This window comes from Schistocerca piceifrons, chromosome X (genome assembly GCF_021461385.2).
Source record: "Schistocerca piceifrons isolate TAMUIC-IGC-003096 chromosome X, iqSchPice1.1, whole genome shotgun sequence".
Taxonomy (NCBI): Eukaryota; Metazoa; Arthropoda; class Insecta; order Orthoptera; family Acrididae; genus Schistocerca; species Schistocerca piceifrons.
In genome coordinates this window covers 388,740,213-388,884,391 of record NC_060149.1, presented here as the reverse complement: position 1 = coordinate 388,884,391, position 144,179 = coordinate 388,740,213, and the positions used below count along the sequence as shown (strand labels likewise).

At 41.5% G+C, this 144,179-nt stretch overlaps 1 protein-coding gene across 4 annotated transcripts; it reads left to right on the top strand.

Moving 5' to 3' along the window:
• The first annotated feature begins 59,032 nt into the window (after positions 1 to 59,032).
• Positions 59,033 to 134,577, top strand: LOC124721274 (methyltransferase-like 26). Of its 4 annotated transcripts, XM_047246159.1 has the most exons (4): positions 59,072 to 59,091; positions 59,173 to 59,373; positions 111,370 to 111,412; positions 133,307 to 134,577. In XM_047246159.1, the coding sequence occupies exons 3-4, from the start codon at positions 111,396 to 111,398 to the stop codon at positions 133,944 to 133,946; spliced, it is 657 nt and encodes a 218-aa protein (XP_047102115.1). In that variant the 5' UTR covers positions 59,072 to 59,091; positions 59,173 to 59,373; positions 111,370 to 111,395; the 3' UTR covers positions 133,947 to 134,577. The 4 variants fall into 4 exon arrangements, with proteins under 4 accessions (XP_047102113.1, XP_047102115.1, XP_047102114.1 ...); XM_047246157.1 differs by lacking the exon at positions 59,173 to 59,373 and having other exon boundaries at positions 59,033 to 59,091; XM_047246158.1 differs by lacking the exon at positions 59,072 to 59,091 and having other exon boundaries at positions 59,101 to 59,373.
• The last annotated feature ends 9,602 nt before the right edge of the window (positions 134,578 to 144,179 follow it).

The following is a 144,179-nucleotide window of genomic DNA, read 5'->3' as shown; positions in this document are numbered from 1 at the left end:
GACACACCGATGTCAATGTGTTCTTTTTTCCATTTCCAGGAGTGTATTTGGCAACGGCCTTGGCACAGTGGTAACACCAGTTCCCATTAGATCACCGAAGTTATGCACTGTCAGACTGGGCTAGCACATGGGTGGATGACCATCCCGTCTGCCAAGTGCTATTGGCGAGTGAAATGCGCTCAGCCCTTGTGAGGCAAACTGAGGTGACAACTGACTGAGAAGTAGCGGCTTCGGTCTCATAAACTGACATACAACTGATAGATTGGTGTGCTGACCACAAGCTACCATATCTGCATCTAGTGACACCTATGGGCTGAAGAAGACACGGCATCTGGTCGTTATCATTGGGTCTTCATGGCCAATGGGGGTGGAGTTTAGTTTAGTAGTATGTATTTGATTTACATTTTTTACCAAACCCATACTCTATGTTGTCAAAGTAATCCTTCAATGTATCGAATGTATTATTTAACAGGTACTTTTCAACTGCCGTTTTTAAATAAATTTGTTTTAGAAATTTCTTTCATTTTCTTTGTCAATTTATTATACAGTTTTATTCTGAAAATGTAACATCACTCGCCGGCCGGAGTGGCCGTGCGGTTCTAGGCAGTCTGGAACCGCAGGTTCTAATCCTGCCTCGGGCATTGATGTGTGTGATGTCCTTAGGTTAGTTAGGTTTAAGTAGTTCTAAGTTCTAGAGGACTGATGACCACAGTAGTTAAGTCCCATAGTGCTCAGAGCCATTTGAAATAACTCGTTTGTATAGCACTATTGAACAGTAGGAATAAACCAAATGAGGCCGCACAGTTTTAAACAGGGTGGTCTTGTACAGGGTGCGGCAGCATTCATAGCGTAATCTGACTTGCTTAGTACAATGATGTACTGCAGGAATGCGCAACAGCTCATGTTGCATTCGTGTACTAATGAGCTGCAATTTCGAGTGTGACAGCAATATGGAGTAGTGGAGTGCGCAGCATCATTCCTTTACTGTTGAAAGTTATTTCAAGGATAACAACTCTGTTATTGCTACCCAGCATCTATTTCGACTTTTCAACTTGGGACATCATGGGAAAGTTCCAGGTCGCACCCTGTATTTATGGCTTCAGTCCCCATGCAGCAGTCTTGATTTAGGTTTCCTCTAGTTTCCCAGCTACAACTACTACTATTACTACTAACATTTGCCCTGCCACAAAATCAAAACATTTCTATAGATACCTAGGGAAGAGTACAAGCATTTCTGTGGTTCTAAGGGGACTCTTGGATTCGGTTTTGTGGTCAGCATCAGTCATTTGATAACCCTAAATTTCTCGATGCAAACAGAGAAACATTTCATCACGGGTATTGCAGAAAATGCGATTTCAAACGAAAACTGTTCCTATGGATCCCATGTACCATTTTCTGAGCTTCAGTGCACTTGCTTGTGGGCTTGGCATGAGTGAATAAGTTATGCTAATCAAAATACTTAATAAGGTGTTTGGAATAGGTCCCAAAACTTCACATGACTCACGACTAATCTCAACTGATTTGTGAGAAAGCTCTCTCTAGGGCTGCAGATGCAATGAAGCTTGAGCTAATAGGTACACAGCCTAACATGCAGCTCTAAAAGCAGTTTCCCCAAATGCAACATTTACATCACCTATAAACTATGCCTCAAAAACAATACCTCTCAGTGGGGTCTATTCAGAGGAGGCAAGGTAGACACAGTATGAACTGGAAACAAAAGTGAACCTAATGGAAACATTTACGGTAAAACATTCCTTACATGTCTTGACAAAAGCGATATTATACAACATTTTCAGATTAGCGCTGCTGACTTTTCATAATTCTCAGCTAAATCGTAAGTTTGCACTCACTGTAAGTTACGATTCAGACTAGGAGAGATATTCTCTGAATGGCCTGTACAATTGGTAGCTGGAACGCTGGGAAGCATGGCTGCTTATCAACCCCAGCCATCAGGTCCCCCCATGAGCCGACTGCTGGCCTGATGTAAGGTTAGAAAGGCTAAACGTTGTAATTTATTTACTGGTGCTGCAGAAAACGTACATGTTGTTAAGGTAAATGAATAATTATGCACTTGATACTTAGTTTAATGTTATTACAATGTCATAAATAGCCTTAACAGCTTATAATAACCATCACAAAGGCATGCTACCACTGTCAGGAAGCTAAGAAACCAAGATCGTTGTGTATTGTACCGCTGAGTGGCAAATTATGTATCATAACTAGAACTCTTGTATATGACGTTTCAATATGCATCTTTACAACAGTAACAAGTGGCTGTTAGGATGCTCTAATAAGAAAAGATGAATAAATTCAATTCTTGAATTTGTACATCTTTTCTGTGAATATAAAAAAAATCTGAAACATAATTTAGAACATACTTTTACGTTTCCAGAAGCGAACGTCTAATACAGAATGCCTTAATTGCTTCTGTTTCAACACACTCATGAATAAAATAAGATAGTTGCTCTGAATTAAGTAACTGTTGCATGTAATTTCTCACAGATCTCCTCAATACTTCACTATGTCACAACTGATGCTCAAGGAGATGGAAGATTTGGAAAATACAGGAACATGGCCAGAGTTATGGTGGGGTTGCAATAATGGTTGCTCACTTGACTGGATTGCAATCAACACTGATAAACCCATTTTCTACTGCAATGTTCGTTCACAATTTCACTTGTTGAATGAATTCAGTGATATCACAAGTTGTGTCAGAGATCAAAATACCCATAATTTTCCCCCAACTTTAAATGGTCTTGCTACTTTTATTCCAAGGTAGCCAAAATAACCTGGGCTCAATATGAATAAGTAATTAAACGAGTAATTTTTGGATACATTGATGGGGCAGTTATTAGACTCAGTAACTTTAACTCTATTACATTTGGAACATTTTAGAATACTCAGTTTTCATCAGTATAAACAGCATAATCCATATTTTGTACACGATCACTAACAGTTTGCTATGTATCTTTTTTTGATTCTGTTTTTCCTGTTTAAGATCACAGCTGGTGGCTGTGTATATTTTCGGACAAATGTGTCACAAAAGTGTTGGTGGTTTCTTGAATTTTATTGTTACAGTTATTGTTTATTGGGCTACAGACGGTATATTGCGAAATTTTAAACCTCTTTGAAATTATTTTGACTATTTCCTTATCCATCACCCCAGTTGGGAGGAGCTTTTCGACCACAAAAAGGATGGGAACTATGTATATAGTTCACATGCTTAAGAAAAAATTAGAAACTTTATTATCAGCTGAAAACGATCTCCTGTGGCAGCTGAGGTGAATTCTGGTAATCAATGAATTCGCCAAACAGGTAACTTCTTACTTTAAAAAATTCGTTTTCTTCATCTGTAGCTGCTTACCTTAACAAAAAGTCCAGTACACTACTGATGACCCTTTCTGCATAGGCAATGCAGGTTATGCTGTTTTATTGTCAGTTGAACACGTGTATTCACATATTTCCTTCTTTTATAAAATTTACCAGGATTCCCCTACATTCTGGTTTAATAGCTTTTGACCTTGCTGCATTATGAACTGGTGTTCTAGATATTGTGCATTTTATCATATTGAAACATTCTTTTGAACATTATGTTTTAAAGTTAAATGCTTGAATGTACTTTTTGTAAATAATAAATGAGGTGTACTTTTCTGTTTATTGTATTATCACTTTCCAATGAAGCAAGTAAATTAATATTGCATTGGCAGGAAGATAAAATGTTGGGAATAATTCCTGATTACAAATGAGAACTGTTACATTTGCCTCCTAGAAAGAGTCCTATTATGTTGCAAATGTCTGTTTTACAGATGTTGCTGAGAAATGTTAAATGTTTTCATTAGTGTACAAGTGGCTAGTGGTTTTTGTGTGTGTGTGTGTGTGTGTGTGTGTGTGTGTGTGTGTGTGTGTGTAGTTTGAGTCAGGTCTTTAACTGTGAAAATAAGTACCTTGTGAAGTACTAAAAAGTTATAAAACTTTGTAGTAAGAACCATATTTTAGCCTTCAAGAATCCTCTTTAAGCACTGGCTTGTCTTAAAGTAACTCAGTGTCATTTTCAGAAACACAACATATTAAAAATGGTTTTTTACTTAAAGTATGGACTTGCTGTGGTTCACATTACAGTGGAATTGCTAATATCCTAAAGGTATTTTGATTTCACTAAATCTATCATAAATTTTTGCTTTTGTTGTTGAGCATAAATGTTAAAATGAAGTGGAAATAGAAATTTAATTAGTGTCTTCAGAAACTTGCAGCTACTCTTGACATGAAATCAAATCTAATTATAATACACAAGTGTTCTTATTGTCGTAGTCACAGAATGACGAAAAAACAAGTGGAACTGCTGAGATAAGAGCCTTACTTTCAAGTGTACCTTCAGTGTACACTACAATAGCAGCCACAGTTTCTCATAATATCTTAGAAATAATGCTTGTATGATTGCAGCAAGTGTATTACAGTGGTAATAAGAATGTCTACAGTTGTTATGTACCGGTACTACCGTCTTCATTTAACGCATGTCTTCTTGCATAAGTCTGCCTGAAAAACAGCTCGAAAGGAATTTAAAATTAGTATTACTCATGCCAAAATGATTTTCAAACGTCTCTTCATTCCCTGTCAGTAACTTGTTTATTATCGTATTCGGTGTCCCCAAATAATTCCTTTGAGAAATATATTTTAGTATCTAACATTTGTGACATCATGTTCTTTTCGTTAACGTTTCTGTAAGCTCTTGAGCTAAAGTCTGCAAAATTATGTCTACTCGCGCAGCATTTGTTTCAGATGACGCCATCTTGAATTCCGTGTCACTAGAAAATCAAATCGCGCCGATAGAAAAACTTATTGGCCTGCAAGGGAAATAGTGGTGGCATGCAAGTGCAAGTTCTCGTTACCTCTAGAAATGCGACTTAAGGCTTGGCAATAAATGGGAATAATGGAGTAATTTCTGCAAGGTACACCGATTGACGCCAGAATTCCATGTGCCATCTAAACCAAAGATATCACACGAAAAATACAAATTGTCATTCAGTGATCTCTATACTAACTGGATGACCAACAACTTGTTTGAACGTGCCGGCCAACGATTGTGTTGCTGCTAGGCCGCCATGTAGCAGTTACGTCAGTGATCTCTACACTATTAAATGTAGAACTCTGATCATGGAGCATAGAGTTTGAGTGTCAGCAGACTGATATCGTTTGCAATCGTCCACCATATTCGCGCTGGGCAGGAAGTTTCTGTTGGTGATTTCTTGTTCTTTCTTCAACTGTACGAATAGGTGGAAAAAGGAAAATGATTAATTAAAATTTTTTTTTTAAATTTGTTTATGTATTATTTTGGTTATTTCTAATTCGAGTCTCGGTCAGGCACACAGTTTTAATCTGCCAGAAAGTTTCATATCAGCGCACACTCCGCTGCAGAGTGAAAATCTCATTCTGGAAACATCCCCCAGGCTGTGGCTAAGCCATGTCTCCGCAATATCCTTTCTTTCAGGAGTGCTAGTTCTGCAAGGTTCGCAGGAGAACTTCTGTAAAGTATGGAAGGTAGGAGACGAGGTACTGGCAGAAGTAAAGCTGTGAGTACTGGGCGTGAGTCGCGCTTCGGTAGCTCAGATGGTAGAGCACTTGCCCGCGTAAGTCAAAGGTCCCGAGTTCGAGTCTCGGTCGGGACACAGTTTTAATCTGCCAGAAAGTTTCATATCAGCGCACACTCCGCTGCAGAGTGAAAATCTCGTTCTGGAAGTTAAGTAAGGTTTATGATTGTTATTATTTTAATAAATGTGTGTGAAAATTAATCAATTTCTGTTTATAGTTGGTCACCGTCAATCTGCTACTCTAAGCTTGCAACTGGCATTTCTATCATCTGATATAACGGCAGAAGATAAACACACCACGATAAGACCACGAGACGTATTGCTGACACTCGCCTACTTCGTTAGAGCGACAAATCAAATAATCTGATGGTGTGTGTACCGAAGGTCTTACAGTATGCACACCACACTTTGCAATGACTTTGCATTTCTATTCACCACAATCCTATGAATATTTGCAAAAAAGTAATGCCTGTGCCTCATAAGTGATTGATTTCACAGTGGGTGGCAAGTGTAAATTGTGAGCCTGGGTTGTTGAAAGATGTTTTTGTGTATTTTGATTTGAACCCTGTCATAAAGGATGAGTTCAGAGACTCTTGCTTAATTGTAGATAGCATGGCAATTAGAAAGTAGATAGTTTGGGACCAAGGAACCAAGCAGTACTCAAATTTTGTAGTCTTAGGTGGGGAAGTGCCCCACTCAAGTGAAGTAGTGGAAGCATCTGAATCACTGATTGACATGCTTTTCTCTATTAAAGGAAAATTTAAATGCTCTGTTGCATACTTCATCAATAGTATAGAAACAGATAACCAGGCAATGTTGATAAAGTCTACTCTAGGGAGGCTACACTTTTCTGGCATTAGTATCTGGTGTAATACTTTTGATAACTGCAAAGTAATTTTGTGTCCACTGAGTTGCACACTGAATGTTCCTGAAGGTGTCTTTACATGCAATTTTCCTCATCATGTGAAAAAATATAACATGTATTGTATGTTGAACATGTCATGTGATAAAGTTGGCTCAAAATGCTTTAGCAGAAGTATCAGTTTTTTAATCTCAAAATGCATTTGTAACATTTGTTAACTGGGGAAAACTTTTGGCAAAAAGTGACTGTGTCCTCTCATAAGATATGGAGAAAAGTTGTTCTATATAAATGTAACTGCTGGGATATGAGGCAAAAATATTTACTGGCTAAAATTTTGCATTGTATAAAAAAGAAATTTGTGTACTACCCATTTCCAGCCTTAGGTCACGATTATCAAAATGAGATTGGGGTAGAAGACTTGCACCAGACTCAGGTTGTTTGCAATATTGCACCCATGTACACTAGCATATGCCTAAAAACGTAAGGTAAAAAATTTCTGCTGAGAAAATGGAAAGAATAGAGTATAAGGTAGAAATTACATAAACTTATATTACTTAATCATGTCTAGTCCAAAATTGTAAAGCACTGTGTAATGAAATGCTGTTCATTGGTGGTGAATATTGTTTACAGGTTCAAAATATAAGAACAATAAAGTTAATTTCTATGAATACATAGTAAGTTTATATTAACCCATTATGTTAGGGGTAAATGGAAACTACAGTCTTAAAGTGTGGACTGGGTATGAATTTGCCAGTGGGGATAACTGTAAACCAACATTGTTCAGACTCAAGAACATTTATCTGAATGTGTATAACAGTGTTTACAACTACCCCCAATAAAACATAATAAAATACTTAAATAAGCAATTTTTGCAAGGAATTTATCAAATAACATTCAACTGAGCCAGTAGGTAGCTTACTCCTTGTAGCACAAACATAAAAATATATGGCTAAGCTTTTGCCCCCACTTGATTTTAACACTGCCAAACAAATTTGTCAAGAGGTTGTAGTCTCCCAGATAAATGTCTTCAGCAAACACACTAAATGGATGTTATTTTGCACACCAAATGTGCACTGGCATAGATAGCATGTCAATCAAACATGAAGGCTCCTCCATCCGCTGTTTGTTGAAGCAATATACTGCTGCTGTCTGTGTGTTCACAAAGTTCATCAAGTCTGAACTGCACCATCCTCATATGATCAATGGTGTCAAGTGTCATCTGCAGCAATGCAGGCCACTTCCCTACCTGATCCAGCATAGACACTATTCTGCAGCCTTCCTGAGTTATGCTGTTACCCTAGTTTGGTAACTGACAAACTCAGACTCATCACAATATTGTAGACAAAGCATGATTTATCATTACCTTTTACCACACATATTTGATATATATTAATCAGTTCATAGCAGAAGGTACAAACTACAAATGAATTTCTGTCATTCTTTTGGGACGTTTGAAGGTGCTCACGTTTTTTCAAAGAAATGCAGTGGCTTTGTTTCATAAAAGCCAGATACCAGTCTTCACTAGGATGATCATCTTTAAATGAAGTTTGCAATGAATTCTGTTTAACATATTATTGAACCAGTCACTTAAGTCCCTTTTTGTCACATGGATATCTCTTTTACACATGAGGAATTAAACAATTGGCAAGTGTTACTTCAGTATGTGAAGTAAGAGCTTGAAGATGCCCAAGGCCTAATTTATCCATTGCTATCATCCATCTAAACAAGAAATTAGATCAAAGTTGTGCCAATTCTGTGTGTGTCATACTTAATTTCTCCTTTTTATTCTTTAATTCTGGACGCTCAGAAAAATAGTTTCTGTCCTTTAATTTGGTAGTATATGAATGATTTTTGGACCCCATAAGTTGCTCTATTTTGCTAAAAACTTTATTTATAACATCATGCACAGCCCTTGGCACATCATTTACCGTGCAACTGCAATCTGGGCACTTTTAATGTAGGTATTTTTTCAAAATCTGATGTGGACTATCATAATTGTTTTGCAATCTCCACTCAGTATCCGTAACCAATTAACTTGTTTTGTAATATTTTAGGAGGTAACTGTGACTATGTGCAATGTTTCTTACTTAAAGTGAAATGAAGCAGTTTCATTATTATGTCATTTGGAAAATATAAAATAACTTAATAAACCATAAATATGTTCAGCTTGATAAATTAAAGGAATAAACACAATTTTCTTTGAAACTTCCTGACACATTAAAGCTGTGTGCCAGACAGAGACTCAAACTTGGGTCCTTTCTTTCAGGAGTGCTAGTTCTGCAAGGTTCACAGGAGAGCTTCTGTAAGGTTTGGAAGGTAGGAGACAAGGTACTGTCAGATGTGAAGCTTTGAGGATGGGGCGTGAGTTGTGCTTGGGTAGCTCGGATGGTAGAGGACTTGCCCGCAAAAGGCAAAGGTCCCGAGTTCGAGTCTCGGTCTGGCACATAGTTTTAATCTGCCAGTAAGTTTCATTTCAGCACACACTCAGCAAGAGTGAAAATCTCATTCTGGAAACATCCCATAGGCTGTGGCTACAGCATGTTTCTGCCGTATCCTTTCTTTCAGGAGTGCTAGTTCTGCAAGGTTCGCAGGAGAGCTTCTGTAAAGTTTGGAAGTTAGGAGACGAGGTCCTGGCAGATGTGAAGCTGTGAGGACGGGGCGTTAGTCATGCTTGGGTAGCTCAGAAGGTAGAGCACTTGCCCACAAAAGGCAAATGTCCTGAGTTCGAGTCTCGGCCAGGCACACAGTTTTAATCTGCCAGGAAGTTCCATATCAGCACACACTCCGCTGCAGAGTGAAAATCTCATTCTGGAAACATCCCCAAAGCTGTGGCTAAGTAATGTCTCCGCAGTACCCTATCTTTCAGGAGTGCTAGTTCTGCAAGGTTTGCAGGAGAGCTTCTGTAAAGTTTGGAAGGTAGGAGACGAGGTACTGGCAGATGTGAAGCTTTGAAAATGGGGTGTGAGTCGTGCTTGCGTAGCTCGGATGGTAGAGCACTTGCTTACAAAAGGCAAAGGTCCCGAGTTCAAGTCTCGTTCTAGCACACAGTTTTAATCCGCCAGGAAGGTTCATGTCAGTGCACACTCTGCTGCAAAGTGAAAATTTCATTCTGGACAATTTTCTTTATTCTGAAGTCTGTAGCTACCATGCTGCATGAATGAAAAAGATTCACCAACTAACCACATTCAGGAATAAAAAAGGGAAGTGACTGCTAAAAGATGTTCTGCCTACAATTGCAATTTTCCAGCAAAATTTTATATCTGCTGTTTCCAAGTAGTACTGCTGGTTTACATAGGTACCCCACCTGACTCTACAATGAAAATTCTACAAAATTGATTTTGACCATTCCAGAAGACTGTTCAGTAAAATTACAGAGAGTCCATACTACTGGCATTCCAGGTCAGTAGAACAAGTGCAACATCTGTAAAAACTACCTTATTTCTTGTCATTACACTGTCACTGACCTAAAGAGGTTAAGAATTTTGTTATCTTTTTTTGTTCCTCCAAATGGTAAGAGAGTAGACTCACTCAGTAATTATAACTGTACATGTACTGTGTAAGTTATATGCTTCAGAAAATTGACAGTGGCTTGCAACACTACGTATTTCCAGAATCTGTCACTTTCTATATAGTCAAAATATAACATATCATATAAAGTATGCAGAACCTCAGGTTTTATTAATGAAACTGCATTAAATGATGTGCTGAGAGAGACATACGGGGAGATTTTTTCTATCGTGTACAAACTCTAGGGATTGATCAATGAGAGGACACAGAACAAAGAAGGTCTAATGAAGTTATGTCTGGAAATGCATGATTTCCATGCTAAGACCATTTATTCAGTCATACATTGTTACAGAGACTGTAGTCTAATACCCACTGCACCATACAGCCACAGTTAGATATATGCGTTGAAAATGCTTTCCGTGTGCCTCAATGCTTGTCTGTATGCACCATAGTATGTTCTTTCTCACACATTCGCTTCGGCCAGGCTGCATCTGAACTTTGTGAACGGCAGCATTAATACACTGCTCCCGTGCCTCCAAATCTGGAATGGGCTCTGCATACACAAACTTTTGAGATCGCCTCATAACCAAAAATCCCACATGTTGAGATCTGGTGAATGAACAGACCGTGCACCTTGACCCCCTCGTCAGATCTGTCAACCAGGAAAGACATGATTGAGATACATCCGGACATTAATAACGAAGTAGGCTGGAGTACCATCAAGTAGCAGCCACATAACCCTTCGAATCATCAATGGCACTTTTCCAGCAGGGTAGGCAAAGTCATCCACAAGAAACGCCAACAGTTCCAGCCTGTTAGACGAGGTGGAAGGAAGACTGGTCCCAAAATATGGTCGTCAATTATCCTGGCCCGTACATTCCGGCTGCACCGACGCTTATGATTCACTGTCACCATACCATGGGGGTTCTGTATACTATCCCACAGATGATTGTTATGAAAGTTGAAGACACCACTCCACATAAAGTGACCTCATCTTTGAACAGGATGGATTACATCCTGGAATCATGGTTGCCTGGTGAAGAAACTAATGAAAAAACTGCTCTCGGTGTAGAAAGTTTGTTGCTAGTAAGCCCTGCACACACTGTAAGTGATTGCCACGTACAATATTCCACGTGGTCGTCTGGCCCTGTACTGGTGGGCCAACTGCCTGTTACTGATATGGCGGTCGCCTTCCACAGTGTTAATCACATTTTCCTCCAAGTTTGGCGTCCAAACATTTTGGGTATGTTCTTCATGATTTCCTGATTCCTGAAATGACCCTGTCTCAGACAAACTGCGAAACACTGTTGCAAACATGCTGTGGTTGTTGTCAGTGGGGTTAGGTCTCCTGATAGAACCTTGCTGCCTGCCGTCCATAACCATTTGCCTTCCCATAAATAAACACCATGTCAGCTACTCTCGATTCGAATACAGAACCACTGTGTACAATGCTGTATCATATCAAATACAAGGTGAGCCAGCAAGAGATGTGAATCAGGCACAACATTACCAATTACTATGGCAGGAGAGGGTGCTAGGGGATGATGTATGAGGAACAGTACCATCCTCTAGCAGGAAACCATTCATACTGTAACTGTGGCCGTATGGTTCAGCACGTATTAGACCGCAGCATCTGTAAAAAAGTATGATTGAATAAATGGTCTCTAGCATGGAAACCATGCAGTTCCAGACTGAGTTCATTAGACCTTTTTTGTTCCGTATCCTCTAATCGATCAGTCCCTAAAGTTTATACACGGCGGGAAAACTCGCCCTCTATAGGCGTATTAGCATTGTGTGCTGAATTACACTGTGTGCCTACGTAAATGAAGATAGGCATTGCATCAATATAGACAGAAAGCACTTATATTGAAACCTAATTCATTTTAGATTGAGACGTAGGAACCCATTCCTATTTCGATTTCTGCATAAGGAGTGCTTAAATATTTCATTTATTTCCTCCTCCTTCAGTAATGATATGTCTAAGTAAACGATACCAACTTTGTGCAATAGCTGTCTGGATTAATAGAGTAACTTGTCGAAGTCTACCGAGTCTTATATCGCTGTTTTGAACGTCGATGGCATTAATACGTAAAGCATTGAGTAAATAAATCATAGACAATTTTCTGATCAGCTTTTCCGAAGCTCGTATCACACTCGAGTTCAGAAACTACGTAGCAAATTCACACTGTTTTTACGCTATAATTAAAACGGTTCATTACCTCGTTCTGGGTACATCCGATTTCATAAACTCAGGAGGGGCACAATAGCGGAAACTATTTTCTTTCGTATTATGATACGTCGTTTCTTGCCTAACTGCTACTTGGCAGCCAAGCAACGACACAATGTTTGGCCGGCAGTCCGGCACGCTCAAACAACTATGAACTATAGTTCGACATCCAATACAGAGATAACTGCTGTTGGCATTGCAGTTTATATCTTTGTTGTAGCTTTGCACGACTTTGGCTTTGACTACAGAGCTCAGACGAAGTTGACAGCGCAGTGTGGTAGGACATAGGATTGAGACAAGGGATTTTGACTTGCATGGTGTGAGTGAGGTTTCGGCCTGTTGTGGAACAAGGCAGACAGTTGTAAGTATTATGTTGAGATCAATACCTTTCAGCTAGTAACGTGGAATATTATAAGTAATGCTGTGAATCATCTTCAGCGTCACGTACGCCGGTTTACTATTGCAATGTGTATTGTGTTCGATCGCTTACCGAGGAATTTTCGTGGCCTGTGTGGTATGCGGTTGATTACAATTTGTAAATCGAACCTTAGACGTAACATATCCTGCCGATATTACGAGAATATGATTAAGACAGTGTTTTCCTTGAGTTTATCATGCAGAAATGTATCCGTTCATATCGCATTGTTTCACTCAAGGAGTAATTCATTCGTGACAGTATATGCTGACTTAGCTTCTCGTTTGTTGCAGAACTACTCTGTAATAATTTCCACTTCCTAACGCTGAATGTGATCATTAGTCCTTTAACAGTTGCGTCACGTTGCTTTGGTTGCACCGTTAGTCAAGAGGTATGGTCTAGGAGTCATTGGCTTCAGACTGTTACTTAATGTTAATATATTCATAGTTTTGTTGTTAGTTGGCGAGGTCAACGAATGTGATACTAAAAACCTGTTTGTGGTGACAGATTGGTCTGTTGCTTTGACCGTTTAGAAAAATCCGTAACATCGCGATATAGTCGCCATATTGTTTGCGGCGAATGTTGCAGGTTTCCAATGATCAATGATGGATAGATTGCATTCTGTTCACAGCATGGAGGTGAGAATAGGAGGAGACGGCGCTATGGACCCCAGCCGAACTATGGTTTGAAGACAGGTGGGCGTGGCGTGCCGCCATGACAGACCAAAACACTGACAATGTGTTACAGCAACCGGCTGTATTTACAGTTCACCAGTACGTTGTAAACGTAATTGATGTTCACAGGTTGATTATTTCAAAGTTTTTGTTTCAAATAAATTGCCAGAGAAAGCAAAATCTCGCGTTATATGTTGAACAATCGTGGAAAAGAGGTGTAGCCCATGACTTAGATACCCAAATTCAGCCATTAGCCGAGAATAAGAGCACTTGGTTACTTAAACATTTTTCGCGTTGACAGTCCTATAAAGTGACGAAAGGAAGGAAAAAATTACTGATTACCACATTTTCGCTGTTGGAGTAAAACTGCCGCATCAGGCATGACATTGTAATGTATTACTTTTTATTGCAAGTTCTCTTCGCAACAAGTTTCCCAGACAGTATCAACATATACCAGTAGATGTCTCCGCAGAATTATATCATTGTAAAAGACATATTTCAAGAGAACGTTGTCATGGAGCTGCGTGAAAACGAAGCTGCAGGACGAAGTTCGCTCTACTGGTGAAGTGTCTGTACGAAAATGCCATCTATTTTGAAGATAAGGCTCTAGATACTTCTCTGCTCTGCCACTTACACCTGGATATTTAGGTCTCTTTTGAAAGTATTTTGTGACTAACCCAATCAGCCGCTTTTGTTAACTCAAATATTCCAAACATCTTTTTGTTGGACATCAAAACATTGACAGCAAATCCAAATATTGTATTTTCTGGTGATAACCCCTCCTGAAAGCCAAACACTTTCGATATTATGCTTGCTGCAGTGCTTAACAATCCTACCATGCATAAGTTTCCCTAAAACCTTGGAAAGACTTTTCAGTAGGGAGATTGTCGAATAATGTGCAGGACCTGTACGTGCCTTGTCATTGAGGTTTTACAACAGCACACGTAAGCTTACCAGGAACTGTTCCATGCGTAAATGATGCACCATAAATGTGCCAAAGAATTTTACTAACATGGCTCCAACAGTACTATAATAATTTTCTTGACATATTGCCAGCTCCAGTAGAGTTATTACTTTTCAGTGATTTAATGACTCATTCAATTTTCGGAAGAATGACAGTTGTTACTTGAATCTGTTCTATTGTGCTAGGTACACCGGCTAGTAGAAAATTTTTAGCTTGATTTATGGAGCCTTGTGATCCTATTTGTTCTATTAGAGTTAAGAATGTTTACTGAATACATCAGTAACTATTTTTGGGTCACTAATAATGATTCCCATTTTTTATTTGGATATTTTCATGGCAAACTGCGCTTTTCCTTGTTTCCATCTTTTACAAAATTCCCACTTTTATTGCTTGAGTTATTAATTTCTGCCTTCAGGAACATGTTCTTTGGTGCCTTTATGGCCATGTTAAGAATATTATTGTACAGTTTAATGCGTAATCTTATTTGGATCATATGATCAGTTGGTTGCTGCATAAAGCTCCCTATTTATTGTAAAAGAAATTTTGATGCCCATTGTAATCCAATGCCTGTAATCTGATTCCAGTAGATTTTTTATTAACTTTTTAGGAAATGTTTAATCAGGCAGGCTTTTCAGCTTTATGGATACTCTTAATTAGGAATGATCAGCAGCAGAACATACAAAAAAATGCAGAAATTGAGAAGTCTGAGTACCGTAATGCTTTCGTTAGTGATTTTTAAATGAAGTGTTAGAGTATACATCCATTGTCCCTAGAATATGCATTATTCATTGGAACAAAAAAACCATTGTTATGATCCATTCTCACATGAACAACTTGTAATGCCTTCTGTGGTGATTTCGCCCATTCAGGTTCTAAATTACAAAGCCATTTGGTAAACTCAGATCTGTGTTAAAACTTTTTCTTCGCTAGTATCCACCTCTTTCCATATTTAGCAAACATCTGTAAAACTCATGGTGAATAGGAGGAATGAAAAAGCATAGACATTCGGTCATTGTGTTTGGAAATTTATCTAGCAAAAAATCCACTGTATGCTTGCTTAAGTTTTAAATGTATTTTCTTTCAGGCTGTAGCAAGACAGTCTTGAATGGCATTTTAACTTGAGCCACTACATCTTCGCACATTTCCAGTATTTATGTATAAGCAAGCTATTCGTCAGGTCTTTAATATTATAAAATCAGTTTTGTCACAAAAAGGTTTGTTGTTCCTACGTTCTGTAATGTGATATAGTTATCCCCTGAAGAACAGAGCCAGTCCAGTAGTGCTGAAGTCATGCTCAATGTCATAAAAGGTGGTGAACTAGTTCATGAGACTTGATACATAGTTTAGATTTGAACATTATGTACTTAAGTTATCCACAAAGCTGTAATAAACTGATAGCAGTTCTATCACAGTTATCCGAAGAGGTGAAAAAATGATTTGCCTTATTTGTTGCATTTAAAAGAACTGATGCAGCAGATACCAACAGTCTGTTAAATTAACATGTGACTGATGGGTCTTAGCCATCAACCTTTGTTTCATTATGGACAGCTTCATTCCATCATGCCATTTGGAATGGAACTATGGAGGAAGCCCAAGAAATATGAATTAGGTATGTGTTACACAAAAAAAATCAGTAATCCTTACCATGACCAGGGAGAATAGCCTAACAAGATGAAGTCCCAGTTTTAAACTGCTAAACATATTGAAAGTAAGAAATTTAATTAGGTTACTGTGCATAAAGTTTGTTTCGCCAGGAAAAAATTTAACTAAAAGAAATGAGGTACTTTCACATAGCTAAGAGGTAAACAACACAAGCTGCCATGAGAATTTTTTAATGTGTGGGGATGCATCCATACAATTACCTTTCACATTTTGTCACCAACGTATAAAACACTAAGAAATGTAAGTAGACTGCCGGCCAAATACTAAATGAAAATCCATTGCGTGCTGTAAGGAAACATTGACAAAGCAATCTGTATGTGTAATATATGTATGGCAAGAACCAAGTAGAAGTGATAAACATTATGTTCAACAAAATACAATTATAGGGCCTGAAAGTGTAGGCTTACATATATGAAATAGTTGTAATGTTATATAGGCCTACAAGGTGGCACAGTTTCAAAAATAAAATTTCCTTCTTTATATCTGAATTCGTTAATGAAACGATTCTTTGCAGAATCTTTGTGTTGATAAATATGGGTATACATGTGAAGAAATTGTCAGTCATTTCTTTGAATATTTCATTTTGTCAATGATATTATTTAATTTACAGTATCAGAATACTGTAATAAAATATCACTGCATTTGTACACCCAAGTTGTATTTTTAATTCTTCACGCTGGAAAGACATTTAACAGTAAGACAAAAGATAAAAATGATTTAAGAGTAGTGAGACATTTTCATTTTGTTCTTTACCAGTGAATAAAGTGACATATTTGCACCTAAGATTGCTGCTAGGTATATAAACATTTCAGCAAAAAATAAAGTTGAGGCTAAATTGTATATGTACCCCCACCCCCTACGAACCATAGATCTTGCCGTTGGTGGAGGCTTGAGTGCCTCAGCAATACAGATAGCTGTACTGTTGGTGCAATTGCAATGGATAGGTGTCTATTGAGAGGCCAGACAACTTGCAGTTCCTGAAGAGGGGCAGCAGCCTCTTCAGTAGATGCAGGGGCAAATATGGATGGTTGATTTGAACTGGCCTTGTAACACAACCAAAACAACATTGCTCTGCTGGTACTCTGAATGGCTAAAAGCGAGGGGAATGTACAGCCTTCATTTTTCCCGAATGCGTGCAGGTTCACTGAACTGTTAAATGATAGTGTCCTTTTGGGTAAAATGTTCCCACATTTGGATCGCTGGGTGGGGACCACTTAGGAGGGCGTTATTAGAAGGAAAAAACTTGCATTCCACGGATGGGAGTGTGGAATGTGAGATCCCTTAATCGTGCGGTTAGTTTAGAACACTTGCAAAGGGAAATGGATAGGTTAAAGTTAAATATAGTGGGAATTAGTGAAGTTTGGTGGCAGGAGGAGACGTATAAGCTACTTCGAACAGCATAGTGAAGGCATTATTGTAGCCAAGACACACGAAGCCCATGCCTATCACAGTAGTAAAAATTTATATGCCAACTGTCTCTGCACATGACAAGAGATTGAAGAAATGTATGATGAGATAAAAGAAATAATTCAGATAATTAGGGGAGATGAAAATTTAGTAGTCATGGGGGACTGGTATTTTATAGTAAGAAAGCAAGAGAAGTTGTAGGTGAATATGGACTGGGGGTAAGGAATGAAAGAGGAAGCTGTGTGGTAGAATTTTGCAGAGAGCGTAACTTAATCATAGCTGGGACTTGGTTTAAGAATCATGAAATAAGGCTGTATATGTGGAAAAGACCTAGAAACAACTGAAGTTCAGATTGGTTATATGATGGTAAGATAGATGTCAGAACCAAGTTTTAAATTGTAAGACTTTTCCAGGGGCAGCTGTGGACTCTGATCACAATTTATTGGTTATGAACTGTACATTAAAACTGAAGAAACAGCAAAAAGGTAGGAATTTAAGGGGATGGGACCTGGATAAACTGAAAGAACTAGAGGTTGTAGAGTTTCATAGGGAGCATTAGGGAACAATTGACAAGAACAGAGGAAAGGAATACAGCAGAATAGGTTGCTCTGAGAGCTTAAATAGTGAAGGCAACAGAGGATCAAACAGGCAAAAAGGCAAGTGCTAGTAGAAATCCTTTGGTAACAAAGATATTGAAATTAACTAATGAAAGGAGAAAATATAAAAAAATGCAGTAAATGAAGCAGGCTAAAAGGAATACAAATGTCTCAGAAATCAGATTGACAGGAAGTGCAAAATGGCTAAACAGGAATGGCTAGAGGACAAATGTAGTGATATATAAACATATCACTAAGGGAAGATTGATGCTGTGTACAGGAAGAAGAGAACCTCCTGTTTGAATATCAAGAGCTTAGGAAACCAGTCCTAAGCAAAGAAGGGAAAGCAGAAAGGTGGGAGTGTATGAGGTGTGACTGCAAAGTTTTAAGTATGGGTTTGTAATTGTACAATGGTGGTACTTAGATGCTACCGTGATGCATCTCCTTCAGCGTAGTCCCCTTCTGACTAAACACACACTCAAATGGGGTTTCCACTTTTGGAAACATTCCTGTTTTTTTTTTTTTTTTTTGAAGTGTTAAGGATGCTCTCCGTATTTGCCTGGATGTCTTCAGTCAAGTCAAATTGCTTCACTTTCAGTGAAAATTTCAGTTTAGGAAACAGGTAGAAGTCCACAGGGGCCAAATCAGGGGAATATGGTGGTTGTGGAAGTGCAGGAATTTTGAATTTGGTCAAAAATTCAACGATGGAGAAGGTACAATGAGCTGAAGTATTGTCATGGTGTAGCACCCAACTCCTGTCTTTCCACAATGCAGGCCTTTTCTTCTGCACTTTTTCGTGCTTACGCTCAAGGACACATTTGTAGTATTCTTGGTTAATTGTCTGTCCTCCATGGGTAAATTCATCTTGCACAATACTGGTAGAATCGAAGAAAACCACCAACATTGTCCTCACCTTCGACTGACTTTGCCATGCTTTTTTAGGTCGTGGTGAACCCAGTCTTTCACTGCAAGGACTGCACTTTGGTTCCGGGATCTTATCCATATACCCACAATTCATCACCTGTAATTACCCTATTTAACAAATCTGGGTCATTTTTAGTCTGAGTAATCAGTTCATGGCACACTTCAAGTTGGTATCGTCTGGTGACTTCACAACACTTATGTAATGAATTTTGTGGACATTCAATGCGTGTTCAGATCTTCAGTTAAAATTGTCTGAACTGCATAGAAACTTAAGTTCATTAGCCATCTCCCTTATTGTAATTCTGTGATCAGAGTGCACTGTCATGAACTTTCACAACATTTTCATTTGTTTTTGAAGTGGAAGGACGGCCGGACTGTGGTTCATACTCACGATTTGTGCCATTTTTTAAATCTGTTGACCCAGACAAAAATATTTGACTTGGCTCATACAATTATCTCCAAAAGCTGTTTTTAATAGTTTGTAAGCCTCAGAAGCTGATTTCCCAGTTTTAAAACAAAATTTCACACAAACTCGTTGCTCTGTTTTTACGTCCATTTTCATGTAGACAGAATCTGGCAACAAGCTGTAACAGACCTGCAGTCAACCAGCTGACACAACGAACTGAATAAAGAAAAGTTTCCTGTTAGAGGGCGTTCCTGGACTCACTCCCCACCCTCAGTGTACCTGCCTGTCAAACCAGTAAGCAGTAGTGGATCCATTCTTAAAAGTTTCCAATCACACCTCGTGTAGGGGGTCTGTACAAGGACGTTGTACGTGAGTGCACTGAAAGACCTAAGTCGAAAGAAGGCTCTGGGACTAGACAACATTCTGTTAGAACTACTGATAGCCTTTGGAGAGCCAGCCATGACAGAACTCTCCCATCATGTGAGCAAGATGTAAGACAGGCAAAATAACCTCAGACTTCACGAAGAATATAATTTCAATTCCAAAGAAAGCAAGTGCTGACAGGTGTGAGAATTAACGAACTGTAAGTTGAATAAGTCACAGTTGCAGAATACTAACACGAATTCTATACAGACAAATGGAAAAACTGGTAGAAGCTGACGTCAGGGAAGATCAGTTTGGATTCCATGGAAATGTAGGAAGATGCGAGCCAATACTGACGCTACAGACTCCCTGTAGAAGAGAGGTTAAGGGAAGACAAAGCTGCATTTTCGTAGCATTTGTAGACTTCCAGAAAGTGTTTGACAAAGTTGACTTGGAATACTCTTTCAAATTCTGAAGGTGGCAGGGGTAAAATACAGGGTGCAAAAGACTATTTATTTCTACAGAAACAAGATTGCAGTTATGAGTAAAAGGGCCCAAGAGGGAAGGAGTGATTGGGAAGGGAGTGAGACAGGGTTGTAGCCTATCCCCGATGTTATTCAGTCTGTTTATTGAGCAAGCAGTAAAGGAAACAAAAGAAAAATTCAGAGTAGGAATTAAAATCCAGGGAGAAGAAATAAAAGCCTTGAGGTTTGCTGACTACATTGTAATTGTGAGACAGTGAAGGACTTGGAAGAGCCGTTGAATGGAATGGACAGTGTCTTGAAAAGAGGATATAAGTCATTAAAAGCAAACGGAGGATAATGGAATGTAGTCAAATCAGGTGATACTGAGGAATTAGATTTGGAAATGGCACTTATAGTAGTAGATGAGTTTTGCTATTTGAGAAGCGAAATCACTAATGATGGTCAAAGTAGAGGATATAAAATGTAGACTGGTGATGGCAAGGAAAGTATTTTGGAGAAGAGGAATTTAACATCGAGTATAGATTTAAGTGTTGGGAAGTCTCTTCTGAAAGTATTTGTGTGGAGTGTAGCCATGTATGGAAGTGAAACTTGGATGATAAATAGTTTAGACATGAAGAGAATAGAAACTTTTGAAATGTGATGCTACAGGAAAATGCTGGCGATCAGATGGTTAGATGAGGAGGTACTGAATAGAATGGGGGAGAAGTGAAATTTGTGGTACAACTTGAGTAGGAGAGATCAGTTGATTGGACACATTCTGAGGCATCAAGGGATCACCGGTTTAGTATTGGAGGGCAGTGTGGAGGGTAAAAATTGTAGAGGGAGACCAAGAGATGGATACACTATGCAGTTTCAGAAGGATGTAGGTTACAATAGGAACTAGGAGATGTAGAGGCTTGCACAGCATAGAGTAGCATGGAGAGATGCATCAAACCAGACTTTGCACTGAAGACAACACCACCAACATACCCCAGGAGTTTTAATTCGTCAAGTCTGATGTTTTGTTCCAATGGGGTAGTCTTTTTAAGTGAAAGTAAGAACTATTGATTGCAATGCAAAATGCTTGTCATGATTGTTCACACTTAATACTAAGACAAAAGCGAAGTTCAGAATTTGAGCTATGTACTATTTCCCTGTATGAAGTCTTCATTTTTTTAAATTGTGAATTTAAATCACAAATGGAAAAGTTTCAACATTCTTCATAATAGATTTGAATGCTTTATACACTATACCAACCTAGTGGCCTATGCACATTATGCACAAAAAGTTGAGGTTTGTAAGTAAACCCATGAAGTTCTAGCTATCTGATAATAGGGAAATTGATGGCTGGCTTAATGACCAGGTGCTCATGCATGAGGCTTCAAACTTGAATTTATCAAACCTTATTAGTTAAGAGTTCTGTTCAGTGGTTTTACTATTAAGACATATAGGTATTCATGTAGCAAATATGATTAAATTGTGAGGTCAGCTTAGGAGCTACCAAAATATTAAGAGTTTACACAGATTGACACAATTGTATTGTGGCAATGTAACTATTATTATATGCTGTACCAGAATAGGGAAAAATGTAGAAATATAAGTTACTGCCCATTAAAAAGGATAAGTTTCGTATATCTTGTCCAGATTTTATTCTCATGTAATATATCAATTATTCTCATGGGTGTATGGTTTTGTCACGTCAGAAGGAATCTTTTGGCTGTTGCTTAAGAGGTTTCTCAATGGCATTTTTAAATTCCCTAAAGTGCACCTTTTGAATGCTTTTTCTATGTGTGTGCACGCTATATACTCCACAATATGGATTGTGACTTCAGACAGAAAAATTCCAGCAGCAGAGTAATCATAGTGTCACTGCATGATTTTCCTTCCTTACTAATTGCCACCATTCAGAAGTAAGATCGGTTTGATCTTCATGAGAATTACTGTGAATAAGGATTGGAATTTCCTATAAAAGTACACAATTTTTTTCTGATTCACAGATCTCAGTATGAACTAGTAGCTCCTTGTAAGCTACAACAAACTGGCATGCAGTCAGATTATTGCTCCAGCCACCATGACTACTGAATGCACTAAAAAGAATCTCTGAATTGAATTGTCTGAGAGAACTTGCACACAGGGAGGAATTTTAATGAAGGATTAGTTTTTCACACTAGTTTCCTATATGTGTGGAGAACACAATACAATTGTCGAAGAAGAGTGATTGTGAAGTTACCTGGACATGTTTAACAGGGCTAAGGGAAATAAAGTAAATTGTGGGGTGTTATTACAGGCCACCAGGTTCCACCGTGACAGTTCTAGACTATTTAAAAGGGAGTCTACATTCTGTATCGCAGAAGTACCCGGATCATGCTATATTAGTCGGAGGCGACTTCAACCTACCTAGTATAGACTGGGATGCCTAAGGATTCATTACAGGTGGTACAGACAAGCTGTCGTGTGAATTACTTTTGAACACATTATCCAAAAACTGTCTTGAGCAGCTAAATCGACAGCCAACACACAATGGAAATATTTTAAATCTGGTAGCCACGAACAGTCCAGACCTCATCGACGTTGTCAGTGTTGAGACAGGGATTAGTGATCACGATGTTGTCATTACAACTATGGTTACGAAAGTTAAAAAGTCGGTCAAGAAGGCTACGAGAGTCTTATTACTAGAAAGAGCACATAAGCAGTTGTTAGCATCTCACTTAGTAAATGAATAGACTTCATTTACTTCCGGTACGGTGGACGTGGAAGAATTATGGGCAAATTTTAAGCACATCGTAAATCACACATTGGACAAGTATGTGCCGAAAAAGTGGGTTACGGACGGAAAAGACCCACTGTGGTTTAACAGCGCAATTTGGAGAATGCTCAGGAAGCAAAGGCAGTTGCACTCGCGGTACAAGAAAGATCAGGAGAATGAAGACAGGCAAAAGTTAGATTCGTGCTGCTGTAAAGTGATGCGCGAAGCATACAACCACTACTACTGTCATACCTTAGCAAAAGATCTTGCTGAAAACCTAAGGAAATTCTGGTCTTCCATAAAATCAGTAAGTGGGTCGAAGGCTTCCATCCAGTCACTGACTGATCAGTCTGGCCTGGCAATGGAAGATAGCGAAACAAAAGCTGAAATTCTAAATTTAGCATTTGAGAAATCTTTCACGCAGGAGAATTGTACAAACATACCGCCGTTTGTCTCGTACAGATTCCCGTATGGAGGACATAGTGATAAACATCCCTGGGGTTGTGAAGCAGCTGAATGAATGTGTTGAAAATAATTGCCAGGTCCTGATGGGATTCCAATTTGGTTTTACAGAGAGTACTCTACTGCATTGGCTCCTTACTTAGCTTGCATTTATCGTGAATCTCTTGCCCAATGTAAAGTCCTGAGTGACTGGAAAAAAGCGCAGGTGACGCCTGTCTATAAGAAGGGTAGGACGACGGATCCTGAAAATTACAGACCAATATCCTTAACATTGGTTTGTTGCAGGATTCTCGAACATATTCTCAGTTCGAATGTAATGAATTTCCGTGAGACAGAGAAGTCGCTGTCCATGCATCAGCACGGCTTTAGAAAGCATTGCTCCTGTGAAATGCAACCTTGTGAACCATGGATGAAGGGTATCAGATGAATGCCATATTCCTTGACTTCCGGAAAGCTTTGACTCAGTGCCCCACTGCAGACTCCTAACTAAGGTACGAGCATATGGGTTTGGTTCCCAGATATGTGAGTGGCTCGAAGACTTCTTAAGTAATAGAAACCAGTACGTTGTCCTCGATGGTGAGTGTTCATTGGAGGTGAGGGTATCATCTGGAGTGCCCCAGGGAAGTGTAGTAGGTCCGCTGTTTTCTATCTACATAAATGATCTTTTGGATAGGGTGGATAGCAATGTGCAGCTGTTTGCTGATGATGCTGTGGTGTACGGGAAGGTGTAGTCGTTGAGTGACTGTAGGAGGATACAAGGTGGCTTGGACAGGATTTCTGATTGGTGTAAAGAATGGCAGCTAACTCTAAATATAGGTAAATGTAAATTAATGCAGATGAATAGGAAAAAAAATCCTGTAATGTTTGAATACTCCATTAGTAGTGTAGCGCTTGACACAGTCAAGTTGATTAAATATTTGGGCGTAACATTACAGAGCGATATGAAGTGGGACAAGCATTTATTGGCAGTTGTGGGGAAGGCAGATGGTTGTCTTCGGTTCATTGATAGAATTTTGGGAAGATGTGGGTCATCTGTAAAGGAGACCGCTTATAAAACACTAATATGACCTATTCTTGAGTACTGCTCGAGCGTTTGGGATCCCTATCAGGTCAGATTGAGGGAGGACATAGAAGCAATTTAGAGGCGTGCTGCTAGATTTGTTACTGGTAGGTTTGATCATCATGTGAGTGTTACGGAAATGCTTCAGGAACTTGGGTGGGAGTCTCTAGAGGAAAGGAGGCGTCTTTTTGTGAACTGCTACTGAGTAAATTTAGAAAACCAGCATTTGAGGCTGTGACTGCAGTACAATTTTACTGCCACCAACTTACATTTCGTGGAAAGACCACAAAGATAAGAGAGATTAGGGCTCGTACAGAGGCATATAGGCAGCCATTTTCCCCCGTTCTGTTTGGGAGTGGAACAGGGAGAGAAGATGATAGTTGTGGTACGAGGTACACTCCGCCACGCACCGTCTGGTGGATTGTGAAGTATGTATGTAGATGTAGATTAGGTAAATCATTGACAGCTACAATGAAGAAGGGCCCAAGGATAGACCCTTGTGATACACCTGTGCTGATTCCATTGGAGATACAGAAAAGAAATCGAACAAATCCAGTCCTTCACTTAGACAACTCTCATTCCTTTATGTTTTTGGTGCAACTGTTAGTGTTTATGTACCTCTGTACATTTAGCAAAAATCCCTCAACAGCTAAGTGGTTTGCCTTATTTAATGCCTGATCATAGTCTTTTTGTGAAAGTTTTCTCGAATTTAGGACACCATAAAAGTAGAAAATATGCATAAATCATAGTGTTGCACATGCCTCTTAGAAACCTAGAATTTTCATATCATATCAATACTGTACTGCATCTGCCACAGAGTTGCTAAGTAACTGTGTTGTCAATTTCACCTTCATCTTACTTACCAAGAAATGGTGATGGGCAGTAATTTTGTTGCCCACGTGGAGTCTTCTTTTAACCTGTAATTTATGTAATGGTTCCAAGAAATGCCAACAAATGAGACCGCTTTGCTCATCCTAAAAATTTTTTGTTCCTAGAGTTTCACATCAGTTCCAACATATCTGGTGGGTGTAGGAGAAATGACACTTCATGACTATTCCCTTCAACCAAAAAAGTAGTTGCCAGTTTCATAAGGAATATCATCTCTTAGGCATCTAGCCATTGATAAATTTGTGACTAGACAGTCATGAATGAGACAGTTAAAATACAACATGTATTACCAAGACTGAGGCATTGCTTAACTAATTTGGCTTTTCAATTGCTATTTATACTGCCAGTGAAATAGAATCCTACTAAGAGCTTCCAAGAAGCATTTATGGCAACAAGCATGAGTACGAATGCCTCTTTGACATCTGGCAGGTTATCCATGTCTGTGGAAGACCTCTTGTTGATAGCACACACTATAAAATTGTATGTGTTGGCTTATGACAGTTTCATACACTAATAAGCTAGAGATTTTGATGTTTTGTTCCAGGACAGCAAGCATTTTGCTTTGTTAAATGCCTTAGGTGTGCTCCACCTGCACACAGGTACAACTTTTATAATGTTGTGGAGTGTGGCAGATGTGTATTAAAGCAGTGTGTAACGTTAGTGTGTGCCCTAAGAGAATAAAAATGCAGTATCAAAGCAAAGTAACACAATTCTGGACTGTATGACCCGGGTACAGCCTGTCCATTAGCCTTGGCAGTTTGCTGCTGCAGAAAGTCACTCTGCATCCTCTGTATACTTCCAAGAATACTTCGTTTGCTGTCATCCACAAAAAGCTTCCCCTTCAGTTCCTTAAGGCTGACATTCAAAGAAGTTACCTTCTGCTTCAGTAGTCGCTTACACTGTTGCAGGGCTTTAATTTTTTGTTGGTATTCATTTTTAGTTAAGAGCTGATTTGTGTTCCTCTAGAGTTCAGTAGTTTCTGAGGATGTCTCATTTGGGTTTGATGCTCCTGCAGTGTTGTTAGGAACAAGAGCAGGAACTTCATCCTGAACTCTGCTGGTGGAAGCCAAAACTGAAGATGGATAGGTACGTCTCTCCCTTCATACTGGTGATTATCTTTTTCTAAAGAACAGAAACAGTAGGAAAAACAAATCAAAACATGTTGTATAACATGTTAGTCTAGTAAGTACTGTAAGTACTTCAGTTCTTAGTCCTTTCCAGAAACTTACTTCCCAGTAATTAAATTTGTTTATAAAATACTCATTACTTGAATAAAACAAGTTCATTGAACAGTTTGGGCTCACCCTTGTATGGAGCTGTGATTAATACACACTTCGTGGAAAGGCTTACTGTTACGTCCTCCGTGACTATTATCTTGTTTAACTAGCATGGTGCATCACCTTGAGTGCTGACACTTACCACACTGTTAATGTTAACAGGTCCAGCAGTTGTTAATGTTAGAGAATTGTGTGTCAAGTTATATCTAATTATGCAGTAGTGGTAAATGATGTAGTAATTATTTCATCATAGTGCATAACTTTAGCTAGAAGATAGTATCAAAGCTGTTTCATCACTGATGTTTTTTATAGATCATTAATAAATAGTGCATAAAACAAGAAATGTGCATTTGCCATGATTCAACTCAGATACAGTTGTATTTTAGGCAGTTGTAAAATCAATTTCCATGCATTCACTAAATAATTATACCAGCCGTGCTTATTATCTTAACAGTGAATCTGACTTACTTCTGAAAAAATCATTTTTCTTTTTTTTTTTTTGCCAAAGGCAGCTACTCATCAAAAAAGTTTTAAATGAAAGTTTTTCTACAGGCAGCTTGTAGACCCAAATATTCTATTGAAAACATAATATATGGGGTAGGAACAATTCAATGTTCAAGCAGCTCTTGTCTTACAATCCACATATGGTATGAAATCATCTCTAGGTAAATATTATTATTTGTGTTGTGGCTGAAGAATATAAGCTGAAAACTAAGTTAACTGTCTCCCCACCCCCCACCCTTTCCATAGCCACAAAAAATACATCTTGAATGAAATTTATGTACTGGTGCACATAAAGCTGTGAGGACAGGTTGATCCATGCTTCGGTAGCTCAGTTACTAGAGTGAATGCCCGCTGAAGGCAAAAGTCTAGAGTTAGTCTAGGTCCGGCACGTAGTTTTAATCTACCTGGAAGTTTCGAAAATACATCTTGCTTGTGCTACCTGCAAGCACATTTCAGTAAAATAACAACTGTTAAATATTGTCCTGCAAATACCAATATTATGCAAGTAGTTACAACTGTAAAACTACACAGTGCACTACTTTTATTTTAGGCATCTGAAATTACTGTTAGATTTTAAAATGAACATTGTAACTTACATAAGAAAATAAATACTAAGAAAGTAAATCATAGAAAACTTCCTGATTACCTGTGGTATATATTTTTACACAGAAACATGAACTTGGAGGCAGTGGTAACATACTTTTGCAGATGTTGTGGGCTGGCAGGAAAAGTTGATGGCACAGCATTTTCCCCAAGATGAACTGGTGAAAGCAACAGTCTGCCGACATCCTCTTCTCGAAAATGCTGTGGATGTATTGTACTCAGTTTAGATGGTTACCAGTTCTGTCTCCTCATGGTGTTCTAACAGTGTATTCTGAGCTTCATTGTTCAGAAATCTGAAATCATACAAGAGAAAAATCGTCTGCTGTACATGTAAAGTTTGGCACGTATTCGTCCTCATTGAAAGTGGCAGAAACACACTGCGAATCAACTTACACATGGAGCATTCTTCCTTTTGATTTTGCCCCTCTATCAGAATAATTAATACACCCAAACCTGTGCACATCACCATTATATCTCACAAACCTTCCAAAAACTAGACAGTCCTATGCACACGAGCTCAGAGCAGCAGTATTCTGGTCAGAGCAAGATGGCTACCATCTGCAATTCTTGGCTTCACAGTTGTGATGTCAGGACCTCTGTTCATTTTATACCTCCATAGTTGACAACATTTTGTGGAAACATGACGTAATTTTGGTGTCACTTTTTCAAAGATGAAAATAGCTCTATCAACTTTCATGAGTGTTCATTCCACAACACTAGGCAAAAATGATGCACCCACCCCCCCGCATGTGTCTGGGGGTTAGAATAGGCCCGAGGTATTCCTGCCTGTCACAAGAGGCAACTAAAACTAAAAGGAGTCCCTCACATTTCGGCCTTTATGTGATGATCCCCTGTAGGGATTGATCTCCACCTCTCAATTTTCTCTAAGAGTGAGCCAATTGGGGAAGGGGGCTTTACATGGTGCAGTGTACATCATGCACTGAGACCTCTCACCTGTGGATATGCATTTCTGCTCATTCTCCAGCTGTTGGGAGACATCACCATCCTGGGTGCGTTTTCCTCCATCCTCTGTGCAGTACAGCTTTCTGTGCTGTTGTCGATAATGGACTTCTTAGCTCGTTTGCGCCTGATATCCAGCAAGTTAGCTAGTTGGTTGTGGTGGGGCCGCCATGTACGCTGTTGGTTGTAGCCCCCTGACCCCACAGGGATTTCTCTACTGATGCTTGTGCCACTAACTCCCCACATATGCCAAGGAGTAGATGCCTGTCACCCTGGGGGATCGGGAGTCCTGGCAATGGTCATCCTGCCAGGTTGTCTTTGCTGTGGCTGGGTGGTGCCCATAGGGAGGGCACCTGGTCAGAGTGGCTGGCATCAGGACGGATGACATGTCGTGAAGTGTAGTACGTCATCTCTTGCTGGTGGTCAAACACCAGCAGTCTCTAAGTGATCAAGATCTAACCTCAATGCTAAGAAATATGACCTCAAATTGTTCCCTGGCTCCCGGGCCACACCATGGGAGGAATGCCAGGCTAAGGGTGCAGAGAAGCTTACTCACCCCGATACTTCATATGTACGAGAGTTGATGGGGGAGTCTTTCTTGTCAATGAAACTTCAGTTTTTTGTGGAGCATTTAGAGGACCATCTTGGGGAGGTGGAGGGCTTATCCAAAATGCGGTCAGGGTCAGCCTTGCTCAAAACAGCATCCTCTGCCCAGTCACGGGCACTACTCGCCTGTGACAAGCTGGGGATGTTTGTTTCCATCATGCCCCATAAGAGCTCAAATATGGTCCAGGGTATCATATTTCACAGGGACTTCTTTTGCAGTCTGATGAGCTGCGCGTCAATTTAGAGCAGCGAGTTGTACATTTCATCGGGTGTGTCCACTGGGGTCCGAGGGATAATCAGGTTGCCACCAGTGCCTTCACCTTGGCCATCGAGGGTGATACATTGCCCGAGAAGGTCTAGGTGATGGTCTACCGCTGTGATGTAAAGCCCTACATCCCTCACCTGATGCGGTGCTTGAAGTGCTCTAAGTTCGGCCATAGTGGGAACACTGTACTTGCAGCGTCACATGCCAAGATTGGGGATGCCCATCACATCCCAATACTCCATGTGCCCCACCTGCGTCAACTTCAAAGAGCACCATTTCCCCGCAGACTGCAGGATTCTTCAGAAAGATAGGAAAATCATGGAGTAAAAGACCCTGGACTGACCGACCTACACTGAGGCTAAGAGAAAATTTGAATGCCTGTATCCAGTGCGTATGGCCGTCTCATGCCGCTGCTAAAACGGTTCTGTCACCATCAGCTCTGCCAACCCAAGTCGCCTCTCAGAGCATGAAGACTACACCTGCCCCCTTGATGGTGGGGGCATTTCCCTCCCTGTTGCTTCTGCACCACCTACTTTGGGAGCAACACCTCCCAATTCATTGGGGACGTCCGTCCCCACTTCTAGGCTGGAAAAGAGTAAGTCTTCTTCGGCTTTTCTCACTAGGAAGGGGTCCCTGGGGTCACTCCCTTCCCAGGTTCCTGCTAGTGGGAAAGATGACACCCACCAGTGGCTGAAGATCCCAAAAGCAGCTGGTCTTAGAGCTTCACGCTCATCCTCAGTCCTGGAGACTGAGCCAGTAAAGTCCTCCCAGCCAGGGAAAGCCAAGGAGCAGCGAGAGAAATCCAAAAAGAAGACCCCTAAGACCAAGGAAATTGTGGTGGCACCCACGCCACCACTACCTACAAGCTCTGCGTCTGAGGTTGGGGTGGAGATTTTGGCATTTGCTGAGAACCCAGATCTCACCAGACCCTCTATGCAATGGGTATAGACTGCTCAAGCAATAAGTTGGTGGCAGCAGGTGACTGAGGTGTAAACTGCCACATTGAATGTTTCATGCCTTCCCAGTCTCATGATGTCATCTTCCAGTGGAATGGCGGCAGTTTTTTTCCACGGCATGGCTGAGCTATGGCAACTGTTAAGCTTTATACCGGCTCTCTGCATTGCCCTCCAGGAAACCTGGTTCTGGGCAATGCGGACCCTTGCCCTCCATGGCTATAAGGGATATTACAGGAACTGTAGCGACTATAATTGGGTGTCAGGTGGAGTTTGCATTCATGTCCTAAACTCGGTTTGTTGTGAACGTGCCCCTTCAAACCCCTTTGAAGCTGTGCCTGTCAGAATGATGACGTTCCAGGAAATAACTGACTGCAGTGTATATCTTCCTCCAGATTGTGCCCCCCCAGGGGGTCCACAACTCTTTCGTGGATACGTGCGTGGCGAGCACGGGGCCCCGAGCCATTGCAGCCTTCTTTCTCTCCCGGGCTGCATTTCCTTTCCCTTCCCCTCCTTTCCCCTCCATACCCCTTTCCCCTCGCCCTCTCCTCTCCCTCTATTGGTGTCCTTGCTTATGTTGGCCCCTGCTATCCTCCTGGTTCTGTTGGTTTTACACTCCGGCTTTGTTGCGTAATCATCTCCTCCTTTTGGCATTCCTTGGTCCCCCTCTGGGGTTTGACCTCCATTCCAAAATTTCTCTTCCGTAGTGTGAGCCATTTGGGGAAGAGCACCTTACCTAGTGTCTCCGACGTGTGCCCTACTAGTACATTCCACCTTTTCTTTTACGTCGTTGTCTGATGCTAGGGTGCATAGCCAGCACGGTAGCCAGCCCGTGTGGTGGGGTCGCTATGTACCCTTTTGGTTGAGCCCCCTGAACACACAGGGATCACACTTCTGATACCTGAGCTGTGACCTCCTCATGCATGCCTTGGAGTGGTTGCTCATCATCCTGGAGCATCGGAACTCCCGGCAATGGCCGCCGTGCCAGACGGCCCTTGCTGTGGCTGGGTGGCGCCCGTGAGGAGAGCCCCTGATCGGAGTGGGTGGTATCAGGGCGGACGCTATGCAGATGAAACGCATACGGGTCCAAAACTCTGGCCGCTCTTCTGCGGCCGTCTCTCTGCGTGGTACTGATTCCTCAAGTGCTGCTTCTCTTGCCCCTTCGGCCTTCCCTTCCGTGGCTACCCCCTGGGAGGAGGGTCAGGCCCGTCGTCTAGGGGCAAAACCTTTCCCCCGTTATCTAGTTTGCACCAGGACTGATGGAGATACTTTCACCAGTGTCAAACCTTTATTCTTTGTGGAACACATTGAAGACAAGTTCGGCGAAGTGGATTCCTTGAGCAAGATGCGGTCGGGTTCGTTACTGATAAAAACTGCTTCGGCTGCCCAATCTGCGGCCCTTCGTGCCTGTACCCATCTTGGCACAATTCCCGTGTCCATTACCCCTCACCAGTCTCTAAATATGGTACAAGGTGTGATTTTTCACAGAGACCTCATCCTTCAAACTGATGAGGAACTTCGGGACAATCTCGGACGGCGGGGTGTTCACTTTGTTCGACGTGTTCAGAAGGGTCCTAAAGATAATCGTATTGATACTGGTGCCTTTATCCTGGCCTTTGAAGGGGATACCCTTCCTGAGAAAGTTAAGATTATGGTCTATCGCTGTGATGTGAAGCCGTACATCCCACCTCCTATGCGGTGTTTTAAGTGCTTGCGTTTTGGCCACATGTCTTCTCGCTGTACCCAGGACCCTCTCTGTGGTGACTGTGGACGTCCACTCCATGAGGGGAGTCCCTGTGTTCCCCCTCCTGTATGTGTAAATTGTCATGGTAGTCATTCTCCACGTTCAGCAGATTGCCCAGTCTATAAGAAAGAAAAAAAGATACAGGAGTATAAGTCTCTTGATCGTTTAAGCTACACAGAGGCCCGTAAGAAATATGCACGATTGCACCCTGTGTCCATGACATCTAGTTACGCCTTGGTTGCCTCTTCATCCCTTCCTCCCCCTTCCTTACCCCCATCCCGGACCCCTCTCCTTCCCCCCTCCCCTGTGGCTCCCACACCGTCTCCTCTGGGCGCCGCTCCCCCTCCCCAGCCGGAGAAGTGTCCCACTCCTTCGGCGTCTGCCGGTCAAGGGCGCCTCTCCCGGGATGCCCCTTCCCGGCACCTTCCAGGTCAAAGGTCTGCTGCAGCGCGGCGACCGCGAGAGCCGCGGTCTATCGGCCCCCAGGTCGCCCGGTCTCTTTCTGTTCCTGATCTTGCTGCAGCTGGCTCCATTATGCCACACAGCCCTCCTCGATCTCAGCCTGAAAGGAAGAAGAAACATAAGTCCCGGGACAAAGAGCCTCTGGTGTCACCGGAGGTCCCTTCCCCGGCTTCACAACCGGATTCTGACCTGTCGTTTATGGATGTCGCCCCCTCCCTGTCGGTGACGGGTGGGGACCCGGCGGTATGACTGGATTTAGCATGTTCAGCCCTCATTTAAACCATCGTTCTGTGGTTCTCCAATGGAATTGTAATGGCTACTATCGTCACCTTCCGGAATTGAAATCCCTTCTTTCGTCCTACTCAGCAGCTTGTGTGGTTCTCCAGGAATCTCATTTTACTGATGCTCACTCACCGACCCTCCGTGGGTTCCGTGTTTTCTGTCGAAATCGGGTCGGACCCTTGCGGGCTTCTGGTGGCGTTTGTACGTTGGTCCGTACAGACATTGCTAGCACGTGGATTCCTCTCCAAACTACATTGGAAGCGGTTGCTGTTAGGGTCCATTTAGACTCTGCAGTCACAGTATGCAATCTTTATCTCCCTCCTGACAGGACTCTTACACCTACTGCCTTAACCACCCTTCTTCAGCAACTTCCTCCTCCCTTCCTCCTCCTTGGGGATTTTAATGCTCATCATCCTTTGTGGGGCAGTGCCTTTCCATCTAGACGAGGTCTTCTTATAGACCAATTTATTGCAGACCACGACCTGTGCCTTCTTAATGATGGCTCCCCTACTCATTTCAGTGCTGGTCATGGTACCTTTTCTGCCATTGATCTTTCTCTTTCTTCTCCCTCTCTCCTCCCTTCATTACACTGGTCGCCACACGACGACCTTTGTGATAGTGACCATTTCCCGTTGATTATCACGCTCCCTTCCCGCTCCCCGATGGACAGGTTACCTCGTTGGTCTTTCCACCGCGCCGATTGGCCTCTATATACTGCACAGGTCGAGTTTTCTCCCTCTTTGTCGGGTTGTATTGATGACGTCCTACGTGACGTGTCTGACGCGATTGTTCGCGCTGCTAACCTTGCTGTCCCGCGCTCATCTGGACAATTTCGTCGTCGGCAAGTCCCGTGGTGGAGTACGGCCATTGCCATTGCCATCCGTGATCGCCGTCGAGCTTTGCAACACTTTAAGAGGCACCCATCTGTAGCCAGCCTTTCTACCTTTAAGCGCCTTCGCGCTAAAGCCCGTTATTTAATCAAACAGAGCAAGCGGATATGTTGGGAACGATTCGTTTCTTCCCTTGGTTCCACTGTCCCTCTGTCACGGGTATGGGCTACACTTCGCTCTCTCCAAGGTTGCCATCGGCAGTCCACCGTCCCAGGCCTTCACCTCCCAGATGGCATTTGTACGGACCCATTAGTTCTCGCAGAACATCTTGCGACCCATTTTGCAGTGGCATCAGCGTCGGCCTCCTATCCAGCTGCTTTCCTTCATCAAAAACAGCAGGCTGAAGCTGTCACCTTATGTTTCACCACTTGTGTGTCAGAATCTTACAACGAACCTTTCACTGAATGGGAATTTCTTTCTGCTCTATCTTCTTCTCATGATACGGCCCCTGGCCCGGATTCCATTCATAACCAGCTGCTTCAACATCTTAGTGCTCCACAACGGCACCATCTTCTTCGGGTGTTTAACCGTATCTGGCTCCAGGGTGACTTCCCTTCTCAGTGGAGGGATAGCATTGTGGTTCCTGTCCTTAAGCCTGGTCAGAACCCCCTATCTGTTGACAGCTATCGGCCGATTAGTTTGACCAATGTTGGTTGTAAGTTACTTGAACGGCTGGTAGCCCGTCGGCTCACTTGGGTCCTCGAATCTCGTGATCTATTGTCCCCTTACCAGTGTGGCTTTCGAGAGGGACGATCTCCAATCGATCATTTGCTTCGCTTGGAATCCGCAGTTCGGCAGGCTTTTTCCCAGCGCCGCCATTTGGTTGCAGTGTTTTTTGACCTTCGCAAGGCCTATGACACGGCCTGGCGCCATCACATCTTACTAACCCTTCATCAGTGGGGTCTTCGGGGCCCACTCCCGATTTTTATCCGCCAGTTCCTGATCCATCGGTCATTCAGAGTTCGAGTTGGTACTGCTTTTAGTTCTCCACGGACCCAGGAGGCGGGCATCCCACAGGGTTCTGTCTTGAGTGTCCTTCTTTTCCTCATTGCTATCGATGGACTTGTGGCCTCTGTCGGTCCCTTGGTTGCCCCTGCCCTGTATGTGGATGATTTCTGCATTTGGGTTAGTTCCTCCTCGATGCCATCTGCAGAACGGCAGCTCCAGGTGGCTATACGGCGTGCCTCTGCATGGACCCTCTCACACGGGTTTCAATTCTCTCCTTTAAAATCGCGGGTGGTCCACTTCTGTCGCCGTACTACGGTCCACCCTGATCCAGAGCTCTATCTCGCTGCACAACGATTGCCTGTGGTTCCCCAGTTTCGTTTCCTAGGTCTTCTTTTCGACAACAAGCTCACTTGGCTGCCCCATATCAGACTCCTGAAGGTAGGTTGTTTCCGTAAACTCAATGTCCTTCGCTTCCTTGCCCACTCCTCCTGGGGTGCGGACCGTTCCCTCCTCCTCCGTCTTTATCGTGCTCTAGTTCTGTCACGTTTGGACTATGGTTGTCAAGTTTATGGATCAGCTGCTCCTTCCACGCTGCACGTGCTGGATCCAGTCCACCATCGTGGTATCCGTTTGGCCACCGGTGCCTTCCCTACTAGCCCTGTTGATAGTCTCCTGGTTGAAGCTGGGATCCCCCCTCCTTTCTGTTCGGCGGTCCCAGCTTCTGGTGTCTTATGCCCTTACTATCCGTTCTTCTCCCGCTCATCCTTCCTATTCTATCCTATTCCCAGACCATGGACGTCGCCCGCCTGACTCCCGCCCTCGGGCGTGTTTACCGGTTGGGCTGCGCCTTGCGTCTCTTAACCGTGAGTTTCGGCTTCCTTCTTTGTCCTGTCTTCCTCGCTCCCTCCCCTTCACCCCTCCTTGGTTAGTTCCTCGGCCTCGAATTCGGATGGATCTCCGCCGCGGTCCGAAAGATTCCATCCCCCCGGTGGTGTTCCGTTCCTTTTTCCGCCAAATTTTATGGGAGTTTCGGGATGCTGTTGTTTTTTACACTGATGGCTCTAAATCTGCTGATCATGTTGGGTATGCCTTCACGTCCTTTGTTGGAACGGAAAATCATCTACTGCCACCCTCATGTGGGGTGTTTACTGCGGAATTGATGGCCATTTCCCGGGCCCTTACCTTTATTAAACAATCCCAACACAACCGCATTTTGTTATGTACGGACTCGATGAGTGGCCTTCTTGCTATTGACCGGTGTTTTTCGCGCCATCCCTTGGTCTCTGCCATCCATGACCATCTCGCTGATCTTCACCTTGCTGCTTGTTCCATTGACTTCCTATGGGTCCCGGGCCATGTGGGTATCCCGGGTAATGAGCTCGCTGATCGTTTGGCTGGGGGAGCAGTTACTTACCCCCCATTTTCTGTAACCCCTCCTGCAGCGGATTTACGGCTTCACATCAAATCTCACTTTGCACAGTCATGGGCCAATTCTTGGGAGGCTACTCCACTGTCTAATAAACTTCGTGCCATTAAGGTGAATCCAGGCCCATGGCGTTCTTCCTTTAGCCTCTCCCGCAAGGACTCGACAACACTGTGTCGTCTCCGCATTGGCCATACCAGGCTGACCCATGGTTTCCTTTTGCGTGATGAGCCACCCCCGCTATGTGGTTGTGGAGCCTTCCAGTCAGTGGCCCACATTTTGGTTGAATGCCCCCTTCTTTTGGCTCTGCGTGCTAAGTACAGACTCCCCCACACTTTACCTTTGATGTTGGCTGACGATTCCCGGATGGTCTCTCTGGTTCTAGGTTTCCTCCGGGAGAGTGGTTTTTATTCTCAGTTTTAAAGTTTTTAGTCTCCCTCTGGTGTTGGGGCAGGGCGGTGAGTGTTTGGGTGTCTCCCACTGTAGGCAGTGTTCAGAGATTCCCGATTCACCTCCCTGACCGGAATCCTCTTTTCTTTCCCTTTTACTCTGTTTTTACCCCTTCTTTTTCAGGCTTGGTTAGTTTTTCTATTCCCGTACGTACTTTCTGCATTATAGCAGTTGTACCTTTTAAGTCACAGGTGGTCTTGCCTATGCTGCTTCAGCATAGTGTTGGGTTCGTTCTCTTGCCAACTTCCCTCATTTGTTTTTACTAATGACAACGTGACTGCCCTTTTACGTTTCCCCTTTATCTGTTTTATTTTTCTGACTATACTGAGATGTCCCGTTAGCAGAATGGAGTCTATTTGAAACAAGGGACTGATGACCTTGCTGTTTGGTCCCTTTAACCTCAAACAACCAACCAACCATCCAGATTGTGCAGTACCCCTGAATGTATTAGCTGCACTGATCGATAAACTCCCTACATCTTTCCTACTTCTGGGAGATTTTAATGTCCATAACCCCTTGTGGGGTGGTACCATGCTTATTGGCCGAGGCAGAAATGTCAAAACTTTACTATCACAGTTCGACCTCTGCATCCTAAACACATTTCAGTGTGGCTCATGGTAGTTACTCGGCCATTGATTTATCAATTTGCAGCCCAGGACTTCTCCCATCTATCCACTGGAAAGCGCATGACGACCTGTGTGGTATTCACCACTTCATCATCTTGTCACTGGCCCAGTGTCAGGCCCACAGATGCCTGCCCAGATGGGCTTTAAACAGGGTGGACTGGGAAACTTTCACCTCTGCTGTCACTGTTTAATCTCCCACACACAGTAACATTGATGTGATGGATGAGCAGTTGACTAAAACTGTTTCTGTGTCAGAAAATGTGATCCCTCGCTCTTTAGGGTGCCAGAGGCATAAGGCAATCTCTTGGTGGTCGCTGGAAGTCGCTAAAGCAATTGAGTGGCGGCGAGCTCTACAGTGGTGTAAGTGGCACCCTTCCCTGGAGCACCTCATAGCCTGTAAATGATTCTGTGCCCGTGTTCACTACCTTACCAAACGACGAAACAGGAGTGTCATGAGAGATAATTCTCGAACATTGGGTGCCATACGTCACCTTCCCAAGTCTCTGCAAAGATAAAACGTCTTTTCGGGTACCAGGCCCCAACAGATGTCCCTGGTGTTACCATAAATGGCGTGTTATCTACCGACACACACGATTGCCGAGGACTTTGCTTGAGCTTCTGCGTTGGAGAATTACCCTCCAGTCTTTCGCACACTCAAATAGTAGCCGGAGGGGAAATTTCTCTTATTCACTATGCGCTGCAGTGAATTCTGTAACACCCCATTTACAGAGCGGGAGCTCCTCAGTGCCCTTGAACATTGCCCCGACACAGCTCCTGGGCCTGATCGGATCCACAGCCAGATGATTAAACATCTCTCATCTGTCTACAAGTGAAATCTCCTTGGCATCTTCAACTGGATCTGGTGTGATGGCATCTTTCCATCGCAATGGCGGGAAAGTACCATCATTCTGGTGCTCAAACCCAGTAAAAAAATCCTCGATGTGGATAGCTATCGGCCCATCAGCCTCACCAACGTTCTTTGTAAGCTTCTGGAACGTATGGTATGTCAGAAATTGGTTTGGGTCAGGTCCTGGAGTCACATGGTGTGCTGGCTCCATGTCAGGGCAGCTTCCGCCAGGGTCACTCTACCACTGATAATCTTGGGTCCATTGAGTCTACCACTCGAACAGCTTTTCAAGACGGCAACACCTGGTTGCTGCCTTTCTTGACATACGACATGGCCTGGCGACAAATTTCTTTGCCACATTGCATGAATAGGGTCTGCGGCGCATGCTCCAAATTTATCCAAAACTTTGTTTCACTCTGTACTTTCCGTGTCAGTCGGTGCCTCCCATAGTTCTATCCATATCCAGGAGAATGAAGTCCCGCAGGGTTCTGTATTAAGTGTCTCTATTTTTAGTGGCCATTAACGGTCTAGCAGCAGCTGTCAGGCCCTACATCTCACCTTCTCTGTTTGCAGACGACTTCTGCATTTCATACTGCTACTCCTTTACTGGTGTTGCTGAGCGGCACCTACAGGGAGCCATACAAAAGGTGCAGTCATGGCCTCTAGCCGATGGCTTCCAGTTTTCAGCCGCAAAGTTGTGTATCGTGCACTTCTGGCATCATACTGTTAACCTGGAACCAGCACTTTACCTTAATGACAGTCCACTCACTGTAGTGGAGACACACAGATTTCTGAGACTGGTTTTCGACGCTCAATTGACTCGGCTCCCTCATCTTCGTTAGCTTAAGCAGAAGTGCTGGCAGCACCTCAATGCCCTCCATTGCCTGAGCAACACCAATTGGGGTGCAGATCGCTGTACACTGCTGGAGCTCTACAGAGCCTTGTCCAATCCCGAATTGACTGTGGGAGTGTTGTTTATGGTTCGGCAGCACCTTCAGCGTTGCCTTTACTCAACCCTGTGCACCACTACAGGGTTCAACTAGCGACAGGAGCTTTTAGGAAGAGTGGTGACCAGCGTACTGGTGGAGGCTGGTGTCCCTCCATTGCAGACAGATGTGTGCTACTGCTCGCCAGTTACACAGTACACATTTGTAGTTCCCCTGAGCATCCGAATTACTGTATCCTTTTCCCGCCCCCGGCAGTCCATCTCCCGTATCGGTGGCCCAGGTCGGGGCTAATGACTGCAGTTCACGTGTGGTCCCTTCTCTCTGAACTGGAGTCCTTCCCTTTAGTACTTCCACTTGTGGTTCATTCAAGTATGCCTCCATGGTGTATGTCTCAGCTGCAGCTTCGTCTGGACCTTTCATGTGGCCCTAAGGACTCCATTAACCCTGTGGCTCTTCGCTGTCACTTCCTTGACGTGTTCCAGGCCTCTGAAGTGGTTTACACAGACAGCTCAATGGCTGATGATCATGTTGGCTTTGCATATGTGCACGGCAGTCCTATTGAACAGCATTCCGTACCTGATGGCTCTAGTGTATTCATTGCAGAGCAGGGTGGCCATTTCTTGGGCACTTCAGTATCTCTGTTAATGCTCTGGGGAGTCTTTTCTTTTACGTACTGACTCCTTGAGCAGCCTGAAAACTACCAACCAGTGCTACCCTCGTCATCCTTTGGTAGTGTCCACCCAGGAGTCCATTTAAGCCCTGGAATGATCCAGTCATTCAGTGGTGTTCATCTGGACTCCTGGTCACATCGGAATCCCAGGAAATGAACTTGCTGACAGGCTGGCCAAACAGGCGACACGGAAACCATTTCTGGAGATGGGCATCCCAACAAGTGACCTAGGTTCGTTACTATGCCGCAAGATTTTTCAGCTTCGGAAGATAGAATGGTAAAATCTCAGTACGCACAACAAACTGCGAGCCATTAAGGGGACCACGAATGTGTAGAAGTCCTCGACAAGGGTGTCTCGCAGGGGCTCTGGTTTTCTGCAGGCTCCACATTGACTGTGCATGGGCGGCCCATGGCCAACTCCTGTGCTGTGAAGACCCACCTAAGTGTTGGTGCAGTGCCCAGTTGACAGTGACCCATATTCTTCTGCTATGTCCTTCTTTGGCTGGCTTGCGACTTCATCTTCGGTTGCCGAACTTATCATTGATTTTAGCAGACACCTCATCGGCTGATTTGGTTTTACATCTCATCTGTGAGGGTGAGTTTTATCATTCGATCTGAGTTTCAGCGCATGTCCTTTGGTCTTCCGTGTCCTCCACGCTAGTCCTTTTAGGTTGAATGTTTTAATGTGTTGCAGGGTGGCTGGCTTTTTCCTTGTTATTTTCGTGGTCGGCCATCCACTGTAATCTGCTTCCTTGTTCTACTCTCCTCTGTTTCTTGCATGTCTTTGTTCTCTTGTCCTCTTTCATTCCTTTTAGTGTTTGTTGCCTCTCCTTCATTCTTGTGGTCTTCCCTCTCTTTCCGTTTCGTGTTATGTCTCGTCTGTTTAATTCTCACATGTGGCATTGTTTTATTAGGAACAAGGGACAGATAACTTCGTAGCTGGGTCCCTTTCCCCCCTCCTGTAAACCAACCAACCAACCTCTCAAGCCCTGTCCCTACGCTGTTGTCTTACTTTTTGCACAGCCATTGCTGCCTTCCCCTGTTTTTGGCTCACTGATGCCGTGTTCTCCCATCAGCTCTGAGACTCATTTTGCCCCTCATCCTGCTCACCAGGGAGCCTTCCACAGGGAGCTTTCCACCTCCATTTGCCATGGATCCTTTAGCACCTCTCCCTTTGCCATTACCATGGAGCCTCTCATGGCCCTTCCCTTACCCCCCCCCCCCCCCCCTTGCCAACAGTTAGGGTGTGCCCACCCAAACCTTCCCTTCCCCTAAGTATTTTTAATGAAAGTTCGTTGCCAACACCTTTTACACTGACACTGGAGGCATACACAGTAAGTAGTTTACTGTGCAATTGTGACCCCATCATCTTTCCTCTACACTCTGCCATGGATTTGACATTTACACTTTTCTGTTGGTCAGTCAATTTGAATATATTACAGATACCTTAGGATGATTCATCAATGAACTTCATACATGAGGAGCCTCTCAGAGCTGATAATAGTCTTCGGATCCACAAGTTTTGGCTTTACAGTGGTATGCAGTCCCTTTCCTTTTATCAGTAATCATTAGATACTGATTTTAAGGTAATTACTTCTTTCATTATCCTGTTTTACGGAAGTGACACATTTCAGGTACTAACTGAACTTCATAGTTACCAATTTTTTCAAACTTCTAAACATTTTCTTGTGCTGTATTTCCCTTAGCCAGATCCGTGATGGCCTGTTACTCAGTTTACATCCTTCTAAATTGTCATCAATAACACAACTAATACACTTGCTGATTGTCTGCACTGCCATCAAACCAATATTGTCATTGGCTTGTGTGCAACATGTGAAGCAATGTGGTCAAGAGGATTGCAGATTTTGACTCACTAAACTTCTGTTGCGCTGGTTGATGAAAAATGTATTTCATACATTTGCTCCATATCAAACTCTCTATCAAAATTGTTACTTATTGTGTGCTAATACATATATGGGGTGATTATCAGGATTTTACATAGTGCTCTACCCTGATCATTTCCTTTAATTGTTGCTAAGAAGTAAGGCACTACCCCAGTTCTTTGTAGTCATTTTTTGCAGCATCAAATACATGTAGAAAAAAAATTGTGCTTACTAGTTTTGACAACAGTTCCAGGTAAAAACCCAAAGTTAACACAAATACAATCATTCAGGACCAGAGATCCTTGTTCCAGCAAAAGATTATATGGTTTTGAGGAAATAACATGTGAAAATTTTATTCATATAGTTTACATTAAAGATGGTTTCCTCTTGAAAATGTGGTTTTATAATTACTTGCATCCTGATAGGCTATGCAACCAGATGCAAATAAATGTACACTCTTTGACATAAAACTTGACCGGCGGCCGGCCGCTTCAGAGGCTAAGTCCGCGCCGATCGCGACATGGGACAAAAAAACTGGCCAACTCGCTAATTCTCTAAGTCCGGTTATCTGCACAATCTGGCAACACTGTAGACTGCGGCACTTCCTGGAGGAAAACTTGTCCCATGATAGAGAAACTCTAGGCCGATTACGCCTGTGGTCTAGCGGTAGTGTGCGTTGTTTCTATTCATGATGTCAGTGGATCGGGAGCAGCTGGCACAAATATTTTTATAGCCTCTTCTGTCTGAATGCTGAAGACGTGAATGTAATGGTAGCGCAGATTCAATCTATTTCGCTTTGTGACACACCGATATCAAAATTTTATCCAGTAACGATTTTGCGGCAGATTTCCTGCAGACTGTCCTCCTCTGGACGCCGTATGCGGCAAAGCTCCGGGATCCATTTGCTGGCTACTGGCAGCGGCCGTGGCGACAGCAGCGGCGCTGCACTCCCCCGTTCTTTATCGAAAGCGCCTGCTACCGCTCATCGCTTTTGATGATTTAAAACGCTTTATTATTAAATGTTGCTCCACAGAAAATTTCTACAATTTCCATTCACGCTCAAAAGCAACGGAGACAGACGCCCTTATTAGTAGGCGGGTATTATATTACATTAATCGGCAAGAGCTGAGTATGGCCCGAAATTAATTTTATAGACTGGGACGAAATGAAACCACCTCACTACATTCGATAAATTTATAAATGCTTCATACCTCGTTTCTTTTCCTTTCAAACTCAATTATTTGTGCAACTTTTGGTCAATGTTTGGATGTTTTCGTCAAGCCAGAGTGAGCGTCTGTGGTGTAAAGTGTATTACAGTTCTTGTTTCATTCCTTATGGTAAGTCTATGCGATAAACTGTGTGAATACCTTGCAATGCATGCTCTGTAGCAGTGCAGGAACACTGCACATTCGGAGTTCATGAAGTATTTATTGTTGATCGGAAGTGATAGTTAAGGTCATCAGATTTAAACCAGAAAAATTTGTCGTTTTCAAGGTTTCAGAGAACGGAAAGGAATTGCTAACGCCGGTGTTAGAAAACGTCTACAGTAAAATGCTATTGCAAAAATTTAGAAGAAGGGAACTATATTAATGAACATGTGCACTTCATAAACAACCTTCTGACATGTTAGACCTATATGACGAACAAAGCTCAAATTTATATCGTTGACAGTCGGTTTGAATCTTTTCAGGGTCTATTTTACAGTGAAGCACCTTGGAATTTGCAAAGCAGAAATACATGATATTAACTTAATTTACTAAGTCGAAACCGGACGAAGATTGATGTTTAAAGGCATTCTTCAGATTTCGCATAAGAAATTTTTACTAGCAGTTTGCAACTCCATTAATTAAAATGGAAAATAAAAGGTTGTAGTCAGCGGCTTCTACCGTGATTCGAACTGCTATGTCTTATAGTACAAGCACTGCAACGCACAAGGGAACCTCTGAGCTAACGACACACTGGCTGCCAGAGGCGGAATATAGTCACTGCGATGTTGCCTGAGCCTCAAAACGCAACCTTAAACACACGAACAGAGGAGGTGGAGATTACTGTTTTAACGTCCCGTCGACAACGATGTCATTAGAGACGGAGCACAAGCTCTGATTAGGGAAGGATGGGGAAGGAAATCGGCCGTGCCCTTCCTAAGGAACCATCCCGGCATTTGCCTGAAGCGATTTAGGGAAATCATTGAAAACCTAAATCAGGATGGCCGGGCGCGGGATTGCACCGTCGTCCTCCCGAATGCACACACAAACAGGTGTTACTTATGTAAAGAACGCCGTTCTTGGAGTCCAGAAATTAAATATACTTTCTAATTGTGTCATCTTGCAGTGGATTATATCGTACGAGTCTTCGATGTGGAAAACGAATGTCAAGTGAATTTAGCGAGGTAACGCCGACCTACACCCGGAAGTAAATGCACTATGAGAGTGTTGACAAATACTTGCTACGACGCTACCATTTCTAGGTTCTCTGACGAGGCAGCTCTTCAGCTAAATGCTTGCCGTGGTTCTCCGATACGGTTCTTCAGAGTGGAGACGCGCGCACACGTTTGGTTTTTATGCGGCGTTCTCCCCTGATGGTTTCTGACGTCGCCTTGTGGGCTATGTATACATATGAGACATTCAATTATCATTAATCCAGAATCATACAAGTTTCAGCTTCCGGCGTGGAAGAAGGCTGTTGACGCCGACATTATATCATTTCAACGTAGGGAAAGCAAAACGGATCATTCAATGTTTCTCATTCAACATAAAGCATGTGAGATAATTTTCCGTAACGTTCATAATCATCTAAAAATACAAACGAAGTAAAAATACACCGGAAGCTTATTCGAATTGAATATAACGCTTTGCACCTCGATGTCGAATTTGTCCACTTGCAATCTTTTGCAGCATACACATAGAATGTCATGATTACCACGAGAATGAAGAAATATGTTGGTAAGGATGGAAGCAAGAAGAGACGCAGTCAACAAATATTCTATTCCTCATGGCATTCATTTCATTTGACACGTAAGAAGAGGTAAAGCGGGAATTTACTTTCGTTAACACGAAAGATATGCCGCACATATTGATAACGAGGAAGTCTGCGTCTTCATACGTTTCCTCCTTGAAATGTGTATGCTCTATTATATACTAAGTAGCCCGATCATTGTTTCAGTAATGTTACCCTCTTGTTTGACCCCGTAACGATGAACAGATTCCAAATGCATGTCTCCCTTCCTGGGTTGTTTTTTGTGTTTTATTGCTTGGAATTCCTGAAGCAGACCACTGTGCCTTCCCCCCTCGTGGGTTAGGTCTCAAAACTAAACCGCTTTGTATCCAATGGCATAATTTATTCAGACAGCATCAGCATAAGACTATCAAACAAGGCCTTCCATTTACAGTTGCAGCACTCTAACCAGCACTGACCAAAGTGTAATCCACGGTCATGGTCCTAAATTATCAGCTGTCTGCTACTGTGGCAAAGTCCGTACTACACTTTCGATTCCGCAGCACCATTTTATCTGGTAACACTGTAGTTGCACAGTTGTGCTACCAGGTCTGTCCTCACACTGTCAACTTTATGTATCTCACTTCTCCTGTAGCGTAGATCACGAGGAGCCGAAGTAAAGGAGTGTATTCTGCATGACGTAACATTCAGTATTCCCTTCTTTCATAGCCACTCTTCATGTGCATCGATACCAAATAGGAATGCGAAAACTCTTGCGAGTGAGAGAATGACAATAACAATCGTAACAAGAACAAGCAAATAATGAATGATGTTTATTCCAACGCAGAACGAGAATGGCTTTAAATATAAAAATCTGTATCTATATCTGTATCCATATCTATTGATCTTTGAGTTGGCACAATGCAAATATATTCTTAGCATTTAGTTACTGAATTTAGTTCTGGCTGTTTGCAGAGAAAAGGAAAAGTCGGTACTTCTCGCTAGTGTAATATAATGTGAACCAGCAACTACCCTTTCCTTAGAACACGACTCAAGCAGGTCCTCAAGTAGGTAGCAAGGCACTGCTGCATTCTGTTCCCTGACATTGCTCTGATGACGGTTAATGCAGATAGTTCCGATTATGAAATACAAAACGTATTGCAGGTTAGTTCCTAGGATAGTAACATTAAATTTGCGTTGTAGACGGCACATGAACGTGACGACTATCCATATTACTCATCAATATAAAAAGACAATATTTTGGGAATTTAGCAGGATTACTCAAAATGAATTCTGAAATTGGGTGACTGACTGCACAGGTGCTAAACGTCGTCAAGAGTATACGATGTCCTAATCGCATTAGGAATATGAAGATCGTCTTCGACAGCTCGCAACTTTCACATTGCTATCTCCACCCTACTCCAGACAGCCCTCGGTGGAGTTGCACTACGTTCCCGATGTTATGGAAGGCCTTCAAACCGACAACAGACCACATATTGAAAAATACAAGCGAATTGTCTTGCAGCGTAAGCTTATTGTAACTAATCTAAAAATTATTGGAGAGGAACATTGTCCTATTCAAAAAAGTAAAATGTTACACACTGTTGACGTCAAACGGACATTATTTATGTCCTGGCTTGTGTCCTACTCATCTATAATATCAAGTGTACTATGAAAATGATTATATATAGTGGATGATAGGGTAATGCATTGATACCAGATGGTGGGGGCCGGCCGGTGTGGCCGTGCGGTTCTAGGCGCTTCAGTCTGGAACCGCGTGACCGCTACGGTCGCAGGTTCAAATCCTGCCTCAGGCATGGATGTGAGTGATGTCCTTAGGTTAGTTAGGTTTAAGTAGTTCTAAATTCTAGGGGACTGATGACCTTAGAAGTTAAGTCCCACAGTGCTCAGAGCCATTTGAACCATTTGAACTATTTAACACAAAATGACATTAAAAATTAAAGTTATTCACGAGCAGCTAGTTGAGAATATGTATGAACATTAAATGACACGACGAACTGAAATAATATGACGAAGAGTTCAGCGCTCACTGGGAATAGAGCCCCACACATATCGTTGTTGACTACACACAAAGAGACGTCAGCTACCGAATTTTTCTCCACCAGCTGCTCAGAATAGCATCTTGAACTTAGTCATCTCGCAAATAGTTCTGTGTCTCACTGGGAGTTAAAAACGTCAGATATCGTTAGTGTTGACAACGAATGAAAATACATTAAAAATCAAAATTATCCACCAGCAGATAGGTGTTCTCCTGATAGAGCTTGATAATACATAATTAAATCTTTAGTGCCGTGCCAGGATTCGATCCCATTCACGCGTAATATGTGAAGGTGTTGAAGAATCTGCAGTTTTGAACAAACAACAAATTGTAGTCGAACTGTATTGCCACGAAGGGATCAAATTCCGCGTTAAGGGCGATCTGAGTTGCATTCCCAGTTTAGAACCAATTTTATCGACATACAGAAGCTCAAATAAAAGATGGAATAAGTGTCCTGTGACCATACATAGCGTTTGTGTCGTCACTTGAAATAAATAACTAGTATAAGAGAGGTTACTGGTGATAGTTTCTACATGTCGCCACTCCAGACTTTATTGTGGTTCAACCTACCGTCTACGTGGTAAAGAAGGAATATCATCTTTAATGTGAATTTTCAGACCACGCAGCCATTATATCTCCTTCACTTGGTGTAGCCAGGAGAGAATGGAATCTCTCTCTCCCTATCTAAAATCATTGACGGAAGTGGGAATCGAACCCAGACCATAGGTATAACAACCTACCATCCGTCCAACAGACCACGAAATCCTCTTCTCTGCGAGTCATTTTTCTATCGTAACGCAGTTGCGCCACACTGGATGAGAATTCTGACACACAGGCTCCCTGTAGTAATTTGCAGCATGTTCAGAAAAATTCATTTACTTGGTTGACCGAATCACCATGAACTAGCTGCCTCGGCTACCCGGTGCATACATTCGACTATTTTGTAATCACAGAAATAAAATCACGTAACTGCCACCTACACACAACTGCCAACAGTGTAGGATGCAGAAGTTTAAATAGGAAGTGTTCCTTTCCACTTGAGCTATTCTATTGCGCTATCTGTTACTAGAAAACGTCGTTCAGTCCAAAAGAAAAGCTGTAACTGTTTGTCTCTCAGAAGTCAAGACCTGGCTATATGCATAATCTCACAGTGCTGTGGAATCCAAAAGTTCTGGAGGAATAGTGGCCGAGCTCTGGAGCTTATGTAGCTACGTGTCAGCTTGTAGCATAGATAAAATGTCGCGAGTTCGAATACATTCAGTGCTACATTTTTTAAAACGCAATTCTGCTCTCTGCTGAAGGTATCAATCTAATGGAACTTTGAACATAATTCCCTTCACTTCTCAACCCAAAGTAGTCGCATGTGGAAAAAGGGCTAACTACTGTGACATTTTGTTCTATTCAGGTTTAATAGACAGCAGGCAGCAGATGCATCTCGAAGATGTGCAGGGAGAGCGCATCGTGCCATAATATGTCAGAAAAGTATTTTCTACATTAGCCGTTGTGTGGTAGTGATATTTTATTCTTCTTCAAACTTTGACAGCTTTAACTCAGAACAAGTTTTCTACATGCATGTAATCAATAAACTGCATGTGCATTGTCAGACTGTCATAGGTAACATCAGAGAATTCGCATATATCGTTGATGATTAATTTCTCTCTCATGTTTACTATTGTTTTAACAACACTAAAGGAAACCTTACGAAAATTGTGCAATGTATTATAAGAAATGAAATAAAACTAACCATGATAACCTTACGACGAAAGTATCTGTACACAAGCATGCCTCTATCGACACGAATTAGTAAAATACTACTCACTTAGATTTTGATTGGGTCTGTGTTTAATTGGTATGCTGTGTCATACTCAAGAGGTATGCAAATGTGGCAATTCATAAATATAGTTACGTATTCATAGAAACCCAAAATTCGCTTGGCAGCAGCGGAAAGAGGCCTTACCTGTTGTGCAGCATTGTAAGTTTTTCAACATTGCACTATGAGCTGAAAGCATTTTCTTGCGATTTCCTTATTGATGTTTGAACTGACTGCTTGTAGCTCTTTCACAGAAGGGATAAAAACGTTAGTCAGTGAGACTGGAACTGCGAACCGTAACAGACGCTTTTTCACAGGTCAGCACGTTACCACAGAGCTGGCGAGGAGGTATGGGTCTCTGCTTCCTATTACGAGGGCAATAGGAACTCGAACTCGTAAACCGCTATTTGAAGGTCGAGATTAGTTGCGGTTTCCACCTGCAACGACTTTCCTGGGCTGAAAACCGTAAATTTTCAATCTTTTGTTACCCTTCAAGCGATAATAACTCAGATTATTCAATGGAAATGACAGGTAAAATCAAGTGAACTTTGAGGCTTAATTCCGTGCACACCAGGAAGTAACTCGTCGATCACAGAGTTGCCAAACATACGTTGCCTTGTTGCCAAATCTCAGTTACAGTACCAGCAGGAAGAAGACTAACCGATGTGATCCTACAGCGGTCTGGGAAGTGACCATAGCTGGTGTCTCAAAGTCGCGGCTGCTACGGCCTGGGATACGTAACTAGGTTTAGGGACTGGAGCGTAGTTACTAATAATACTCAGAACTGACTGCAAACTGAGCATCATAAATCAGTAACTCTCATTGCTGTTTTTATATTTCTTTCGTAAGTGTACTCAAAACTAAGAAAGTCATTCACAGGCGTTTTCGTGCCTCGCCGATAGTCGAGCACAACATACAAATAAAAATAAAAAAGTGTGTGTGTGTGTGTGTGTGTGTGTGTGTGTGTGTGTGTGTGTGTGTGTGTGTTTTTGTGAGAGAGAGAGAGAGAGAGAGAGAGAGATAAATAAAAAGCAATGAGAGAGAGTGTAAAAAATTGTTGTGACCAGGAGTCCAGATGAACACCACTGAATGACTGGATCGTTCCAGGGCTTAAATGGACTCCTGGGTGGACACTACCAAAGGATGACGAGGGTAGCACTGGTTGGTAGTTTTCAGGCTGCTCAAGGAGTCAGTACGTAAAAGAAAAGACTCCCCAGAGCATTAACAGAGATACTGAAGTGCCCAAGAAATGGCCACCCTGCTCTGCAATGAATACACTAGAGCCATCAGGTACGGAATGCTGTTCAATAGGACTGCCGTGCACATATGCAAAGCCAACATGATCATCAGCCATTGAGCTGTCTGTGTAAACCACTTCAGAGGCCTGGAACACGTCAAGGAAGTGACAGCGAAGAGCCACAGGGTTAATGGAGTCCTTAGGGCCACATGAAAGGTCCAGACGAAGCTGCAGCTGAGACATACACCATGGAGGCATACTTGAACGAACCACAAGTGGAAGTACTAAAGGGAAGGACTCCAGTTCAGAGAGAAGGGACCACACGTGAACTGCAGTCATTAGCCCCGACCTGGGCCACCGATACGGGAGATGGACTGCCGGGGGCGGGAAAAGGATACAGTAATTCGGATGCTCAGGGGAACTACACAAGGCGACGTCAGAAACCATCAGGGGAGAACGCCGCATAAAAACCAAACGTGCGCGCGCGTCTCCACTCTGAAGAACCGTATCGGAGAATCACGGCAAGCATTTAGCTGAAGAGTTGCCTCGTCAGAGAACCTAGAAATGGTAGCGTCGTAGCAAGTATTTGTCAACACTCTCATAGTGCATTTACTTCCGGGTGTAGGTCGGCGTTACCTCGCTAAATTCACTTGACATTCGTTTTCCACATCGAAGACTCGTACGATATAATCCACTGCAAGATGACACAATTAGAAAGTATATTTAATTTCTGGACTCCAAGAACGGCGTTCTTTACATAAGTAACACCTGTTTGTGTGTGCATTCGGGAGGACGACGGTGCAATCCCGCGCCCGGCCATCCTGATTTAGGTTTTCAATGATTTCCCTAAATCGCTTCAGGCAAATGCCGGGATGGTTCCTTAGGAAGGGCACGGCCGATTTCCTTCCCCATCCTTCCCTAATCAGAGCTTGTGCTCCGTCTCTAATGACATCGTTGTCGACGGGACGTTAAAACAGTAATCTCCACCTCCTCTGTTCGTGTGTTTAAGGTTGCGTTTTGAGGCTCAGGCAACATCGCAGTGACTATATTCCGCCTCTGGCAGCCAGTGTGTCGTTAGCTCAGAGGTTCCCTTGTGCGTTGCAGTGCTTGTACTATAAGACATAGCAGTTCGAATCACGGTAGAAGCCGCTGACTACAACCTTTTATTTTCCATTTTAATTAATGGAGTTGCAAACTGCTAGTAAAAATTTCTTATGCGAAATCTGAAGAATGCCTTTAAACATCAATCTTCGTCCGGTTTCGACTTAGTAAATTAAGTTAATATCATGTATTTCTGCTTTGCAAATTCCAAGGTGCTTCACTGTAAAATAGACCCTGAAAAGATTCAAACCGACTGTCAACGATATAAATTTGAGCTTTGTTCGTCATATAGGTCAAACCCCCCCTGCGGGTCCGGGGATTAGAATAGGCCCGCGGTATTCCTGCCTGTCGTAAGAGGCGACTAAAAGGAGTCCATCCCCCTCACGGGGGTAGTTCGCGCCTGCGTCCGGAGACGGACGGTTCCACGACCTATCATCGTGGTCCTTTTGGTTTTTTCACTTCTCGTTTCTTCCTTCCTTTTGTTGGTTCCTTTCTTTGCTCTTCTCCACCTCACTGTCTTCCTTACTCTTTCCCTTGCCTTCTCATTGCCTTTTTCTCCTTGCCTTCTCATTGCCTTTTTCTCCTTGCCTTCTCATTGCCTTTTTCTCCTTGCCTTCTCATTGCCTTTGTCTCCTTGCCTTCTCATTGCCTTCTTCTCATTGCCTTCTTCTCATTGCCTTCTTCTCATTGCCTTCTTCTCATTGCCTTCTTCTCATTGCCTTCTTCTCCTTGCCTTCTTCTCCTTGCCTTCTTATTGCCTTCTTCCCCTTGCTTTCTCATTGCCTTCTTCTCCTTGCCTTCTCTGGTCTCCGCCTCGGCGTTTGAGACAGTCTGTCCTCTTTCTCCCTCTCTCTCTTCTTTTTCCTCTTCTTCCTTCCTCCCTGTGCGTGCCTGAAGGCCGACCCACGCGTTCGCACGCGTAGCCGGTGACGGGGTAACGCGTAAGTCCCCGCCCTGGGTAGACATGTAAGGCACGCGCGTACCCCCTGGTAAAGGCCAGGCCCGGGGAGGGGTGATTGCCTGAGCTGATACCTTCTGACCATGCCGATTGGTCCCTCCGTCTGTTTCTCGGGAGGTGTGACCTGAGGTGTAAACATTCACCTAAGGCGGGAGTGCCCTCTGAGAGGGTCCCCACAAGGAAGGAGCGCGCCATCGGAGACGCTGGCAATCATGGGGGATTCCTCCGCAATGGATTCTACTCCATCTCTTTCGACTTCGACCCAAAAACGGAAACGTGACCAGCCAACAGTGACAAAAGTACTACCGCCTGCCCCACAGTTCCTCGTAGTTTCTCGAACTGAGGACGGAAAGGATTTTTCCTCTGTCAACCCTTTCGTTATTCAGAAGGGTGTAGATGCCATAGCCGGATCTGTCAAATCCTGTACCAGGTTGCGTAACGGCACCTTATTACTAGAAACTGAGAATGCCTTTCAGGCACAAAAACTGCTTCGGGCCACCCTCCTGTACACGTTCCCTGTCCGGGTGGAGGCCCACCGAACTTTGAATTCGTCTCGTGGTGTGGTCTATACTGGCTCCCTCGACGGATTGACTGACGAGGAGCTTCAATCATTCCTCGCTGAGCAGGGCGTGACGGCTGTCCATAGGGTCATGACAAAGGTCAACAATGACCTTGTACCGACCCGGACAATTTTCTTGACCTTCGATAGTGTTAAGCTGCCATCGCGCATCAAGGCGGGCTACGAGGTTATTTCTGTTCGCCCCTATATCCCGACACCTACGCGCTGCTACCAGTGTCAGCGTTTCAATCACACTCGACAGTCTTGTTCCAATGCGGCTAAATGTGTCACCTGTGGCAGGGATGCCCATGAGGGTGACTGTCCACCTCCGTCTCCTCGTTGTGTGAACTGTCAGGGTGACCATGCCGCATCCTCCCGCGACTGTCCTGTCTATAAGGAAGAACGCTGTATCCAGGAAATTCGGGTCAAAGAGAAAGTGTCCACCTCGGCTGCTCGCAAGCTATTGGCTAGTAGGAAGCCCACGCTGCTCCCAGCGGGGAAATACAGTACTGTCCTCGCCTCTCCTCGGACTACCCGGGAGGTAGCAACCCAGACATGCGATCTGACCTTCAGCACCACGGTCGTCCGTTCGGCCAGTGCTAAGATCGCGCGGTCGACGTCTCCTCTTCCTCCCATCACCCCGCAGACTCGAGCACCTTCTTCAGCTTCTGCTAAGACGAAGACACCGAAGTCAGATGCACGGGCCTTCAAGAAGGAACCATCCCGTGCAGACTTCCTCCGTACCTCGACCTCACAGCCTTCGACCGGTACTTCCACTACACGTCCTTCCAAAAAGGCGCATAGGAAGCACAGTTCTCCTTCCCCGCCACGGCGCATTTCTTCTCTTGCGCCACCCAGCGGCTGCCGCCCCAGGCCGTCATCCGTTTCGCCTGGCCGCACCGCTGGTCGCCGTACATCTGGCCGTTCACTGGCGGAGGAAGCTCCCCCTCCCGGCCATCCTCCCGAGATGGCCGATGACCCTATAGACCCAATGGACGATGACTGTCCGCCTACTGATAGCGGCGGCAGTGCTCGCTCGAAGCCAGGCCCTAAGCGGCCTTCGAGGTGACCACTTCTCTCATCTTTCTTTTCTTACGATGGCACTTATTCACTGGAATATTCGCAGCATTCGCTCCAACCGAGAGGACTTGAAGTTGCTGCTCCGCTTGCACCGTCCGCTTGTCGTAGCCCTCCAGGAAACGAAGCTACGCCCATGCGATCAAATTGCCTTGGCACACTACACCTCTGTGCGTTTTGACCTACCCCCTGTGGTAGGTATCCCAGCTCATGGAGGGGTTATGTTGCTGGTCCGGGATGATATTTACTACGATCCCATCACGTTGCACACCGGCCTGCAGGCAGTTGCCATCCGCATTACTCTCCCCACTTTTACGTTTTCTTTTTGTACCGTTTACACTCCATCGTCATCTGCCGTTACCAGGGCAGACGTGATGCAACTTATTGCTCAGCTACCTGCACCATTTTTGTTAACTGGAGACTTCAATGCCCACCATCCCCTTTGGGGCTCTCCAGCATCCTGCCCGAGGGGCTCCTTGTTAGCAGACCTCTTCAACCAGCTCGATCTTGTCTGCCTCAATACTGGCGCCCCTACTTTTCTTTCGGACACATCTCACACCTATTCCCATTTAGACCTCTCTCTATGTACTCCCCAACTTGCACGCCGGTTTGAGTGGTATGCACTTTCTGATACATATTCGAGCGACCACTTCCCGTGTGTTATCCATCTCCTGCAGCATACTCCCTCTCCGTGCTCATCTAGTTGGACCATCTCCAAAGCAGACTGGGGGCTCTTCTCTTCCAGGGCGACCTTTCAGGATCAAACCTTTACAAGCTGCGATCGTCAGGTCGCACACCTCACGGAAGTCATTCTCGCTGCTGCTGAATATTCCATCCCTCACCCTCCTTCTTCTCCACGTCGCGTACCGGTCCCCTGGTGGACCGCAGCATGTAGAGACGCTTTACGTGCTCGTCGACGTGCTTTACGCACTTTTAAACGCCACCCTACAGTGGCGAATTGTATCAATTATAAACGATTACGTGCTCAGTGTCGTCGTATTATCAAAGAAAGCAAGAAAGCCAGCTGGGCTGCTTTCACAAGCACCTTCAACAGTTTTACTCCTTCTTCTGTTGTCTGGGGTAGCCTGCGCCGGCTATCTGGCACTAAGGTCCACTCACCAGTTTCTGGCTTGAAGGTCGCGAATGACGTCCTTGTGGCCCCTGAGGCTGTCTCCAATGCCTTCGGCCGCTTTTTCGCAGAGGTTTCGAGCTCCGCTCATTACCACCCTGCCTTCCTCCCCCGCAAACAGGCAGAGGAGGCTAGGCCACTTACCTTCCGCTCCTCGAATTGTGAAAGTTATAATGCCCCATTCACCATGCGGGAACTCGAAAACGCACTTGGCCGATCACGGTCCTCTGCTCCAGGGCCAGATTCTATTCATATTCAGATGCTGAAGAAGCTTTCTCCTGCGGGTAAAGGTTTTCTTCTTCGTACATACAATCGCATCTGGATTGAGGGACATGTTCCCGCATGCTGGCGCGAGTCTATTGTTGTCCCGATTCCTAAGCCGGGGAAGGACAAGCACTTGCCTTCCAGTTATCGACCTATCTCGCTTACCAGCTGTGTCTGTAAAGTGATGGAGCGAATGGTTAACTCTCGATTGGTTTGGCTGCTCGAGTCTCGACGCCTACTTACCAATGTACAATGTGGATTTCGTAGGCGCCGCTCTGCTGTTGACCATTTGGTTACCTTGTCGACCTTCATTATGAATAACTTCTTGCGGAAGCGCCCGACCGCGGCTGTGTTCTTTGATTTGGAGAAGGCTTACGACACCTGTTGGAAGGCGGGCATCCTCCGCACCATGCATACATGGGGCCTTCGCGGTCGCCTCCCTCTTTTTATTCGTTCCTTTTTAATGGATCGACAGTTCAGGGTACGTGTGGGTTCTGTCCTGTCCGACACCTTTCGCCAGGAGAATGGGGTGCCACATGGCTCAGTTTTGAGCGTCGCTCTCTTCGCCATCGCGATCAATCCAATAATGGATTGCCTCCCAGCTGATGTATCAGGTTCCCTTTTCGTGGACGATTTTACCATCTATTGCAGCGCGCAGTGTACACGTGTCCTGGAGCGCTGTCTTCAGCGTTCTCTTGACCGTCTTTACTCCTGGAGTGTCGCCAATGGCTTCCGTTTTTCTGCCGAGAAGACGGTCTGTATTAACTTCTGGCGATACAAGGAGTTTCTCCCACCGTCCTTAAGACTCGGTCCCGTTGCTCTCCCAATCGTGGAGACAACCAAATTTTTAGGCCTTACATTTGACAGGAAACTTAGCTGGTCTCCACATGTGTCATATTTGGCCGCCCGTTGTACCCGTTCTTTAAATGTCCTCCGTGTTCTCAGTGGTCTGTCGTGGGGAGCGGATCGAACCGTCCTACTTCGTCTATATCGGTCGATCGTCCGCTCCAAGCTGGATTATGGGAGCTTCGTATACTCCTCTGCACGGCCATCCATCTTACGCCGCCTCAACTCCATACAACATCGGGGTTTACGACTTGCGATCGGAGCATTTTATACCAGTCCCGTAGAGAGTCTTCATGCTGATGCTGGCGAATTGCCACTCACCTACCGGCGCGATATACTGCTTTGCCGGTATGCCTGTCGGCTACTGTCAATGCCCGACCATCCATCTTATCGTTCCTTTTTTGACGACTCTCTTGACCTTCAATACGGGTTGTATGTCTCTGCCTTGCTACCCCCTGGAGTTCGCTTTCGTCGCCTCCTTCAACACCTTAATATTTCACTCCCTGCATCCTTTCGAGTGGGCGAAAGCCGCACGCCTCCTTGGCTCCAGGCTCAGGTCCGCGTTCACCTCGACCTCAGCTCGCTCCCAAAAGAGGTCACCCCCGGTTCGGTCTACCACTCCCGTTTTTTGGAACTTCGTTCGAAGTTCAACAACATGACTTTCATTTATACAGATGGCTCTAAGACCAATGACGGGGTCGGGTGTTCCTTTATTGTCGGGGCACAAAGTTTCCAATACCGGCTCCATGGCCATTGTTCGGTCTTCACAGCTGAGCTCTTTGCCCTCTACCAGGCTGTTCTTTACATTTGCCGCCACCGACATTCTGCTTATGTCATCTGCTCAGATTCCCTGAGCGCCATCCAGAGCCTCAGTGATCCGTACCCGGTTCACCCTTTCGTACACCGGATCCAACGCTCTCTTCAGCAGCTGGTGGACGTCGGTACGCCGGTTAGCTTTATGTGGGTTCCTGGCCATGTCGGTATCCCTGGGAACGAAGCTGCAGATGCCGCGGCCAAGGCTGCGGTCCTCCAGCCTCGGACAGCTTCTTGTTGTGTCCCTTCGTCCGATTTTAGCAGGGTCATTTGTCGGCGCGTTGTGTCGTTGTGGCATGCCGACTGGGCTGCACTTACCGACAACAAGCTTCGGGCCTTAAAACCTCTTCCCGTGGCTTGGACGTCCTCCTCACGCCCTTCTCGGCGGGAGGAGGTCGTTTTAGCAAGGTTAAGAATTGGACACTGCCGGTTCAGCCATCGCCATCTGCTGACGGCTGCGCCGGCGCCGTTCTGCCCATGTGGGCGCTTGCTGACGGTTAGACATATTTTAATGTCCTGTCCAGATCTTACCACACTGCGCCTCGATCTTAACCTGCCTAATAGTTTAGATGCCATTTTAGCGGATGACCCACGAGCAGCTGCTCGTGTTCTTTGTTTTATCAATTTGACGAACCTCGCTAAGGACATTTGATGATGTTGTTTTAATCTTACGCCTGTCAGTCTGTCTTTTATTGTGTTTTCCCTTTTAGTTGTTGTTGTCAACTTGTGCCTCGCGGTGCATTCTTAGAGTAGTCAGGGCGCTAATGACCATTGACGTTGTGCGCCCGAAAACCACAAAAAAAAAAAAAAAAAAAATATAGGTCTAACATGTCAGAAGGTTGTTTATGAAGTGCACATGTTCATTAATATAGTTCCCTTCTTCTAAATTTTTGCAATAGCATTTAACTGTAGACGTTTTCTAACACCGGCGTTAGCAATTCCTTTCCGTTCTCTGAAACCTTGAAAACGACAAATTTTTCTGGTTTAAATCTGATGACCTTAACTATCACTTCCGATCAACAATAAATACTTCATGAACTCCAAATGTGCAGTGTTCCTGCACTGCTACAGAGCATGCATTGCAAGGTATTCACACAGTTTATCGCATAGACTTACCATAAGGAATGAAACAAGAACTGTAATACACTTTACACCACAGACGCTCACTCTGGCTTGACGAAAACATCCAAACATTGACCAAAAGTTGCACAAATAATTGAGTTTGAAAGGAAAAGAAACGAGGTATGAAGCATTTATAAATTTATCGAATGTAGTGAGGTGGTTTCATTTCGTCCCAGTCTATAAAATTAATTTCGGGCCATACTCAGCTCTTGCCGATTAATGTAATATAATACCCGCCTACTAATAAGGGCGTCTGTCTCCGTTGCTTTTGAGCGTGAATGGAAATTGTAGAAATTTTCTGTGGAGCAACATTTAATAATAAAGCGTTTTAAATCATCAAAAGCGATGAGCGGTAGCAGGCGCTTTCGATAAAGAACGGGGGAGTGCAGCGCCGCTGCTGTCGCCACGGCCGCTGCCAGTAGCCAGCAAATGGATCCCGGAGCTTTGCCGCATACGGCGTCCAGAGGAGGACAGTCTGCAGGAAATCTGCCGCAAAATCGTTACTGGATAAAATTTTGATATCGGTGTGTCACAAAGCGAAATAGATTGAATCTGCGCTACCATTACATTCACGTCTTCAGCATTCAGACAGAAGAGGCTATAAAAATATTTGTGCCAGCTGCTCCCGATCCACTGACATCATGAATAGAAACAACGCACACTACCGCTAGACCACAGGCGTAATCGGCCTAGAGTTTCTCTATCATGGGACAAGTTTTCCTCCAGGAAGTGCCGCAGTCTACAGTGTTGCCAGATTGTGCAGATAACCGGACTTAGAGAATTAGCGAGTTGGCCAGTTTTTTTGTCCCATGTCGCGATCGGCACGGACTTAGCCTCTGAAGCGGCCGGCCGCCGGTCAAGTTTTATGTCAGTGTGTACAGTGCTCATTCATAGTAGTATGCACTGCAAGAATATTTTCCCAGTGTATTCCAGAGTGACCGTCAGTATCCTAGACAGGTTCTTGTCAAAGTCCCATATGTCATGTTGGTGCTTGAGCATCTTAATTTTCTGGTCATATCATATTCTTGCCACTATTTCTTCACTGAGAGGTAGACCACCATATCAATGCTTCATTTTCATTTACTTGGTTTTCAGAGCCTTTTGGAAGATGCCCATTGTCGATCTTCAACTAAGTACTGTTACAGGTTCACTAGTATGACAGGAATGTTCTGCACTGTTGTCTTCTTGATATAGAATCACAATCGTCTACTTTGTACTTGCCACCTGAAAAGTATCTGTTGAAGTTTCTGTGAACTAACCTATAAATGTGATTAGTTTCTCCCCTTTACAGCTTACATAGCTCTGACATATTTTCTGTCATCTGATCTTGGAAAAAACTGCTTAAATTTAAAAAGAAATTGAAAAATTCTGGTTAAAACAAGGTAGTAGTAATGCTGATACAAATTAATTAATAATTTATTAGTATAACTTGTAATGTGTAAAGGTCTTTATAGAACTTAGCACTTCTTATTTCTTTCTTTCATTGGAATTTTGATATGTTATTAATGTATAATTCTTTGAAACCATTTTGTCTTTTCCAGAATATTTGTAAAGGAAGTGTCTTGAAGAGGGTCAGATTATAACAACACCCTGCCAATCAGGTGAAAAGTTCTTTGCAGTTGACACAGAAGTAAGTATATAACTGAACAGTCCACTTGCTTTAGTCGAATCTGTTCCTAAAATGCTGTTTCTTTTTCTGTGAGTGTTGCAGCTTTCGAAATTTACTGATGACTGTTACCACACAATCTTTGGAATCACTCAAATAGAACTATAGATGTTCTGATGGACCATCAAAGTAACCAGTGAAGTTGATAATATGGTTTTCCTGGTAGTAGAACTAAAAATGAGTTGAGAGACAATTGGTGAATTGCAGTGCTACCAGACAATCAGTATCATCTATTCTATGAAAAAGGTATTGCTGACGTGGAAAGAGATGGAACTTAAATTATTCAGAAAAGTGCGGCCATCAATAAAGGCACATGTACTGACATAGTGTTTAAAACAAAATAGAATGAGAAAAAATGAATACATATGTAGATGTAGAAGCAAAACCTGGGTAATGAAGTTAAGTGTGTTGATTTCTTATGAGTGGCCACAGCCTTAATAAATTAAATGAAAACATTTCCACCAGTCTGTTTGGTTAAAATAAGTATTTTAGTGTGGCAGTTTCAAGCTCCAGCTCATTTACAATAGCTCATCAGAATAAACAGCCTTAAAGTTAGATTCTGGTCCAACAGGGACATAAGTTTAGGGAAGAGCAATAAGAGGGGTACTACAAATAAACCTAACATTGTCTGCAATCAAGAAGTTTACTGTAATTATTTACAGTTGAGTAGGTGGGTCGTGGAGCTTCTGTGAAAAAGGTATCCACGTAATCTGATTGCCTTTATGCTCTCCCTCCAATTTCCTATGATTGTAATATGTTTAAACTGCAAGTAAAGAGTATGCTGTTACAAGATCTTGTGATCTCTGTATTGGGTATGGGTGAATCTCTTTGTGGCTGGGGCTCTATTGAGAGTTCACTGGTTTGCATTTAAAAATTTCTGGAATAGTTGTAGTATTGTGAGCAAAGCTAAAAGTACTTTTAAAACAAAATATACAAAATCTCAAAAGGCTCATTGGAGCAGTAACATACATTTATAACTAAATGTGTTTTACTTGTGATGCAAGTATAATTATGGAATAATTCCATGGAGACTAATGGAAGTTAAATATTACATGAAGAACATTTGTGTAATACTGAATCACTTTCCGTTCATGCATGTGGGATGTTCTTAATTCCTGCTATAATATTTCAGGTGACAGATGTCCAGTCATTCTCATGGTCAGTCACTTGCAAGATTTTCAATAATTTTACACTGTGGGGTGAATGTGCATATGTCAAACACTGTTACTAACTAGTTCATCAATCATAGATAAAATCCCCCTGCAGGTCCGGGGTTTAGAACAGGCCTGAGGTATCCCTGCCTGATGTAAGAGATGACTAAAAGGAGTCTCAGGCTTTTTAGTCATGTAAGTTCAGGTCCCGTTTTATGGTTTGGCCTGCCACTTTCCAAATTCTACAGAAGTGCAGGCGATATGGGGAAGGATGTCTTAGGTGGTGCACAAGTTATCCATAGTGCCATTAGATTCGATCTCCTGAACCTCTTGTTATGGCTTTGCATTTCCACCTGCAATTCAGCTATTTGGGCAAGGACACTTTTGGAGTATGCCATTTTCTTCCATTGTCTTCTGTCCTCTTTCGCCCCCATGACATTATTGGGTTTCTCTGCACCCAATATCCAGCATGGTAGTCAGTCCGTTGTGATGGGGCTGTCATGTATCCATTTGGTGGTAGCCCCTGAGAACACAGGGATCGCACTGCTGATGTCTTAGCTGTAAACTCCCCATGTATGCCAAAGAGTAGATGCCTGTCGTCCTGGGGCGTCAGGACTCTCGGAAACAACCATCGTGCCAGGTGGCGTTTGCTGTGGCTGAGTGGCGCCTGTGGGGAGAGCCCCTGATCAGAGTGGGTGGCATCAGGGTGGATGACCTGCAATGAAGTGGGCTAAGTCATCTCTTGGTGGTGACTGTATAGCGCCAGCAGTCTCTAAGAAGGCCAAGATCGAGTACAGTGCTGACAGATCAGGCCGTAAATAGATTCCCTCCCTTGCTACGCTGTGGGAGGAACATAGGGCTACAGAAAGAGCCATATTCACGTTGGTATTTAGTCTGTAGCAGAATGGATGGGGACTCCTTTCTACCTATGAAGCGAAATTTTTTGTTGAACATCTTGAGGATAAGTTTGGGGAAGTGACAGCACTGTCCAAGATTAGAAGTGGCGCAGTCTTGATTCAGACAGCGTCCCGAGCCCTGTCCCAGGTGTTATTCGCTTGTGACTGGATGGGTGATGTTCCTGTTTCCATCACTTCCCATAAAAGTGTGAACATGGTCCAGGAGATTATTTTCTGGCTCAACCTCCTCTTGCAGTGGTAACGAGCTCTGCTCCAGTCTAAAACGGTGGGGTGTTCATTTCATCCAGCGCATTTACAGGGGACTCAGACGACAGGGTTTCTGCTGGTGCCTTCATCTTGGTCTTTGAGGATGATACATTGCCTGAAAAGGTCAGTGTGATAGTTTACTGCTGTGACATTAAACTATACGTCCCTCCTCCTATGCGGTGCTTCAAGTGCTGGAAATTTGGCCACATGTCTTCCCACTGCACTTAAAACGCCATGTCAAAACTGCGGACGTCCACTGCATTCAGATACTCCCTGTGCACCTCCTCCCACTTCTATCATCTGCAGAGAGCAGTACTCCCCCTGCTTGCCAGACTGCACAGTACGCCAAAAGGAGTGGAAAATTGTGGAGTAAGAGACCCTGGACTGGTTGACCTACCAAGGGGCTAAACGTAAATTTGAAATATGCTACTAACAGTGGGCCCTCTGGGCCTCCAGAATACATCTGCTCCCTTGGTGGTTGGGAGTGTGTCTCCTTCCAGTGCTCCAATAAGTACCTACTTCGGGAGCAAGGCCCCCAAATGCAGCTGACATCGGTGCCCTCCCGCCAGCTGGAAACAGCCTCCTACGCCTCATCTCATGTGGAAGGAGTCCCTTGGGACCCTCTCCCCCAAGATCTCCACTAAAGCCACAGCGGACACTCGCCAGTGGCTAAAGGAGCCAAAAGCTGCTGGACCAAGAGCTCAGTCTTTCTCTATGCCTAAAGCTACTTCAGAGACGTCCTCCCATCAAGCCCCTAAAGAGAAGCAAGAGGGCAAGCAAAGTAGTCTGCTAAGAAAAAGGGCTCTCTGGTGGTCCCAACGGCCCCAATACCACCATTCCCTACCAGTTCTGTACCTGCTGATAAGGTGCAGATATTGGCTGCTCCTGAGGACCTGGATGTCATAGATGTCTCACTCACAATAGGAATGTATACAAATACTCGGTCAGTGGTAGCTGGTTACCCTAAGGCATAACCTGCCTCCTTGCATGGTTCATGCGTTCCCAGCTTCATGATAACACCACCCTCCAGTGGAATTGCTGCAGTTTTTTCCACCACCTGGCTGAGCTATGGCAACTGTTGAGCTTTACATCTGCTTTCTGAATTGCTCTCCCAGAAACCTGGTTACCGGCAACATGGAGCCCTGCCTGAATAGGCTGTATGGGATATTACAAGAACCATAGCGACTGTAATAGTGTCAGGTGGAGTTGGTTTCAATGTCCTGAACTCATTATGCAGTGAACCTGTGCCCTTCCAAACCCCTCTTGAATCTGTGGTCATCAGGATAAGCACTGTCTGCAATGTATATCTTCCTCCAGATGGTGCAGTACCCCTGAATGCATTGGCTGCGCTGATTCAGCAACTCCCTAAACCTTTCCTAATTTTGGGAGATTTTTAGCGCCCATAACCCCTTATGGGGTGGCAGTGTGCTTACTGGCCGAGGTAGAGATGTTGAAACTTTCCTGTTTCAACTCGACCTCTGCAACTTAAATACTGGGGTCCCCACATGATTCAGTGTGGCTCATGGCACTTACTCGGCCATTGATTTAGCCCTCTGCAGCCCAGGGCTTCTCCCGTCTGTCCACTGGAGAGCCCACGATGACTTCTGTGGTAGTTACCACTTCCTATCTTTCACATCCCCAGCGCCATTCCCCCGGATGTCTACCATGATGGGCTTTAAACAAGGTGGACTGGGAAGCTTTCAGCTCTGGTATCGCCACTGAATCTCCCTCACATGGTACCATCGATGTGGTAGTTCAGCAGGTCACTAGAACGATCGTTTCCACGGCAGAAAACACAATACCCCCAGTGGAAGTCAGTACGTTAGTGGTTGCCAGAAACCGCTGAGGCCATTAGTGTGTCAGCAAGTTCTACAGCGACATAAGCAGTACCCTTTCCTAGAGCACCTAATAGCATTTAATCACCTCCTTGCTCATGGTTGCTAGCTTATAAAAAGACGGAAACAGGTGTGTTCGGAGAGTTAAGTCTCGACCATTGGGTGCCATACATCACATTCGTGAGTCTGGACAAAGATAAGATGTATTCGTGGTTACCAGACCCTGACAGGTGTTACTGGCATTAACATCAAACAGCAAATCCCTCTTTGCTCAATCATGGGTTGACTCTTGGGTAGCTACACTCCACCTATCTCCTGTCTTATATTTCCAGCCATCAAGGAGACTACCAGTGTACTGCATTCTTCCCTTTGCTTCTCCTTCTGGGATTCTACCATCCTCTTCTGTCTTCATATTGGCCTTGGCCATACTTTGCTGGTCTGCCCGTCTTTTGGCCCGTTGCACTAAATATACCCTCCCACTTCCCTTGCCTTGTGTGCTAGTGGACGACCCTAGCATGGTTGCATCTGTCCCCAGTTTTATTCGTGAAAGTTATTGGTACTCTCAGGTAGAAGTCCTTAAATTTTCCTCTGGAATTTGAGTCCCTCTGTTAGCATAGGCATTGGTTATGGAGACGTTGACCTTGTCCTTACACCGGACAGGTTCTCTCCACCATTTCCTTTCATTTTGCCTGTTCTCTTTTGTTTCCCCTTGTCTTGTGTCCTCTTCCCCTGGTGTTGTCCCTATTGTATCATGATAGTGGTATGGGTATTGGGATGGTTGGGTGGCAGTGCTGGTACCCCACTGCACATAGCATTTCTGGGGCACCCCTCCTCTCCCCATTACCATCCACACCCCTCCTGTGCTTTCCTCTTCCTGTTGCCCTGACATCTCTCTTCACTTCTTTGTTTCTGTGTTACCCCTTACCCTTGACTGGACTGGACTGTGCTGTTTGTGTTGTTCCTCCCTTGATTTATGCCATTCTAGATAATGGAAGTGTGACTTTGATGATTGGTCTCCTCCCCCTAAATCAACCAACATAAGGGAAAGAGTGTGTGTGTGTGTGTGTGTGTGTGTGTGTGTGTGTGTGTGTGTGTGTGTGTGTGTGTGTGTTGGAGGGAGGGAGAGAATGAATTTGTTTTAATGTTGCTACTTAAGTTACATTTTTATTTAATTGTATGGCTAGGGCCCCTTGTCGGGCAGGCTGTTCGCTGGGTGCCGGTCATTCAATTTCATACCACTTCAGCAACCTGCATTTGATGATGATGATGATGATGACAGCAAAACACACAGTCCCTGGGCAGAGAAAATTCCCGCAACCCAGCCGGGAATTGAAACCGGCCCCTAGAGGATTGACAGCCCGTCAACTTAAGTTATATTAAAGTGGTGTCACTCAATTGTTCAAGATATTCACTAATGAAATGTCATTACAAAGTACTGGCAGTGCCAAGGGATGCATGTGTAGAGGAGGAGGAGAAAGAACTTGTGTGGTACATACACCCTCAAGCGGCATCTGGATAAGAATGCTGATAATGTGGTGGAAGAGCGAGGTGGCGCAGTGGTTAGACACTGGACTCGCACTCGAGAGGACAATGGTTCAATCCCGTGTCCGGCCATCCTGATTTAGGTTTTCCGTGATTTCCCTAAATCACTCCAGGCAAATGCCGGGATGGTTCCTCTGAAAGGGCATGGCCGACTTCCTTCCCCATCCTTCCCTAATTCGATGAGACCGATGACCACGCTGTCTGGTCTCCTTCCCCAAACAACCAACCAACCAACCAATGTGGTGGAAGCAAGGGAAGAGTTCCTGTTAGTGCAGCAAGCTTAGGAAGTTTTAGGTCATCCTGTATGATAAGAACAGGGAATAAATTTTGAAGGGTGGTAGAGATGGAGATTATAAGGATGAAAGCCTTGATGTCTTTCAGTATTTCACGTCGTCATGGTTTAAAGGTTGCGATAATGTCTATTGGAAAGTTTTTGAAAAAATTGCAGGAGAAGATACAGAATCTGTGTCAGAAAGTAAGATGAACATACCAACATTTGGAGATTCCAACAGTAACTATGAAGATGTTGTCCATCCATTTCATGCATACTGGCAAAGTTACTCAACTAAGAAGCCATATGCCTGCCCGAATGTATTTGATATTAGTCAGGCAACAAATGTGTGTTTTGTGCAATGGAAAAGGAAAATAAGAAGGTAAGGGACAAAACTCACAAGGCAAGAAATGTTCAACAGTTAGTAGCATTTGTTCGAAAGAGAGATAAACGTGTGAAGGCGCACATGGAATTTCTGAAACAAAAATTGGAAGATAATGTTAGGAATGTGAAAGAGTATAGAATCCAGCAAGTGAAGAACAGTGTCAAAGAAATGCAAGAACTTGTTGGATCTCTTCATGATCTGAGTATATCCACGATGGAGGAACTGAATGTAATTTAGGTGGAAATAGCTACAGTGTCTGACGAGCATCTTGAAGTAGTTGATGATGACGGACTAGACTGTTGTTTGCCAAAAACTCATCAAATTAGAAACATCTTCTGCAAATTGTGGGAATTCAAAGAAGCATAGGTGTAAAATCTGGAGCTTACAAAAGAGCAAGGTATGTTTCCAGAAACCGATGAAAAGGGAGACATAAATCAGAAAAGTGGAGCTGGTGTAGTGGATCCTAGCAATAAGATTTCTGCTGATCAATCTAGCACAAGTAGTTGTAACAATGATAGTGCCAATGGTGGAAGTGATACTGATGGTGTTGGAAACTTGTAGATAAGTGACATGTCAGAATTCTTTCCTCGAAAACGCAAAAATTGCAGAAGGTAGCAGTGATTACTGTGTTAGTATTCCAGATGCTGAAGATAGTTTAAAAATGATCACATGTGCGTAAAAGTAAGACACATAGGGAAATACTCGAAGACTGAAAGCTCTGAACTAAACATACACAGTTTAAAACCTAATACAAAAAAAGTGTATATAAACAGATACACATCATACAAAGAAAAATAATGATAAAACTAATGTATTAATAAGATTCTGATAAGACGTGTGACATCTACAGACTTTGATGCTGATAATGAAAGTATTTCTGGTGAGGTTGCAGCTAAAAATAGGAAAAAGAGGAAACAGTCAAATTCCAAAAATCGGTTAGTAAAGTGGATTTTGTGACTCAGAAAAATGAAGACTGTATTAATTCACAAATTCAAAGTGCCTTACTGTTGTTAATGGTTCTATTGAAGACATAAATTGTGAACATCATGACCATAGTAAGAAAAGTGTTGCAGAGAAGCGTTCTAAAAATTGGAAAAAGAATGTTTAGGTATTGGGTGTTGACAAAAATAAATACTAATGAATCAACATTGAAAACTGAAAAATAAATTTAAGAGACAGTCCAAAAGATCTAAAAAGAAAACTGCTTTGCAAAGATGTGCTACTGGACAAATCTGGGAGCCTGACAGCATACTAATTTTGGATACTGAAGAATCAAGAGGATTGTGGCATGAATAAATGTTCCAAACTGGGCCATAAATAAGTGTGTGTGAATGAAGATACTTCATGTACCAGAATTGCGATGTAGGGAGCCTGTCATGATTTGATGAAATGAATATCTGAGACGTATGCTATAAAGATATTCCCTTCTGGGTAATGGCTGTGTATAGATGTAGGTTTTTGTCTTTTGTGCTCATTCTATAGAAGAGTATCAAAAGAACAGCTAGATAAAAAATACTTGCCCCACTCATCAGTACTATTTGTTAGCTGCTGAGTATGAACATTGTTTTTAGAAAAATTGATTGTATTATTCTTTCAGATACGCAATGAATATCCAGTTGCAGTTTACAGGGCATTTATTTGAAAATCTCTGCTTCCTTCATTTGCATATCAGAGAAAAAAAATACCATATACAGTTAAGACTAAATTTAGATAAGATGAGGTACAAATTTTCATCAAAGGTTGATAGTTTTACTCTATGCTTGTCCTAAAGGATGATCCCCAAATGATTTGTGGCCTGTGAATTTAATTTAGAACATGATGATGATGATGATGATGATGATGATGATGATGATGATGATGATGATGATGATGATGATGATGATGATAGGCAGTGATTTGGGTAATGACTCTGAGGATTTATGAAAGTGCTGTTTTGGCTATTCAGTTCTGCGGACATAACTGTACTGTAAAATTGATGCAGTTGCACATGTCATAAAGCAAAAGCTTCCTTCAGCATAGTTACAGTTTTACCTGTAGAAACGTGTTGAATAACAAGCTCATATGTACACCTAACAAGTATTGTTGGTTGTCATGTGTTCACAGTTCATACTGTAATCAGCATAAATTTGTAAAGTGTGTGCCTAATGAAGAAAATGCGAAGGAAGATTAAAGTTGTCATAAAATAGGCTAAGGAATTGAAAAACTGTGCTGCAGCAAGAGCTTTCAGTATAACAGAGAAGATGGTCACAGATTGGTGAAAGAATCAAGATTCTATTTAAGAAATGCCAATGAAAAGTGTTCTATGAGGAGAGGAATAGTGTTAGCCAGATTTAGAAAATAGTGTTGCAGGATGGGTACAAGAAGAGGCAGAATTGTTGCTACAAGAAACATGATTAGGGATTATGCATTGAAGTGGGTGTGAGTCAATCTAGAGCACAGCAAAAGGTTTGAAACAGTAGGTTTGTGCAGTCATTTCATGAACAGAAAAACCTGGTAAAATGGCAGAAAGTGAGTATTGTACAGAAATTACTGAAAGATCTTGACTGTAAAGTTAAGAGTTAAGTTTATTTATATGAGTCGAAATTACAACTTTCCACTATCCCATACTGGAAATATGGCTGAAACTCCAGTGAACTTCGATATAATAAACAATAGAACTGTGGAAACAATGTGTAAAAACTGTTCAAATCAGAAATACAGGCCATGAAAAGACCATAACAGTAGTATTAACACGTGTGGCAGACAGAACAAAGATAAACCCTATGTTCATTTTAAAGTGGAAAACCATTCCTGAAATAAAATTTCCACCAGGAATTTTTGTACTATGTCCCAAAAAGTGATGGATGGACAATAATGGTGTAAAATTGTTAGTAGAAAATACGTGGCAGAGGCAACCAGGTGCTCTATGAAATCAACAAAGTTTGCTTGTGTAGGATATTTTTCAGTCATGTAACTAAGAATACAAAAAATTACATAACATGAAGCAATGCTGAGATTGCTGTTACGCTGTATATTTTGACTTCAATGCTACAACCTATAGACGTCTATCTTAATAAACCATTCAAAGACCACATGTGTGAACAATGGAACAATTGGATGATGAGCAGTGAAAAATCATACATGACAAGTGGAGCTATGTTGGCTGCTTCACTTGATGTTTTGTGATTTCACCATAACATCGTGGGAAAAATTGAATGTGGAAACGGTGATCAAATTCAAGAAATGAGGGGGGGGGGGGGGGGGGGATTTCCGGTGCTATGAATAGCACTGATGATTTGTTATGGGATACTGATTATGAAGCAGAAATAAATTCACAAGGTGCAGAATGGGAGCCATGTTACGAGCTTGTCAACAATGCAAATGAGGATGTACTTCAGGAGCTGCATTTTTAGCCAATGATTGTGGGGATTTTGGAGTGTTTTAAATGCATTGGTGAGTGATATATTTTATAATGGTTTTAGTTTATATAAATATAAATGTTTTATATCTGTACTATAAGATGACCCTGGGTGTCTTTATGCTTAAATTATTGTCTTATGTGCGTATCTGTAGTAATAAAAATGTATAGTAATCGAAACTTGTTTGTGAAATCTGTCTTAAAATTTGTCACACAAACTACTGTCCATGTTCGCCATTTTGCTCCGCCAAACATATGAGACCATAGTAGTATGAGGTTTAGTAGCAGTAGCAGCTTTATTAATCTGTAGATATCTTTACAAGGATGTTGGACATAAAGTATTTACAAATTTAGATCAATTTAAAATAAGCTAATTCATATACAAATAACAACATACTTATAGTTAGACAATCATTAGATTTACTCCTGATATACAATACTGTTCTTACAAATAACTTTCTAAATAATGTAATGCCATTGTTCACTCATGTCTCACTATGTCACTGCACACACTGTTGTTGTTGTTGTTGTTGTTGTTGTTACTATTATTTTTAGTTGTGTAACATTTATCAAACCCCTGTTCGGTTTTAGCTAAGTAATCCTTCAATATATAAAATATATTGCATAACAGGTACTCTTTAGCTGCCTTTTTAAATAAGTGTATTTTTGCAATTTCTTTAATCTCTTTTGGTAATTTATTGTACAGTTTTATTCCTTGGTAGAAAATGCTGTTTTATGTTTATTTTTGCTTGGTAAATTTGAGTCTCGCTTGTTTATAGTGAAACCCCATCTGTTGATAGTCTTGACAGGCACCAGAGAAACATGAGCAAAGTTGGCTGTTTTCAGAGCCATCCCTAACCCCACATTGATTTGCCTCACGGCTCCAAGCTGTGGTCGATCATGATGCCAGAACAGCTCAACAAAGTGTATATTGGTGCCATGAGTCAGAGAAGCTATCTTGTCCAGGTCACCACCTATATCATATACTCCATCCCTGTCCAAACTGTTTCCCGCCCCACCCACTATCACTACATGGTCTTTTGTGAAGACCTTACATAAGTACCCTTCGTACTTTATCACATGACTTAGCCATGCATTTGGCTTGAAGATACTGGTGGCCTGGTACGCTGCCCTTAAACTCTCCTGTAACTGAGGGCCTACACCTCGCCCACGGCTACTACCTTGGAGCAGCACTTTATTCTTCCTAACACTCTGTACATCCTTAGGCTTCTTGGCCTCAGTTGAAGTGTGCTGCACATTTCCTGCTCCTTGTTCTACCCGAGGCTCTTCTACACTTAATTCTGGCAGTTGTAGATACCTGTTTTTGGTGTTGTTGATAAAACTGTCAGATCGTGTTCACTTCCTTCCTATCCTCCTACCAGCTGCCAGTTCCCAACCACCCTCCTCCCCCTATCTTCCTTGGTCCTCATCAGTTCCTTCCTTGCTTTCTCCAACTGTGCCAGAAGGGCAGACTTCCCTTTCCTGTTCCCCAATCAAAATGTTACTACTGCATACTCTGCAGTTCCAGGAGAGAGCCTCTTCTGTTCTCCCAACATTTGCCCCACTGCAATCCCACCTGCCAGTAAAATATTTCCTACAAGATTGGCAACAAATCCCTGTACTCACTACCTTATAACAGCTGCCACATTTCTCACTCATGGTCAGTTTCGAAAGAATAATTAAATTTAAAGAGCGTTTTAAATTTGTCAAGGACATGAGATTGGCTGTGTGTAAACAAAAATGACACAAAGGTCTTATGTGCAGTGGTTGATTTTTGGACTTATTTGAATACACAATGATAGAAGAATGAATTTGTAATAAATTTGCTTTTGGAGAATTCACTTTCAGGCATGTTCAGTCAGGTTTTTAAACGTTTATAACTTGGAAAATTAGGCCTAGATCGCATCTAACTAGTAAACAATACGAAGTGTTAGTTATACAGTTTAGAAACGTTTACTTTTATTGCGACAATACACTGACGAAACTAGTAGCAGTCTTTTTTAAACTAATTTTGCACTACCAAGAAAAACTTGTATAGAATTTTTTTGTTTGTCACACAAAACTTCGGGTTAATGTCGCGATTATTGAGACTTGAGGTAAAGAAAACGTTTTTTCAAGAACAAGCGCTGCTGGGACGCTAGTATTCAGTTGTAGGACGAGAATGGACACTACAGCAAGTATACAAAACAAAGAAAATTTTAATTTGATGCTATTTCCTCATAAATAAGTTATTTTAACGGACGAAGAAAATTCCTGTGATCTCACTCGGTAGCCATCTTGGTTTAAGTAGGACCTGTGTACTGTGTGCTGTTTTTTTCTGGATGAATGACTTCGTGTCTGTAATACAAGCTAAGCAGCTTTTTCTTGCAAAAATGTCACTTATTTTGCAATATACGAGAAACATCAGCAAACTGTTCAGTTTAGATATTAAATAATTTTACTCTGGTCTATGTATAAACAGACATTGGAAACAAAGGTAAAATTTGTCACATTTCGAAATTACCTGAATTTGTGCAACATTTGTCAGAAATTGTGTTAATCATTATTGCTCCTACTCCTACTACGACTACATTACTGTCTTAATTGAAGTTTGTCAGTTGTAAGATATAAACAAAATGTTGTTCAGGTTCATTGTCAGTAGTGTGGGGCATCATGTAAGGGAATACATAAATAAATATGCCTGGGGTGGTTTTGTCGAACTATGAACATCTTGAATTGGAATGATTACAGTGTTACTCCAGTGATGTACCAGTAAAGTTGAACATTTTTGGGCTGTTCACACCCAGAGAGCTCTAAATCTGTCACTGATGTCAATGTCAGTCTTAAAAAATCAATGCTTCACTGTGCATTTCATGCTTGTTATATTGATAAGATTTCTGACAAACTCTTGCATAAAAATAATTGTGAATCTCATTTGGAATATAGTGAATGGAAATGTGTACAATCTTTCACCTTTTCTAATTTTTACAGAAAAGCAACAGTTTTAACAATGGTCTCTTAGCCCCCCCCCCCCCCCCCCCCCCCGACAAGATGCTAAATTTCCTATAAAACATCTGTGGAGTGTTCCTTAAACAACTGTATAAGATATGGTTACTTTGCTGTAGCAATGTATATTCGGCACTTGAATGTAGCTTAAAATTTTGCCTTGACAAGAACCAGAGCGATTTGGAGGACACAAAAATTGTACTTCAACATCTTACGACTTGTATATCTTGATGTGAGTGAAAAAGGGGGGGGGAGGGGTAATGTGTCAGACTAAATATACTTCTAACAGATTTGACCCTTTCATGTGCTCCTAGCTATTAAGTGCTCGAGACTAAGCATAGCCCCAATGAAAGTATTTTAAGACATCATTTTATCTAGTCCTCAGATAAGTAAGAATAGGTAAGCACCTATCTGGTGTGTTTGTGGAGGGCAAACAGCACATTACTAAACACCTTTAATTTTTTTATGAGTTGGAATCAGGTGGTGGTCAGAACTGCCTGTATTAGAATGAGCTGCCTTTATTTGAACAAAAATACACACATTTGTTCACATAATACCTGCTCCAAAATAATCAGTGCTTAAACAGTTCAAAAAGTTCTGTTCCTATTGTGATAATAAATTATATTTAAAAAAAAATACGCGACATGGAACATCAGTTGCAAGTATGTATGTTGCACATATTATTACATATAAGTGACACAGTTTGTACAGTAATATTTCTCTTTGCTCTGTTGCAGGTATGTGATATACTCTTTCTATTGGGTCAGTCAATAAACTATTCTCCAACCAATTTAAGTAACAAGCGACAATCAGTTATCTTTAACAGTAATGATAAAGGAAAGGATTAATTCGCCGCAATGCTTCATTTTGTTTTGCATTTGTCACACCCTTCAGTGTAAACCACAGAACAAGCAAGTGTAACAATGAGAGAATATTTGCACTCATCATATTTGCTATATAACTTAAGAATTACTTAGGAAACATAGGAATCTAACATTATTCCTTTTTAACAAACATTACCATAAACAAAGATAAACGGTTAATGAAAGTCCCATAAACTTGAGCAAGGGTCACTTTTCAGTCTCTGAAGTCAGTAGGTGACATACGGGACACAAAGTAGTACATTAAATGTTACGCCATTAAGGGCGATCACTCATTAAGAATTATAACCACAAATTAAAGAAGATTCATTTAAAGCAATTAACATCAATAGCAAATAATTAAATCACGTCTCGGCAAATATATCAAAACCAAATCTTTCAGTTCTATTACAATGTTGGATTGTGGAATACTCCGGTTACCATCACAGAAGGCTAAATTTTACCAAACATGTATTTCTCCAAACCTAGAACTACCTTAATAGTGTACAGTACTTAGGTTATCCAGAATTACTCTAATTCGCCTTTCTTGGGCTTAAAGGTGAAGTAGATAATTAACGTCTTACTTCATTCTTCTGAAACATTGAGCGGCAATAGACACTCGGGCCACTCTTATGCCAGGGTGGCTCGGGAAAGAGGATGGCTCCACCAGGAGGAGAAAACCTTTACCCGAACTGGAAAGGGAACTCATCTAACACGTGCCACTAGGTTTGACAAAGACTAGTTGGCAGTTTATAATCATCAACAAAAGCTTGCTGACCAGTAGACGAAAATTACAGAGGCAAAGGTAGCTTTATTTGTGCTCACAAGAATTGGTAACTTCTGCAAATGAGATTCCGGCAGAACTACCGCCATAGTATCAATATGGGACTTCGGAGGTGAGGAGAGCAAGTCAACAACGGTCTCCACTCAATAGGCCCAACATTTCAGACAGACCGAGCAACAGACATCAGTTGTGGCTAGGTGGATTACCAAATGGAAACTCTCGCACTACCTGAAATAAAATTAGAGCACTTAAATGCCACAGGGACTGAACTCCTTAACACAAGAATTTATACACAGTAATGACGACTAAAGTTAAAGATGCCTACATACTAAAACAGATATTGGCGGTCATTAACATGATTCATATTTCAGACATCCATAAAATTAATTGGCTCTCTCTCTCCGCCAGACAGCACAAGGTTATTTAACATTTTACTATGTTCTTATACAACCAGAGACCTATGCTGCCCATGGGAAAACAAGGGCTTGCAGAAGGTCCACAGCCAAAAAAATTTTTCTTTTTTCTTTTTTCTTTTTGTTATTTTTAAGACGTGCGCCTTAAGTCAGCATGGTGTTAAACTGCTCGATCATGCAAAGGGGCAGTAACACACACACAAGGCAATTTCGAATCACAAACTCAAAGCAGATAAACATTGTCACACAGTTATTAATAGCTCCCACAACACGGGGAGATTAGCCCTGCCAGATGATGACTGTTGCACTAACTAGATGAAAAATTTTACTGTCAGTGACACCACGTTTTGGAGGTTATTGGCAGCCGCAGACGGACTTCATAGCTTCTGCAGCCCATGCACGGAAACCAAACATTGTACACAAGATTTACTGCCTCTTGTGTCCTCACGCCCCGGGTTCTTCGGCCCATCCAGACTAGCATAGAGGGACTGAGCATCCCGCTGCAGAACGGTCGTCCAGGGTCAAACACTCAACTGCCTCGTCCGCCCTCGGCACGGCACACAGCACCTCCTCCTAGCGGGTGCGCTAGCAGCGCGCTCATGGAGGCTCCGCAAAGCCCTCTAGGAAAGTGCGGAAACTCCAAACAGGAGTAAACAAAGGGAAAAACAGGAGCTGTGGCAAACGACACGGTTCAGTATGTAGTAACACAGAAGGAAGTGGTCTTCGTGACCAAGGAAGTATTGTACTTAGCAGAGTATAAAACGAATCTCCCCATTTTCTTTCCTTTGTTTTCTAGGTTACTAAATAAAAATTAATTTTTTAATGTATCTTGAGTAATCAAAATTACAAAAGTTCTTTGAATCCAGGTATTTTCCTAAACAGTTAACATTACAGTGGTTTTGTATTTATGGCATTTATTGATTCTACATTTTGATAATACAAGACAAAATAAAAAATGAATATTATACATAAAATTTTATCTTCACTGCCTTTTTATGTTTACTTAGTGTGTCCTGAAATTTCCTGGGCTAGTCCACACAGATAAAGTTTTCAAATGTGCAAAGTCATTACTGTTTCCTGCAGGTTGTTCGGCTGAAATAGATGTTTTATTCAACACTACTGGCTATTTCCAACCTTGTCATTGCCGCATTGAAAGTGACCAGTTTTGCTTGATAGTGTTTGTGCTAGATAGCCTGTGTGGAAATTCTTATTTTTCTTTGTTTGTTGAGCCTGTGGTGTCAAACTAGAAGAAATCTGGCATTGTGTTTAATACTTGACATAGTTCATTATAACATTGTTCAAAATTGGAGGTAATTATTTCCGCATTCAGACATACGCAGTAGCATATTCAGTTACTGTGTGTGGAAAGCATAAGATGGGTTTTCTTCCATTTTCCTAAATCAGATTTATACCAAGATGTTTACTGATGTACTAATACGGGAAGTTATTGAGCTCCGTGACACCAGCTCTCTATTGAAGTATTGTTGTTTGTTTGACAGTTCTTGTTTTGCCTAATTATTTGGTGATCACAGGCGTCAGGTGATGCCTGTTGCATTCACTGCTTCATTTTGGGTGTATTAATTAGTAAATGTCTGCAATTGTGGACTCAAGGTAGTCAAATTAAGATGTATGTGGTAGTTAAACTTCTAATATTAATAAGAACAATGTGGTGAAAACAAGTCGTGGTTGCAGAATTTATTTTGTTGCTTTATTTGTGATGTGCATTTCACCTAATACAAGGTGCTTTCAGATTGCCCTACATTACTTAAAACTGTTAGAAAGGCTTGATCCTAACTTGCAAGTTAGTTCACAAATTTAAATTTCTTTGAAACTTACCATTATAGTATTGGTAAGTGGTTTTTGGGTGCCACGATACAGGTGTTGGCAGAAACAGACTGCCCCATCATATATAATAAAATAAATTGAAGCATGTATGTGCTTATGTCATATGTTGAGTGTAACACCCAGTAAGCTGTGGATAAATGAACTAAATTAGAATATGGAAAAGTTCATAGCAGTTGGCCTTACAAACTGTACAATGGCAATGGTCTGTGCGGGTAAGAAAGCAGAAGAAGACGTAAATTACATTGCAGGTCTATGTAGCATATGCCAGTAGATACAAGGCAGAATCAGGACAGTACCTAGTCTGTCACATGGTAAATACACTAAAGGCACCATTGTTAGTTATCCGGTGTGGTAAACTACACTGAATGCTTCGGTGCATCCTACAGCAAGTTTTAGTTTTTCATGAAAGGTGGCATTGGTACACAGTGAGTTAAGTTGCATAGTTATACAATAGTTGTTTTGAAGCTTTCGTAGATTAAGTTACATTTTTTATATAGGCAGTAATATAGAAAACTTATGCTACTTTGTAGTAACAGTGCTCAGTAAATTATGTTAAAACTCAAGTGTTTAGATTATATTTAGTGAAGTTAGGTACAGACATAATCCAATGAGATTTTTTTTTTTTTTTTTTCAGATCATGTACAGAATGCATGTAGTCACATAGTTGGGAAATATCTAGTCCATAGGTTAGCTGGTAGTGTCAAAGTTAGGTCATATAAGGTGCAGTTTGGATTATACTAAAAGTAGTAATGTTGTGATTTGACTAATTTATGCAACATAGCATAGAGATACGTCCTTCTCCATTACTTTTGTGTTGTCTACTAGCAAAATCTGGACACAACAGGCCATACAACATGGAAACAATGTATAAGTGCTTCAGCATTACTAATGTGAGTACAAACTCATTTTTCTGTGATTAGATTCTGGTCAGGGTGTATATGATCCGGGAAAAACCCGGGAATTTTTTCATCCGGGAGAAAACCGGTATAAACCCAGGAATTTTTCGGAATTCTGGGAATTTTTCATTGTTTTAGCTTTCAGTTAAATTTTTGTAATTTTGACAGCAGAATTGATTCTCTAGCAAAGAATGTTATTGTATCCTGCTACTGGAGAATGATATTGCAGCAATAAAATATAAACAAGAGGGAAAAAAATAAAAGTTTAGTGGCAGAGGAAACGTGCAATTTACAACAGCAAAACACCGTGCACACACAAGCTTATGCAAATAGCAAAAACATGTCAAAGGCCATAGGGCGCAGACTGTAATTCTTCGACAATAAACTGCTTGCTATGAGCATGACGTCACAACTGTTCACATTAGGTTCGTTCGACCAATTGCCAGCGGTCTGTTACGCATGCGCGTTTGACTCCCGTATATGCAGTACCTTATCCCGCTTCCCACTACGCACAGCACCCCCGGCTCGACTCGCAGCGACTCACATCGTCTCCGCTCACGCAACGCCATGGCTGGGAAGCAGATTGCCGCCGCATTGGAGGCCCTCATCCACACGATGGGGTTCACCGGCGGCCGTCAACGGCAGCCAAGGCGTAAGCGAACGCAGCGGGACGATGCTCCAGTGCTACAACTGTCAGCAGCTGGGGCACACCGCGCGCGGGTTTAAGAACGCCGTCGCGTGCTTGAAGTGCGCGGCAGCTCACGACATCCACAGCTGCACGAAGCCTCGTGGGGTAGCCTGCGTCTGCGCGAACTGCAGCGGACCACACGCCGCCAACTCGCGTAGCTGCGGCTACCTCCGCGAGTCACGCCGTCTACCCGCCGCACCACGCCCTGCGGCGACGTCAAGCGCCTCGACGGCTGCCCCGCCCCCGCTTCGGCGAGGGGTGTGAGCCGCGCCGCCTTGAGGCCACCACCGACAAAGCTATGGCCGGCTTCCAAGCCGCCTTCGCGGCCGAAAGGGCCGCACTGAAGGACGAGCTCGCAGCTGTGCATCGCCAGCTCCAGCAGCTGCGCGACGAGCTGCGGGCTATCAAGAAGCAGCCGCCAGATCCCGCTGCCACCCCCGCCGTGAGTCGTCCGATGGGGGTCGATGCGGCCATGCGAACCACCGCTCCCCTTCCTGCAGCAGTGCAGGAGGTGGCGCCCATGGAAACAGAGGAAGTGCCGCCCGGGCTGCCCCCCTCCAAGGTGGCAGCCACAAGCAAGGGTGCTACCGCGCCTCCTGGCTGCTCGCAAGCCGAGCAACCAAAGAACAGGAGGAAGGTGCGGCTACCATTCCCAAGAATGGACGATGTGCAGGAAATCCTCAAGTACACTGCCTCGTCACTGAAGAGCGGGGTCGTACCCCCAATCACACCTCCCATACCCCTACACCCCACCCGGCCTGGTTGGGGACTTCAATGCCCACCACCCGCTTTGGGGATCTCCACATCCTTGTCCACGTGGCTCAGTATTGCTAGACGTCTTCCACCAAGCGGATCTAGTTTGCCTCAACACTGGGGTCCCCACATTTTTGTCTGCCTCCACGACAAATTTATCTCATTTGGACCTTGCGGTCGGTACTGTTCCGCTAGCTCGGCGCTTCGAATGGTTCGCCCTTGATGATACACACTCGAGTGACCACTTTCCATGTGTCCTTAGACTGCAGCCTCAACTGCCCTACATGCGCCCGCGACGCTGGAAGTTTGCCCAAGCTGATTGGACACTTTTTTCGTCTCTAGCGATATTCGATGACCGTCGCTTTCCCAGCGTCGACGATGAGGTCACACATATTACTGACGTTATTCTTACAGCTGCGGAACGTTCAATACCACGCACCTCCGAATTGCCCCGGCGCCCCCCAGTTCCTTGGTGGAACGAGGCATGCTGTGACGCAATACGTGAGCGGCGACGTGCTCTTCGCATTTTCCGTCACCATCCAACTTTGGCCAACTGTATCCGCTATAAGCAGCTCCGTGCGCGATGCCGTCGCGTCATCCGCGATAGCAAGAAGGCAAGCTGGAAATTCTTTATTAGCTCATTTAACACCTTCACTCCCTCCTCGGAAGTTTGGAGTGGGCTTCGACGGTTCTCAGGCGCGCCTAGTTTCTCCCCGGTCTCTGGGCTCACTGTCGCGCATGACACATTAGTGGACCCCGTCGCAATTTCTAACTCATTGGGTTAGCACTTTGCTGAGATTTTGAGCTCTTCAAATTACCCGCCAGCGCTTCTCCCGAAGAAACGTGCAGCGGAAGTGAGACCTCTCGATTTCTCCTCTCAATCGCGAAAGCTACAATACTGTTTTCTCCATGCGGGAACTCCAACATGCCCTCTCTTCTTCTCGATCCTCCGCCCCAGGACCGGATGGTATCCATGTCCAAATGTTGCTGCATTTATCAACCCATAGTCTGCGTTACCTCCTTCGCCTTTATAATCGAATTTGGACAGACAGTACCTTTCCCAGACGATGGCGGGAAGCTGTTGTCGTTCCCGTTCCGAAACCTGGGAAGGACAAACATCTCCCCTCTAGCTATCGCCCCATTTCTCTCACGAGTAGTGTCTGTAAGGTTTTGGAGCGTATGGTGAATTACCGTTTAGTGTGGTGGCTGGAATCCCGCAGTCTTTTTAACACCTGCGCAACGCGGATTCCGAAAGCATCGTTCTGCAGTTGACCATCTTGTTGCTCTCTCCACTTATATCATGAACAATTTTCTCTGGAAACGCCAAACAGTAGCAATATTTTTTGATCTGGAGAGAGCATACGATACCTGTTGGAGGACAGGCATCCTCCGCACACTGTTCTCTTGGGGCTTTAGAGGCCGGCTGCCCCTTTTTCTTCGCGAATTTATGGCAGAGCGCACATTTAGGGTGCGGGTGAACACTACTCTCCCGTACTTCCTCCCAAGAAAACGGGGTACCCCAGGGCTCCGTGCTGAGTGTTGTACTGTTTGCCATTGCCATCAATCCAATTATGGATTGTCTCCTTCCTGATGTCTCGGGCTCCCTCTTTGTGGACGATTTTGCGATCTATTACAGCTCTCAACGGACCAGCCTTCTTCAACGACGTCTTCAAGGATGTCTCGATCGCCTCCACTCGTGGAGCATCGAAACCGGCTTTCGTTTCTCACCTAGTAAGACCGTTTGTGTTAATTTTTGGCGACGTAAGGAGTTTCTTCCGCCCTCCTTACGTCTAGGTCCTGTCAACCTTCCGTTTTCAGACGTCGCTAAATTCTTGGGTCTTATGTTTGACAGAAAACTGTGCTGGTCCTCCCACGTTTCCTATCTTTCGGCTCGCTGTCTGCGATCCCTTAACACCCTCCGTGTCCTGAATGGTACCTCCTGGGGAGCGGACCGAGTGGTCCTTCTCCGCCTCTATCGCGCCTTAGTGCGCTCGAAATTGGATTATGGAAGCATAGTCTACTCCTCTGCTCGGCCGTCTATTCTTCGACGTCTCGACTCTATCCACCACCGTGGATTACGTTTAGTGTCTGGAGCTTTTTACACCAGCCCTGTGGAAAGCCTTTATGCTGAGACTGCTGAACCTCCGCTGTCCAATCGGCAAGCAGTCCTTCTAAGTCGTTATGCTAGCCATCTGTCTTCCATGCCTGCTAATCCAGCCCATGACCTTTTTTTCGACGCCTCCTTTGATGTAGGGTATGCAGGCCGCTCCTCCTCCCTACTACCCCCGGGAGTCCGCTTCCGTCAACTGCTCCATTCTCTTTCCTTCCGCTTTCCTAAAACCTTCTTGACAACTTGGGGTACAGCGCCGCCTTGGCTCCGTCCCCGGATCTGCTTGCTCCGTGACCTTTGTCAATTTCCCAAGGATGGTACCCCTACATTTGTTTATCATCGGGCATTTGCTGCTCTATGTGCACAAATGACGGACGCCACATTTATTTACACAGACGGCTCGAAAACATCGTTAGGTGTACGGAGTGCCTATATTGTTGGCGACACACCAAATCACTTTCGGCTTCCCGCCCAGTGTTCAGTTTATACTGCGGAGCCTTACGCTGTTCTCCAGGCTGTCCACTACATCCGCCGCCATCAGCGGATACAGTACGTAATCTGCTCAGATTCTCTCAGCTCTCTCCTCAGTCTCCAAGCTCTTTATCCTGTGCACCCTCTGGTCCACCGGATTCAGGACTGTCTGCGCTTGCTCCACCTGGGGGGCGTCTCGGTGGCGTTCCTCTGGCTCCCGGGACACGCTGGTATCTGTGGGAATGAGGCGGCCGATATAGCGGCCAAGGCTGCAGTCTCTGTTCCTTGGCCAGCTATTCAGTCGCTTCCCTTCACCGATCTACGGAGCGGGTTATGTCGCCAAGTTGCTCATTTATGGCATGCGCATTGGTCAACACTTCCCCATAATAAATTGCGGGAAGTGAAAGCCCTTCCTTGCGCTTGGACCTCTTCCTCCCGAACGCGTCGTCGGGAGGAGGTAATTTTAGCTAGACTCCGGATAGGGCACTGTCTTTTTTAGCCATTGACATCTTTTAAGCGGCGATCCTCCCCCACTCTGTCCCCACTGCTCTCAGCTGTAGACGGTAAGACACCTTTTAATTGAATGCCCCTATTTTAATCCGTTACGCTCCCGTCTACAGCTATCGCCTTATCTATCGTCGATTTTAGCAGATGACACGCGCTCAGCCGACCGCGTTGTCCAGTTTATTAGCGACAGTGAAATGACGTCAGTCATTTGAAGCTTTTTTTGGGGACAACCAACCCCTTTCTGTAGTAGATTTTTAAGCATTCCTTCTGCTTTTAGTTTCTTCAATTTTATGACTTTGTTCCCATTGCTGCTGGTTTTCAATTTCGGGTTTTTACTGTTTCCTAAGTCACGGGCTGGGCGCTAATGACCATAGAAGTTTTGCGCCCTAAAACCACAAACAAAAACAAAAAAAAACCCACCCGGCCAGTCTAAGCCTCCCCTCCCCCATCAACCGCTCGACCTACGGACATATAGGTGGCGTACCATACTAGCGGAAGCAGCCACGGATGAGGAGTTAGCCATCATCAACTCTTACCCAATATTTACGCCCCCCCCCCCCCCCCCCCCCCCAATGGGACAATCTGGTTGACGTCGTAGAATCGTGGGTGTGGGAAGAGGCCCGGTCGGGTAGGAGAGAGCAGCTTCCCGGTACATATTTGTCAGGAAAAAAATGAAATCACAGGGCCAAGTTCAGAAATGAACACACACTAGGCAACCATCAGGCGTAGCGGAGATTCACCATAACCACCGGCCAGTCACTTAGGCCTCTAGTTTTCCCATTATCTCACTGTCCTTTAATCTTTCTTTTTCTAAAAAAAAAATCCACCAGCACAAACGTCAAGTAACAAAAACACCCACGATGTTATCCCACATTTTCACCCCATCATTTAAGAAGGTGAAGCGCATAAAGCGCTAGTACTTCGCCCCCAGCAGAGGGTTCAGCCCTCGGTCTTGTGCGTCTTCGCTTCCCACTACTTGAAGTTTGGCTTTTAGCTGTATCAGTAGTAGCTGCTATCAGTAGTAGCTGCAAGCAGCCAGATGCAAACGAGAAAATTTTTCTCGCGCGCCCTAGCTGCCAGATCTCGCTTGCACTGTGTTGTAGTGGGGAGGGGGTTAACCTCCACGTGACCCGTGTTTACGTTAAGTGATATCGCTGCTTCTCTTCGTGTACAGCTCCCACGTCAAATGAAAACAAAACGGATTTCTGTGGCCGGGAGCTATCAAGTGAATTAAAATACATTCACATAATTACGGAGGGCAAAAATATATTACTAATTTCAGTTTTCTGATTTTATTTTATTTCCAAGTTAGTAGCAGTCAAGCATTAATCGCGTTGCAGAACAGTGAAGTTATTTTTGCAAGTTTGCTAAAGAAATTTGGCTTTATTAACCCTTCCGCTGAGGCAATCACTTTATTTGAAACTAAGTGTTTCATTCTACAGTATTGGCTAGTTACAACTGTTCGCTGAATTTCAAGTGCATGTTACCTTCTGCCGTCATGTCATAATAAAGAACCAAAAATGAGATCGTAGAGTACTGGTGCTCCAAGAAAATTTACATCCCAAAAACCACACTGAAAAACTTAATATCAGATGGGACCTACTTCATTGTGAATCTGGAAAAAGCCAATTTGCACTTAAAGCCGAATTATGCATTTTAGTATCGTTTACGAAATTCCGATGCTGTTCGGAGTGTCCTCTGATGCCCTGTTTCTTTTATGGTGTAATGTAAACTCTTAGTGCTTTATACACACAAACACGTGGGTTTCCTACACCACTGCAGTTGCACACGCACAATACTACCTGTTTGCTGGCGCTCTCGCAACTGGTAAATCGAACCCATTTGTAACAGTCTCCGGATAGTATTGCGAACGGTGGTTACAAAAGAGTTTCTTTCTATGTAATTTTCTTTTTACGCAAGATGAATTATGTTACGTGTGAGAAAGTGGGATGGATATCTAAATCACAGAGCGTACGAAACTGAACAGTTTGGGGACCAGCCACTTACAAGAATTTCGAACCCAGACATTTATGGCATAATTTTAAATTTACTGGCACGTTTGTGTGATGTATCTTAAAGTATAACACACGCAAAAATAGATCAATATTACATGTGAAAGCTTAGCTTCTGTTGTAGCGTGTTAATCTTAGAGACTAATATTATATGTGAAACCTTAGCTTTTCTTGTAGATATACGGTACTGTGTACATTAATGTAAACCGTTAACTTTTCCTCTTGCGTGGTCGCGCTATGTAACCAGTGATCTTGCTATTGGCTGACTATAACACGTGTCCTAAGCTCTGAATAGCTGCTGTCATCTGCTGGTGAGATCTCGTGGCTTGAGATATGACTCGCTTACAAAAGGACATCGCAACCTCGGTTTCAACGCTCCGGAAACTAACGCGCTATGTTTGGTGCAATTCGAATTTATACTTCCGTAATATGAAAATATCCAGCGTATATGTTGCTGCAAATCAAAGGTCTTTCCAAAACTTACCTCCTTTTCTTTATTAAAAGTCTCTCCAAAACTTCTATCTTTTTTTTCCCGGGAAGTTCTCCGCGATTGTATAAAACGTTAACCATTGAAAGGATTGATAAGTTTTACAGTTCCGAGGGAAAATCTACGGAAAACCTACTGTCACTTAGCACAGAAAAGGTGTATTTTCGCCCGGGAAAAAGCATATTTTTTAAACGGGATATCCGGGAGAAATCGGGGAATAATCCGGGAATTTTTTTCCTTGTCCCTGTATACACCCTGTTGGTGGTAGCCACTCAGATTTGTAGCATAAGCATAGCAGCATATAGATTACTGTATATAATCATAGACTGAACTATGGGATTGGTACAGGGGCACGTGAACTGAGAGCTAGATTGTGTTTTGACGGTACAAGATGCATCCAGTGCCTGTCCTACAGTACCCGTAGGAATGACAGCTGTGTGAAAAGACGCTGTGATGGGACTGCTCATATGATGGATATACATCACATATTGTACTGTCAAAGTGTGTCCTGTACTGGTCCCGCAGTCCTTTCTATGATTCCATATTGTAATCTACATGCTCATCCGTGTATGCTGCTAATGAGTGGCTACCACTAAAAACTAATCATAGAAAAATGTTTGCACTTACATTAGCGATGTCAAAGCACTTACAGCCTTTTTTTCCACGATGTATCACCTTTTGTGTCCATAATTCGCTACTAGACAGCACAAAAGTAATGAAGAGGGACATGTACTGTGCCGCATAACTTAGTCAACTCATCACAACATTAGTTACTTTTAATATATTCCAAACTAAAACGTATGTGCCCTAACTTTGACACTACCTACTAGCCTGTGCACTAGATATTTCCCATCGATGTGACTACATGCATTCTGGAAAAAAACCTCAATGGATTATATCTATACCTAACTTCACTAAATATATTCTAATACAGTCCAGTTTTAACATAATTTACTGAAGGCATTGTTACTATAAAGTAGCACAAGTTTCCTATACTATTGCTTATATACAAAACACAGTGTAATCTAAAAACCGTAAAAAACTAAAACTATGCAATTTAACTAAGGGTGTACCAGTGCCATTACTGTGAAAAATGTACACTTGTTGTAGTCAGTGTGCTGCGGCACTCAGTATAGAATATGAAACAGAAGAGCGAAGAACAGTGCATCCAGTGTATTCACAATGTGAAGGACTACAAACAGCCATGATTATGCCATGTATCCACTGGTCAGTACTACACAGACCTACAAGTTAATTGACTTAAATCTCCTTCCACTTTCTTACTTGTACAGACCATAGCCACTGTAAATTTTTCCATATTCTGATTTATTTTATTTATCCATAGGTTACCAGGTGTTATGCTTCTACCATGTGACATGATCATATACTTAAATAGATTTATTTTACTGTATATGACGAGGTCCTCTATTTTTGCCAACACACTGATTGTTGCACCCAAAACCCACTTACCCACACTATACTGGTAAGTTTCAAAAGAAATTTAAATCTTTGTAGTTGCAAGTAAGGATCAAGTCTTCCTGATAATTTTATAATTAATGTAGGTCAATCTGAAGGTGCCTCGTACTAGGCAATACATATCATGAGTAAACAAGCAAGAAAGACAGTTCTTTTCATCATATCCTGCTCACTAGTTGCTGTATCAACATGCCATGAAGTGGAAATACTTTTCCATTAATGAGCATATAAAGGGTGATTCAAAAAGAATACCACAACTTTAGGAATTCAAAACACTGCAACGACAAAAGGCAGAGCTAAGCACTATCTGTCGATGAATTAAGGGAGCTATAAAGTTTCATTTAGTTGTACATTTATTGGCTTGAGGCGCTGTTGACTAGGCATCAGTGTCAGTTGATGCTAAGATGGCGACCGCTCAACAGAAAGCTTTTTGTGTTATTGAGTACGGCAGAAGTGAATCGACGACAGTTGTTCAGCGTGCATTTCAAACGAAGTATGGTGTTAAACCTCCTGATAGGTGGTATATTAAACGTTGGTATAATAAAGTTTTTGGTCCCTTTTTTCTTCGAAGGTGCTATTGTAACTAGACTACAGTATCTGGAGATGTTAGAGTGTTGGCTGTTCCCTCAGCTCCAACAAGAAGCACAACAATTCATATTTCAGCAGGATGGAGCGCCACCACATTGGCACTTATCTGTCCGTAACTACCTGAACGTCGACTACCCGAGGCGATGGATCGGCCGCCATGCAGCCCGTGACAGAGCACTTCATCACTGGCCTCCAAGAAGCCCTGATCTTACGCCCTGCGATTTTTTCTTATGGGGGTATGTTAAGGATATGGTGTTTCGGCCACCTCTCCCAGCCACCATTGATGATTTGAAACGAGAAATAACAGCAGCTATCCAAACTGTTACGCCTGATATGCTACAGAGTGTGTGGAACGAGTTGGAGTATCGGGTTGATATTGCTCAAGTGTGTGGAGGGGGCCATATTGAACAACTCTGAACTTGTTTTTGAGTGAAAAAAACCTTTTTAAATACTCTTTGTATTGATGTATAACAGAAGGCTATATTATGTTTCTTTCATTAAATACACATTTTTAAAGTTGTGGTATTCTTTTTGAATCACCCTGTATTTTGAAGGTCATGTCTTGTGTATTTTGTATTAATTTTATTTGGACACGGTCGTATAGCATTAGTTGCTCATTTGACTCAAATTTTAGAAAAACTGAATAGTAGACACAATAGGTTGTCTTGTTTCCCAAATTTGCACGCCATTGAGAATGTGACCTACAATTTATTACTATTCTAAGAAAATATAGGATCTTCTTGCTTTTTAAAACTTCTGTGATGAACCTGTATGGCAGATTAAAGCCCTGTGGGATCCCATTACTACTAGCAGCTTTAATGTGCCAGAAAATTTCAGAACAGCATACATTCTGCCACTGAGTGAAAGGTCCATTCTTGAGTTGTCATATTAGTGTGAACTTCACCATTATCTTACTTTCATGAGATTGTATGTTATTAGAATATAAAGTGGCAGTATTATGTGCTCTGAACTGTAGTGTTAGAATTGTATAATACAAAAAATCACTTTAGAAAAACCATTTTACACCATTAAAATGCAGATAGTGCGTTACATACACTCAAACTGAAACCGCATAGTGTAAGATTCAGTTAGGAGGAAAAAAGGTACAGGGTGCTACATTGTCTATTCTTTAGGTGGTGTTTATACGGTAACTGAGGTGAAATTGTGCTGTTACTACTGGCCTTTACTTTTATTGTTTTCTCAAACTATTTATATGAAGAGTGTTGTGGCAAATATTAAGGAACATTAGATTGCTGCACATTATGTGGATATAAAAGTTTGTTTTGGATTAGGTATTAAACAGTGATGTGAGACTGCTCTGATAAGTCATTGTACTGCCATTACTTACTGGTTTTGCGTGAGTGACTAAATTTTCACTTCCTTTGATGCTCTGGAGTTGCGAATTTAGTGACCCTTTAACATAATAGTACATGCTTTCCAATAAATGTTTGTTGCTTCATTCCTTTGCTGTGATTATTTTCTTTATCACTGCAAGTCATCTTTAGTCACAGTTACTAAATTTGGTAGACAATAAGACAGGTCAGGTAATCTGTTACTTGGTTCTGACATGTTCTGCAACTGACCGTGAAATACCATACATCAAATGTGTAAAATATATCGATGTAATCCCAATGAATGTAGAAACAGCTTCTTTTTCTTGTGCCTTTGCCCTGCCTCAGCACAGGGTCAGCATAGTTATTAATGGATGTAAGATAGTTATTTTAGGGGTTTCTGAGTGCCCTTCATGTCACCACTCCATTACCACGCCTGCTTCTACCACCAGTATGAAATGTGTATATGCCAACTGTCTGTGTGTAGTTCTATTTGCGTGAAAGTGAGCAAAATTTTTGTAAATGTCAGTGAATTGTATAACCAAGGAGGGACTTAGGTACCAGCCCACTATTCATGTCGTGGGATGTGGGAAACTGCCTATAAACCACATCCAGGCTGGCCAGCACACCAACCCTCATTGTTGATCTGCAGTCAGATTTAGATCCAGGGCCAGAGGCCATCTCCCCGTTCCAGAAGCAGTGCTTAAACACTCACGGCTATCCAGGCGGCAAATATCAAAAGGGCTCACTGTGTTTTCATACAGAAATTTGTGTTGAGTCTTATAGTCTGTGTAATTGATATGCAGTCTATCTAAACAGTGGAGGAGGAGGAGGAGGAGGAGGATGAATAACATTTTGATTTTGAGTACTAGTAGACTGGTATTTGCAACTGGTGACATTGCAGATTCTGGCTTTGTTCATAGTTGCTTCTAAAATTATTTGCTTATAATCCTGTTGATTAGCTGCCATTTTGTTACAGGTTTCATTTTGAAATGTTATTGCCAGATTGGTATTTGTTTTTCACTATCGGAAATAGTTTTCTGCATATTTCGTCATGTCTGTGTCTCACTTACCTGAGCTCCTTGCTTCATTGGATAAGGCAGCTGTTATTTTATACCATGTAACCAAATTGCTTGTAGTATTGCTGAGTGTGTGGTGTAGAAATTCATTAGATTTGGGCTTTTATAAGAAGTCAGTAGACAGATACTCTAGGTAGTGAATCTTTTTAAATCTCTGCTATTATCTAATTGTTGAAATGATTTTTACATTATAATATCACAGTTCATGGCAGTACAGGTAATTTTGTTACCTTTTTTATGGTTTGATTCATTGTGATTTAAAAAAAATTATGTATTTCATGCTTGAGATTTATAAAAGTGGGGCTAGCAGTCATGATAGCAGCTATTTGTTGGGAAATGTTTTCTCAGTAGGATGGGTAGCTGATACTTCAGGACTTCTTTGTGCTTTTTTAAAAAGGGGAAAAGAAGCTTCATAAATAATATTGTTAATTTCTGAGTAAGCATTGTTGATGTCGTTGTTTTTGGCTGTTTTGTCATTATTAAAAGTTTCTTTTCAGATCTGTATGTTTAAAGTTTTGATAGTTGTCAGCCATGATAATAGTTGTTTTATGTTCAAAGCATCCTTCATCTACTTTGCAAACAATTTCATTTAGTATTTCCTTGAGTGGTGTAATATTACAAAATATTTGTCTGGAAGACCCAACACTGCTATACTTTCCTCACTTACGATAATATTTTTCAAGTAATATTTAATGCTACTGAATTTTTAAGGAATTTCTGATGTCTTCTGCTGCATCAGGGGATTGCTATCACTGTAACAGTATTATACAGCCTGTGATTAGTGACAGCCTACAGAAGCCCTTCATTTTATTCCAGTCATTTATGAAGTACTAATACTGATTGCATCACAAGTTTTTTAATAAGTATATTGTATTAAAATTTCTTTACAGTTCTTGGTTCAAAACCAAAGCTGTTGTGGAACAGTATCCAGTTCTGTAAGTTCAGTATTGTGCTGTTGCTTGAACAGAGCATTTCCCTGTAGCTTTCATAATGTGGCTTAAGTTAATGCGTAGCGAATGTTTCTGCATGCGTGTGCGCGCATGCGCCTGTGTGCCACAATAAAATATTTTCTTATCCTTGAAAAATTGCTTCGTTTCAAATCTTGCCACTCTGCCCCAGAATGCAAATTTTGGAAGTATGACAGTTTTTTGTGGTAGGAACAGTGCATATATCATACCTTTGTTTGGCCATCATGGTGGAAAAATATACACAGTCCACCAGTAAATGTATACACTCTTCGTCAGGCTCTATCGATACTGTCGTTCAGTTCGAGTTAGGAGTGTGCTATAGTATTGTATTTGGCCCAACTGATGTCAGTAATTCCATCTCGGTATTGAGAAAACAAGATGGCTGGTGCACACTTTACATTCAAGCAACGAAAATGTATTGTGATGTGGTTTTTCTGGTTTGAGTATACCGTTGAAGTGCAACGTGAGTGGAGGCAGTAGTTTGAAACAGAAATGCCAACCCGCCTAACAATTAACCCTGAAGTGGGCACACCATCTTGCATAACACGAGCGGGCATGCAGCAGACTTTGTACATATGAACAGAATAGGTTTCCTTACGTTACTATGCTAAGTCATGTATAATAAAAATCACAGTTTAATATTAGTTTATTTAAACAAGAAGAAAATAGACTTACATAAAATGTGCTAAACTATTGTTTTATTAAACAATAATGAAATAAATTTTCGCCGTAACTGTTGCCAAGGACAGGTGTTGGACAGTAATGACACATTCTAAGCATTAAGCAGTGCAGTTGCCTCTTATCTTGGTCAGCTGCTTATTTGATCAATAATTCTCATAGACAATTGCCTCAATGTGGGATTATGTTGCTAGTTCACAACTGGTGTCATTTTTTGAACTGATTGTAAATTTTTTCTTGCCTAGCTCGCTTTGTATTTTATATTACTGCTGCTCACTTAGATGTATGACAACAGTTTATTGCTAGGTTACCTGAAGCAGTACTGAAGGAATATGTATAGGTTTGCAGTTAAACAAAAATGGAACCCCACGTTGGTGCACATTATACAGAGGTGCGCCCGCTCAAGGGTTAAACACATCATTGGCAAGTTTGAATTGCGTGAAGCGATTTGTGATATTCACATAGGAAGATCAGGAAGACAGTGTATAGCTACAAGTCCTTTGTTGTCTCATGATGGAAACATTTGTTAATCCTCCACAGAAGTCTGCTATGCAGTTTGCACGTGAAGTGGGGGTTAGCAGTAAAAGTGTGTGCAGAATTCTGAAAGCTGCGAAGTGGAAAGCTTACATTCCACAGTTACTGCTCGCGATTAATGGTGATGATCGTGATTGCCAAATGCAATTTTGCAAATATCAGCAAACTGTAACTGGTGACGAGCATCTTGTGATGAAGGTAGTGTGAAGTTATGAGGCACAATTTAAACTTAATGGAACTGTGAATCTGCATAACAGTGTTTACTGGGCACCGGAAAATTTGCGTGTTAATGTGGATAGTGGTCAGTCTACCAGGTGTTTGTGTGGTGTGGACTATCATCTAGGGGCTTAGTAGGACCTTTCTTCTTTTGTTACTTTCAATAGAAAAGTGTACCTGGAAATGTTACGCACATAAATTTTGTCGGGTATACCTGCGCTTTATGGAGCTGATGAAGAGGTCTTCTACTAACAGGATGGGGTGCCACCACACTGCCACCTAGCCATATGAGCTTTCCTGGGTGACAATTTTCTGGGGCCTTGGATTGGATGAAGAGGGCCCATTGAGTTCCCTCCAGTCGCCAGATCTCACACCTATAGACTTTTACTTGGGAACTGTGAAAGATGATGCCTATCAATGTAAGCCACACAAGCTGGAGGAACTTCACCAGTAGATTACCGTGACATGTGCAACAATCTTCCCTGTAACATTGACTGATGTAGTTGCAGTGGCCGCTTATCGTCCTGTTATGTGTATAGCTGCCAATGGTGAACATTTTGAACATTTAAGGTAACCATGTGCTAAACTGAAGGTTGTAAAAGTGTGATTTTTAAATGTAAAACACACGTATAATTAATACTTATCGTTCCTTAGTGTGTGTACATTTTTCTGGCGGACTCTGTAGTTTGACATCTTTAACTTTTTAATTCTACAATTAAGGTTATACAGTTGATGAAAGGTTCAAAGGAAACTTGAGTTTGATTTCAAACAAGTTACCAACTCACACGATAATAGTTGGTGGTGACTTTAATTTACCCTCGATATGTTGGCGAAAATGTGTTTGATACGGAGGTACACATAAAATACCATCCAAAATTGTGCTAAACGCATTCTCTGAAAGTTGTTTCTAGCAGTTAGTTCGTGAGCCCACGTGAATAGTAAACGGTTGTGAAAACACACTTGACCTCTTAGCAACAAATAACCCTGAGTCAATAGTGAGCATCAAAACAGATACAGGGCTCAGTAAACACAGGTTGTCGTAGCGAGATTGAATATTGTAATCCCCAAATTCTCCAAAAATAAGCAAAAAATATATGTATTCAGAAAGCAGATAATTCACTTGATGCCTTCCTGAGAGACAATCTCCACTCATTCCAAATTAAGAATATAGGTGTAGACCAGATGTGAATTGAATTCCAAGAGATAGTATCGGCAGCAATTGAGATTTATACCAAATAAATTAACAAACGACGGAGCTGATCCTCCTCGGTACACAAAACTGGTTAGAACACTGTTGCAGAAACAACGAAACACACTCCAAATTTAAACAGACGCAAAATCCCAAATATTTGTGATCTTTTACAGAAGCTCAAAAATTTGCGCGGACTTGAATGTGAGATGCTTATAACAGTTTCCACAACGAAACTTTGTCGTGAAACCTGGCAGAAAATCCAAAGAGATTCTGGTCTTATGTGAAGTATGTTAGCGGTAAGGAACAATCGATGCCTTCTCGGCATGATAGCAATGGAGATACTATCTAAGACAGTGTTGCCAAAGTAGAGTTACTAAACACAGCCTTCCGAAATGTCTTCACAAAAGAAGACGAAGTAAATATTGCAGAATTCGAAATGAGAACAGCTGCCAACATGAGTAACATAGAAGTAAATATCCTCGGAGTAGTGAAGTAACTTAAATCGCTTAATAAAAGCAAGTCTTCTGGTCCAGACTGTGTACCAGTTAGGTTCCTTTCGGATTAAGCTGATGCATTAGCTCCATACTTCAGTCATGTACAACCATTCGCTCGACAAAAGCTCCGTATCCAAAGACTGGAAAGTTGCACAGGTCACACCAATATTCAAGAAAGGTAGTAAGAGTAATCCACTAAATTACAGGCCCATATCATTCATATCAGTATGCAGCAAGAGTTTGGAACATACATTGTGTTTGAACATTATGAATTACCTCAAAGAAAACTATTAGTGACAAACGGTCAACATGGGTTTAGAGAACATAGTTCCTGTGAAACACAACTAGCTCTTTATTCACATGAAGTGTTAAGTGCTGTTGACAAGGGATTTCAGATTGATTCCGTATTTCTGGAAGGCTTTTGACACTGTACCACACAAGCGGCTCGTAGGGAAATTGCGTGCTTATGGAATATCGTCTGTTATGTGACTGGATTTGTGATTTCCTGTCAGAGACCACAGTTTCTAGTAATTGACAGTCATAGAGTAAAACAGAAGTTTACGCCTCGTGTTCCCCAAGGTAGTGTTATAGGCCCTTTGCTGTTCCTTATCTACATAAATGATTTGGGAGACAATCTAAGCAGCCGTCTTAGGTTGTTAGCAGATGATTGTCGTTTATTGACTAAGAAAGTCATCAGAAGATCAAAACGAACTGCAAAACGATGTAGGAAAGATAGCTGAATGGTGCAAAAAGTGGCAGTTGGCCCTAAATAACGAAAAGTGAGAGGTCATCCACATAAGTGCTAAAAGGAACTTGTTAAACTTCAGTTACACGATAAATCAGTCTAATCTAAAAGCTGTAAATTCAACTAAATACCTAAGTATCCCAATTATGAACAATTTAAATTGCGAAGAACACAAAGAAAATGTTGTTGGGAAGGCTAAACAAAGACTGTGTTTTATTGGCAGGATACTTCTAACAGACCTCCTACGGAGACTGCCTACACTACGCTTGTGTGACCTCTTTTAGAATCCTGCTCCGCGGTGAAGGTTCCTTACCTGATAGGACTGACGGAATACATCGAAAAAGGTCAAAGAAAGGCAGCACATTTTGTATTATTGCGAAATAGGGGAGTGTGTGTGTCACAGAAATGATACAGGATTTGGGCTGGACATAATTAAAAGAAATGCATTTTTCATTGCGACGAAATCTTGTCACGAAATTACCAACTTTCTCCTCAGAATGCGAATGACACGGACCTACATAGGGAGGAACAATCATGATGATAAAATAACAGAAATCAGAATTTGTGCGGAAAGATATAGTTATTCATTCTTTCCGCTTGCTATATGAGATTGGAATAATAGAGAATTGTGAAGGTGGTTCGATGAACCCTCTGCCAGGCACTTAAGTGATTTGCAGAGTATCGAAGTAGATGTAGGTGTAGCCACACATTGTAGATCACATTTCACAACGTATTTGCATCTCCTTCAAACAAAATACTGAAGGACACAACAAGAATGTTGAGTGGTGCTTATACAATTTTATTTACTTGTATGACTCTGAAGATGGCCATGATGTCTTTCATAATGGAGTCCTTCAATAAATTTTAGATGTTTTTGCAAGTAAAAACTAGAAATAATGTGAATGATGGGATACATACTGTTGTTAAAATTTAAAATGCAACATGGTATTCTTCACTTGAAAAGGTTAAGGAACAGAGGTATGGGGCTGAGCTCTAATGCAAACTGTGAATCAGTTGCAGCACTTGCATACATAGGGGCTCTGGAATAACCAGTATGTAGTCAATATTTTCATTGCTCAGCAGGAAGATAATGCTCCAGTCACTCGTGTTGTAAATAGGTGAGGACCTGTCATAAAACTTGCTCTGATAGTGGGCAGCCACCACTTTAGATATCTGAGTAAAGTAGAGCAACTCGTGTGGGTGAAATGAAAATGCTTGAGTTGAAATTACAATCTTAACTCATTGGAATCAATGTACGGCATTTGAAGTTGACTGTTTGCACTGTGAGTGATAATGAATTGAGTGCTGAAAATTTGTCAGATGAAATGACCATATCTATAATAGTAGGTTCACTTTCTCACTTATAGGCACATTGTCCTGACAGGGTAGTAAGAGGCTTGCGATACATTCATAGATGAAATTGTCTGATATAGTGACACAGTGAGTCTTTGAACACTATGATAGCTACAGTCTCTGTTTGAGTGTGATTGGTTTCTGCTATCATGTTAGTGTAAGATCTGCTTCAATGCCCTGTTGGGATGTGCCTTTAAGTTATACATAGCTTGGTATGAGTTTTTTTAAACAATTTTGTAAAGTGAGAAACACTTCCTGCTGTTCTTCAAACCATACGAATTTGGCACTTTTCTTTTGTAGAATATTTAAAGGATGAGAGATGTGGATGATGCTGGCAGTAAATTTTCTGTAGTAACTCATCTTGTGTAAAAGTGATTGTGAGCCAAGATTTCCTTTTTTTTTCTCCAGCTGTTAGTTTGTTGATTGCCTCAACACTGTTTTAATCCACTCTTGGATAGTACTGTCTGAATTAAAATGAAAGAAGAGATTACTAATGTTTATGACAAACTTAACTATAAAGCATTGCACACAAGACTGGATAGTAGAAAGGTACAAAGTTCAGCCATAGCTGTGCTGTTTGTTTGTAGCAACATGGCAACTACATAATCCACCACAGAAATCATTGTGTGTTGGAATTTGTATGTAGTCAGTCCATTGTTCAAGGGTACTGTGCATTCTGCCATTGGTTCAGCAAGAAGCCACCTCTGCACAATCAGATTTATGACTACGCTAAAGATGGAAGCTGAAAAAATTAATAGACATTAGTGCAGCGGCAGGGATTCAAACCTTGGTCCCCTTGCTTACTAGGCAGCTGTGCTACCCATTACATAACCACAGCAGTATAGCTAGCAGCTGCATGTACTATGCCTTCCCTAATAAAACAAGCTGCAGACATGATTTAAGTTCGTGTTAGCAAGGGCATTGGACTAAGTAGTCCATGCAGTTGTTAGCTATACTGCTGTGGTGGTGTAATGACTAGCACATTTACCTAGTAAGCAAGGAGACTGGGGTTAAGTACCATCTGTGGCACAAATTTTAACCCACTTCTTCAGCTTACATCATTATTGTAGATACAGATGAAACTCAAATGTCTCAAGGAAAACTTAATATCCAATCTATAGATTTATGACCGGCATGCAAAATACTCTTGTCAACATTAAATTGTAACACGTTGAAGGATAAAATATTTGCATACTTACGTATACACCGTGCGATAGACAAAGGCCAACTGTTCGAATGTACAAGCTCAAGCAGCCAGGATAAATTGGGCTAAATACATTTGCATAAGAAGTATGCCTCGCTTGTGTTAAATAGCATTTTACATTACAGTAAGAATGACATTTCCTCTACAAGGCTACTAAAAATGCAACAAATGTACTGGTACGTGTGTTACATACAAAATTTCTAATACGTTTGCTGACAGTAATGCCATACATAAATTCAGTGTGATGACACTAAGTGTACTATTTACAAAAGACTACTGTTACAAAAGTATGGTGAAAGAAGAGCAAATATGAAATAAACGTCACTTAAACGGAAAGTTCTCCTTAACACCACAGAAGCCGAAGCGATAAGGAAAATTGGAAAGCTGTGGGTGCTATATAAATGTGTGTAAGCTCTAACTCTTGCTTGGTGTTAAACATTATTTTACATTAAAGCACTACGACAACCTTTTACAGAAGGCCAATAATAAATACAATAATTTTAGATTTATACATTAAATATAAAATTATCTATAAAACACTTGTGTAGCAGAGTGATACTGCATGTAGATTTAGTGTGCAGTAGATAACGTCTATTACAAAACATTACTTCTGTTACAAAAATGGAGGAAAGAATAAAATGGATAGTTCCATCAAAACATAAAAAAATGAATCTTCTGCGTAACTGTACCAGTACCATTTCTGGAATATCAACTGTAGGAACATGTGTTGAAAAGGCTACAAAAAATTGAAACATCAGTAAACATGTATTATGTGATCCTGAGAAGCATTAATCCATCAAGGAAGTGATTACTCAAGAGTTGCAACTGATCGCTCAAAATGTTACTGCCTCTCTTAGCAAGATGTTTATAAATTCCTAGTTCTTCCGATACATCTAATTTCCAACCTTTTATTTCCTTACATAAAATTTCGGTTTCTTCTGATTCCCTTAGAGAATGGTCTGAAATATGGAAATGTTCAGCAGATCAAAAATAATCCACATTCCCCCCTCCCCCCACCCAACAGGCCCTGCTTGCAACTGGCTTTAATAGCTAGGGCAATCTTTACAATTTTATAGGCACCTGAATTTGTTAAAGTATCTTCTTCAGTTTCTAATGTATGTACTAATTTTTTCTTCAAACTAGTGTTAGTATTTTCTTGACAGATGTCAAATCCTGCAGGACACATTACCTTTAAATGGTATTGAAGTAAACTTGCTATTTCCCTCTTCATTACTGTTTCATAGTTTATCTGTAATAAACAATTAAATCTGTTCTTTCTTTTTGAATAACCCTGCGTTGGACCGAAGTATTACACTGTGGCTTAATGAGAATGTTATTTTTTCATGATGCACTTGAGACTGTTGTATGCAGCATGCAGATTAAAGTTTCCTAAATTTTTTAGGATTCTTTCTCATCAAAAACCAGTTACAGTGACATGACTTACGTATTCTATACATTGCGTATGTTGTGAATTATTATTAATAGTGATGGAGTGTTTGTTCTGATAGACTGAAAGGCTTATCAACTACCTTGGAAGTGTTTCATTCAAAAGTAATCGTCATACACCTTAAGATTTCAATCACAGTTTCAGAGGAAGGGATTGACGCTGACGGATACACAACCAAACTCACTCTTGCACTTCCTTTCCGACTTAAATCAACGTCCATGGCTTCATCAGGTTACCAAAGATGTGAAAATACCACGGTGAAAGATGCAGGCTGTAAAGAAGACATTGCAGTCTTTCCAAACCAAATGGCTGAATCATAACTGTCGTCTAAGTGGTAATGTTGGAATGGCCACTAACGTGTAATAGGATGATTGTCAGACTGCATTCCTGGGCATTTAGATTTCCTGGCACATCGCAGTTTCTGCAAAACTCTCCTCATACCACTATGCCTTGATTGTGGTTCGTGCTTTAGGAACTCGATGAGCAGAGGGCCCATGCAGTCGGTGGTGGTGGTGGTGGTGGTGGTGGTGGTCGTTGTCACCTTACCGGTACTTCTATGGACACGTTTGGATTTATTTCGTGGGGAGATGTGGTATGTTTATACTGTTCGCTCTGTTGTTTGCCCTTGGGCTGTACGTGTTATTGTTAACCTTGTTTTACAAGTCACAGAAAATACAAGTAGCCAGTCCATTCTTAATGTACGGTAAGTACTGTGTTAGCTTGAGTGTAAGTAGCATCTTAATTGTGAATGTAAGTCTTAATTTTGAAGAGGTGAGGGAAAAAAAAAAACACACACACACACACACGCGCATGTTCACAATCTAATCACTTCACTTTGTTGTAATGTAGATAAATTGCACAAAGATGAGCCTCCTAATTGACAATTTTCCTGATGTCATTGATAACTTCACCACATGTATTTGTTTCATCACTGTCAGTATTTTCATCACTCAGTTCCTAAATTGCATTGCTTTCATGTCATACAGGGCATTGGGCATGCAGCCCTTCTTGAATCCATTGATAGAATCTGGTGATGATGTGTGCCATAAAAATTAAAACATCCAACATAAGTCATTTCAGTCCTGCGAGATGGGAGTGCATGCAAGATCCTGTTCTACAAGGCAGTTGGAATAGTCTTTTTGGAGACTATCTTTAAATGGTCTGTTTATGAAGATACCAAGCACAGGCAGTTTTGAAGTCTTATCTCCAGGAATATCAGATGGAGTTGCCTTCAGTGCAGCAACTTTATTCTTTACGTCAAATATGAGATAATCTTTGAAAACAGCCAACACTGGCATAACTCTTACTTACCAACACATTAGTTGTGTACTTCCAAACAATAGCTAGCAGTTACTACAAGAAATCCAGCAACCAGTCAGTTTCTATTTATACGAACTTGGCATAAAGCAGGCTATATGTAAACGGGCTGTGTGTTGTTACTCTTCAAGCAATTGAACCCAACTGTAGAGCTCAGCCAGTATTCACATGCACAAATTAATAATAGTTAGCAATTCAGCCCTCAGTTTGGTTGTCATTCAGTCTTTTTCTTGGCAACAAATCACTAACCTCGTAAGGAAATTTTCCTTGGATAAAGCTTTGTGCTTCAGAATAACATAGGAGGCAGCTTGCATCCCTCTGCAGTAGCTATTAAAATCACAGTAAATTTAATTTTTTCCTTCTTTGGGTGTTCCTAACAAAATAATTTTCACACATTTGTAATCTATGGTTATAATCCTTGGCATATCTCAAAAGATGGGCATCTTATCAGCATTGTTAGTTTGCTGTAGAGGTTAGAGAGTGCTGCTGAGCAGCATTTTGATTACATCCCTCTACATTCGTGTGGCAGCGAATCACTTTGTCTGATAGAGGGGCTGTTTCTACGAATAAACTTGCATCTACAACAGCTACTCCCATCGAATTGGCTGTGGCATATTTAAGGTATTCAGTGTTTCCAAGGCCATTACCTCTATTATTATTATTATTATTATTATTATTATTATTATTATTATTATTATTATTACATTTCCCAGTTTTTGACCCACAGTAGCATTTTACTGGCTAAATGGAAATTTACAATTAATTCTCCATTGCGAACCAATTTCACAAATTAGTTTCTTCCAAACCATACTTCTTGCCAGCTTCTCTGGTAGATGTACTTTTTGCATTATGAATTGTAGTGAGTCAAAAATTTGAATCAGAAGCACTGGATATCAAAGTTTGTGGTGATTTTCTTTTGATGTCTCCACTCATTGGTGAAGACTAAATTTTGCTCTGTAACTAGAGAATAAGTGTGCTTGTCGGATGTGTAAAATAATGAAACTGTGAGCACGATAATAGGCACTGTCTAAATGAAACTTAAGCAGTTAAAGATAGATTGTGTTAGGACAAATATAGTGATTTATTCCCATGAGCAAGCACTATAGTTAAAGTTTATATGATCCGAAAATGTACCAGTATTCATAGTGTTGAGCAGCTAACCTGTACCCTAATTTTTTATGGCAAAATTTTGAGCACAAATTGTGATTTCTATTGAAGTCGATACTTTAATTGTACTAAAAGGCATAAGTGAAATTGGGCCGTTGTTTGATAGTATTTTTTATCCATATTTACGCTGCTTTATCAGAAGATGCTGCAGTGATAAGCGACTGGTTACTAAACAACGTAAGGTGCCACTAAAGTCACAAGAATGCCCTTTCAAATAAATACATTAATATTTTATTATAAGCAAAGGGACATACCTATTTTGAAGATTTTTTGTTTCATATTGTCTTTTGGTAAAGTAACTTATGTATCATTTGCTCTTAAAACCATTTCCTTTCTGGTTTCTCCAGTCTTCATTATCTCAAATATTGTTACTTTGATGTGAATATATTATTCTTTCTATACATTTGCTTACATGCCTAGGGTACTTGTTTCTCAGTATTTTGTTGTATTACTTGTACTGACCTACATCAGAGCTGTTACTGACTAACAAATAAAATTTAAAATGTAAACCTGAGAGAAAAAAAAAAAAAAACGCTGGTGACAAATCAAGCGACAGCAATATGCGTATTTACAGGTGGCGGTAGTAACATGTTCGCGAGGTATAAAAGGGCAGTGCATTGGTGGAGCTGTCATTTGTACACAGGTGAAAAGATGTCCAAAGTGATTATGGCCACATAATGGGAAATAAGACTTTGAATACAGAATGGTGGTTGGAGCTAGACACATGGGACATTCCATTTAGGAAATAATTAGGGAATCCAATATTCCGAGATCCACTGTGTCAAGAGAGTGCTGAAAATACCAAATTTCAGGCAGTACTTCTCACCACAGAAAATGCAGTGGCTAATTGCTTTCACTTAACAACTGAGAGTAGCAGTGTTTGTGTAGAGTTGTGTGTCCTAACAGACAAGCAACACGGAGTGAAATTACTGCAGAAATCAATGTGGGCTATAGGATGAACTTATCCATTAAGTCAATGAGGTGAAATGTGGCATTAATGGGCTATGGTAACAGACAACCAATGTGAGTGCCTTTGGCTTGCAGCATCTCACCTGGGCTCGTGACTATGTCAATTTGACCCTAGATGACTTGAAACCTGTGGCCTCGTCAGATGAGTATCAATTTCAGTTGGTAAAAGCTGTTGGTAGGGTTCAAATGTGGCACATACACCATGAAGCCATGGGCCCAAGTTTTCAACAAGGCACTGAACAAGCTGTTGCTGGCTCATTAGTTGTGTAGATTGTGTTTACGTGGAATGGACTTGGTCCTCTGGTCCAGGTGAAATGCTTGTTGACTAAAAGAAGTTATGTTCGACTATTTGGAGACTGCATGCGGGCATTCGTGGACTTCATTTTCCCAAACAATGATGGAATTTTTGTGGATGACTGTGCCCTATCACTAGGCCATAGTTATTTGCAGTTGGTTTGAAGAACGTTCTAGAGAGTTCAGGCAAATAATTGGGCCACCCAGATTACCTGATGTGAATCCCATTGAACACATTCGCAATTACGAATAGCTATAGAAGCAGCATGGCTCAAAATTTCTGCTGGGGACTTTTAATGACTTGAGGGTCTATGCCACACAAATTTTATGCACTATGCTACTCAAAAGCTGGTCTGGGATGATAGGAGGCAAGAGGCATCCCACGACTTTGGCCACCACTGTTAACAGTGGATAAACTACTGCACCAGTTTCTAGTTCTGTATTACTTATAATTTAAGAGTAAACGATACCTGAAATGCTGAAAAATCAAAGTGATTGCAAACTGAAAGGCAAGAAATTATACGCAGGATGTTAGTTGGTTTAAGGCATCAGAATAGGCAACCTAATGATTTACTAATTAATTTTGTTGATGACTGCGCCACTAAAGTGGAGATAATAAACACAGGTTTCCAAAATACCTAGAGCAAAGATGCAGTAGTAAATACTCCAGAATTTGAATCGAGAACTGTTACTACTACTACTACTACTACTACTACTACTACGTGATAAGGCCCAATGGACCGCACGCATCTACAAGTTTCCTCCTCCACTGTATTCTGTCCATTGCTGCTATCTGCCATCTGTTCACATCTATTGACACTTGGTTTAAATCTTCATGGAGTCCATCCCTCTAACACTTCTTGGGTCTCCCTGGCGGTCTCTTTCGTGTAGATGTAAAATCCAGGAGCTTCCGAGGCCATCTGTGATCCTCCATCCGGGCCACATGGCCGGCCCACTGCATTCGTTTGGCTTTGACTGGCAGTCTCTTTCCTGTAGATGTAAAATCCAGGAGCTTCCGAGGCCATCTGTGATCCTCCATTCGCGCCACATGGCCGGCCCACTGTATTCGTTTGGCTTTGACAGTTTCTGCTATGTTGGACTGCTGGTATAGTTCCTCAAGCTCTTGGTTGTATCTGATCCTCCATTCCCCTGTATCTACATCCAAAACCAGACCGAAATTCTTCCGAAGCACTTTTCTCTCAAAAACACGGAGCTTATGGAAGTCCTCTTTGTGGATACTCCATGTCTCACAACCATATAGAACAGGCTGGATCAGGGTTTTGTACAGTCAAATCTGGAACTGTCTGGAGAGATATCTGGAGTGAAGAAGTTGTACTAGACTGTGGTCTCCAACCTGCAGTGATTATAGATGATCAGCAGTCTGACAATGACTGTTACTAACACAATTAACATCAAAGTAGATATTCTTTGTAGCGAATCATGTCAGTTCACTTAAGACAAGTCTTCTGGCCCAGACTGTATACTAGTTAGGTTCCTTTCAGAGTATGCTGATACACTGGTTCCATAGTTGGAAATCATACACAGCCATTCATTTGATGAAAAATCTGTACCTATAGGCTGGAAAGTTGCACAGCTAACTTGAATACTCCAGAAAGGAAATATGATTAATCCGATGAATTACACATCCATCTCACCATCATCAGTGTACAGTAGAACTGGAATATAGTGTTCGAACATTTTGAATTCGCACTAAGAAAATGGTCTGTTGACCCAGTCAGCATGAATTGATAAAATATTCTTGTGAAACACAACTAGCTGTTTATCCACATGAAATAATGAGTAGCATCAACAGGATATCTCAAATTGAGTCCATATTTTTGTTTCCAGAAGGTTTTTGACACCATTCCTCACAAGAGGTTTCTAATCAAATTGACTACCTATGGAGTACTGCCTCAGTTTTGCAACTGGATGCGTGATTTCCTGTCAGAAAGTCACAGTCCATGGAAAGTCACAGTCGAACAGAAGTGATGTCAGACATCACCCAAGAAAGTGTTACAGGACCTCTGCTTTTCCTTTTCTATATAAATGGTTCATGTGACAATTTCAGCAGCCGTTTTAGGTTTTATGCAGATAATGCCGTCGTTTACCATTTAGAAAAATCATCAGAAGATCAAAGCCAACTGCAAAGTGACTTGGACGTGATGGAATAATAGAGAAATAGTTTGAAGGTGGTTTGATGAACCATCTGCCAGTGATTTCAGTCTGAATTGTAGAGCAGTGATATAATGTGAAACTGAGGGAGGCTAACCAAGGCAGCCAAAAACCTTGTAGTTTGTTACGTAAAACTTACATAGTGCTAGGGCCAGTATTCTTTGTTACATTTTGTATTCAGTTTTATTGTTGCTGTTTTAATAAACAGATAACACTGAAGAGCCAAAGAAACTGGTACACCTGCCTAATATCGTGTACGACCCCCACGAGTACTCAGAAGCACAGCAACACTACGTGACGTGGACCCAACTAATGTCTGAAGTAGTGCTGGAGAGAATTGACACCCTGAATCCTGCAGGACTGTTGATAAACCTGTAAGAGTACGAGGGGGTGGAGATCTCTTCTGAATGGCATGTTGCAAGACATCCCGATATGCTCAATAATGTTAAAGTATGGGAAGTTGGGTGATCAGCGAAAGTGTTTAAACTCAGAAGTGTGTACCTGTAGCAATTCTGGGTGTGTGGGGTTCCATATTGTCCTGCTGAAATTGCCCAAGTCCATCAGAATGCACAATGGACCTGAAGGGACACAGGTGATCAGACAGGATGCTTAGATTCGTGTCACCTACCAGTCATATCTAGATGTATCAGGGGTCCCATATCACTCCAACTGCACACGCCCCACACCATTACAGTGTTTCCACCAGCTTGAACAGTCCCCTGCTGACATGCAGGGCCCATGGATTCATGAAATTGTATCCATATCCGTACACATTCATCTGTTCGATACAATTTGACTCGTCTGACCAGGCAACATGTTTCCAGTCAACAGTCCATGTCCCATCGCTTGTGTGCCGGCCTTAATTCCAATTTCAAACTCACTTAAATCTTGATAACCTGCCATTGTAGCAGCAGTAACCGATCTAACACCACCACCAGACACTTGTTGTCTTGTATTTATTTATTTATTTATTTAGCCATCCATGGACATTTTAAAATGTATGGATGTTGTCAGTTGCGTACGTCGTACATTCATATATTTATACAGTTTGTTGTTACATGTAGTTAAGCATTGTGACATATAAATTATTTACAATCATTTTTGCTCCTTATCAAAATATTGTAAAACAAAAGCTATTTACAATCATTTTGTACTAAGGAATTCACTTATAGTGTAAAAGCAGTGTTCCTGCACAAACAATTGAAGATTTTTCCTAAAGCAGTAAATGTTATCTGCTTCTTTTATTTTCTGTGGCAGGTTATTGTACAGTTTTACACCTTCATACAAGTAGCTGTTTTGAGTCTTATGTTTATTCTTCCTGTCTAGGTGAAGACAGTGACTTGTTCTTCTACTATAGTTATGAAAACTGCTATTTGTGCTATAATTTTCTATATTTTTCTTGATGTATAATATGGTTTGGAATATAAATTCACAAGGAACAGTTAGAATGTCTAACATTTTGAAAAGTTCTCTGTAGTGGGCCCACTTACTGCTTTTTGTTATAATTCTTACTGCTCTCTTTTGCCTTTTAAATACTGTTTGTAAATTCTGAGCACTGTTTCCCCAGAAAATAATACCATAACTGATCACTGAATGAACATAACTAAAGTATACAGTTCTCAAACATTCACTACTGCTTGCGGATACAAGGACTTTAAGTGCATAACATGTTGTGGATATCTTTTTAGAGAGTTTCGTAGCATGTTCATTCCACCTCATTTGGCTGTCAATGTGCAACCCTAAGAATTTTGTTGTAGATACATCATCTATGGAGATGTTATCAAGTTTTAAATTTAAGGGACTCTGTTTTCCGTTCATTCTAAAACATATTGTATTTGTTTTCTTTACGTTGAGAGTTACTTTGTTTTCCTGAGACCATTTGTGAACATCCCTCAGCACTTCAGTAGAATTTTCCAACATTTGTGCTGTTGTCTTACTGGTGATTACTATGTTACTGTCATCCACAAACAATATCTTCTCTCCATGGCTGATATGTTGCGGGAAATCATTTATGTACACCAGAAATAATACAGGGCGTAGTACACTTCTTTGAGGAACTGTAATATTGATATATTGTGGATCAGATATATGTTTCTCAATGTACTTGGATCCACTGGAGACATGTGTGATCTCTACCGACTGTAATCTGTTTTCTAGATATGAATGAAACCATTTGAGAACAATTCCGCTTACTCCTAGTGCCTCTAATTTATGCGACAGCTTCTGGTGGTCAACTGTATTGTTTCTATTACTTTGGAAAAGCATGACAATAGGGCTATTGGTCTGTAGTTCTCAACATTTTCCACGCCACTTTTCTTGTGAACTGGTAAAATTTTGGCATGCTTCGGATAGTCAGGGAAGCAACCAGTTTTGAAGGATTCGTTTACGATTACTGTTAGTGGAGCTTTGATACCGTTTATGCATTTTTTCAGCACACACATTAGGATTTCATCTAAACCTGACAAGTTTTTGTTCTTTAATTGCCTTACAACATTGCATACTTCCTCCTCAGTAGTTGGAAGCAATACCATTTAATTTGTTATATCCTTCTGTATTGGTTGATTAGCACCTTTTGAAAAAATTTTCTGTAAGTTTGTTGCAATGCTGCTAAAGTAGGTATTCACATAATTTGCTAATTCTTTTGGGTTACTTGCTAAGTTTTCCTTGTTCCTGATTTATGTGTTTGTACCTCTCTGCTTCACAGTTCCTGTTTCTTGTTTCACTACAGCCCATGTAGCTTTACTTTTATTATTGGCTAAATTTATGAACCTATCATTGGCTAATTTTTTTGCAGTGTTGAGTACCTTCCTGTAGATCCTTTTGTAGTAGTGCAAAAAAACTGGATCACTATTGTCCTTTTTAATGGAGTTTAGGTATTTACAAGTTTCAGCACTTTTTCTAATTCCTTTAGTAATCCATTTATTGTTGGTGGGTGTTCCAATGGGGATTAATGCTTTGGGGAATGTTTCTTCAAATTTTAATTTAAACTCAGACATAAAATTGGAGAACTTGCTATTCACATTAGTTTCTATGTATACTTCTTCCCAACGTTCATGTGCTAACTTTAAGGAAAACTCTTGCAAAGCTGATGGAGAGTAGACTCTTTTATATACATGCAGTTTCGATTCTTTTTTTTTTTACACAAGCTTTTACTTTTATAATCTGACATAGATGGTCAGACAGTCCCAGATTTTTGACAAGTACATCACAGTTTTCTCTGCCTACATCTGTAGCTACATGGTCAATGGTAGATGATGAATGTGTGGTTATTCTTGTTGCACAGTTGACTGGTGATGATAGACCAAAACTATGTAGGGTATTCATAAATGTGTTACTGGTGTCATCTGTTCTACACTCCTGGAAATTGAAATAAGAACACCGTGAATTCATTGTCCCAGGAAGGGTCAACTTTATTGACGCATTCCTGGGGTCAGATACATCACATGATCACACTGACAGAACCACAGGCACATAGACACAGGCAACAGAGCATGCACAATGTCGGCACTAGTACAGTGTATATCCACCTTTTGCAGCAATGCAGGCTGCTATTCTCCCATGGAGACGATCGTAGAGATGCTGGATGTAGTCCTGTGGAACGGCTTGCCATACCATTTCCACCTGGCGCCTCAGTTGGACCAGCGTTCATGCTGGACGTGCAGACCGCGTGAGACGACGCTTCATCCAGTCCGAAACATGCTCAATGGGGGACAGATCCGGAGATCTTGCTGGCCAGGGTAGTTGACTTACACCTTCTAGAGCACGTTGGGTGGCACGGGATACATGCGGACGTGCATTGTCCTGTTGGAACAGCAAGTTCCCTTGCCGGTCTAGGAATGGTAGAACGATGGGTTCGATGACGGTTTGGATGTACTGTGCACTATTCAGTGTCCCCTCGACGATCACCAGTGGTGTACGGCCAGTGTAGGAGATCGCTCCCCACACCATGATGCCGGGTGTTGGCCCTGTGTGCCTCGGTCGTATGCAGTCCTGACTGTAGCGCTCACCTGCACGGCGCCAAACACGCATACGACCATCATTGGCACCAAGGCAGAAGCGACTCTCATCGCTGAAGACGACACGTCTCCATTTGTCCCTCCATTCACGCCTGTCGTGACACCACTGGAGGCGGACTGCACGATGTTGGGGCGTGAGCGGAAGACGGCCTAACGGTGTGCGGGACCGTAGCCCAGCTTCATGGAGACGGTTGCGAATGGTCCTCGCCGATACCCCAGGAGCAACAGTGTCCCTAATTTGCTGGGAAGTGGCGGTGCGGTCCCCTACGGCACTGCGTAGGATCCTACGGTCTTGGCGTGCATCCGTGCGTCGCTGCGGTCCGGTCCCAGGTCGACGGGCACGTGCACCTTCCGCCGACCACTGGCGACAACATCGATGTACTGTGGAGACCTCACGCCCCACGTGTTGAGCAATTCGGCGGTACGTCCACCCGGCCTCCCGCATGCCCACTATACGCCCTCGCTCAAAGTCCGTCAACTGCACATACGGTTCACGTCCACGCTGTCGCGGCATGCTACCAGTGTTAAAGACTGCAATGGAGCTCCGTATGCCACGGCAAACTGGCTGACACTGACGGCGGCGGTGCACAAATGCTGCGCAGCTAGCGCCATTCGACGGCCAACACCGCGGTTCCTGGTGTGTCCGCTGTGCCGTGCGTGTGATCATTGCTTGTACAGCCCTCTAGCAGTGTCCGGAGCAAGTATGGTGGATCTGACACACCGGTGTGAATGTGTTCTTTTTTCCATTTCCAGGAGTGTATTTGTATTTATGTTGAAGTCCCCACACAAAAGGATATTATGATCCGGGTCAACACTAGTTCTAGGCTTTGTATAAGTTTTGAAAAGAATATTTCTGTATAGGTGTTGCCAACTGCAGCACTGTATTCTGCCTTTCTACGTATCTCTGTATTTGAAAATGCATGCCTGTAAGAGTTTCGTTGGCACTTCATTGTAAAAACAAGCCGTATATAAGATATTGAGCTGCATACAGAGACGTTTTAAGTCACTCGCCACCCCACACCTCCTCCCACCAACCCCCTGATTTGTTTTTGTGTAACATTATCTAGAGTGATCATTGTTAGCATATTTAACCAGTAAGCAGCTATTACATTCATTATTTCCAGTTTATTTGGTTTTATTTCTATGGTTTACTAATGTGTGTGCCCATGTGAAGAAAATATGGACTAAAATTCTAATGTGGTAATGGAAAATCCTTGTTGAATTAAAAATAATGGTATGAGTAAAGATAACCTTTTATATGCAGGTAGGAGTGCTCAACCTATCAAAAATTGACCATAGCTTGAGGAGTCCATCTTTCAAAACGTTTGTTCAAAATCTGTTTAAATGGGCTGTTTTTATGAAACACCATTTTCTTGACAGTGAGTGTTTTGCACAATGTTACTAGGGAGTAAACGTGACAACATTGGCTCCTCCTCTTCTGTCTCCATCTGCATTTCACTGCCTTTAACACTCATGTCAAGCAACATTCTTCCCTCCTACAATGTGATGTTACTACTTGTGAACTGTTGTAACTTGCCATTATGGGTAGGGGTTGTGGTAAAGAGGGAGAATGCTTCACATTTTTGCTAGAGGATGAGGTACAGTGTGGGGGATCACGTTCCGTCTCCAGTAGGCATCACAAACATCTGTTTTAGAGCTTACACAAACAACAATGTGCATGACAGAGGTAATGATCATTTGAACACTGTAACCATAACGTAACCATCTCATCATTCATTTTTGAGACAGTCATGATCAAAATAGTGCAACAATACACACCACAGTGACAGCACAGCTCAGTGACAATGTGGTCAATATTGCAAATAGTGTGCTGTGCAGTTTGCAACAAATACATCCAGAACACTATGGTGCGAAGTCTCCCAGCCACTTCCAAGTGTTATGTATCAGAACTAGGGAGTCCACACACAAAGTTATAGTTCTCACAAAGTTATAGTTGTCACTTAGTAATGAATTCACAAAAAATGAGTGCAGCTTAACACAGGAAAACATACCACTTCTGTGGGGAGTGGAGAACAGTTTTTTGTTTCAGTGCATAAAGATAGGTATATGTTTTATAAGTAACGCGTCTTTACTCATACCTACAAAGGATAATATTGCGCAGCATTTTACGACAGTTCACAAAGACTTCAAAATGGAAGCAGCTGTTGGTAGTGAGATAAGGATGCAGAAACTTTCAGTAGTCTTTTTTTTTTTTTTAAACCTACACAAAAAGTCTTTAATCAAACATATAATAATCAGACATATAATTTCGTGTATCAGAAATGCTAATGGAACATGAAAAATCACTTGACGATGGCACTGTTACGGATTGCTCTCTGGCAGCTATTGAGTCCTTAATTTCTGCATTTAGAAACAAGTCAGAGAATATCAGCCACCAGAAACATGGCTCTGTCAAGATACAGTCAAACAAGAAAAGATGGAATTAATGGCGAAAAATATAAAAGGTCAGCTGATGACAGAAATGCAGTCCTGCTTCTGTTTTTTATTGCATTTAGACGAGTCAGTAGATAGTTGATTCGTCTCAAGTTACATTTTTTTGCAAGATTGATATTTTCAGATTTTAGTGTAAAACAAAGCTTACGTAGAATTTTGAGCTTGGAAGACAGTATAAAAGGAGATTTTTTTTTTTCAGTGCAGTCACATGCTCCATTTCTGAATACATTTTGACGATTCAGAAACTTGCATTTATTACTACTGATGGAGTGCTTTGTTTGGTAGGCAGATATAAAGGATTTGTTTGCTTGTGTGCAAACGATGAAACTTTACCAGCTTTCTTTGTGTCACTGTATTGTGCATCAGTAATTGCTTCGTGGACATATTTTGAAAATGACACATTTCGTGAGTATTACCACAGAAATTGTGAATTCAGTTCGCTCTCACTATAGAGGAAAAATTTTAGAGTGCTTTTAGAATAATTGGATATCTAGTGTGGAACTTAGAGGGCTGAGTGGAGGTATGGTTCTAAACAGATTTATATAAACTTCTGCCAGTAACAAAATCATTTGTGTTTGAAAGGGAGGGAGATTACTCACAACTGTGTGATTTGAGCTGGTTGTTGGAGCTGGCATTTGTAACTAATATGATAGTTAAACTAAATGAGTTAAACAAAGATCTTCAAGGACTCGTATGTCTTTTATATATAAAACAGTACACTTCGCCTTTTGATAGCACAGTTACAGAAACTAATACTATTTTGGCTACGATATATGATGTGCAGGTATACATTGGTACTTGTCTGGTCATTCTTGACTTCCATATCACGTCACTTACTAAATTGCTGTCTATGATTTTGTGATCTATGTCTGTATTTTAGTGTACACTCATGTGAAAAAGGACTAACAAGCTGTCTCAAATTCGCTGAAATACAAATATAGATCTCAAAACCATAGACAGCAATTTAATAAGTGACAGTATCTGGATCAACAAACATCAATGGAACAAGAAGCTGCAAAGAAGTATACGTGCAACCTGACAGCACTGAAGACAGTTTCAAAACTGTTTTCAGATTTCAAGGTGATGTAACCTCTTCTGTCTTTGGTAGTTACTTTCCAAAAGTGGATGTGGAAGATATTTCAAGTAAAATGAGTACTCCATCCTCTTGTGGTGAAACTGAACTTAGGAAATAATTTGAATTCAAAATGGTCATTCCTTACAATACAGTGAAGATAACTTGGTAATTAGTGAGTGTAAAAAACCTTCCCCAACAATGTAAGAGTGGCATGCTATGTTTTATCATTTTTTGTATCAAGTTACCCACCTGAGGCAGCAATTTCAACAATGAACATAGTGAAATCTGAGTGAAAATAAAGCAACTGGTCCTAATTTTTCAGACTGTGTAAGGTTGGCTGTGATAAATTATTCATAGATTATAATAAATTTGCCAGTGATACGCAAAGCCAAGTATCTCACTAAACTTCGTCAGCATTTATGATGGTGTGTATTTTAATTCTTTTCACTTGCATAATACCTCGAAAAATTAATAGTAAGCCTACAACTCTACATCCAGAGAAATTGCCATATATATCTTGTGTAGGTAAAATGGTTAATTTTGGGTGCGTTGTTGTTTTACACTTAAACCTTTACAATGCCACTGGTATCTTCATTTTACTAAACTAAAATACTACAAATTAACTTCATTTTAGTTCAACTATAACCAACTGACAAGCTTAATTTACCATTGACATATGACTCATCTATGCATAGTTTTGTAGACTAGAAGTCTGTGTTGGTTTGAAATAAACATACCATGAGTTTGGTACCTCACAGTCATAATCCGTTAGTTTTTTTGTTTCCTTACAAATTGCTCTACATTTGCATTGCTTTTATTATTTATGATAATTCTTCACTCAAGTGTAGTTGTCAAAAGTTTGCAAAGAGTACTGTACTGTCTTATTGTATTATATTCTGTTTTATACCTCATTTTCAGGTTGAAGATCCATACGACAGACAGAAATGGACCGCATGTCATGGTAAGCTTAAATTTTTATTTTAGTAAACTGAGGTGCCGATACACATTATTTACAGTGTTACTATTCATCTCATTGTGTAAAACATTTTCTCTCTCTTTCGTCCTCTGTTGCTATTCCTGCATAGGTGATAAAATAAAAAAGGCAGCACAATTGACTTGAGAGGACATTGAAACATGGTTTTCACAATTAAAAGAAAGCTATGGTTAATACAAATTAATTCATTGAGCAGATTACAAAATACAAAAATAAGTGCAGATGCAAAGATTTGATTTTCCACTCACAAGGAAGCAGACTAACATTGTACCAAAATAAATGTAGTCATTACAGACTTAGAAAATGTCTTGTAAGATGCTTCAAACTAGAATTACTACACAACATGTATACTGAGATAGCCATATAATTTACAGTTGCATCTTAAAAGTACCACAACTACATTTAGTGTGGCTCAAACACAAGTTACTCTCACTATAGACACTTCAGTGGATGTAGGAACTAGGAACCAGCAACACAAGCCTATAGCTTCATGCCAAATGGCCTCATGGAATTTGGACAGTTTTGGCTAGGTACACATTTGAAAAATCCAGGGTTCCTGAACTACGGAATAGTCAATGCTGCCATTTGCCTTTGACCACCAAAACTTTAGACATGCTTTTGCAACCAGTATGTGTCATACTGGTAGAATGTCACAAGGAATGAAGATACTAGCTTATTCACTGATACAAACATAAATTAAAAAGAAACTCATTCCCAAAGATCTACAATCTGCCTATGTGGTGAATACTTTTTGCACTGACTCAGTCATTAGGAGGTATTCTCTGGGGTGTCACCCATACCTGAGTTGTTTTAGGTTTATGCAGATGACTCGTGTTCTCTCCGAATCAACCGTTATATGTAACTGTTCGTACATTGCCGTTTGTGGAAATCGCAACACCAAGAAGAAAACGCATGAATTCAGTTAATTTAATGCCACAGGTTAGGTACATGACAAGTAACAAATGATTACCTTTTCAGATATGTACATGTCCTTTGAGCCCTACTATTCAGTACGTCGTGTGGCCACGGTGTGCTGCAATTAAAGTCGCTATATGCCGTGGCATTGAATCAATAAGGTTCTGAATACGTTCCTGAGGAATTTCCCTCCACGCAGATTGTATCCGAGCCCACAAATCCGTGACACCAGTTACTATAGGACTGTGACGCACCAGGTGCCGACCAACCATATCCCAGACATAATGATCGAAGCAGACAAAATTGAATTAAAACTTGTGCTGCGGCCGGGACTCGAACCTGGGTCTTCTTCCTTGTTAGGCAGAAATGCTAACCATTACACCACCGCAGTACGATGGTCAACATTGCTGCACTGCTGTTGAAATTGCTTGTTAATATTTTATAAAATTTTCGACTTCATTTACTTATTTTAAAGTTTATTTGTGTTAATATTTGCCATAAAAGTAACTTATTAGTGGATTTTCATTAATCTCAGTCTTTCTTCCTGTGTTATTGACTCAGGTGGTCTATTATTCGTGCGCGTGCTTGCGTCGTGAGCGTGCTTGCGTCGTGAGCGTGCTTGCGTCGTGAGCGTGCTTGCGTCGTGAGCGTGCTTGCGTCGTGAGCGTGCTTGCGTCGTGAGCGTGCTTGCGTCGTGAGCGTGCTTGCGTCGTGAGCGTGCTTGCGTCGTGAGCGTGCTTGCGTCGTGAGCGTGCTTGCGTCGTGAGCGTGCTTGCGTCGTGAGCGTGCTTGCGTCGTGAGCGTGCTTGCGTCGTGAGCGTGCTTGCGTCGTGAGCGTGCTTGCGTCGTGAGCGTGCTTGCGTCGTTCGTCTAAGCCTCGCGCCTCAATAGTGTGTTTACATTTTGCAGCGTGCACTGCAGCTGTAGTGTTTATAAAGCTAAGTACTGACAAACTTATTTGTGCTCTGTAATACAGATACTAAATTTAATAGTTTTATGCTGTTAGTGGTGAAATAATGACTTAATAAACTTTTGTAATCATTAGCTTGCTGTGTTTTTTTAGAGTTTTCTGTGCATCGAAGTTGTTTAGTAAATTTCATGCTTTAGTTTTCAACTGACATTATTAGTGTTTGTAGTGAAATATTTCAGTAAAATTTTGATTCAGTGTTTTAACTTCGCTCAGTGTTCCCCCATTTGAATTTTTTGGTTTTAGCTAATAATTTTGTGAAATTTTGTTGGTATTGGTATTAGCTGTGGTGTAGTGATATTAATACAAGTAGTTGCTTTCTTAATACGCAGAGAATTTCGAGACCGCTATTGTTAGTTCTACTGGGGTAACTGAACTTTGGTAACATAGACGTATAGTTTTTTCAGTAACTGTAAAATTTTACCATGAGTGAGAAGTGTGGGCTCTGTCGTAGGTTTGTGAGTAGTGGGTTACAGTGTGAGATTTGTTCAAAGTATTTTCATTGGGGGGAATACAGTGGGGATGCCAGTGGTCATTTTAGTGAGATCCTCTCCTGGGAATGCAGAATCTATAGTAGAAATAAGTTGATAGAGGAGGAGGAGCATAAGATCTGTGCCCTTCAGGTGCAGTTACAATGTGCAAAGAAGGAAACAGATAGGTTGAGGAGGGTGAAGGGTGGTGGGGAATGGGAACTGGCAGTTGGCAAGATGGCAGCTAGGAAGAGGAGGTATTCAGACAGTTTTACTTTGTGTACATGCAATAGACATGACCAACTGTCAGAGTTGAGTGGAGAGGAGCCTCGTGTAGCTGTAGATGTAGGGAACATGCACCAGTCCTCAGCAATTAGGAGGCCTAGGTTAGTCTGCAAAGTCTAGCAGAAAGAAGGAGGTTCCGCTGCTAGGTAGTTCTCACAGTAGAGGTGTGGGCCAGCAGTTGCAGGAAGTGTTGGGGAGTGAGTAACAGGTCACCAGCATTGTGAAGCCTAGTGCAGGGTTGGCTCAGGTGACTGACAGCATAGGGGAGTTACGTAAGAATTTTACGAAGGAGAATCAGCTAGTGATAGTGGGTGGAGCAGGGAACAGTCTTGATAGGGATGGGGAATATGATGTAGGTGGTGACCTGGTAATGATAGCTACTCAAACTGGTGGCACTGATGTGCACTTCGTGCAACTGTTTCAGCATCATGATCAACCTCACCTTAATGCGGCTGTTAGGTGCGTTAACATGGGGCTGGGGAGGGTGCTGATGGCAGAGGGCATGGGTCACATCTCAGTGGTGCCAGTTGGGTCTATCAGTAGATTGGGTTTCACTAGGCATGGCTTGCACCTTAATAGGTATGGGAAGGAGATGCTGGCTAAGCTTATAGGTGACAGTGTAGTGGGTGGTGGTGGTGGTGGTGGTGGTGGTGGTGGTGGTGTCGTTAGTCATAGAAAAATTCCTGTAGTAGTTGGTGTTAGAGGTGCACCTAGTGAACTGCCTATAGATGTTGACTCTGAAATTATTGGTATGTCGGAGCACCACTTAAATAATTTGACAACTCAAAGGCTTCCTTTACTAGACTATGGATTAGCTGGCTGTTTCTCAAGGAGTTCCTTGTGGGTTGGGGGAGTGGCTCTGTAAATAAAAAACAGTGTTTCATTTGAGTCCATAGACGTATGATGACTCTGCACTGAACAGATATTTGAATGTTGTGCAGCTGTAGTTGAATTTAGTGAAACTAAACTTCTAATGGTTGTTGTTTATAGGTCCCCTAACTCTGACTTCAGAGCATTTCTGCTAAATCTAGAGAAGCTTCTTGATTCACTTTCCAGGAAGTACCAGAAATTAGTTACATGTGGTGACTTCAATATAAATTTTGTACATGATGTGCAAGAAAAATGTTGGTAGATCTCCTAAATTCATACAATCTGATGAAAACTGTGTGGTTTTTTTTTTTTTTTTTTTCCAACTAGGGTGCAGGGGATCAGTAACACAGCCATAGACAATATTTTTATTCATTCTTCATTACTAGATGGGCATTCTGTCAGTAAAAGCGTGAATGGCCTTTCAGACCACGATGCACAAATTTTAACACTAAAAGGCTATTGTACTCAAACCAATGTCATATTTAATTACAAACTATGTAGGAAAGTTAATCCAACAGCAATAGAGAGTTTTTTAAACCTTGACAAGGAACAAGAGTGGCAGGATGTTTAGTGCCGATAACATAGATGATAAATACAATGCTTTCCTTAACACATTCCTCATGCTCTTCAAGTGTTGCTTTCCATTAGAACATTCTAAATGGGGCACTAGCAGTAATGGGCAGCCCGGGTGGCTGACTAGTGAGATAAGGATATCATGCAGAACAAAGCGGGAATTATATCAAAATGTTAGAAGTAGTCACAATCAAGCCACAGTAGCCCATTACAAACAGTATTGTAAGGTGCTTAAAAATGTTATCAGGAAGGCAAAGAGTATGTGGTATGCAAGTAGAATAGCTAATTCACAGGATAAAATTAAAACCATATGGTCAGTTGTGAAGGAAGCGTCTGGTCAGCAGCACTAGGTCAATGATACAAAGTCAGTTCGCAGTAAAAATATTTCTGTTACCGATAAATCAGATGTATGAACAGTATTTAACAATCATTTTCTGAGCATGGGTGGTGAATTAAATAAAAATTTAGTTTCTACGGGAAATCATATAACTTTCTTGGTAAATGCCTTTCCGAGATTGATGTCTGAAATACTCATCTGTGATACTGACAACGGGGAGATTGAGTCAATAATTAAATCACTGAAGACTAAGGACTCTCATGGATATGATGGATTGCCTAGCAGAATATTAAACTATTGCGCTGCACATGTTAGCCCTATATTTAGCCAAATTTGTAATTTTTCCTTTAGGAATGGTCAGTTTCCTGAGCGATTAAAGTACTCAGTAGTAATGCCTCTTTTTAAAAAGGGATAATGTAGATAATTTTAGATCTGTTTCTATGCCATTAGTGTTTGCTAAAGTTATTGGAAAGGCTGTGTATGTAAGGATAATTGATCATTTTGTATCACACGACTTGCTATCAAATGTACAGTTGGGCTTTAGAAGTCATTTAACAACTGAAAATGCTGTATTCTCTTTTCTCTGTGAGGTACTGAATGGGTTAAACAAAAGGTTTCGAACACTTGGCATATTTTTTTGACTTAACTAAGGCATTTGATTGTGTTGATCACAAAATATTGCTCGAGAAGTTGGACCATTACGGAATACGGGGAGTAGCTCACAATTGGTTCACCTCTTACTTTAGCAACAGGCAGAAAAAGGTCATTATTCACAATGTTGATAATGGCTGTGATGTGGGATCTGAGTGGGGGTACTGTCAAGTGGGGGGTGCCCTAGGGATCAGTGTTGGGGCCGCTCCTGTTACTTATTTATATAAATGATATGCCATCTAGTATTATGGGTAACTCTAAAATATTTCTGTTTGCTGATGGCACTAGCTTGGTAGTAAAGGACGTTGTGTGCAGCATTGACTCAGTTTCAAATAGGACAGTAGATGACCTCAGTTTATGGCTTGTAGAAAATAAACTAACGCTAAATCACAGTGGGACTCAGTTTTTACAGTTTCTACCACACAGTTCAACAAAACCTGACATTTTAATTTCACAGAATGAACATACAAGTAGTGAAACTGAACAGTTCAGATTTCTAGGTGTTCAGGTAGATAGTAAGCTGTCATGGAAATCCCACATTCAGGATCTTGTTCAAAGACTTAATACTGCAATTTTTACTATTTGAACGGAATCAAAAGTGAGTGATACTTTGACATGAAAATTAGTCTACTTTGCTTATTTTCATTCACTTATGTGTTACGGTATTATATTTTGGGGTAACTCCTCCCATTCTACAAGGGTATTTTTGGCTCAGAAACGGGCGGTTTGGGCAATAAGTGGTGTAAGTTCATGAACCTCTTGTCGACCTCTGTTCAGGAGTATGGGTATTTTGACATTGTCCTCTCAATATGTATATTCTTTATTGTCGTTTCTTGTTACCAATGTTAGTTTATTCCCAAGAATAAGCAGCTTTCATTCGGTTAATACTCATCAGAAATCAAACCTGCGTTTGGATCGGACTTCCTTAACTCTTGTGCAAAAAGGTGTGCAGTATACTGCTGCATCCATTTTCAATATTAAGCTGCCACTCAAATTCAAAAATCTTTGCAGTAATCCAAGCACTTTCAAATTGAAACTGAAGAGTTTCCTCGTGGGTCATTCCTTCTATTCTGTCGAGGAGTTCCTTGAAAAATTAAGCTGATTTTTATTGTATTGCTGATAGCGTTTACTTAAACCTATGGACTGTCTTTTTTAAGGTTCATGAACATTTATTTTTATCTGTTATTACTTCTATGTTGTAATTTCATGTACTGACACGTTCCATGACCTTGGATATTTGCTCCTCAATTTGGTCCTATGGAGCTTGACAAGTAAATAAAAATAAAAAATAAAATTGCTGCATGAACTACCTAAGCTTTGTGCCCTCCCAAACACAAACTTCAATACAATTGAGCAAGCGCCCCCCCCCCCCCCAAATGCAGGGGCATCAGTCCCCTCCACCCTGCTGTAGAAGCAAAAGCCGCCTCCTGCTCCTCTCGTGCAGAAGGGGTCCCTTGTTGCCCTCTCTTCCTAGGTCTCCACTAATGCCACAGGGGACACACGCCAGTAGCTCAAGGAGCCGAAAGCTGCTGAACAAAGAGCTTCACAGTCTTCCTCCGTGCCTGAAGCTGCTTCGGAGAATTCTTCCCAGCAAGCCCCTAAAGTGAAGAAAGAGAGCAAGTAAACGAAGTAGCAGTCCGCTAAGAAATAGGACCCTCTGGTGGCACCACCACCACCACCACCTATCAATTCCGCATCTGAGGATGCAGTGGAGATCTTTAGTGTCACCTGCGGACCTGGATCTCACTGATGCCTTGTCCACCATGGCAATGGCTACATATACTCAATTGGTGCCAGCAGGTGGATAAAGTGCACTGAAGGTCAAATAAAGCATTTCATAATGAAGATCAGTTGCAAGCCAGAGATGGGCCTGTTATGTTTTGGGGGTCTTTCTCTTATTGTGAATTGGAGCCACTCACTGAGGTGAACCAGTATGTTTAAGTAAACATAGTGAATGACCAGATGTTACATTTCAGTCAACATCTGAATGATGATTGTGCTATTGAGATCCCTACTTTTCAAGACAACAGCGAGGTACGTAGAGATGGAAGACTATGTGACTGGTTTTCTGAACACTTCCCCACCCTAGTACATTTTGATTGGTATGCAAAATCACCTGATGCAAACGCCATTCAAAGTTAAAATAGAACTTTGAAATGCAGGATGTGGGGATAGGTGGTGTTCATTATTGCTGTACTCTGTTATCCACTTCAGCAGGTCGCTCTGCTGTTTGTGTAATAAATAAATCCATACTGGGTCAAAAGCCACATTTAAATTATGCTTACCTTATTTTTCCTGCCAGTATCAAAAGCAAGGCTGAGGACTGAACTCAGATAACACAGCAATAAAATGATAAGATACATTTTACGAGAGAGAGAGAGAGAGAGAGAGAGAGAGAGAGAGAGAGCAAAATATACAGTTAAATTTCTTGGACATCACATAAAGATTCAAAACAACCAACACACATTTAACATGTACCAAAAATTGAAAACAACATTCAAAGTCATACATGAGACATCACAACACACCATTTCTCAAAAGCAAGCAGCACTTAAGATACATGCTCCACAGACTAAACACAGTACCATTGGATACAATGAATACTGTAACACAAATAGCCACCAACAATGGATACAAAGAGAACGAAGTAACAAAGCTGAACAAGAAAATGAAGAAAAAGAAAAGAGCAAACGCTCAGCTGTCACCAACACAAGATCAAAATCACACACAAAATACCAAAATAGAAACAACACAAAATGTGAAAGAAACAGAAAATAAAAGGTGGTACGCAATAATGTACAATCACAAATACACACACAGAATATCCAATATTTTCAAAAACACAAGACATGAAAAGAATCTTTTGTCATTTGCTGAACAGCTAACTCTGTTTCACGTACACGAAGCTCATCCAGTTCCCACAGTCCTTTAGCTGTGTTTCGTCCAAATTTTACCCCTAACTTCTCCAGAACCGTATGTCATTCATAGTTCCCACCATTAAAAGTTATTACAGCATCAGTCACTGCTAACTTTAGAGTCATAAGGCCAACAAGTACATTTTTAGGCACACGGCACCACACATTATTATTGAAGGTCTCATTCATATTCTGGGTCTTCCCATGTAAACACTTCTTTAGTAGCTCAGGATTTGCCAAATCTCTGTAAATAGGTTGGATTGCCTCCATTACTGCCAAAGGAAGAGAATGTTTGTGTGCATTCATGCAGGGTGCCAGAAAATTCAGCTGGCCTATATTTACCAAGTGTTCGGTGGAGGTGGACACAAAGCATGACATGGCTTTTCATTGGTTGATATTCAATGAAAGAAAGTGCTCCACATGGCTCTTTTTATCTTCTCTAAATTGTCACAGTTATCTCTAATGGCCTTCCCATAATATTCCTGTAATTCATCAATTACTTTGTCCATTACTCTTCCAGCATATTTTATTGTCTTGCCATCAGAGTTTTGTCTTACCCAGCTTGTTTTTAGGTTATGCAGACGTGTTCCCATTCTTTTCTTGGTATGCCCTTCACACTCAAGTTATTGTATAGGAACATTGTATGGCTTACTGTTTTCTACTGCAATGAAAGCCTTGCTGTCTCCACCACCTAAGTAATTCACATATCTGACCCCCCTCTCCTGTGAACGCTGGAAAATGTTAACTGCTCCTTTTACCTCCATTCCTCCACTTGTGCCATCATAATTTTTTATACACAGCTGCTTATGAAGTAATTGGTTCTTCTGGTTCACTGTACAACCCTGGCAGTACTTACTGAGAACTTCAAAATCCAAAACTTTTCCAGTGTCAATACTTATTGCAGATGTAAAACCATTTTTAGAACTAAACCCACACTTTTGCCAGGATCATTCCAAAGCAATGCTGATGTCTGTGTTACCCTAATTTTTTCAACAGCTTCTGATGTAGCAGCAACCATTGAATCTTGAGCTACAGCATTTAGTGTCTCCAGTTGCTGTTACATATTTCATATACCTAGAAGGTGGTTTTGGCAAATTCAACACAGTGCTGAGAACATTACCAGCCTTTGCACCTTTCCCAGTGCATCTAAGGCCATAGAACAGTCTCACATTAGTTTCATACAATTCATTACCTGAACGCTGTGATAAAGTATGAAATGCTTTTTTGTTTTTGCACTTCTGACATTTAATAATTAATTTACACGCAACGCCTATTCTAGCTCCAATATCGTCATAAAGTTTAAGTTCACCACCACAAAGACAGGAAGAGACAGTTTGAAAAATGACTTGTGCAAGGGTTTGCAGATCAATAATGACATCCTTCATAATATCATTAATTTTACCACTGTCACCCGTTTCTAAAGTAACTTTACTTTTCAATGCATAAGGGGGCGTGGTCACTTCAGAAACATTATCGTGGTTTCCTTCACTGCTAGCACACGTTTTCAAGTACTTCAGAAGAAAATGCAGGTCTCACGATCTGTTACAAGCAAATTTGCATTTCTTGAAGTTACTTTTACACTTAGTCATTCTATTTATGTATAAAAAGCAATGGAAGTTAGCTTACTACAGAAATAGCTGATAATCACACTACTTTTAATGAAAACTAGTATCAGAAACAAAGGACTGATTTGTTTATTCGTAATACCAACTTCTGAGACGTAGCAGTAGGCACAAAGCAAAGCAATTCAGCAATTCACAGCCTTCTAGACTGTGTAGTTAGCAAGATATGACTGCTCAACTGTTGCAGTATATGCGTAGCCGTGAAATTTGACAGTCATAGACGTAGACATTCAAAATATTATTTGAAGGTTTCACAATTGTCTGATTTTAATGTATTGTATGCCAAAATGTTCAAGAAAATCCAGAGTACATTATGGAGCGGAAATCAGAAAATATCAAATTTCAACAAATTTCACGTGCAATGTCCCCTTAACTGTAGTTCATGATTTTCAAGTATGCAAAATCCAATGCTAAACTGCAAGATAACTACAACTACAACTTCAAATTCAAAAATGACAGTTGATACATACACTGATAGCGTTGCGCTGCGTTCACCTGGTCTGTGCCCAGAAACAACTCATAATTGATCAGTTCAATGTGACAAAGCACACACTCTTTAAACTAATTGATTGCATAATATAACATTAAATATACGCATATAACCACAGGCTCCACTTAACACTATCGCCCTTCCCAGAACACTGACTTTGTTCAGTTTGCGAAACCACGAGGAACTGAGGTGCAGCTGGGAGGGTCTTTGATTTGGTAGCCTCATTCGGTTGACGTTTGGTAGACATAGATTGAGGAGATGTTCGGCTCATTGCAAGAATATCCCCCATGATTGCCAGTGTCTCCGATGACAGAGATTATGATTAAGATTTTGAGTAATCATATTTATTGCCATTTTTGTGCCTATTTCAGGTTCATACTTTTGTTTACATTCGACCTATTTGTGATTTCTTAAACCATAATATTTGCAGAAAGTGTAAGAAAATGGTGAGAAATTGTATTCTGTGCACTAAATGTGACACAGTATTTCACTTTTGATTGGTAACGTTGATCCCTCATTAAAAGAAGATAGGGAATGCACAAAAGATAGAAAATTTGAGTCTTGCAAGCATAAATCAGTAATGAACAGGGAGAAGGCCCAATGTGAATGAACTGAATCTGACAACAGTGATAGGGAATGAACTCATTCGACCCACATAAACAATTCTAGTCAAATTACTATTTTGGTGCAAATAGACCACACCAATCTGGCTGGAAAACTGTTTGAAAAGGTGGTGATAAAAAAAATTGTTTCCGTGAAAAACAAAATGAAAACTCACATACTAAATAACTCATTTGTTGTCAAATTTACTTGAAGCACAAGAATCTCACAGAGTATGCAATTTAGTTAGTAACCATTATAAGCCTGATCTTTGCAATACCAAGAAAACGTATACACGTATGTATGCAAGTAGCAGTGGAAAAAATATTTTTTGAGTGATGAGCGAAAACTATCTCCAGAAAGTTAAAACTACAATTAAGCTAAATGCTTATTGTCATGGTGTGGCAGCAAGAAACTCTTGAGTTGAACAATCTGGGATCCTGATGTCTAACAGTGTTCTTGGCAGGCCCAAATGATGTGGGTGCAAATAAAATGAGAAATATGCAGCACCCTCGTAGTGAAACATTGCTTTGTTTAATAAACACTAATGTTAAAGTTTACTCAGAGCCTCACTGGCATGATCTACCTAGGTGATCGTGTGTGTGTGTGTGTGTGTGTGTGTGTGTGTGTAAATAAGTAAAGCAAATGAAGCCACGTTTAATATTTGTAAGAAACATACAAATGTATTATTTGTGGACATGAGTAGTTAGGAAGTAGATTCTATACAACACATGGACTTTTTATGGACAGACATGTCAAAAAAGTAAGTAAGTGAAAGAACTCTGGAATTTTCTAAAGAAAACAAAGTAGCATTAGATTTTCGCACTAATCTGAGTATGAGTAGTTCTACATCACTTCCATATGGTGAAATGAAAGCAGGTTTAAAGTACCAGTGAAACATGATTTGCTGACCAAGCCTAGTCTATGTAAGGCTTGGTCACTGTTTAATGACCATGACCAGAACTAGACTAAAAAACAAGACTTCTTGGGCTAACTGTTAGGACTGACTATGTCCATAAAAATATGACCCTAATCCACTCATACATACATTCACTTAGAAAAAGACTCCCTGAGTTGGAGATATTCTTAAAAAATTATGTTGTGAACTACTGAGTCTGAATGAACACCCTTTTAAGAAAGAGGACTGTAACTTATATATTTCAGCTGGCTACACGAGCCTAACTGGTTAGTATAGATCACAGAAGCTGAAGGGTGGCTGTGTAGCAATATTAGTTCAAGAACAAGTGTCCCTGAAAGTCAAAGTAACAGACTGTAAATTTTACTGCAGAAGGAAAATTGGAAGCCGCAGCCACCCAGTTCCCTGACTACAGAGTGACTATTATGTCTGTATACTGTCAGCCAAACACAGACTTTAACTCTTGTGGAGTGAATGGAAAATATATTACTTTCGTAATTTAAGTGTAAGATATATAGAATTGAATTGGCGATATTAATTACATGTAATAGTGAAAAATCCTAGGACTACACACTCAAAGCTCACAAGACTTTCACTGCCTCAGTGATAAACCTGCCAGACAAAATTCTTACCTACATAATGTCATTTCATATACAGGGTGATTCAGCTGCCCCTACCGTTGCCATTTTATGCAACCCCACATAACAGGACAATGCTGTTGGCCAGTTTGTTTTGGGGATGTGAAGCACAATGCCAAAATACCACAGTATAACTGATAAAATATACGAAGACTTCTTAGAGCTGCTGTACAACTTTTGCTTATGAAACAACTTCAGCACATTAACCTGGCGAGTCATCCCCCCAGGGGGCTCACCACTCGTCGGTGAGTTCGTGCTTGGCTACCACAGGGCCCCAGCCTTTGCAGCATCTTTTCCTTTCCGTACTGAATGTCTGTCCTCTTGCTATTCTTTTTCTCTTCCCTTGGGGAATATGCCTGGGATGATTTTGGGAATGTGTTCTGCATTTTCAGTAGCCTGATATCAGAACAGTCCCTCCACTGTTTTTTGCTCTTTTTTCCTTCTTCGTTCCCCTTCTGGTATCCTTCCTCCACTTCGGCATTTGAGGTTCCTCTTTTTCGTCTTCCTCCCTGTGTACTTCTGAAGGGCAGCCCACACATCTGACATGTAACAGGTGACTGGGTAACATGTAATTCCCAGCCCCGGGTCGACAGGTAGAGTTTGCACGTATCCCCAGGTACAGGCCAGACTCAGGGAGGGGTGATCGCCTGAGCTGTTACCTCCCAAAATTGCCAGTTGGTCCCTCTGTCAGGTGTTCAGGAGGTGTGAACAATCACTTACAGTGGGTGAGCCCCCCCTCTGAGGGGGTCCTCAGTTAGAAAGAGCGCACTATCGGAGATGCTGGCAGTTGTGGGGGATATTCTTGCAATTAGCCAAACGTCTCCTTCTCAGTCTTCATCTACTAAATGTAAATGGAATGAGGCTAATGATTCAAAGACCCTCCGTGCTGCATCTCGGTTCCTCGTCATTTCGCACACTGAAGACAGTCTGTCTTTTGCTATGACTGTGGCCGTGTTTTTCAATTTAGAGAAAGCCTACGATCCATGCTAGAGTACTGGTATCCTCCACACTCTCTACAAATTGGGCCTCTGAGGCTGCACATTCCATTTCCTTCTGGAACTTTTGAAAGTCTGAGTATTCAGGGTACATGTGAGTTCTGCCGTGTCAGGCACCTTTGTCCAGGGAAACAGTGTGCCCCAGGGTTCCATCCTGAATGTTGTCGTCTTTTCTGTTGTCATTAACCCTATTGTGGTCTGTCTTCTACCGGGCATCTTCGGCTCCCTTTTCACTGACAATTTTGCCATCTGTTGCAGTTCTCTGTTGACTTGTCTCGTTGAGCAGCGTCTGCAGTGTTGTCTCAATCATTTTTACTCATGTAGCATCGACAGTGGTTTTCACTTCACCACTGACAAAACCGTTTGCATGAATTTCTCGTGGTACAATTGGTTTCTTCAACTGTCTCTACATCGTGGGCCTATTGCTCTTCTGTTCATTGGAACTACAAAATTCCTTGGGCTCATGCGCAACAGGAAACTTTCTTGGTCCTCCTATGTGTCTTCAACTGGCTGCCCACTGTACATGATCCTTTACTGTCCTACATGTCCTCAGCGGTACTTCATGGGGAGTGGATCAGACCACCCTCCTCCATTTGTAACAGTCCCTTGTCCGTTTGAAACTAGACTGTATGTTTCGTTCATGCATCTGCAAGTATACACCATCTCAATATACAATCCATCATCGTGGCACAACAGTGGTGCCTTTTACATTAGCCTGGTTGAGAGTCTGAATGCAGAAGCTACCAAACTATCAATGTCATACCGCCGTGATTTTTTCCTCAGCAGATACACATGCCGTTTTCTGTCGTACATGGCAACCCATCCTGTGCCGCCTCCTTTGTTGACTCCTTTGATCACAAGTATGCGGCATGTCCTTCTTCTTTGTTACCTCCTGAAGTTTGATTTCGGCTATTGCTCCAGCAGCTTAACCTGATGCTACATGCCACTTTCCCAGTGGGTGTGAACCCTTCATCATCTTGGCTTCATGCAGCAGCCCGTGTTCACATTGACTTCATTTGCTGCCTAAGGACACTACTCCAGATTCGCTCTATTGTTGTAAGAGTCTCAACCTCGGCACAGAACTTCGCGATAGTACCTTTGTGTACACTGATGGCTCTCGGACTGACCATGGTGTCAGGTGTGCCTTCGTCATTGGCACTGGTGATTTTTCAATATCGGCTTCCACACCACTGCTTATTATTTACAGTGGAGCTCTTTGCCCTCTATCAGACCACGCAGTACATCTGGCAACACGGGCTTTGCAATTGTGTCATTTGCTGCGACTCTCTCAGTGCCCTTCAGAATCTGTTTTGTGCTGTACATTGTCCACCATGTAATGAAATGGGTCCAAGAAAGCTTTCACTCTTGATGGAGCCACTGTGATATTTATGTTGGTCCCTGTTCACATCGGTCCGATGCGCGGCGAGGCCGCTGACAATGCTGCCAAGGCTGCAGTCCTCATACCTTGGCCCGCTAGTTCTTCCATTCCTTCCGAAGATCTCTGTGTTGCCTTCTGTCAGCAGGTAGTGTTGCTTTGGTTCACCATTGGTCTTTCCTCCATGGGAACAAGCTGTGGGAAATTAACCTCTCCCAGTGGCTTGGCCGACCTCCTCTCGGTCCTAGATCATTTTAACTAGGTTGTGTATTGGGCACTGTCTTTTTAGCCAACGCCATATGTTAAGTGGTGAACGCCCCCCCCCCCCCCCTTTGTACTCGCTGTCCTCAACCTTTGACAGTTCGCCATTCCTGATGGAATGCCCTTTTTTTATCCACCTACTTTCTAATTTATGTTTGCCATCTGAGTTACTGGTCATTTTAGTGAACAGCGCGCGGCCTGCTGACACTCTTTTACTTTTTATACATCTTTTTAATATGGCGAAGAACATTTAGTCCTTAGTTCAGGACCTCCAGTGTCTGTATGGCATATTTTAGGGCCCTTTCTCAAATATAAAGTCCTAGTTTTTAGCTGTCTTTCCTTCCGTCGATTGGGCTTACCATGTAGTCACTTTTAACTCCTTTTTCGTCTTCATGTTATGCGGTTCTGTCATGGTCGTGTATGACCTTAGTTGTTTTAGTGCCCTAAAACAGAACAAGACAAACAGTGAGTCATATATCAATCTATTTGTTAGGTTATATACCCTAAAGTTGTTGTTGTCCACACTTCCCATTTTGATATCTCCTGTTAACTTTGTTGTCTCATATGATGAAACACACCCTATAAGACAGCGTTTCTGAACCATTTACGAAAGATTTAGTACTAGAAACAGAATGAAATTCGAGAGACCTCCAAAACCAGTATGACTGCGCCACTAATTACACAACAAAAGACTGGAGAGACTTGCATAAATATGACAGAAGTAAAGTAAATCTTGGTCCAAAAATACCTCACTTGTTATTTTTACAGTGTGATTCCATTTGTTGAGTTGGAGGGAGCTTACATCCATTATGTGGCTGTCACCTGTATGGATGCTGTTCCTGATATGGATGTAGTGCAGGTTGCATAAAACATCAGTAGGGGCAACTGAATCATCCCGTATATGTAAACATGAGACTCACTTGAAGATCTTTAAGTCATTGCTATCTGACCATGATTATCTACTCCTAAAGCTGTTTAAAGCTGGAAATATTCACAGACAAGTAGCTGAATCCAGAGCAATGAGACTACTGTGTGATATACACATAACAAATCTTAGAAATGGTCTGTGGGGTACCGACTGGAGCTCCATTCTCAACAGGTATCATTCTCTTTTGAAGCATAGGAAAATTTCTTACAGATTATTGTAGGCACATTTTGTAAATGCTGTCATACTTCAAATATTAAAACAACATGTTAAAAGAAATATACGAGAGGACAAATAACTAATTGGTACACTCATTTGCATAAACCAAAATACTGCTGAAGTCTTACTAGTACATGTATTGTAGCAATAGTACATACAGGCTTGTCTGTGAAACTGAAGCTATATTACAGAAAGGGAAGAAGTAAAAATAAAAAACAGTACAATGATAACTACAGAGATCATTCAAGCAAAAACTGTCAAGTCCACATGAAAGATGATAAAAGCAGAATCTGGGATCTCTGCAGAAAAAACTACCTACTCCTGTTAGCCCAGATCAACTTAACATCAGCTTTTGTCAGTTCGTGGAAAGACACTGTACATAATGATGAGCCATTACCCAGTAATGACAATGAACCAGAGACAGTGGTCAATAAAAACAATGAGTCAGTCTTAGTTACCTCGCTGGGTGCAGTATCTTAAGCCAACTACCACATTAATAGTGAGTTTTAATGTAAATCTGTCTCCCTTCAGGATATAGTAGATGTAGTGGCAAAACTAAGTAACTGAAAAATTGAAGACTGGACCTCTCCAACTTCATTACATAGTTGTTTGAGAAAAGTGCCTTTCCTGACTTTAAAGTTAACTATAATTATACTTGTGCATATAAAGAGAGGTAGGGAATCATCAGAAAATCATAGACCCATTGCCATGGTTCCAATATTATCTAAAGTTATTGAAGTGATCATGAAAAAGTAGCTAAATGAATTCTTTAGGAACAATAGCCTCTTAAATCAGGCCCACTATAAATTTTATGAAGGACACTCCACAGTTAAAGCAGTGCAAGATATTGTTTTGTATGCCTTAAAGGGATTTGAACATAAGCTGTGTAAATGTGCCACGTTAGTTGATCTAACAAAGTCCTTCAACCTAATATTCCATAATATTCTTGTAAATAAACTTAAACAGTATGGGATAAGTTGTAGGAAATTAGCAAATCATACATCTCCAGTAGGAAGCAAGTCTTCCTTGTTGTTGTTGTTGTTGTGGTCTTCAGTCCTGAGACTGGTTTGATGCAGCTCTCCATGCTACTCTATCCTGTGCAAACTTCTTCATCTCCCAGTACCTACTGCAACCTACATCCTTCTGAATCTGCTTAGTGTATTCATCTCTTGGTCTCCCCCTATGATTTTTACCCTCCACGCTGCCCTCCAATACTAAATTGGTGATCCCTTGATGCCTCAGAACATGTCCTACCAACCGATCCCTTCTTCTGGTCAAGTTGTGCCACAAACTTCTCTTCTCCCCAATCCTATTCAATACTTCCTCATTAGTTATGTGATCTACCCATCTGATCTTCAGCATTCTTCTGTAGCACCACATTTCAAAAGCTTCTATTCTCTTCTTGTCCAAACTATTTACCGTCCATGTTTCACTTCCATACATGGCTACACTCCATACAAATACTTTCAGAAATAACTTCCTGACACTTAAATCTATACTCGATGTTAACAAATTTCTCTTCTTCAGAAACGCTTTCCTTGCCATTGCCAGTCTACATTTTATATCCTCTCTACTTCATCCATCATCAGTTATTTTGCTCCCCAAATAGCAAAACTCCTTTACTACTTTAAGTGTCTCATTTCCTAATCTAATACCCTCAGCATCACCCGACTTAATTCGACTACATTCCATTATCCTCGTTTTGCTTTTGTTGATGTTCATCTTATATCCTCCCTTCAAGACACCATCCATTCCGTTCAACTGCTCTTCCAAGTTCTTTGCTGTCTCTGACAGAATTACAATGTCATCGGCGAACCTCAAAGTTTTTATTTCTTCTCCATGGATTTTAATACCTACTCCAAATTTTTCTTTTGTTTCCTTTACTGCTTGCTCAATATACAGATTGAATAACATCAGGGAGAGGCTACAACCCTGTAAGTCTTCCTTACAGATTCAAATAAGAAGTTGGTCTTTATTAACGTCATAAGAGGAGTGCCTCAGAGATAGGTGCTTGGACTCTCTCTCTCTCTCTCTCTCTCTCTCTCTCTCTCTCTCTCTCTGAAATAACTGTGTGGTAGGAGGCAGTTAAATGCTAATAAGTTCAGAAAGATTATAGAATCCTGGCTGAAAAGACTGAAAGAGAAGCTTTCTACGCTGTTGATGAATTCATAAATAGTGATTTAATTGATGTGGCTATGTAATTATTAACAAGTTTTTGCTGTTATTATCTATTAATATAACTATAAACATGCAGCTTCCATTCTTATTATTTTAAAGAGTGTGTGTAGAACAACTTTGTGTAGGGAGTGGAACTAAATTTAACATAGCTTAATTATAAAGTTGCATACTGTACAATACAACCTGTATTTGAAAATGCGTAATATCTATATTCACGATGACAGGTATCATCCCTTTTCTGCTTGCTTCTGCTATTATGTATGTTAATGACGCTAATATGTTACTTTTGATCATTGGCCTTCAAACACTTCCAGAGCTAATGTGTCTGAGTCTTCACTTCTCCACAGTCCTGGCGATCTCTTTTGCAGTTTTGATTTTTTCTCTTTTTCATATTCCCGTTCCTCTTCCTTCTTAACTGCCTTTATGTGACTCAGATTCTCCAGTTCCTCATCCTCTTCCCTTACTTGTATTGACTGCTCAATACCTGGATGTGCTAACTAATCGGAAGTATCTGCATAATCACTCTATCCTCTATTTTTATGCTCACCTAGTTTTTCTTTTAAAAAACTTGTATTGAATTATTATTTTTTTTGAAATTTTGATCTCAAAAAAATTAGATTTTTTACTCTCTCTCATGCTTCAAATTCCTACCCTGCATTTTGAGGTCGTGAACCCTTCACTGTGTAGTCACCATGTCATGTCACAGCCTTCATTTGCAACACTTTTACTGGCCTTGTTGAATAATCTACCTTGTAAAAGTAAATCTGGCTCCACTGTTGCTACTTACGATATTCTCATTCATTTACTTCTGATTCATCATTACTAAAACTAAAAGGAAGTAGGACATTAGTTTCCTCATATTTTAAGCACACCACCACTGGCAGTCTTGCTCTGACGAGGATTATACTCCAACAACCATAGAAATGTTAAAAGTTCCATCTGTACGTTCACTGACTTCCAATGCCAACACATTTTAGCTGGGCCATTTTTTGCGGCAAATCTTTCAGTCCATGATTATTAACACCACTGTTTTCTTACCCTTTACTCTTTGTGGTCATTTGTGAGTTGTAATAAGATTAGATGCAGTGTTGTTTCATGTGAGTAAGATGATAGTCTCTGGTAGCAAATCATTTACCCAGAAGCACAGTAACAATTTGTTTTCCTGTAGCACTCAAAAGGCCATAATTTTGCAAGGCGTGCAGTCAATAAGTTTATATCATTCTATCCATCCATAATGGTATTACAGAGATGTTCCTTGCTTGTTATGCGAACTTCCCGGACACTTCTGTCCACTTCATACCAAACCATTTCAATGGAAATACAATCAGGGCTTTGGAATGGCCACACCACATCTTTCAGTGCCTTCTGCTTTCTACCACTAAGATGGTAGTGTTCCTGGTCCATACGCCCTTCTGTTTTCACAGTGTTGCCAACTCCATCTCCTGTAAAACACCTCCAAACCATAATAGAACCCCTACCGTGTTTAAGTGTTGCTGGGCCACCCTTTCTGCTTCAGATTGATGAACAAATGTCCTTGTGGTACCAAAAATCTTGAATTTAGTTTCATCTATGAATAACACTTTCTTCCACTCTTCATGTGTCCACTTACTATGTTTCCTAGCCTATTCGAGTCTCTTCTTTTTACTTACATGTCTCAGAAGGGGTTTTTCTTGCTGCTATATGCCATTTCAAGCCAAGCCCGCATCAGTCAGTCTCCTTTTCACTGTTGCAATAGATATGTTTTTCTTGTTCATTTCTGCCAATTCTGCATAAGTGTGTGCTGCTGTTTTGAACCTGTTTCTCTTACTAGTAATTCTGATGAATTTATCATCACTTTTAGTTGTTTCATGAGGTCGTCTTGGTTGTGGTAGGTCGTTATTGCTACATGTTTTCTTCTGGTAGTGAAGGGTGTATTGCACTCCCCCTATAGCCATGCCCCATTGTTTCATAGATTGGAGCATAGATAAACCTGCTTTTCTGAGTGTCATTTGTTGATGACTCTCTCTGCTCCTGGAATGATAATAAGGACGTGCACACTGTCAGCTGTCACTAAGGAACTGAAGTGCAGTAATCATTTAGTATATATTCTATCACTGCTTGAAGTACACTGCAGACATCGCAACACTACAGGGAAAAACAGGGCAGTATGGAATATACCTTTGTTTGTCACACAGGTAAACAACCATATCAGTTCAGACAACTATTTTATATGTACATGACACACTCCTGAATAATATTACATGGTCACCGATGTACTATTCCTTTGCTTATTCAGCCATAGTCATAGTATTATATGGTACCTACAGGGATTTAGATGTCGGTTGGTAGGTTTATTGAAATTAATGAGTGGTAGTGTATATTTTGTTCCTTCATATATTTTGCCTTCCAGAGATGTTGTCCTTCGACATAGTTTATTTGTTATAACTTACTTTGCACATTGTGTTGTTCTGCAGTGGAAACAAGAGTGAGGAACAGATGACATTCATGAAAAGAGAATTCAGATACTAATTAATTCTACATCTGATATCAAATGGCAAAAGTAATATGTAACTTTGTTGTTGTAGTTGCAGCATCAGTCGTTAACAGTAGCTTTGAATGTTGAAACATACACAAATACCACAGATGTTCAAAACAGTCAATCTTCAATACAATTACTATTCATAGATCATGAGCCCTGGCCACTATGAAAGTCTGTGTATGTTATTCAACTGGCAAACACACAAAATGGGGTCAGTGCATGGATGTTCGAACTTAAGTGCACCTGCCACTGGAGCTCCAGAGAGATGATGCTTGCACGTCATTGAGAGTGGCATAATCATTCGTCACACCACCCTTGCACCACAATGGTGGCTGTAGGAAACATACCTGCGTAACTGACAACAACCAGACAGCTGCCGATACTGCATTATCCATCCAGAAAGGGTGGACAGCAGAATTTTTTCAGTAAACATGTGGCTTATTGTCTTAGTATGACACAACTTAACTTTGTGGCATAAGGACCTGCAGAAAACTGCCAATTATCAATAAAAAATCATATGCATGATGCACAAACGAAGATGGTTGGACTACTGCTAGTAAATCTCTCCACAATACTGACAAAGTTGTAGGCCTCCTCTAGACAACACCTTACACACACACATACACATGACAGTAAGGAGCTGCATGGTATTTCAGAGTATGATATGATCCCACTCGTTTCCCAAGCAAGCATCAAAATTATGGCACCATCCATAATTCGCTCATTCTCTATGCTTTGGACAGACTAAATGTCATGATTGTAAGGTCAGAAATCACACAAGATATAGACAGGCCTGTAACTGTGTCTGGAACTCATGGCATTTTTTAATGCTTGCTGTACAGTATGATGTCCATGACTTACTGTTGTCTCTTGTGTGGGCAGTGGAACATTCAAAATGTGGATGGTGCACTTGGATCCCATTGGTTTCAATTTGAGGCTGCTGTTTGCATCCGTGTGCCTCATCCTCGAGCAGTTTCACAGTTTGAAGAAAGAACATTATAAAAGTCCACAGTAAAGTCATTTTTTAAATCCATTGTGTGTGTGTGTGTGTGTGTGTGTGTGTGTGTGTGTGTGTGTGTGAACTGGTGTTTTGTCAGGTGTAAACTTACTAAATTGCTATATTATTATTTCTGTTTTACAGTGTTGGAGATAAATTGCACAGCCCTGCAGCTGAACGCAACAAAGAACCAATTCTCGAGGTGTTAATGCAGTACATTTTTAACAACAAGGCAAAAGAAGAAGCTCTGACAGTACTAGAAATAGCCTCAGGAACAGGACAACACATTGTGTATTTTGCCCAATATTTTCCAGATGTGCAGTTTCAACCATCTGAATTTGAAGAAAGCTACGTAAGAAGTATTGGAGCATACATTTCTGAGAGTGGTGTCCGCAATGTGCGTGACCCAATTGTAATAGATATACGTACTCCATATAGATTCTGGGCCTTTGGAGCATTCACAGAAAATTCTGTGTCTTTTGTTATCAACATCAATATGATCCACACAACTGAAAGTGAATGCACTGAACACCTATTCAAGAATGTACAGAAAGTTCTGAAACCTGGCGGTCTATTATTTCTGTATGGGCCTTTTGCATTTAATGGAGTTATAACTCCAGAGTCTAATGTTAGCTTTAACCAAAGATTAAGACAAGAGAATCCTGCATGGGGCCTAAGAGACGTAGAAGATCTGAATGTATTGGGATTTAAATATGGTTTGTCACTAATAGCAGCACACGATATGCCAGCTAATAATCACATGCTTGTGTGGAAGAAAAAGTAGTTTCATTGGAGAGTGCTTTTCATTAACAAAATTTGTTCCACATTTATTTCAGTATTAATAAATCAGATGTTAAATGTCAGTTTGGTTGTTAACAATGCCAGTGTTGTTCCTGTGTAACAGTATTAGCTGACGCTTAGTAGAATGTTGTGTTCTTAAAATAAGATTGTCTAGTTGCATGTATGGTTAATGGTTTGTGTTCTGTAAAGTCTGTGATGTTTGATTGATTGTTTGAAATTGTGAAATAATAGAAATATTTGTGCTTTATACAGGTACTATATAATTTATGCATATACTATAACTGCAGGTTTTCATTTGGTTTTGTGAAGCCATCTGTAAATGTGTGAGCAAAGTAGAAAAAGCAAAACTTTTGACTTTGTCATTCAGTAGCAGATATTGACCTGAAACTTAAAATTCATAAGAGAAACTGTCATGATACTTCTGATACATCTTCCAGACACAATGCACTCAAATCCCACTGATAACAAAGAATCAAATAATGAACTGCATAAACTCTGTGTAGCCCACAGGAAAAGTTTTTCAGATATTTGCGTTCTTTGAGTCTAACTATGAAATTTCTGAATTTTAAAATGAAACTGTATCCTTTGATCTCAAATAAATGTCTTTATTGTGACTGTAAGATTTCATTACTTTCAGCCTACATTTACCTCAATTTTTGACTCCACATTCACATTAGTATTTCACAAAATATCAGATATCATATGGCAAGCTGGTACTAAGAAACTGAAGAGACTCAGCAAGGTGGATAAAAGATGCAGAAGGATTATTTAAAGGAAAGAAACAGGCTAACTGTTGTCAATAGAGAAGATAAACTGGATGAAAGGGAGATGAGTGATGCAATACTATGGGAAGAGTCTGATGAAGGATTCAAAGAAGTTAAAAGGCACGTGGAGTTGATGACATTCCATCAGAATTATTAATATCCTTGTGAGAAACATTAAAAAACTGTTACACCTGATAATAAGGGTATACAAGATATGTCAAATACCCCCAGACTTAAAGAAAAATATGTTACCAATACCAAAGGTCAGTGTTGAGAGATAGGAGCGCTATTGAACTACCATCATGTTTGTATATCAGAAGGATATATAGACTGACAGAAGATAACTTTGGGTTCTGGAGAATCGTAAGAGTGTATAGAGTGGTACTGACGCTATGACAAACTTAAAAGATAGGTTGATAAAATTCAAACCTACATTTCACAGCACTTGCAGATGTACTAAAAGGAAAGCCATTTACAGTGTTGGCTGGAATGCACTCTTTAGAATTTTTTGAAGTGGTCGGTGTAAAAAGGTATCAAAGGTTATCTACAAACATTACAGAAATCAGACTGCAGTTATGAGTTGAAGTTCACAAAAGGGATGCAATAATTGAGATGGAAGTAAGATGAGATTGATTACTACCTCCCCAAATAGAAACCAAGGAGGAATTTAGAACGCGAATTTAAGTTTAAGGATAAGAAAAACAACTGAGATTTGCAGATTAAATTGTAATTCTGTCAAAAACGGTGCAGCACTTGGAAGATTAGTTGAGCAGGATGGATAGTGTCATGAAAACAGGTTATGAAATGGACATGGAAAAAAATGAAACAAAGGTAACTGAGTATAGCTGCATTAAGTCAGATGGTGCTGCAAGGATTAAGTTAGGAAATCAGATGTTGAAAGGAGTAGACTAAATTTCCTATTTGAACAAGAAGATAAATAATGTTGGGAAAAGTGAACATTTAAAATATAACTATCAATAGTATGAATAACTTTCCTAAAAAGGAAATACGTGTACATCTAATTTAAGTTTTAGGTTTTTTTTAAAGCATTTATCTGGAATGTAACAGTGTACGGAAGCGAAATGTGCACGATATCGTTTGATCATTATCTCATTTCATTTGGATACTGAATGTGGAAAAGATTTTCTATAGATAATGTCTGATGTGTCACACGTAACGTCACAGTAAGTTTGAACAAATCTGGGTGAACTTTCTGTTCAGCTTCAAAGACAACTTCGTCTCCCAATCATTCATCAGGCTGGCAGAAGCTGCCATGCAGCATTTAGCCACAAAGGCTTCTGCATACATGTGTTACTTGATTTTGTCATGGCATTAGACACACTTTGATTTGATACAAACTGTGCACCCCAGGACTGTCTTGCAGATGATGAAACTCATGACTTTACAAAGTGCTCAGGAAGGAGTGTAAAAGCCTACACAACAATAGCAAGAAATTCAATGAAATCCTACTGCCAAATATGTAGGGTAATCCTAGACCAGTGCACCATCTGTAGATCTCATATGAGACCACAAGGAAGAAAACAAGTATCAGGGTGCACCAGACATATCCCATACTAAATATAAACAGTAGCCTCTGCAGTGTTAGGTGTAAAAATTTATTGTAGCTTACTTAGAACTGTGGTAAAATGTGCGGTCATTCATGTGGGGGTTACGCTGCTAAAACTTGCATACAGATATTGCAAGAAACATAAAAAAAGGGCCTAGGAAGACTATTGCACCTCTCAATCATGTTTTCGGCAGTAGGCAACAACTGCTGAAATGTAACAAATCCAAGTTTAATTTAGAAAGTTTGATGAAGCCTTTTGTTTGGCAATCAGAAATGAGCTTCTTGCTTTGAATTTGTGAGCGAGTCCTGTGATGTCATCTCTGAATACGTCGTCTCTGCTACAAGTGGACTCAGCTCGCTCAGAAAGAAGAGCAAGTACACAGGTTTGCACTTATAATAGTGGACTTGTGGCATTCCCACTACATACACATCCTTTTTGAAAACAATTTCTGACATTAAAATGTAAATTACTGTTCATTTATTTCACTTAATCAAGATTTCGGCTTTAGCCATTTGCAAGTGGAAGTTGAAATGTCATAACATGTTTGAGGTACCTAAATGACATTGAAAGTGAATATTGTTACAGTTATACATATATTTATATAGATAAGCTTGTTTTGTAATATTTATTATTAGGGACCAATGCAAAACTTGCGCACTTTTATAGTTTTAAATAATAGCAGCATTTGGAATATGTGTAGGCATTGACATAAGGGTAGTTCTGGGAATGAAGGGAAAACATCTTTAAAAATGAACCAAACAATGTGAAATAATGTGTCATGTCTCATGAGTTCATGATTATTGCCGTGTGTCCAGTAATGTGTTTTGTGTTCATAATGTTCATCACAGCTTGTACGACAGGTGGAGATCAGGGACTGTCATTAGGATCTCATAAACTATAAACTTAACTTGGCACACATTTTCAGTTGCAATAAGCACGTTAGGCATAGTAGCAATAGGCAAATCGTAATTCAATGTGACAATGACTAGTATATTTCTTGTTTCAGAATGTATATTCATTTAGAAAAGTCAGCTTTTCTGACAGGCAGAAATTAGGGCTCATACGGAAGTGTACAGACAGTTTTTTTTACCCTTGCTCTATTTGCGAGTGGAACAGTAACAGAAATGACAAGTAGTGGTACAGGGTGCACTCCGCTGTGCACTGTACGGTGGCTTGTGGAGTATTTATGTAGATGTAGATATAATGGACTACCACGGTGGTCACGGTTATTATCTATAAGGATGCTGTATACAAATTAACCAGTTAATAAGTACTGTAAAACAGAATGCTATTTGTGATAAGATAATATGAAAGGGGATTCTCTTATTCGTGATTAATGAGTTAGCTTCATAAAAAGTAGGTGCGAAGCTGAGCATCCTTCATGACCTTTTGCCCATGATAGTTAAATCTCTTTTATGATAAAATGTTCTACAAACAGTAAGTTTTAGTGCAATATCAGTACACAGTGTCAGAAGCTGGTTAATCAGCCTCTCTAACGATACCTCACTCATCCCTTTACAATTATTGTGTGTTGAGAAAAAGTGATGTTAACTTGAGAAATAATATATATGATGTTCTAGTCAGAGAATGTCTAACAATTAAGTTGACATATCCATACTTTCGAGGTGTTATCAAGTGTGTAACAAAAATACCAGAAAAAATGACATGGGGATGAAGTGCAATCTCCAAATGGTGATTAAGTATTAAAATAAATTTGAGAAATTAATAGTAAGCTGCACACCTCACTGTTAACCATGCAAGTTGCCATGACCAAATCAATACAGAAATAGTGAATTTTTTTTTTTGCTGTAGGGATGTAAGAGTGACATTAATTTGTGCCCAGTTTTCACTTGTCACAGTACATGTTTTGTTGCGGTGGAGGTGGAATAAACAAGAATACAACCATTTTGTTTGCATTTGAAAACATTTGTATGTTTTACGTCTGAAACATGGACTATATTGTGGAACTTATTCCAGAAATGACTCCTCATCTAATAGAAAACATTTGCAATTGTATACTTTGCATCAATTAATTTATTTTCATCTTACACCTTCATCATCTCATGCAACACAGCTTTGATAAAAGCCATCTGATCCTGACAGGTGGTCAGTTTGCCTTGTCATCAACTGGAACTCGTCACTGTGTTCCTTGAACCACTCCCTCACACTCTTGGCTGCGTGACATGGTGCATTATCTTGTTGAAAAATGTCACTGCCATCGAGAAATATGATTGTCATGAAGGAATGTACGTAGTCTGCAACCAGTGTGCGATACTCCTTGGCCATCATGATGCCTTGCACAAGTTCCACTGGACCTGTTGATGCCCACGTGAATGTTCCTCAGCAGTGATGGGATGGCGAGGCGCGGCGCCTCAAGCGCACCGAGAATTCCTCGAGCCTCTAGTTCTCAAGCATTTCTCAAGAAGCTTACGAGAAACGACTCGGCAGTGTGTGCTGCTGCGCGCCGGTTGGCTGCGACAACATACACCGCGATGCTGTTGGTTTATGAATTGAATGCCGCCGCTAGACAAACACGCTCGCTGTTCGCTGTGCTCATAACTAGTGTGTCTCAGGTTTCATTGGAGTAAAGATGTTATTCAAATCAATATGGACACTCGAAAACGAACATCATGGTGCTGGCAATATTTTACGGAGGATGGAGATAACGTTACTTGCAACATTTGTCGTAAAAATTTCTGTAATTTATCAAAAAATACAACTGGCATGATTAGACATCTTAAACTGCACAATTTATCGAGTAATAAAACAGTGACATCCGTGGATACAGAGGCTCATTCTTCCAATAGTGCGAGGCGGACAAAATATCCAGGTACGTATGGTACAAAAGGTGAATTCCATGCAAAAGTTCGGATAGTGTCCGAAGCGGTCCGCCATGCGTAAAAAACATTGATTTTTTTAATCATACTCCAATAACATACAACGTACCCCAAAATCAAACCTATACTATCCTAGCTTTTGCACGATACGATATGTAATTTTATTGGACTAGTTGTCGACCATAACGTATCCCCTTGCAGGAGCACTGATCTAAATCTTACATTTCTCTTCATAGAGGAAGTAAACGGCAACAACAGCTAGATGAAGCACTAGTGGCCATGGTAACAGACAATTTGCTTTTAATCGTCGAGGACACCGGTTTTCAACAGTTTGTTTCACTGTTGGACCCACAATACTCGATACCAAATCGAAAAAAGTTGCGCTCATGATTGAGGACGATTACCATAAACAGAAAGAGGTTGTAAACTTGGCTGTGGAAGACTCTACTTGTGTTTCTTTAATGACCGATATTTGGACCTCACCCAATAGTGAGGCATATATTGCTGTAACCGGTCATTTCATTAACACTAATTGGTGCCTGAAAGCTTTAGCTCTCGAGACATTCCATTTCCCTGAAAAGCATACAGCGCTAAATATTAGTTAGGCGTTAGATAACGTGATTTCAAAATGGAACATTAAAAACAAAGTTGTAAGCATCACAACTGACAACGCCGGTAAAATGGCGGCAGCTGTACAACTTATTCACAGTGGGAACATGGATATGCAACATGTGCCTTGTTTAGCACACACCATCAGTTTAGTTGTGAAAAGTTCTTTGAACAGCAACAGTGATCTATGCATAATGTGGGGAAAGGCCAGAAAATTTGTTAGCTATTTTAAAACAAGTTGCAATGCTAATGAAAAACTCCACGAGATCCAGGATCTAGTGAAAAAACCTGTTCATAAATTTATTCAGGAAACCGAATCCTAATGGAACAGTACGTTTTATATGGTCTAGTGGAGCAAAAGGAATGCATTGCAGCCTTTTTATCATCTTTGTTTTCAGGTGTAGAGAACCTCACAGCTGACGAGTGACGAATTTTGAGCGAATGTTTATGTGTACTGGAGCCATTTGAAGAGGTAACAAGTGCAATCTCAACTGAAAACTATACCTCTCTTTATAAAGCTGTTCCAATAATCAGACAGCTAATCCTAACCATATGCAATGGGAAGTGCGCTACCACGACAGTGCAAGAGCTACTGCAGCATCTGCACAACTCACTAATAGCCCGGCTAGGATTAATAGAAACAAACAAAGTAAGTGCCATTGCCACAGTTCTCGAACCCAGATTCAAAACATTACCATTTACGAATCCCATTCATTCAAAACATGCCGTTGCAAGCCTAATTGCAGAGTGCACAAACATGGTAGAGACCATACGATCTACTCATTCGGCTGCTAATGACACTAGCCATGAGTACCATTTCGTACAAAACGCGAGTAGTTCCTTATGGGCTTCTTTCAATGAAGAGGTTTCCAATAAAAATCTAATGAAAAGATGTTGTGATAGCATAGACCTGGAGGTACAACGATATTTGGAATCACCATACCTACAACGCACGGATAATCCTTTACACTACTGGAAAAAAAATGAAAACAGTTACCCAGGTCTAGCTGTTGTGGCAAAAAAATATCTTGAAATACCTGCAATTTCTGTTCCCAGTGAAAGAATATTTTCGAAAACAGGACTACTTATAAACAAACAAAGAAGCAGACTAAAAGGCCAATTGGTTAATAAAATCATATTTCTAAACAAAAATTGACAGCAGTGCAGCAATGGGATGTAAAAATGCCTTCCACTGAAAAACTTTTTTTTCCTTTCTTTCTTCAGTAAGTAAACGCATGCACGCAGTTTCTGTATATAGAAGGCTATGGCACTTCTCTGTTAGGTTTAAGCATGTATGCATGCATACATGCAGAATGTACAAGGTAATTTTTTTTGTAAGAATAAAGCTTCTGTTTCATGCATATTATGTGCTTTGTTATAAACAACAATTCTATGATTTTTGCCTTATGAGACATATACTAATACTTCAGTACACATTAATAACAGTAGTACAGTTGATATCAATCATAGAATTTCAAAGTTTTCCGTGCATGTACGTACAACGAGTACAACCGTTGTGGCTCAGTGCTTCGTGTACTGAAGGTTTGCGCAATTTCTCAGAGAGCACAGCACTGTCAACTTCTCGAGCGTACCCGAGACATTCTCGAGAAATTGCTTTCACGTCGCGCATTTCTTGAGCGCGATCATAGCCCATCCCTATTCCTCAGAGCATAATGGAGCCACTGCCAGCTTATCTCCACCTCACTGCGCACATGTCAAGTAGCTGTTCTTTTGGAAGACAACAGATCCACACACTCCCATCGACATGATGAAGAAGGTATTTGGATTCATCAGACCATGCAACACACTGCCACTGCGCCAAGATCCAGTGCCAAAGGTCATGTGCCCATCTCAGTTGTAGCGCTGATGTCATGGCATTAACATTGGCACATGCATGGATTGTTGGCTGTGGATGTCCATCGTTAGGAGTGTTTGGTGGACTGTGTGTTCAGACACCCTTGTACTCTGACCAGCATTAAAATCTGGTGTTAGTTCCGCCACCTGTCCTGTTTTACCAGTCTGCCCAGCCTACAACGTCCGACATCTGTAATGAGCGATGGCCGTCCAACCGCACGACATCTGGATGTGGTTTCACATTGGTTTCACCACGTGTTGAAGACACTCGCCACAGCACTACTTGAATGCCTGACAAGTCGTGCAGCGTCTGAAATGTTCATTCTGAGCCTCCAGCCCATCACAATGTCCTCACAGTCAAACTCAGATAGATTACATCCCTTCCCCATTCTGCACATGGACAGCAGAATCACTGATGCTGCATGCACCGTGCATGTGCCTGACTAGCAGTCGTTCATCAACAGGTGATTCTGCTGTCGCCTGAATGAGTCTATATCAATAGTAGCCCAGTGGTCACGATGTTCTGGCTGATCACTGTATATGGCATGTCTTGTGTCTGTAATCTTCATTCATGGTTGAATTGTAATAGATCTTCCATGGGCTTTGTCATACCCATGATTTGGCAAGAACCATCAAACCATGTGAATGTGAATGACTGTTACTTTTGTATGATAACTCCAGTATTGCGTGTTATTTCCAAGAAGAAAAAGTCTTCCTTGACATACAGGGTGTCCCAGCTATCTTGTCCACCCAAAATATCTCTGGAACAATAACAGCTATTGGAAAACGACTTTCACCCGTATCAATGTAACGCTGGGGCCCATGAATGTACATATTTGGAAACATTCTAAAACGAAAGCATATGTGTTTTTTAACACAAACTTATGTTTTTTTAAATGGACCTCCTATATTTTTTCTTCAGCAATCCATAGCATGACAAAGCACATACACAATGGCATTGATTGCATCGCAATATTCTCATTACATCCCGAGATATTGAGACGCGAAGTTGACGCTTGAAACACCCGACATGCGCTGCTAGCGCACATCCTGAGGCTCAGGCGTGAACCCCATGCTGCCCGTAATCACGATGTGATTGACATGCGTAATCACACTTCCATTCTTATCAAGAGGTCCGAAATGGATAATACGGTCTGCTGCCATCCTGCATTAACGTCGTACATTCCAGCAGGTATTTATCCCATAGGCTAGGGGTGATGCGGTTCTGTAGCATATCTGTGTACCGCAACGTTAGTCACAAAGTTAACTTCGCTTATCGTTAATCCAAACTAAAAAGGTAATGCCATTCAATGTTAAAACTTTACTTTACTGTAGATCTAACGCATGTGACAGTTAATCATTCACTCGTAACAGTAAAATTCATGTTGATGGTTTTAGTGAAATGAGCAAGTGGACTAAAAGTTTTACCATTGTTTAGGTAAAAATGTTTTGATTTGGGAAGTTCAGGTAGGACACAGAAGATGAATGTAAACATTTTTAACCAATTAGTTTTATTATCACGTAATTATCAATGTTATGTTTATATAATGCGTTAAATGACAAATTGTTGCAAACAAATGTTTCTTAACATCACTGGCTAAAATGGCCCTTTGTAGAAACTTCCACTGTGATACCAGCACTACATACTAAACATAGCGCTCATATCTCATGCTCAAAGTGATGCCCATTGGCTCGCATACATAGGGTCACTCTGCGGATGAAGGATGCCCTACTTCGTGCTACTGTTTCCTCTTTGATGGCTGTACAAGCATCAATAATGCATTGCTTCATGTCCTCTAGTGTTGTTGGTTCATGTTGGTTAACAGCATCCTTCACTGCTTCCCAAAGAAAATAATCCAGCGGTGTAAGGTCCGAAGATCGGGCAGGCCACCTAACTGGGCCACCTCGTCCAATCCACCTACCAGGGAACTTACGGTTCAGAAGTCGTCGTGCTCCTAAGGCATTATGTGCAGGGCATTCGTCATGCTGATACCACATGACCATTCTCCGGTTCAGAGGTACGGTGTCCAAGAGAACAGGAAGATTGTGTCGTATAAATCTGGAGTATTGTCTGCCATTTTGGATGCCGTTTTAAAGAAAGGTCCGATAATGGTATCTCCAATAATCCCACACCAAACATTAACTTTCCACGGACGTTGATGCTCTACCTGACGGAGCCATTTTGGATTGTCTGCGGACCAATAATGCATATTCCTCATATTGACAATTCCTTTGTTGGAGAATGATGCCTCGTCGGTAAAGAGAACATTTGCAAAAAAATTTGGATTAGTCAGAAGTTTTTGCTGAGGCCACCGACAAAATGTTACCCTATTGCAGAAGCCATTTCCATGAAGATCCTCGTGTAAATGAACATGGTAAGGATGAAATTTATGACGTTTAAGAATACGCTGTGCACTTGATTTCGACACACCAACTTCACGTTCAATTTGACGTATGCTGATTTGAGGATTCACAGCTATGGTAGCGAGCACAGCAACTTCAGCACATTCATCTGTGCATGTTCTAGGATGATGTGGAGGTCTTGGATTTAAGCTTCCCGTTTCACGTAGACGAGATGTGAGAC